The sequence below is a fragment of the Oncorhynchus mykiss genome, chromosome 7, assembly GCF_013265735.2.
Source record: "Oncorhynchus mykiss isolate Arlee chromosome 7, USDA_OmykA_1.1, whole genome shotgun sequence".
Lineage (NCBI taxonomy): Eukaryota > Metazoa > Chordata > Actinopteri > Salmoniformes > Salmonidae > Oncorhynchus > Oncorhynchus mykiss.
The window spans coordinates 38,110,902-38,255,080 of NC_048571.1; the positions used below are offsets into that span (position 1 = coordinate 38,110,902).

At 42.5% G+C, this 144,179-nt stretch overlaps 4 protein-coding genes across 12 annotated transcripts in view; 2 read left to right on the forward strand and 2 right to left on the reverse strand.

Moving 5' to 3' along the window:
- The first annotated feature begins 17,478 nt into the window (after positions 1 to 17,478).
- Positions 17,479 to 49,997, forward strand: LOC110527708 (trypsin-like). The gene is made up of 6 exons (XM_036984429.1): positions 17,479 to 17,622; positions 44,699 to 44,783; positions 45,084 to 45,234; positions 45,608 to 45,749; positions 45,877 to 46,134; positions 49,295 to 49,997. The coding sequence occupies exons 1-6, from the start codon at positions 17,479 to 17,481 to the stop codon at positions 49,445 to 49,447; spliced, it is 933 nt and encodes a 310-aa protein (XP_036840324.1). The 3' UTR covers positions 49,448 to 49,997.
- Positions 49,998 to 51,713: 1,716 nt separating this feature from the next.
- LOC110527709 (cytidine deaminase) lies at positions 51,714 to 59,353 on the forward strand. The gene is made up of 4 exons (XM_021609163.2): positions 51,714 to 52,005; positions 52,967 to 53,078; positions 56,953 to 57,010; positions 58,773 to 59,353. The coding sequence occupies exons 1-4, from the start codon at positions 51,816 to 51,818 to the stop codon at positions 58,911 to 58,913; spliced, it is 501 nt and encodes a 166-aa protein (XP_021464838.1). The 5' UTR covers positions 51,714 to 51,815; the 3' UTR covers positions 58,914 to 59,353.
- Positions 59,282 to 88,599, reverse strand: LOC110527710 (dnaJ homolog subfamily C member 16). 7 transcript variants are annotated; one of them, XM_036983201.1, is made up of 16 exons: positions 88,514 to 88,599; positions 87,474 to 87,691; positions 82,968 to 83,034; positions 82,491 to 82,633; positions 81,986 to 82,164; positions 81,382 to 81,566; positions 78,357 to 78,461; positions 78,111 to 78,269; positions 77,811 to 77,941; positions 71,593 to 71,770; positions 71,298 to 71,480; positions 70,493 to 70,569; positions 64,064 to 64,144; positions 62,009 to 62,098; positions 61,738 to 61,908; positions 59,282 to 61,467 (listed from the first exon to the last, which is right to left on the reverse strand). In XM_036983201.1, the coding sequence occupies exons 2-16, from the start codon at positions 87,650 to 87,652 to the stop codon at positions 60,900 to 60,902; spliced, it is 2,496 nt and encodes an 831-aa protein (XP_036839096.1). In that variant the 5' UTR covers positions 87,653 to 87,691; positions 88,514 to 88,599; the 3' UTR covers positions 59,282 to 60,899. The 7 variants fall into 7 exon arrangements, with proteins under 7 accessions (XP_036839096.1, XP_021464839.2, XP_036839094.1 ...); XM_021609164.2 differs by having other exon boundaries at positions 88,397 to 88,533; XM_036983199.1 differs by lacking the exon at positions 88,514 to 88,599 and adding an exon at positions 88,320 to 88,413.
- A 14,530-nt stretch (positions 88,600 to 103,129) lies between these two features.
- The window catches only part of LOC110528948 (mitogen-activated protein kinase 14A), a 46,292-nt gene continuing 5,242 nt past the window's right edge, over positions 103,130 to 144,179 (reverse strand). For all 3 annotated transcript variants that reach the window (XM_036983205.1, XM_036983203.1, XM_036983204.1), the window contains 11 exons: positions 128,036 to 128,165; positions 124,153 to 124,211; positions 118,944 to 119,055; positions 118,819 to 118,848; positions 118,289 to 118,336; positions 111,898 to 112,012; positions 106,673 to 106,744; positions 105,680 to 105,759; positions 104,552 to 104,630; positions 104,148 to 104,321; positions 103,130 to 104,004 (listed from right to left, as the gene is read on the reverse strand). In XM_036983205.1, coding sequence (XP_036839100.1) covers positions 103,937 to 104,004; positions 104,148 to 104,321; positions 104,552 to 104,630; positions 105,680 to 105,759; positions 106,673 to 106,744; positions 111,898 to 112,012; positions 118,289 to 118,336; positions 118,819 to 118,848; positions 118,944 to 119,055; positions 124,153 to 124,211; positions 128,036 to 128,165 — 967 coding nt within the window. In that variant the 3' untranslated portion in view covers positions 103,130 to 103,936. The remainder of the gene's footprint in view (positions 104,005 to 104,147; positions 104,322 to 104,551; positions 104,631 to 105,679; positions 105,760 to 106,672; positions 106,745 to 111,897; positions 112,013 to 118,288; positions 118,337 to 118,818; positions 118,849 to 118,943; positions 119,056 to 124,152; positions 124,212 to 128,035; positions 128,166 to 144,179) is intronic.

Sequence of the window (144,179 nt, forward strand, 5' to 3'; positions counted from 1 at the left end):
GTCTGGGTGGGCGTCTGTCCACGGTGGCGGCTCTGGCGCTGGACGTGGACCCCACTACACCATAGTCTTTGTCCGCTTTAGTCTCCTCCTAGGAACGGCGACCCTCGCCGTCAACCTAGGATTGGCAACCCTACTAAATGGCCCCACTGGACTGAGGGGCAGCTCTGGACTGAGGGGCAGCTCTGGACTGAGGGGCAGCTCCGGACTGAGGGGCAGCTCGGGACTGAGGGGCAGCTCGGGACTGAGGGGCAGCTCGGGACTGAGGGGCAGCTCCGGACTGAAGGGCAGCTCCGGACTGGTTGACGACTCTGGAAGATCCTGTCTGACTGGCGGCTCTGGCGGATCCTGGCAGAGTGGCGCTCTGGCGGCTCCTGGCAGACTGGCGGCTCTGGACAGGCGGGAGACTCTAGCAGCTCTGGACCGGCGGGAGACTCTAGCAGCTCTGGACCGGCGGGAGACTCTAGCAGCTCTGGACCGGCGGGAGACTCTAGCAGCTCTGGACAGGCGGGAGACTCTAGCAGCTCTGGACAGGCGGGAGACTCTAGCAGCTCTGGACAGGCGGGAGACTCTAGCAGCTCTGGACAGGCGGGAGACTCTAGCAGCTCTGGACAGGCGGGAGACTCTAGCAGCTCTGGACAGGCGGGAGACTCTAGCAGCTCTGGACAGGCGGGAGACTCTAGCAGCTCTGGACAGGCGGGAGACTCTAGCAGCTCTGGACAGGCGGGAGACTCTAGCAGCTCTGGACAGGCGGGAGACTCTAGCAGCTCTGGACAGGCGGGAGACTCTAGCAGCTCTGGACAGGCGGGAGACTCTAGCAGCTCTGGACAGGCGGGAGACTCTGACGGGGCTGGAGAGATGGCTCTAGCAGCGCTGGACAGGCGAGGCACACTGTAGGCCTGGTGCGTGGTGCCGGCGCTGGTGGTACTGGGCCGAGTACACGCACCTCAGGGCGAGTGCGGGGAGGAGGAACAGGGAGTACTGGGCTCTGGACATGCCCTGGAAACCTGGTGCGGGGGGCTGCCACCGGAGGGCTGGTGCGTGGAGGTTGTACTGGATAGACCGGACCGTGCAGGAGCACTGGAGCTCTTGAGCACCGAGCCTGCCCAACCTTATCTGGTTGAATGCTCCCGGTCCCCCTGCCAGTGCGGCGATGTGGAAAAGCCCGCACTGGGCTGTGCTGGCGAACCGGGGACACCATGCGTAAGGCTGGTGCCATGTATGCCAGCCCAAGGAGACGCACTGAAGACCAGATGCGTAGAGCCGGCTTCATGGCACCTGTCTCAATGCCCACTCTAGCCCGGCCGATACGAGGAGCTGGTGTGTATCGCACCGGGCTATGCACCCGCACTGGGGACACCGTGCGCTCCACAGCATAACATGGTGCCTGCCCGGTCCCTCTCCGGTAAGCACAGGAAGTTGGCACAGGTCTCCTACCTGGCTTCGCCATACTTCCTGTGTGACCCCCCTCAATAATTTTTGGGGGCTGACTCTCGGGCTTCCAGCCCTGCTTCCGTGCTGCGTCCTCAAACCGCCCCCTCTCCGCTTTGGCTGCCTCCAGCTCTGCCTTGGGGCGGCGATATTCCCCCGGCTGCGTCCAGGGTCCATCTCCACCCAGTATCTCCTCCCAAGTCCAATAGTCCTGATTGCGCTGCTCCTCCTGCTGCTGCCTGTCACCACGCTGCTTGGTCCTGTACTGATGGGTGAGTCTGTCACGGTTTTCTTCCATCGAAGGAGAGGAGGACCAAAATGCAGCGTGGTTAGAGTTCATAGTTTTTAATATGAGAAACTCAACATGAACACAATAGCAAAAACAACAAATGTGGCAAAACCCGAAACAGACCTATCTGGTGCAGAGAACACAAAGACAGGAAACAATCACCCACAAAGTACCCACAGAATATGGCTGCCTAAATATGGTTCCCAATCAGAGACAACGATAGACAGCTGCCTCTAATTGAGAACCAATCTAGGCAACCATAAACATACAATATACCTAGAAAGGAAACAGCCCCATAAACATACCCCTAGACAACCCCTAGACAAGACAAAAACACATACATCACCCATGTCACACCCTGACCTAACCAAAATAACAAGGAAAACAAAGAATACTAAGGTCAGGGTGTGACAATACCTAAGGTCACTGAATAAAGTGTATATCCTTACTGAAATAGCAATTAGAAATGCTTGAAATAACATATTTGCTAGATTATTTAATCAATTACAATCATAAAATAAAACATTTACAGCATAACAATTAAACGGATGGTCCAAAAACACCATAGATTTAATTAAGTATTTAAAAACCCTTTCTTTACATAGGTAACATTATTTGAGCTCCCCCGTTAATCAGGATAATCTCTTCTTTCGAATTATGTAAGGCTGGGCAGTGTATCTCGTTGTCATCGATCGCTAGCCACAAAATACTTTTTGCCCTTAACATGCTGAACTCCCCCCATTGTTTTCCTGTGGAAGAGGTATGCTGGTATATTTCACCAAATATCTCTCAATGTTTAAATTTAGATTTTTTTTTCAAGTAGGACACCATTTTAATCAGGAAAATCTCTTATTTTTAATTATGTAAGGCTGGGCAGTGTATCTCATTGTCATTGATTGCTGGGCCAAAAATAATCCTTAGTTGCAGTTTGTTTTCTACTTCCTCCTCATGCAGACATAAGCACAGTTGACACCATAGAGGTGCGTATGTTTACTTTCTACACATGTTCCTAAGAACATATTGTAGTGGTAATATGAAAAGGGATACCTTTTCTTGTACCATTTAGGCAAAATGGAATTCTAAGCATAATTCCAGTAAAAATAGGCTATGTGAACATTTGATTCAATTCATTTGCCATGGGCTCGTGCTAGTGTTCCAGCTTAGCCAACATTCTATTGTCGTTTTCAGCCTTGAGTGAATTTGAACTCGTTCTATTGTCCAGCTTATCAGTGTCTCACAAGGTGACAGCCTGGTTTGCTGGTTTCAGTAGTCCCTAAAACATTAAACAACCAGAATTACATGTTCATACTCATGTCACAACACCCATAAAGCTAGCCAGCTAGCTGGCAAATGTTAGCTAGTCAGTTAGCTTGCTAAATCACGATTTTCGTAAATGAACTTTATGATTAAAAAAATTGCATAATCATTTGTCTCTACATTAACTAACATATTCCTGTCAACTGTACATTTTTTGCATGATTCGTTATGACATAATCCATCCTAGTATTTTGTCAACCATCTTTGCTGAAGAAAGTTTCCAGTGTATCATGATACACTTGCACAGGGTGCCGCATGGTGAAACACCGCTTCCCATTCATTTCAACTGAAGGAAAGCAATGAGAAGAGGAGAGGGCGGGGCACCTTTGGGCGGTGAGAAGGTGGCGTGGGAGGCAGTGAAAAATATAAACTTTTCCCAACTTTATGCAAATCACCAGGGGCGACCGCTGGGCAATGACCAATCATATCGAGTAGTTCCATGCCGAATTTGATGCTATGCGACCAAGGCTGGAGACTTTCTCCAGCAAAGATGGCTGACAAAAATACTTGGATTGAAGCAAATGTAAGTGATCGAACGGATCAACCCTTAAAGAGATGGTTGGGGCTAAGGCTTAAGAGAGTGTCAACAATGATGAATGGATGTAGACAAAGAAGGACTCTCCAATAGTAATACCAAAAACGTTGAAAGACGATTTTCTCAAAAGTGAGTTTACAAGTTGATCAACTTTCAAAGCAGAATGACTTTCCCATTGTTTCCTCAAATACAGTGTGTGATATACCATTTGTAGCTCTGAGTCTACTTTTATCCAATGTAAAAAACAGAAATTCAAATGTTTCTACATAAGACCGAATCCAGGTGGTGAGTCACATATTTTCACACACACTCACACTCAGGGCCAGGTTGAGTCCACTCTATTGGGAGACGACAGTTTTCAACCCTTTTGTTATGGCAAGCCTAAAAAAATTCAGTGGTAAAATTGTGCTTAACAAGTCACATAAGTTGCATGGACTCACTCTGTATGCAATAATAGTGTTTAACATGATTTTTGAATGACTACCTCATCGCTGTACCCCACACATACAATTATCTGTAAGGTCCCATGAGCAGCGAATTTCAGACACAGATTCAACCACAAAGTCCAAGGAGGTTTTCCAATGCCTCACAAAGAAGGGCACCTATTGGTAGATGGGTAAAAAAAGCACTGACTATCCCTTTAGCATGGTGAAGTTCAAAGCAAATCTAATTTTATTTCTCACATCCACCAAATACAACAGTTGTAGACCTCACTGTGAAATGCTTACTCACAAGCTCAATTCAGTTCAAGAAATAGAGTTAAGAAAATATTTACTAAATAAACTAAAGTAAAAAAAATCCACTCAAATCAAAAAGTAACACAAAAAAGTTTAAAAAAAGTAAAAGTAACACAAGAAAATTATGAAAAAATAACGAGGCTATACACAGGGGGTACCTGTACCGGGTCAATGTGCAGGGGTACAGGATAGTCGAGGTCATTTGTAAATGTAAACAGTCTGGGTGGTCATTTGAATAATTGTTCGGCAGTCTTATGGCCTGGGGCTAGAAGCTGTTAAGGAGCCTTTTGGTCCTAGTCTTGGCGCTCTGAAACCACTTGCCGTGCGATAGCAGAGAGAACAGTCTATGACTTGGGTGACTGGAGTCTTTGACATTTTTGGGGGCCTTCCTCTGACACCTCCTTGTATATAGGTCCTGGATGTCAGGAAGCTTGGACCCAGTGATGTACTGGGCCGTACGCACTACCCTCTGTGGCGCCTTACGCAAGCGATGATGCAACCATGATGCTCTAGATGTTGCAGCTGAATAACTTTTTTGAGGATCTTGGGACCCATGCCAAATCTTTTCAGTCTCCTGAAGGGGAAAAGGTGTTCTCGTGCCCTCTTCACAACTGTCCTGGTGTGTTTGGACCTTGATAGTCTGTTGGTGATGTGGACACCGAGGAACTTGAAACTCTCAATCCGGTCCACTTCAGCCCCATCAATGTTAATGGGGGCCTGTTCGGCCCTCCTTTTTCTATAGTTCACGATCAGCTCCTTTGTCTTGTTCACATTGAGGGAGAGGTTGTTGTCCTGGCACCACACTGCCAGGTCTCTGACCTCCTCCCTATAGGCTGTTTCGTCGTTATCGTTGATCAGGCCTAGCACTGTTGTGTTGTGAGCAAATATAATGATGGTATTGGAGTAGTGCCGGCCACGCAGTTGTGGGTGAACAGGGAGTACAGGCAGGGACTAAGCACAAACCCCTGAGGGGCCAGGGTGTTGCGGATGAACGAGGCAGATGTGTTGTTGCCTACCCTTACCGTCTGGGAGCGGTCCATCAAGAAGTCCAGGATCCAGTTGCAGAGGGAGGTGTTTAGTCCCAGGGTCCTTAGCTTATTAATGGGATTTGTGGGTACTATGGTGTTGAACGCTGAGCTGTAGTCAATGAACAGCATTCTCACGTACAGTAGGTGTTCCTTTTGTCCAGGTGGGAAAAGGCAGTGTGGAGTGCGATTGAGATTGTGTCATCTGTGGATCTGTTGGGGCGGTATGCGAATTGGAGTGGGTCTAGGGCTTGGTGTTGATGTGAGCCATGACCAGCCTTTCAAAGCACTTCATGGAAATCGATGTGAGTGCTACTGGGCGGTAATCATTTAGGCAGGTTACCTTCACTTTCTTGGGCACAGGGACTATGGTGGTCTGTTTGAAACATGTAGGTATTAGAGACTCGGTCAGGGAGAGGTTGAAAATGTCGATGACCAGTTGGTCCACGAATGCTTTCAGTATCCAAAGCTATTAATTACACTTTTGATAGTGTATCAAGGATACACCCAGTCAATACAACGATACAGACATCCTTCCCAGGGATTTCACCTTGTGGACAATGGTGACTTTAAAACAGTTACAAAGTATTATGACTGTGATAGGAGACAAATTGGAATGGATCAACAACCTTGTATTACTCCACAATACTAACCTAAAAGACTGAGTGAAATAAAGGAAGCCTGTACAGAATAAAAATATTCCAAAACATGCATCCTGTTTGCAATATGGCAAAAGGTAATGGTGCAAAAAATGTGGCAAAGAAACTTTATGTCCTGAATACAAAGCAATATGTTTGGGGCAAATCCAACACAACTCATTTCTGAATACCACTCTTCATATTTTCAAGCATGGTGGTGGCTGCATCATGTTATGGGTATTGTGGCGGAAGAATCCAAATGAGTTAGGTAACATAGATAATTAAGATGTCTTTGTCAGAGTTTACTAGGAGTGGTGGGTTGGAGTCAGGCGCAGAGAGCAGAGGGTTCGGTAAATCGTAATTTATTCTCCGGCACAAAACGGTCACACCAAAATACCGGCCGCATAAAACAGACCAGCCCAAATACAGGACTAAACAGTCCGGAGAAAACAAACACGGAAATCACATCCACAACCAACAGAGTAACAATCCCGCACAAACCTAGGCGGACCTAACAGGCTTAAATAGACATATCCCTTTGGACTCTGGAGTTGGCAGTTGCACTTCCTCCCTCAGCTGGGGCTCAGTCAACTGGGGCCCAGAGAGGGGAGAAGTCAGACTTGTCTTTCACATGTCTCTGGTGCTATGCAAAATATCAGGAAGAGAACAGAACATTGTCTTCATACAGTATGTGAATGTGTCTTTACCTATTCTAAACCATGTGAAGGGATGGAGTGATTAATGGGGAACTACTGACTTGTCTCCACAATGTCGGTGCGCCAGTCACTCCCTCCTTTGGGGAGATAAGATCTGAGAAAAGATTGGTGGGGTAGTGTCTGGAACCATTGTATGTAATCTCTGATGTTGCACCTATCCTGGGGTAGTGTATGACCTAGAAGCTCACTAACCTCAGTGAGCTTGTCCAGGTGTGTGGTCAAGAAGGGGTTTTACTTGAGATGGGAGTATCTGGAGTTGACAATTGATTAATGCCATAGAATTAATTGGGGTTTCTGTGCTATGAAGTACCAGGAACGAGATCGGAGCTTCATCTTAGGGGCCAGACTAAACAATAATAACAGTCTTCATAGCAAATGCTATCTGGCTGTGGGATACTCCTTTCTCATTCATCAAGTTTCACCTTGTGACCTATTCCATACAGTTTTTTGTTTGTCAAGAAGACTACAAGGGCGTATCTTTTCTATAAAAGATATTTGTGTTCTTCATATGTCAGAGATACTCACCACAACACCTGGAAGTGTTGTGCCGACCAGCCTCATCATTATAGAAGCAATTGCTCTATGCTTTCGTTATTAATACGTTTTGAATAAAGTAATATCCAGATTGGTGATTGACCTTGCCTCTCCTCGTTGTCGATTAGAATTTCCACCACAGTATGCTTGTCATCGGCAAGGACTAAGCAGTTTTTTGGGGGGTTAAATATAAATGGAATAGAGCTAAGCACAGACAAAATCCTAGAGGAAAATCTGGTTCAGTCCGCTTTCCAACATACACTGGGAGACAAATTCACCTTTCAGCAGGACAATAACCTAAAACAGAAGACCAATTACACCCCTGGAGTTGCTTTGCAAGATGACATTGAATGTTCCTGAGCGGCCTTGTTACAGTTTTGACTGAAAATGGCTGTCTAGCAATGATCAACAACCAACTTGACAGAGCTTGAAGAACACTTCAAAGAATAATGCAAATACTGTACAATACAGGTGTGCAAAGCTCTTAGAGACTTACCCAGAAAGACTCACAGCAGTAATCTCTGACAAAATGGATTCTAACATGCAATGACTCAGGGGTGTGAATGAGATATTTCTGTATATAATTTTCAATAAATTTGGCAAAATTTCTAAAAACACGTTTTCACTTTGTCATTATGGGGTATTTGTATGTAGGTTTTGAATTCAGGCTGTAACACAACAACAAGGTGGAATACGTCTAGGGGTATGAATACTTTCTGAAGGCACTGTACCTGACCTCAAATGAAGACTAAAAAGCACATATTTGTTTTCATGATTGTGACTTTGTGGCTGTGGTAACTAGTGGAAGGAAACCCAAAAGAGCTGATCAAGATATTTAGTGATAATGGCTACCACAAATTACAAGGGGTATGAATACTTGAAGGCGCTGTACTAACACATGAACTCTGGCAGTGGTATCAGTCTACCAAGTTTGGAACCAACACACCCCTGAACAGCTTCTACCCCCAAGTCATAAGACTACTAAACAAGACTGCTATTCATATGGCTACCCAGAATAACTGCATTGTCCCTTTTTTACCCTCTGGAAATGACTCTATGCACACACTCACACATACTTACACTGACATCTCAATACACACACACACACACACACACACACACACACACACACACACACAGACCACATACGCCCACACACTCATAGCACGCGCACACATGCAAACTGATGCAACATACAAACAAACAAACACACACACACACACACAGTCAAAAACACATTCCCACTCACCACATACACTGCTGCTACTGCCTATTACATTTATTTTATCGCTTTGGTACTATTTTCACAAGTATGCGGAACATTTTCACAACTCTTAGTACAAAACTCCAAACCGGTCACACTTGTAAGTACGGTGGAAAATGACAAACTCTGTTATGCACATGCGGTGTACAAGCCTTAAACCTGTACATTTCCACTGTCTGTTTGAAAGTCTTGTAAGAAGAAGCTGGTATTTTTCCACTCTGCCTCTGTTCGACTTAGTCACACGGCCAGAGACAAAGAGCCTCAGAGTGACCACAGTTTTTGGTCCATCCTTTTGGTCATCGCTTGAGTAGCAGTGAGAATTCTATCAGCAGAAAGGAGTAACAAAACTGGCGTTATGACTTGTTTGTGCACTTTGTTCCCGCCATGCTCTCGCACACCTGCTAAAACTACCACGTAGACAAATGTTATAAAAGCTGAGACACAACTCTTGTCGTTGGGCTCTTAACTTTGCACCTTTTGAGTTATTGTAAACCAGCTCCTGATTTGCAAATCTTATAATAAAAAGTTGTTGTTTGGAAGAATCTGCAGTCTCTCTTCCATTTGATTAGAATTTCCACGACAAACACAGCCAGTCTTTCATTCAATACCTGTCATTGGGCATACATTTGGATTGTAAACCACACAACCACTGATTCAAAATTGACATTTATTGCAAAATGTAAAGAAAACATTGGTTTCTCTTAAGGAGGCTGTTAATTTTTTCAGCTTTTTATTAAAAATCGCACAAAATTTCAACGTCCTGCTACTCATGCCAGGAATATAGTGTATGCATATGATTAGTATGTGTGGATAGAAAACACTCTGAAGTGTTAAAACTGGTTAAATCATGTCTGTGACTATAACAGAACGTGTGTAGCAGGCAAATTCCCAAGGAAAACTGTTCACAAAAAACAAAAAACAAAAATCCCTCCGCCAGTCTCTGTATTGTCTATGGCAAGGGAAAATAGATAGCGACCAGTTTACAGTTCCTACAGTTTCCACACGATGTCGCCAGACTTGGCAATTTGGTTGAAGTTAATCCTTGGTGAAATGAGGAATAGAGTGTCATCGAGTACACCGGGGGAAGTTATGGAAGAGAGAATATGGACCATGATTTCAAGACTTGCTGCTATTGAATACAGATCGCACCGTGATCAATTTGATCGATTATTAACGTTTACAAATACCTAAAGTTGGATTACAAAAGTAGTTTGAAGTGTTTTGTCAAAGTTTATAGGCAACTTTTTTAATTTTAAAAAATGACGTTGCGTTTTGGAAAGCAGTTTTTTCCTGGATCAGACGGGCTTCATAAATGGACATTTTGGGTATACATGGACGGATTTAATCGAAAAAAAGACCCAATTGTGATGTTTATGGGACATATAGGAGTGCCAACAAAGAAGCTCGTCAAAGGTAATGAATGTTTTATATTTTATTTCTGCGTTTTGTGTAGCGCCGGCTACGCTTATTCTTTTGTTTACGTCCCCTTTAGGTATTTCGGGGGGTTTCATGCTATCAGATAATAGCTTCTCATGCTTTCGCCGAAAAGCATTTTAAAAATCTGACATGTTGGCTAGATTCACAACGAGTGTAGCTTTAATTGAGTACCCTGCATGTGTGTTTTAATGAAGTTAAAGTTTGAGTTGTATCGAGTACTATTAGTTGTCACTCTGACATTTCCACTGATGTTGATGTTGATCCCTGTACAGGGACAACAGCCATAAAAGGCATAAAAGGCACAACCTGATATCTTTTAAATTTGGTTGTTTAAATTACCAGTTAATTGTCACGCCCTGGTCTTAGTATTTTGTGTTTTCTTTATTATTTTGGTCAGGCCAGGGTGTGACATGGTTTATTTATGTGGTATGTTTTGTCTTGGGGTTTTTCGTAGGTATTGGGATTGTGGCTTAGTGGGGTTTTCTAGCATAGTCTATGTCTGTCTGGAGTGGTTCTCAATCAGAGGCAGGTATTTATCGTTGTCTCTGATTAGGAACTATATTTAGGCAGCCATATTCTTTGAGTGTTTCGTGGGTGATTGTTCCTGTCTCTGTGTTTGTTTGCACCAGATAGGCTGTATAGGTTTTCACATTACGTTTGTTGTTTTTGTATTGTTCGTTTTTCATCATCATTAAATATGTATCAAGAATACCCCTCTGCATTTTGGTCCGATTCTCCTTCACCGCAAGAAAACCGTAACAGAATCACCCACCACAACAGGACCAAGCGGCGTGGTGACAGGCAGCGGTAGCAGGAGCAACAAAGTTTGGATTATACGACTTGGGAGGAAATAGACAGGTGAGCGGTCGACCCAGGGAGAGTGCCGGAGCCCGCCTGGGATTCGCTTGAGCAGTGCGAAGAGGGTTATAGGAGAATGGAGATGGAGAGACAAGCACGGAGGTGCGGATGGAAGCCCGAGAGTCAGCCCCAAAAATGTATTGGGGGGGGGGGGCTCACAGGGAGTATGGCTACGCCAGTTAGGAGACCTGCGCAAACTTCCTGTGCTTACCGGGGGGCTAGAGAGACTGGGCAGGCACCGTGTTATGCTGTGAAGTGCACGGTGTCTCCAGTGCGGGTGCATAGCCCGGTGCGGTACATACCAGCTCCGCGTATCGGCCGGGCTAGAGTGAGCATTGAGCCAAGTGCCATGAAGCCGGCTCTACGCAGCTGGTCTTCAGTGCGTCTCCTTGGGCCGGCTTACATGGCACCAACCTTGCGCATGGTGTCCCCGGTTCACCTGCATTGCCCAGGGCGGGCTGTTCCACCTCGCCGCACTAGCAGGGCGACCAGGAGCATTCAACCAGGTAAGGTTGGGCAGGCTCGGTGCTCAAGAGCTCCAGTGCGCCTGCACGGTCCGGTCTATCCAGTACCACCTCCACACATCAGTCCTCCGGTGGCAGCTCCCCGCACCAGGTTTCCTGTGTGTGTTCTCGGCCCAGTACCACCAGTGCCAGCACCACGCATCAGGCCTACAGTGCGCCTCGCCTGTCCAGCGCTGCCAGAGCCTTCCTCCTCTCCAGCGCTGCCGGAGTCTCCCGCCTATCCAGCGCTGCCAGAGCCTTCCTCCTCTACAGCGCTGCCGGAGTCTCCCGCCTGTTCAGCGCTGCCAGAGCTGCCAGTCTGTAAAGAGCAGCCAGGTACTGCCTGAGCTTCCTCTCAGTACTGAGCTTCCTCTCAGTACTGGGCTTCCTCTCAGTGCTGGGATTCCCCTCAGTCCCGATCTAACCCTCAGTCCCGATCTACCCCTCAGTCCCGATCTACCCCTCAGTCCCGATCTACCCCTCAGTCCCGATCTACCCCTCAGTCCCGATCTACCCCTCAGTCCCGAGCTGCCCCTCAGTCCCGAGCTGCCCCTCAGTCCCGAGCTGCTCCTCAGTCCAGTGGGGTCCTTGGTGAGGGCTACTAGGCCAAGGTCGGCGGCGAGGGTCGCCTATCTAGGACGCGAAGAAAATGGACTAAGACTTTGTTGGAGTGGGGTCCACGTCCCGAGCCGGAGTCGCCACCGTGGACAGACGCCCACCCGGACCCTCCCCTATGGGTTTAGGTGTGCGGCCGGGAGTCCGCACCTTGGGGGGGTTCTGTCACGCCCTGGTCTTAGTATATTGTGTTTTCTTTATTATTCTGGTCAGGCCAGGGTGTGACATGGTTTATTTATGTGGTATGTTTTGTCTTGGGGTTTTTCGTAGGTATTGGGATTGTGGCTTAGTGGGGTTTTCTAGCATAGTCTATGGCTGTCTGGAGTGGTTCTCAATCAGAGGCAGGTGTTTATTGTTGTCTCTGACTGGGAACCATATTTAGGCAGCCATATTCTTTGAGTGTTTCGTGGGTGATTGTTCCTGTCTCTGTTTGCACCAGATAGGCTGTATAGGTTTTCAAGTTACGTTTGTTGTTTTTGTATTGTTCGTTTTTCATCATCATTAAATATGTATCAAGAACACCACGCTGCATTTTGGTCCGACTCTCCTTCACCGCAAGAAAACCATAACATTAATCCAATAGCAAACAATGGAAGATATGTTTCGCCCTTAGAAGTGCTGAAACTAATATGCTACAATATTGTCAATTACAGTGGATTAAACAGTTTTTACATTAGGCAATACACATACATTACCCAACAAAATGGACAGAAAATCTATCATTTCAATAATATCTATCCAATGTGTAATCAAAGATTTAGATTTTTTTCAGATTGGGGTGAATTAATCTGGCAGCCTCTGCCATGGTAAAGCCTCTGTTTACCACATGGTCAACGACGATGGCCCAGACTTCATTAGACACAACAGTTCCCTGCCGTCTGCCTCCTGTTACGGTTTTCTTCTGGTGAAATTTTTGGGGCTGACTGTCGGGCTTCCTTGCCAACTGTGTTCCCTCGTATCGCCGGCTCCTCTCTCCGGCTGCCTCTGCTCTCCTAAGTGCCTCCACCTGTTCCCATGGGAGGTGATCTCTTCCAGGCAGGATCTCCTCCCAAGTGTAGCAACCCTTGCCGTCCAACACATCATCCCCTGTCCATTCCTCCTTGCGCTGCTCCTGCTGCCGCTGCCTGTCACCACACCGCTTGGTCCTGTTGTGGTGGGTGATTCTGTTACGGTTTTCTTCTGGTGAAAGAGAGGAGGACCAAAATGCAGCGTGGGTATCTTTATACATCTTTAATAAAAGATAAAATGAACAATATACAAAACAAGAAACGTGAAAAACCGAAACAGCCCTATCTGGTGCAACAAACACAGAGACAGGAACAATCACCCACGAAATACCCAAAGAATATGGCTGCCTAAATATGGTTCCCAGTCAGAGACAATGATAAACACCTGCCTCTGATTGAGAACCACTCTAGGCAACCATAGACTTTCCTAGACAACTCTACTAAACACAACCCCATTAATCTACAAAACCCCTAGACAAGACAAACCCCTAATCACCCATGTCACACCCTGGCCTAACCACAATAATAAAGAAAACACAAAATACTAAGGCCAGGGCGTGACACCTCCCTCTCTCTGATGTCCACCTCTTTGACGGGGCCCATGCCCACCTCTCTGATGGGCCCCTTGTCCACAAACACTTTGATTTCTTCCTCTCACTTGCTGTCTATTCTGCTCCATGTTGAAATAAATTGCAAGTGTTCACAACCCCCTTTTTATATGGTGACCAATTGCGCTTACCACTTTATGAAATCAATTAGCAATAATGTGACGTCGTTATGTATGGTTATCATGTATCATACATGTCATGTAGATGTTTATACTTTCTATGTTTATACACACACATTTCATTTTTGTAGTTCTCAAAATCCATTTATAGTAGACAAACCAGTTCGAAATCTATAGGTTTACCAAACAGTTTAGCGATTAACCATTAAGTGGAATTAAGTGATGGTCAAATGTATTTAAATAAATGAGAAGAGAATCATATGAAAGTATTGTGAGCGTTGCATTGTGAAAGGCAATTACTTTACATGAAAGGTATTTCTAGATTAAATACTGATTAGGTTGGTGTAAGAGTCACCTCATATCTCTGCACATCAACTCGGTACTGGTACCCCCTGAATATAGCCATGTTACTTTTACTCATTATTGTTATTCACTGTATAATTATTCCTCGTCACTATTTCTATTTTCTTTTTATTCTTTATTTTAGATCTGCATTGTTGGAAAAGGACCCATAAGTAAGCCTTTCGCCGTTTGTCTACACCCGTAGTTTACGAGACATATGACAGATAACATATGATTTGATTTGAATGCATGCACGCAGTTATGAAACCTTGAGATGGCGAGCGAGAGGGAGGATCTAGACAGAGAATGAGAGAGAGAGAGGTATGATGGTGAGTAAATCACAGAATATCATTTCCCCCTCCAGAGTTCCAGTACAATTCCCCTCTCATTGTGTCTCCATTACACATAGGTATTGTTTTACAGACCTTCGGAGTGTGAGAGGTGATGAAACCACACACGCTAAAAACCAGACACCTTCAATATGCCGTCAACTATTCATAGGAGAGGCCCAGCCCTGTCCCCTAGGACCCACAGGAGTCAGTTGAGAGCCCAGAGATTGGAGAGATGGCTACTGTATCTGATGTCTGTTTTTATAGCCTACTATACTAAAAAGAAGGGTACTGTGAGTACCATGGTGGTCATATTGTGTATTATCCAGTATTAATGTATGAGTGGATTATTCATGAGTTATAAATTATAGCATTTCGTAATGTATTATAATAGTTAGTAGATAACTTAGTACATGTCTTATTAAGGATTCATGTGGTGTCACGGCCGTCAAAAGAACTGGACCAAAGCGCAGAGTGGTGAGCGTACATTTTTCCTTTAGTAAAAATGACACCAACAAAACAATAAATAAATACAACCCGACCGTGAAGCTTAAGGGCTATAGTGCCACAAACAAAGACAACTTCCCACACAGAAAGGAGGGGAAAGGGCTACCTAAATATGGTTCCCAATCAGAGACAACGATAGACAGCTGTCCCTGATTGAGAACCATACCCGGCCAAAACAAAGAAATACATTAACATAGAACATAGAATGCCCACCAAATCACACCCTGACCAAACCCAAAATAGAGACATAAAAAGGTCTAAGGTCAGGGCGTGACATGTGGTTAATTCATGTTTTTTTACATTGAATATGTACTGTACAATACTACCACCATCCATGATACCATTGGGACTACACTGTACCTGAAGGCTAACTGCAGTTAATTCATTCACAAACAAGTAAAAACTATTTCTAAAAGTGAAATTAAAAAGAAAAATACTTTTTTCGATGTGTTCATTTGTTTTTGTTTTAAATGATGACGATATACATTAATAAAAGTAATAAAAAAACTAAATAGTGAAGAATCCACAAGGTACCATTTCAATCATTCAAAGAATATATTAATCGAAAGATACAGTCACACAGGCACTTCTGACTGGAGCCTTTCTCAAGTACCATAATCACTACCTCATTTCATTAACCATGAGTATACAAGGACTTGCCTGAGTTGTCTCTAGTAGCATCAACACCTTGTATAATAGTCATTATACACTTCTTCTCAATGAGAAGAATAATGTGGAACATTTTCATTGAAACTCCCATGAACTTTGACACTGGCATGTAAACGCTGGGAAAATGAGTGTCTCCACAGCCGTTACCCCGGGATACCACCCCATAGACATAGAGAAATAGGACATTTTACATTCAAAAGTAATTGTTTGGTTTCATCAGGTTGGACAAGGCAGAGGTTTTCAAACATCTCCTTGGGGACTCCCAGCCATTCCATGTACACTGAACCAAAATATAAATGCAACATGTAAAGTATTGGTCCCATGTTTCATGAGCTGAAATAAAAGATCCCCAAAATGTTCCATACAAAAAACGTATTTCTCTTTCATTTTGTGCAAAAATGTGTTTACATCCCTGTCAGTGAGAATTTCTCCTTTGCCAAGATAATTCATCCACCTGACAGGTGTGACATACAAAGAAGCCGATTAAACAGTGTAATAATTACACAGGTGTACCTTGTGCTGTGGACAATAAAAGGCCACTCTAAAAGGTGCAGCTTTGTCACACAACAAAATGCCACAGATGTCTTAAGATTTGAGGGAGCGTGCAATTGGCATGCTGACTGCAGGAATGTCCACCAGAGCTGTTGCCAGAGAATTTAATATTACATTACTCTACCATAAGCAATGTTGTTTTAGAGAATTTGGCAGTACGTCCAACCGTCCTCACAATCGCAGACCATGTGTATGGCGTGGTGTGGGCAAGCGGTTGTGAACAGAGTGCCCCATGGTGGTGGTGGGGTTATGGTATGGACAGGCAACGAACACAATTGCATTTTATCTATGGCAAATTGAATGCACAGAGATACCGTGACGAGATCCTGAGGCCCATTGTCATGCCATCACCTCATGTTTCAGCATAATAAAGCACGGCCCCATGTCGCAAGGATCTGTACACAATTCTTGGAAGCTGAAAATGTCCCAGTTCTCCCATGGCCTGCATACTCACCAGACATGTCACCGATTGAGCACAGACATTGATGAGGAGTGGGAAAACATTCCACAGTCCACAGTCCACAGACTGATCAACTCTATGTGAAGGATATGTGTTGTGCTGCATAAGACAAATGTGGGTCACACCAGATACTGACTGGTTTTCTGATCCATGCCTTTACCTTTTTTTAAGGTATTCATGTCTGTACTCCCAATCATGTGAAATCCATAGATTAGGGCCTAATTAATTTATTTCAATTGGCTCATCCTCTTATATGAACTGGAACTCAGTAGAATCTTTGAAATTGATGCATGTTTTGTTTATATTTTTGTTCAGTATACTGCATTTGAACTACTCTAGAACTAGCACACCTGAACCTGAACTAATTATCAAGCCCTTGACTAGGTGAGCTATACTGAACAAAAATATAAATGCAACATGCAAAAATGTCAAAGATTATACTGAGTTACAGTTCACATAAAGGAACTCAATCAATTGAATGACATTTTTAAAAAGTGGCCTTTTATTGTCCCCCAGCACAAGGTGCAACTGTGTAATGATCATGCAGTTCAATCAGCTTCTTGATATGCCACACCTGTCAGATGGATGGATTATCTTGGCAATGGAGAAATGCTCACTAACAGGAACGTAAACAAATTTGTCCACAGAATTTGCAAGACATTTTGGGGACTTTTTTTCCCCAGCTCATGAAACATGGGCCAACACTTTACATGTTGCGTTTATAGTTTTGTTCAGTGTAGTTCAGGGCTACAACAAAAACAAAATTGTGAAACATCTGAGGAGAGGTTTGTAAAACCACAAGGTTTAGGGATATTTGTATGAGGCATCAGCAGAGGCCTATCATATACAGGCCAAGTTACATTTCGATCCCTACTAGCCCCTTCCATGCACCCCTACCAGTTCAATAACTCACTGTAGTTCTCTTTTATAAAACATGGTGTCAGCTCTATCAGGTCCAGTACCCCCCAGCATTGTAGTCAGCACAGATCATGTTGGAGTTGTTGTTCCCGTTGAGCGACTTTCTGCTGTTGCACCTGGCCGACTACACTATGGACAGTTTGACCATCCGCAGAGTAGGGGTGATCTCTGAGAGAGGGTTACCCCCACCCCGACACCCGCCCTGCCATCACCCTGTACCCTGTCGAGGGATGGGGGCCAGGGCCAAGTAGCTACCCATCGCCATTGGTAACCCTCAGCTGCACAGGGAAGGAGAAAAGAGATAGAGCGGGGAGTTGAATTAATTGAGTTAAGTTTTGTTGATTTGACTTGAATTCATCTTAATTGAATTGAATTGAACTGACCTGAAATGCATGTACTTATTAAGTTATTACAAGGTAATTACAAGTTTACTACTGTTAGGTTCTAAATAAACAGTAAAACTCTTGGATGACTAGTAAAGCTCAAACCAAGTTTATTCACCCACTGGGTCACACAGCTGCATAAGACAAAGACATGTTGACACAAGCACTGGTATTTATACCTTCCTCCCATGCTAAGTCTCCCCCTTACACATCTGGACAGCCAATACATCTCTGTTGCTAGACAGGACTTTAGTGATGGCTGTTCTTTCTCACTTCATCTGACCTGACCTCGGCCCAAATTCCTCACTCCTCCTCAACTCACGGCTGTCCTGTTGACTTGTACCAGACTGTGGCCGTTCTCCTCTCCATGGGATACTTGAGATTTAACAATGACATGTTCTGACAGAACGCACACTTTCTGCATTCCCCTCTCTCCCTCGGTAACATGAATAAGGACATTTCATATTTCAAGTTTAGAAGTCAGTAACCATCACTACACAGGTAGACTACCGTTCAAAAATTTGGGGTCACTTAGAAATATCCTTGTTTTTGAAAGAAAAGCTCATTTTTGTGCCCATTAAAATTGATCAGGAATACAGTGTAGACATTGTTAATGTTCTAAATGACTACTGTAGCTGGAAACGGCAGATTTTTTAAAATGGAATATCTACATAGGCCCATTATCAGCAACCATAACTCCTGTGTTCCAATGGCACAATCCAGGAAGCCCATCCAACAAATTTACAAAACTTAGTGACAGAACTCCGAGCGCCCACAGATTGAAAATCTACACGTGTATTTTTGATCCACAGCAGAATACTCATAGTTGTAAATGGACTTCCAATAATTCAGAAAATAAATTATGCTTGCAAATATTATAGAATGTATTAAAATGTCAAGTTACAAGTTTGCAACCGTTGTTAAATCTTTCACAAATCACAAGGTTGCAAAATTAAATTACACAGTTGCAAACCTGAAAGTGCGACCACGAAATTCAAAATACAAACTTCACATAGTTTTGCCGTCATTATAATCCAATCATTTTCTCGTCTGGATCCTCTAATGTCTAGAAAACACAATTTTTACAAGCCCCATGTTATGGAATAGGGGCACACTTAACATTGGCAGAAAGAGGAGATTGAGCTGCAGCAACTGCAACAAACGGTAAGTCTAGCATAAAAACACTCTGAGAGCTATTAAGTATTCAAAATTAATATTGCACTGGTGCATCAATCAACTCCACAGGGAAATGACCCTCTGGGATCACTCCCTCAGGACTTCCTGGATCCACAGCACCAAGCCTGAGTTGACATTTAGGTCACTAAGGCATTTCAGTAGCAGGAAAGGTTGCACTGAGGAAATGGCGGAGGAAACTGCTTGTCAGGCATTAGCGTTACCACCCTCAGAAATTGTAACCCAAATAAATGCTTCACAGAGTTCAAGTAACAGACACATATCTGAATCACATCTGATTCACGCAGTCTCCTATTCAGAGAAGACTGCGTGAATCAGGCCTTCATGGTCGAATTGCTGCAAAGAAACCACTACTAAAGGACACCAATAATAAGAAGAGACTTGCTTGGGCCAAGAAACACGAGCAATGGACATTAGACCAGTGGAAATCTGTCCTTTGGTCTGATGAGTCCAAATTTGAGATTTTTGGTTCCAACCGCCGTGTCTTTGTGAGACGCAGAGTAGGTGAATGGATGAGCTCTGCATGTGTGGTTCCCACCGTGAAGCATGAAGGAGGAGGTGTGATGGTGTTCAGGGTGCATTGCTGGTGACACTGTCAGGGAATTATTTTGAATTCAAGGATCACTTAGCCAGCATCGCTACCACAGCATTCTGCAGCTATACACCCTCCCATCTGGTTTGCACTTAGTGGGACTATAATTTGTTTTTTTAACAGGACTCCTCCTGGCTGTGTAAGGGCTATTTGACCTAGAAGGTGCTCAGCATATGTGGGAACTCCATCAAAGACTGTTGGAAAAGCATTCCAGGTGAATCTGGTTGAGAGGATGCCAAGTGTTTGCAACTCTGTCATCAAGGCAAAGGGTGGCTAATTTTAAGAATCTCAAATATAAAATATATTTTGATTTGTTAAACACTTTTTTGGTTACAATGTGTGTTTTTGTGTTGTTTTTTTCAGAGTTTTCAACAAAAAAAATTATAAAGAAAAACCCTTGAATGAGTAGGTGTGTCCAAACTTTTGACTGGTACTGTATGTGAAAGTTGTGTGATTGTGTGATATGATGTATCAAGCTGATTGAAATTTGGATAATAAGATGATTGATTGAAATTTGGATATTAAGTATTATGCATAATGGGTTACTAGAGATAAAGTAAGACAACATTGAGTATAATGGGTTACTAGAGATCTGATGAAGTAACAATAGAAAAAAGTATAATAATACACACTTTGCACACCCACACTTAGATGTATGTAAGTGGTGTAAAAACTATTCTGAGAAATGTTCAGAGTGGTCTCTTTATGGATCATTTGTATGATAAGGTTAAAGCATTTTACGGGACTTGACTTACCCCTAACCAATAAAAACTATAAATTCTTATGAGATTTCCTCCACCCTGTTATTAGATTTGAAAACAAACCCCATACCCTGTTAAAAATCAGCAATAATGTTCTGTGTTCACCTACTCAACTGTTTAACTTTCGAGGTAGAGACTTATTATGGACAGAGCACCATGCCATCTACAGGGGACTGATAGAAGTGCCAGCCCAGTTAAAAGATATTGATCCCTCCAAGGCATTACATATGAATCTTAAAATAATAGACATTCAATGTGAAGTAACAAAATGTGTGAAGTAACAAAATGAATGATAATTGGCTTTCAGATAGCACTCTAATAATGCAATGTCTTAGTAATTTGAAGAATTAAATGTTTCAATACTAGGTCACATGATGAACAGAGGGATTGAGCATTGGGACTGATATTAAATGAGGGCCGCCATCTGGTGTTTGGGTCAGAGATAAGCTTCCTGTGGAACAATAGATAGCCAGCCGCCAGTACAGACTAAACTCAAACAGGCAGTGGGGGAATTTGGGACAGAGGTATGAATAATTGAAAAAGACACGTTTTTGACAATTTACTACTCAATTATATAGTTTGGGTAGCACCAGTGATTTAAGTAAGAATGTCATGTCATCTAAAACAATAATCTGTTTCCATTACATGGAACTGTGTCCAGAATGAGTACATCCAAGTAAATGTTTTAGTACTGAATATTGAGCTCATAAGCCAGCACCAACTCTTTGAAGGTCCTGGCAGATTTGTTAAACAACATGTTTCCTATTTTGATTAGTTTATGTCCCCGGGACAGTTTGTACAGAACTGTATGTCAATGGAACAGGTCAAAATGACAATGATTACAAGAGAGGGGCTCTGGGTTTGTTTACTTTAGAAGGTGCATATTCAGCTTGACGGGTAAGGCCTGGCCATTTTATTCGTTTTTTTACCCTGGGATTTTAACCACACACATGCCAGCACCCACACACAACCCACCTGTTAAGGAATATTTGTTAGTGGTTAATACTCTGTTTGATTCATAGTGTGGGATCTTTTTATTTTTGTTTCAGTGGGTTTAGAATGGATGCAACACAAATTAAATTCTCTGAAGTTTGTCAGAGTTTTGGTTGCACATACAGTGGGGCAAAAAAGTATTTAGTCAGCCACCAATTGTGCAAGTTCTCCCACTTAAAAAGATGAGAGAGGCCTGTAATTTTCATCATAGGTATGCTTCAACTATGACAGACAAAATGAGAAAAAAATTCCAGAAAATTACATTGTAAGATTTTTTATGAATTTATTTGCAAATTATGGGAGAAAATAAGTATTTGGTCAATAACAAAATTTTAACACAATACTTTGTTATATACCCTTTGTTGGCACTGACAGAGGTCAAACGTTTTCTGTAAGTCTTCACAAGGTTTTCACACACTGTTGCTGGTATTTTGGCCCATTCCTCCATGCAGATCTCTTCTAGAGCAGTGATGTTTTGTGGCTGTTGCTGGGCAACACGGACTTTCAACTCCCTCCAAAGATTTTCTATGGGGTTGAGATCTGGAGACTGGCTAGGCCACTCCAGGACCTTGAAAAGCCACTCCTTCGTTACCCGGGCGTTGTGTCATTGTCATGCTGAAAGACCCAGCCACGTTTCATCTTCAATGCTCTTGCTGATGGAAGGAGGTTTTCCCTCAAAATCTCACGATACATGGCCCCATTCATTCTTTCCTTTACACGGATCAGTCATCTTGGTCCCTTTGCAGAAAAACAGCCCAAAGCATGATGTTTCCACCCCTGTGCTTCACAGTAGGTATGGTGTTCTTTGGATGCAACTCAGCATTCTTTGTCCTCTAAACGCGACGAGTTGAGTTTTTACCAAAAAAGTTATAATTTGGTTTCATCTAACCATATGACATTCTCCCAATCTTCTTCTGGATCATCCAAATGCTCTCTAGCAAACTTCAGATGGGCCTGGACATGTACTGGCTTAAGCAGGGGGACACATCTGGCACTGCAGGATTTGAGTCCCTGGCGGCGTAGTGTGTTACTGATGGTAGGCTTTGTTACTTTGGTCCCAGCTCTCTGCAGATCATTCACTAGGTCCCCCCGTGTGGTTCTGGGATTTTTGAGATCTTGCGTGGAGCCCCAGATCGAGGGAGATTATCAGTGGTCTTGTATGTCTTCCATTTCCTAGTAATTGCTCCCACAGTTGATTTCTTCAAACCAAGCTGCTTACCTATTGCAGATTCAGTCTTCTCAGCCTGGTGCAGGTCTACAATTTTGTTTCTGGTGTCCTTTGACAGCTCTTTGTTCTTGGCCATAGTGGAGTTTGGAGTGTGACTGTTTGAAGTTGTGGACAGGTGTCTTTTATACTGATAACAAGTTCAAACAGGTGCCATTAATACAGGTAACGAGTGGAGGAAAGAGGAGCCTCTTAAAGAAGAAGTTGCAGGTCTGTGAGAGCCAGAAATCTTGCTTGTTTGTAGGTGACCAAATACTTATTTTCCCCCATAATTTGCAAATAAATTCATTAAATATTTCTCATTTTGTCTGTCATAGTTGAAGTGTACCTATGATGAAAATTACAGGCCTCTCATCTTTTTAAGTGGGAGAACTTGCACAATTGGTGGCTGACTAAATACTTTTTTGCCCCACTGTACAGTGCCTTGCGAAAGTATTCGGCCCCCTTGAACTTTGCGACCTTTTGCCACATTTCAGGCTTCAAACATAAAGATATAAAACTGTATTTTTTTGTGAAGAATCAACAACAAGTGGGACACAATCATGAAGTGGAACGACATTTATTTGATATTTCAAACTTTTTTAACAAATCAAAAACTGAAAAATTGGGCGTGCAAAATTATTCAGCCCCTTTACTTTCAGTGCAGCAAACTCTCTCCAGAAGTTCTCTGAATGATCCAATGTTGACCTAAATGACTAATGATGATAAATACAATCCACTTGTGTGTAATCAAGTCTCCGTATAAATGCACCTGCACTGTGATAGTCTCAGAGGTCCGTTAAAAGCGCAGAGAGCATCATGAAGAAGATGGAACACACCAGGCAGGTCCGAGATACTGTTGTGAAGAAGTTTAAAGCCGTATTTGGATACAAAAAGATTTCCCAAGCTTTAAACATCCCAAGGAGCACTGTGCAAGCGATAATATTGAAATGGAAGGAGTATCAGACCACTGCAAATCTACCAAGACCTGGCCGTCCCTCTAAACTTTCAGCTCATACAAGGAGAATACTGATCAGAGATGCAGCCAAGAGGCCCATGATCACTCTGATGAACTGCTGAGATCTACAGCTGAGGTGGGAGACTCTGTCCATAGGACAACAATCAGTCGTATATTGCACAAATCTGGCCTTTATGGAAGAGTGGCAAGAAGAAAGCCATTTCTTAAAGATATCCATAAAAAGTGTCGTTTAAAGTTTGCCACAAGCCACCTGGGAGACACACCAAACATGTGGAAGAAGGTGCTCTGGTCAGATGAAACCAAAATTGAACTTTTTGGCAACAATGCAAAACATTATGTTTGGCGTAAAAGCAACACAGCTCATCACCCTGAACACACCATCCCTACTGTCAAACATGGTGGTGGCAGCATCATGGTTTGGGCCTGCTTTTCTTCAGCAGGGACAGGGAAGATGGTTAAAATTGATGGGAAGATGGATGGAGCCAAATACAGGACCATTCTGGAAGAAAACCTGATGGAGTCTGCAAAAGACCTGAGACTGGGACAGAGATTTGTCTTCCAACAAGACAATGATCCAAAACATAAAGCAAAATCTACAATGGAATGGTTCAAAAATAAACATATCCAGGTGTTAGAATGGCACTGTATATACATTCTCGTGATAAGAAATGTACTGAAAAACCCAATGTAAACCTGGTACACAAAATGTTTGAAATATCTTTAATTAATGTCTGGGGTACAGGGAAAGAAACTCTCACTTAATTAGGCTGACTGACCTCTGTTCTAACTTTCTGGTGAGGCCTGATCACCCTCACTAGAAAGACTAGAGACACTGAGTGAGATTTAAATGGGCTATGTAAACACTAATAATTGGAAGAAGTTTATAATGTATCAAAAGTCCTATTTGTGATTCTGAGAGAGAGAGAGAGAGAGAGAGAGAGCTGCCCCTGAATGAGGGACACCTGTCTCTAGTCTATTTCACCATTACCTTATGGGATACAATTATTTCCTTATGGAGTTATCAAGAGTTCTAATTTGATTTGTTATTTTAACAAATTGTTGTTTTTTGGGACGCATGAATCACAATGAGAGTCATGTGTCCAAAGGGGGAATTACTGTTCCCATGGGGCACTGGCATCTTTGGTAAATATTGCCAGTTACTCCAAATGGATTGAAGTTTTCCCCACCTCGAGTGATGTATGTGTATTGCTGTTGATGTTTTGTTTTCTAATATTGACAGTTACTCCAAATACTACATTCCTTTCACATTTCCATAAACTGCAAAATGTTTCCTTTCCAATGGTGGCAAGAATATACATATCCTTGCTTCAGGGCCTGAGCTACAGGCAGTTCGATTTAGGTATGTCATTTTAGGCGAAAATTGAAAAAAGGGGGCTAATCCTTAATATAGGAGATGGTGCCAGACACATGCCGGAACCAACCCTATGAACTATGCCTATGTAATGTGTCTGTAACCAGTATATAAGGATTTAACGGGACAGCCCCGAGTGGAGCTCCTGATCGACATGTGTACATGGTGTATTGAGTTGGTTGGATCCTCTCCAGTGCTCTGATAATAAAGAATTATTAATTTAATATTCACTTTAAGTGTCGCTGTGTAGAATATCCACAACAGCCTGGCTTCCCTTTGCATCCATGAATACACACTACTGCATCTCACCTCTCCAGTCTGCTCATTAGAAGACTCATTAGCACTGCTCATTAGCACCCTTGACCATTTAACCTGTCTACGATATTGGTTCCCAATTGGGAATCAACCCTCCCACGTTCAGCTGAAACGGTGGCGCATGGAACGCAAAAATATTCTTAAAAATATTTAACCTCCACACATTAACAAGTCCAATAGCTCAAATGAAAGATAAACACCTTGTTCATCTAGCCAGCAAGATTTCAGATTTCTAAAATGTTTTACGGCGAAAACATAGCACATATATATGTAAAACCACCACCAGACACAGCTCATTTGAATAGCCAAAACATGCAATCAACAAAACGCAGGATTAAAAAATAAATAGTTCACTAACCTTTTGAAAATCTTCATCAGATGACAGTAATATGACATGTTACACAGTACATTTTTTTTTTTCAATAATATGCCATTTATATCCATAAATGTCAATTTACAGTGAGTTCACGTTCAGAAATTACTCAAAAATGCCCGCAGGAAATCTAGGTAGCGCGGCAAGATAACGTAAATAGACATCATAAACTTTGACTAAATATACATGTTCTACATATAGTTAGAAAGATACACTGCTTCTTTATGCAACCGCTTTGTTAGATTTATTTTTAACGTTACAGAAATTGCACACTATTCAATATGCTGAGACGGCGCTCAGTTCCAAGCTACATTTCTACGTAATGTTGGAGTCAACAGAAACACAGATTTAAGCATAAATATTCCCTTACCTTCGATGGTCTTCGTTCAGAATGTTCTGGAAGGCTTCATACTTACCCAATACATCGTTTGGTTTCAAGTCTTGCGTCTTTGTATTAGCTACTGCTAATAACATCAGCTGAAATGCACCCAAAACGTCCTCTGGTCCGGAAAAGTTGCGCATCAAAACTTCAAAATTACATATTATATGTCGACTAAACAGGTCAAACTAAGTGCAGAAGCAAGCTTTATGATGTTTTAGACACGCAAAACAAACTTCAATTCAATCGGCCATCGTCTGCCCTTCTCTTGAGTGCTGGAACAAAGGAATGGCTGGGACCAATTCGCGCCCCTACGCACAGCCTATTTTCTCGTGGCACGCACTAATTTCACTCCCATAGGGTCAATTCTCGCGGGATTTGAACGATTCAAAGCTCTACTGAAAGAGGACATCTAGCGGAAGAGATATAAAGTCTCCCCAGAATCATAACTGGTTGGGAAGGGTGGGGGCCATGACGTCAAAGTTGCTCCAACTTTCATGGCCACAAAAACTAGTTTGGAAGAATGCCTGCCCTGTGAGTTCTGCTATACTTACAGACATAATTCCAACGGTTTTAGAATCTTTAGAGTGTTTTCTATCCAATAATAATTTTTATTTGCATATATTAGCAATTTTTGACAGATTTTTTTTTCAGTTTACTAGGGGTACCCAATCTCTCCAAAGGGGGCATATGTCTGCCATATCCTTAACAGGTTTTAAGCAACATTTTCTCCCTCCAGTCTTATGAATGCATGGTGAATGCATGGCGAGTCAAGTTGTTTTCTTTTCTATGTTGTGCGTGACTGACAAGTGAATGCATTTAATTATTGAATAAATGCATGTTAATTTTAAGATCCTTTTTTGTTGATGTTAGTTTATATGCTGCTGCCAAATTACAGACCTGTCAGTCTGTAAGATGCGGTTCAATTATTTATCCCTCAGTCATGCTTGTATGTTAACATGTGTTTGTATCTCCCTCTTGTATTTACCTAGTAACCAAAGCATTATCCTTCAACCTTTCCTCATGTGCACCAGTGTTTGTGTGCAATAAAATCACACTATTTGGATTCCTGCTTCATCTCCTCCTTTCATCTGCATTCTTATCGACGTGCCATGGTGTCACTCTGAACACCCTTTATACAGTCCACCTTTTCTATACACACAGTGCACATGAGGTTGGTGGCACCTTAACCTCTCTGGGATATGTGGGACGCCACCTGCCCAAAAGCCAGGGAAAATGCAGAATGCCAAATTTTTAAAAATTACTATAAAAATCAAAACTTTCATTAATTCACACATGCAAGATAGCAAATTAAAGCTACACTTGTTGTGAATCCAGCCAACATGTCAGATTTCAAAAAGGCTTTTCGGCAAAAGCAAACGATGCTATTATCTGAGGATAGCACCTCCGTAAACAAAGAGAGAAACCATATTTCAACCCTGCAGGCGCGACACAAAACGCAGAAATACAAATATAATTCATCCCTTACCTTTGACGAGCTTCTTTTGTTGGCACTCAGGTCCCATAAACATCAAAATCCTTTTGTTCAATTAATTCCATCAATATATGTCCATTTATTTGGCCCGTTTAATCCAGAGAAACACCGGTTCCAACTTGCACAACGTGACTACAAAATATCTCAAAAGTTACCTGTAAACTTTGCCAAAATATTTCACACTACTTTTGTAATACAACTTTAGGTATTTTTTTACGTAAATAATCGATACAATTGAAGACGGGATGATCTGTGTTCAATACAGGAAGAAAACAAACTGTAGCTAGCTTTCTGGTCACGCGCCTCTATCTAACAGTACACTTCAAGTGACCCTCGTTCAAGATGGCCGTACTTCTTCATTACACAAAGGAATAACCTCAACCAATTTCTAAAGACTATTGACATCCAGTGGAAGCGATAGGACCTGCAAGAAGGTCCCTTAGAAATCTGGATTCTCAATGAAAACCAATTGAAAAGAGAGTGACCTGAAAAACAAATCTGAATGGTTTGTCCTCTGGGTTTCACCTGCTAAATAAGTTATGTTATACTCACAGACGTGATTCAAAATCAAATCAAATCACATTTATTTATATAGCCCTTCGTACATCAGCTGATATCTCAAACAGAAACCCAGCCTAAAACCCCAAACAGCAAGCAATGCAGGTGTAGAAGCACGGTGGCTAGGAAAAACTCCCTAGAAAGGCCAAAACCTAGGAAGAAACCTAGAGAGGAACCAGGCTATGTGGGGTGGCCAGTCCTCTTATAACAGAACATGGTCAAGATGTTCAAATGTTCATAAATGAACAGCATGGTCCAATAATAATGAGGCAGAACAGTTGAAACTGGAGCAGCAGCACGGCCAGGTAGACTGGGGACAGCAAGGAGTTATCATGTCAGGTAGTCCTGAGGCATGGTCCTAGGGCTCAGGTCCTCCGAGAGAGAGAAAGAAAGAGCAATAGAGAGAATTAGAGAGAGCACACTTAAATTCACACAGGACACCGAATAGGACAGGAGAAGTATTCCAGATATAACAAACTGACCCTAGCCCCCTGACACATAAACTACTACAGCATAAATACTGGAGGCTGAGACAGGAGGGGTCAGGAAACCTGAGGATAGTCGCTGTCTGTCTGATGAAATGTCCTCCTTCCTGTTCTAGGAATCAGAGGGGAGAGTGTAGCCAGTGGCCAGGTAGTGTACCGCTACAGAACTGTAGTCCAGCTGACATTTTGACAGGCATCACACCCAACTAGCAAATAATGTTCAGAGAACCATATGTTTCTTAGAGCTTGGTGAGAACGTAGTTGTCCTATGGTTATTTTGCATTCAACTTTCCCACAACATTCAGAGAATGGTGCAGGATACCCAGATAGCACATAACGTTCCGAGAACCATATGTTTCTTGGGTGGGAATTTCAGTACATCAGCATAAGGTTTCCTACAAGTTTCCTCATGGTTCTTTTTAAAGTTATGTTCTCAAATTGTTCAGAGAACATTAAGAAACAATGTTCTTCTGTGGAAATGTCCATACTTCAGCAAACTTTACAATATTATTCCTGATACATACAGTTGAAGTAAGAAGTTTACATACTGTCATGTACTGTCATGTTGTGTCTTGTCTCTGTCCTTTCCCTTCACCCTGTCTCCCTCTGCTGGTCGTTGTTAGGTTACCTTTTCTCCCCCAATTTCCACCAGCTGTGCCTTGTCTCCTCCTAACCACCTCGTCACCCCGTTTCCCACCTGTTCCCTTTTTCCCTCTGATTAGGTCCCTATATCTCTCTCTGTTTTTGTTCCTGTCCTTGTCGGATTCTTGTTTGTTGTGTTTCATGCCTGAACCAGACTGTCGTCATGTTTGCTGTAACCTTGTCTTGTCCTGTCGGAATCTGCCGGTCCGTCTGAGCCTACCTATGTTTGGTAATTAAAGAAGCTCTGTTTAAGTTAATTCGCTTTTGGGTCCTCATTCACGCACCGTAACAGAAGAATCCGACCAAGAATGGACCCAGCGACTTCGGATCCTCTCCACTCAGCCGTCGGGATCCAGGGAGCGATGCTAGGCAGACACGAGCAGGAAGTGTCTGCTGCTCGACATGCCGTTGAGACCCTGGCCACCCAAGTCTCCAACCTCACAGAACAGGTTCACCATCTCCGCCTCGATCCACCGGCCACTTCCAGGGCTTTCGAATCTCCGGAGCCCAGAATCAATAACCCGCCGTGTTACTCTGGGGAGCCCACTGAATGCCGCTCGTTCCTCACCCAGTGTGATATTGTGTTTTCTCTCCAGCCCAACACTTACTCCAGGAGCACTGCTCGTGTCGCCTACGTCATATCTCTCCTTATTGGACGGGCTCGTGAGTGGGGCACGGCAATCTGGGAGGCAAGGGCTGAGTGTACTAACCAGTATCAGGACTTTAAGGAGGAGATGATACGGGTTTTTGATCGATCTGTTTTTGGGGAGGAGGCTTCCAGGGCCCTGTCTTCCCTATGTCAAGGCAATCGATCCATAACAGACTACTCTATTGAGTTTCGCACTCTTGCTGTCTCCAGTGGCTGGAACGAGCCGGCCTTGCTCGCTCGTCTTCTGGAGGGTCTCCGCGCAGAGGTAAAGGATGAGATTCTCTCCCGGGAGGTTCCTTCCAGCGTGGATTCCTTGATTGAACTCGCTATTCGCATTGAGCGACGGGTTGATCTTCGTCACCGAGCTCGTGGAAAGGAGCTCGCGCTCTCCGTCGCCCCCCTCTCCGCATCACTACCATCTTCCTCTGCCGGCTCGGGTGCTGAGCCCATGCAGCTGGGAGGTATCCGCATCTCGACTAAGGAGAGGGAACGGAGAATCACCAACCGCCTCTGTCTCTATTGCGGTTCCGCTGGTCATTTTGTCACTTCATGTCCAGTAAAAGGCCAGAGCTCGTCAGTAAGCGGAGGGCTACTGGTGAGCGCTACTACTCCTGTCTCTCCTTCAAGATCCTGCACTACCTTGTCGGTCCATCTACGCTGGACCGGTTCGTCAGCTTCCTGCAGTGCCTTAAGAGACTCTGGGGCGGAGGGCTGTTTTATGGACGAGACCTGGGCTCGGGAACATGACATTCCTCTCAGACAGTTAAAGGAGCCCACGGCCTTGTTCGCCCTGGATGGTAGTCCTCTCCCCAGGATTCAGCGTGAGACGCTACCTTTAACCCTCACTGTTTCTGGTAATCATAGTGAAACCATTTCTTTTTTAATTTTTCGTTCACCTTTTACACCTGTTGTTTTGGGCCATCCCTGGCTAGTTTGTCATAATCCTTCCATTAATTGGTCTAGTAATTCTATCCTCTCCTGGAACGTCTCTTGTCATGTGAAATGTTTAATGTCTGCTATCCCTCCTGTTTCCTCTGTCTCTTCTTCACAGGAGGAGCCTGGTGATTTGACAGGGGTGCCGGAGGAATATCACGATCTGCGCACGGTGTTCAGTCGGTCCAGGGCCACCTCTCTTCCTCCACACCGGTCGTATGATTGTAGTATTGATCTCCTTCCGGGAACCACCCCCCCCCCGGGGTAGACTATACTCTCTGTCGGCTCCCGAACGTAAGGCTCTCGAAGATTATTTGTCTGTAGCTCTTGACGCCGGTACCATAGTCCCCTCCTCCTCTCCCGCCGGAGCGGGGGTTTTTTTTGTCAAGAAGAAGGACGGGTCTCTGCGTCCCTGCATAGATTATCGAGGGCTGAATGACATAACAGTGAAGAATCGTTATCCGCTTCCTCTTATGTCTTCAGCCTTCGAGATCCTGCAGGGAGCCAGGTTTTTCACTAAGTTGGACCTTCGTAACGCTTACCATCTCGTGCGCATCAGGGAGGGGGACGAGTGGAAGACGGCGTTTAACACTCCGTTAGGGCACTTTGAATACCGGGTTCTTCCTTTCGGCCTCGCTAACGCTCCAGCTGTCTTTCAGGCATTAGTCAATGATGTCCTGAGAGACATGCTGAACATCTTTGTTTTCGTTTACCTTGACGATATCCTGATTTTTTCACCGTCACTCCAGATTCATGTTCAGCACGTTCGACGTGTCCTCCAGCGCCTTTTAGAGAATTGTCTTTTTGTGAAGGCTGAGAAGTGCACTTTTCATGCCTCCTCCGTCACATTTCTCGGTTCTGTTATTTCCGCTGAAGGCATTAAGATGGATCCCGCTAAAGTCCAAGCTGTCATTGATTGGCCCGTCCCTAAGTCACGCGTCGAGCTGCAGCGCTTTCTCGGCTTCGCGAACTTCTATCGTCGTTTCATCCGTAATTTCGGTCAGGTGGCAGCTCCTCTCACAGCCCTTACTTCTGTCAAGACGTGCTTTGAGTGGTCCGTTTCCGCCCAGGGAGCTTTTGATCTCCTCAAGAATCGTTTTACATCCGCTCCTATCCTTGTTACACCTGACGTCTCTAGACAGTTCGTTGTCGAGGTTGACGCGTCAGAGGTGGGCGTGGGAGCCATTCTTTCTCAGCGCTCCCTCTCTGACGACAAGGTCCACCCATGCGCGTATTTTTCTCATCGCCTGTCGCCGTCGGAACGTAACTATGATGTGGGTAACCGCGAACTGCTCGCCATCCGGTTAGCCCTAGGCGAATGGCGACAGTGGTTGGAGGGGGCGACCGTTCCTTTTGTCGTTTGGACTGACCATAGGAACCTTGAGTACATCCGTTCTGCCAAACGAATAAATGCGCGTCAGGCGCGTTGGGCGCTGTTTTTCGCTCGTTTCGAGTTCGTGATTTCTTATCGTCCGGGCTCTAAGAACACCAAGCCTGATGCTTTGTCTCGTCTCTTCAGTTCTTCAGTAGCCTCCACTGACCCCGAGGGGATTCTCCCTGAGGGGCGTGTTGTCGGGTTGACTGTCTGGGGAATTGAGAGGCAGGTAAAACAAGCGCTCACTCACACTCCGTCGCCGCGCGCTTGTCCTAGGAACCTTCTTTTCGTTCCCGTTCCTACTCGTCTGGCCGTTCTTCAGTGGGCTCACTCTGCCAAGTTAGCCGGCCACCCTGGCGTTCGGGGTACGCTTGCTTCCATTCGCCAGCGTTTTTGGTGGCCCACCCGGGAGCATGACACGCGTCGTTTCGTGGCTGCTTGTTCGGTCTGCGCGCAGACTAAGTCCGGTAACTCTCCTCCTGCCGGCCGTCTCAGGCCGCTTCCTATTCCCTCTCGACCGTGGTCTCACATCGCCTTAGATTTTGTCACCGGACTGCCTTCGTCAGCGGGGAAGACTGTTATTCTTACGGTTGTCGATAGGTTCTCTAAGGCGGCTCATTTCATTCCCCTTGCTAAGCTTCCTTCTGCTAAAGAGACGGCACAAATCATCATCGAGAATGTTTTCAGAATTCATGGCCTTCCGTCAGACGTCGTTTCGGACAGAGGTCCGCAATTCACGTCTCAATTTTGGAGGGAGTTTTGCCGTTTGATTGGGGCTTCCGTCAGTCTCTCTTCCGGCTTTCACCCCCAGTCTAACGGTCAAGCAGAACGGGCCAATCAGACTATTGGTCGCATCTTACGCAGTCTTTCTTTTCGCAACCCTGCGTCTTGGTCAGAACAGCTCCCCTGGGCAGAATACGCCCACAACTCGCTTCCTTCGTCTGCGACCGGGCTATCTCCTTTTCAGAGTAGCCTCGGGTACCAGCCTCCGCTGTTCTCATCTCAGTTCGCCGAGTCCAGCGTCCCCTCCGCTCAGGCTTTTGTCCAACGTTGCGAGCGCACCTGGAAGAGGGTCAGGTCTGCACTTTGCCGTTATAGGACGCAGACTGTGAGGGCTGCTAATAAGCGTAGAACTAAGAGTCCTAGATATTGTCGCGGTCAGAGAGTTTGGCTCTCCACTCAGAACCTTCCCCTTAAGACGGCTTCTCGCAAGTTGACCCCGCGGTTCATTGGTCCGTTCCGTATTTCTCGGGTCATTAATCCTGTCGCAGTTCGACTTCTTCTTCCGCGATACCTTCGTCGCGTCCACCCGGTCTTCCATGTCTCCTGCATCAAGCCCGTCCTTCGCGCCCCCGCTCGTCTTCCCCCCCCCCCCCATCCTTGTCGAGGGCGCACCCATCTACAGGGTCCGTAGAATTTTGGACATGCGTCCTCGGGGCCGTGGTCACCAGTACCTCGTAGATTGGGAGGGGTACGGTCCTGAGGAGAGGAGTTGGGTTCCCTCTCGGGACGTGCTGGACCGTGCGCTGATCGAGGATTTCCTCCGTTGCCGCCAGGTTTCCTCCTCGAGTGCGCCAGGAGGCGCTCGGTGAGTGGGGGGGTACTGTCATGTACTGTCATGTTGTGTCTTGTCTCTGTCCTTTCCCTTCACCCTGTCTCCCTCTGCTGGTCGTTGTTAGGTTACCTTTTCTCCCCCAATTTCCACCAGCTGTGCCTTGTCTCCTCCTAACCACCTCGTCACCCCGTTTCCCACCTGTTCCCTTTTTCCCTCTGATTAGGTCCCTATATCTCTCTCTGTTTTTGTTCCTGTCCTTGTCGGATTCTTGTTTGTTGTGTTTCATGCCTGAACCAGACTGTCGTCATGTTTGCTGTAACCTTGTCTTGTCCTGTCGGAATCTGCCGGTCCGTCTGAGCCTACCTATGTTTGGTAATTAAAGAAGCTCTGTTTAAGTTAATTCGCTTTTGGGTCCTCATTCACGCACCGTAACACATACACCTTCGCCAAATACATTTCAACTCAGTTTTTCACAATTCCTGACATTTTATCCTAGTAAAAATTCCCTGTCTGAGGTCAGTTAGGATCACCACTTTATTTTAAGAATGTGAAATGTCAGAATAATAGTAGAGAATGATTTATTTCAGCTTTAATTTCTTTCATTACATTCCCAGTGTGTCAGAAGTTTACATACACTCAATTAGTATTTGGTAGCATTGCCTTTAAATTGTTTAACTTGGGTCAAACGTTTCGGGTAACCATCCACAAGCTTCCCACAATACGTTAGGTGAATTTTGTCCCATTCCTCCTGACAGAGCTGGTGTAACTGAATCAGGTTTGTAGGCCTCCTTGCTCGCACACGCTTTTTCAGTTCTGCCACACACATTTTCTATAGGATTTATTTCAGGGCTTTGTGATGGCCACTCCAATACCTTGACTTTGTTGTCCTTAAGCCATTTTGCCACAACTTTGGAAGTATGCTTGGGGTCATTGTCCATTTGGAAGACCCATTTGCGACCAAGCTTCCACTTCCTGACTGATGTCTTGAGAGGTTGCTTCAATATATCCACATAATTGTCCTCCCTCATGATACCATCTAATTTTGTGAAGTGCACCAGTCCCTCCTGCAGCAAAGCACTCCCACAACATGATGTTGCCACCCTGTGCTTCACGGTTGGGATGGTGTTCTTCGACTTGCAAGCCTCCCCCTTTTTCCTCCAAACATAATGATAGTCATTATAGCCAAACAGTTCTATTTTTGACCAGAGGACATTTCTGCAAAAAGTACGATCTTTGTCCCCATGTGCAATTGCAAACCGTAGTCTGGCTTTTTTTTATGGCTGTTTTGGAGCAGTGGCTTCTTCCTTGCTGAGCGGCCTTTCAGGTTATGTTGATATAGGGCATGTTTTACTGTGGATATAGATACTTTTGTACCTGTTTCCTCCAGCATCTTCACAAAGGTCCTTTGCTGTTGTTCTGGGATTGATTCCACACCAAAGTACGTTCATCTCTAGGAGACCGAACGCGTCTCCTCCCTGAGCGGAATGACAGCTGCATGGTCCCATGGTGTTTATACTTGCGTACTACTGTTTGTACAGATGAACATGGTACCTTCAGCCAAAAGATGAACCAGACTTGTGGAGCTCTACAATCTTTTTTCTGAGGTATTGGCTGATTTCTTTTGATTTTCACATGATGTCAAGCAAAGAGGCACTGAGTTTGAAGGTAGGCCTTGAAATACATCCACAGGCACTCCTCCAATTGACTCAAATTATGATGTCAATTAGCCTATCAGAAGCTTCTAAAGGCATGACATACTTTTCTGGAATTTTCCAAGCTGTTTAAAGGCACAGTCAACTTAGTATGTGTAAACTTCTGACCCACTGGAATTGTGATACAGTGAATTATAAGTTAAATAATCTGTCTAAACAATTGTTGGAAAAATTACTTGTGGAGTGGTTGAAAAACGAGTTAATGACTCCAACCTAAGTGTATGTAAACTTCCGACTTCAACTGTATGTTGATGTTGGGGATGGTGCTGGAGATGATAAACAGCTTTGTACGAGTAATAAAAACATAGCTAGCTTCATCCTGGTGGTGCAGTGGACTAATTCCATGGATAGAGAACAGAAGATCCTGTATTCTAAATCTCATTGATGCCATGCCACAATAAAAAAAATGTTTGCATAGATAATGTCGAAGCAAATTCGTTTCCATGTGTCATATCTGTGCTTGGAGTTCTAAACAGTTAAAATAAGCTAACAGTGTACTTGAAAGTCTTATAGAAACATGGTTTTAGAAAGTTATTTAAATTACCTTCAAATATCCTAAATGTTTTGCTCTTAGAATGCTAATAAAACGCTGCAGGAAAACCTTCAGGGAACTGTAGTAAAATGAACCTCCCTGCAACCTAAACATGTACTTTCCCAGAACAGGTGAAATGTTCACTTCTGTTCTCAGAAAACTAATGGCTTTGTTCCCAGAACTAATGGGAAACCAAAAACATTCATTCCCACAACATCCAAGGAACCAAATGTGGTAGATTGGACCATTTAGTTTCTTCAGAAAGTATTCATACACCTTGACTTATTTATCTCACCCATTTACACACAATATCCCAAGACAACCAAGTTACATGTTCTTAGACATTTTGGCAAATGTATTGAAAATGAAATCCAGAAAAATACATTTACATAAGTTAATACTTTGTAGAAGCACCTTTGACAGCGATTACAGCTGTGCATTTTACTGGGTAAGTCACAAGCTTTCCACACCTGGATTGTGCAACATTTACACATTATTATTTTCAAAATTCATCAAGCTCTGTCAAATTGGTTGTTGATCACTGCTTGACAACCATTTCCAGATCTTGCCATAGATTTTCAAGTAGATTTAAGTCAAAACTCTAACTCAGTTACTCAGGAACATTCACTGTTTTCACAGTAAGCAACTCCAGTGTAGATTTGGCCTTGTGTTTTAGGTTATGAATGGTGAATTAATCTCCCAGTGTTTGGTGGAAAGCAGACTGAACCAGGTTTTCCTCTAAGGTTTTGCCTGTGCTTAGCTCCATTCCGTTTATTTTTTTTATCCTGAAAAACTCCCCAGTCCTTAACAATTACAAGCATACCCATAACAGGGTGCAGTCATCTATGCTTGAAAGTATGGAGAGCGGTACTCAGTAATGTGTTGTATTGGATTTGCCCTGAACATAACTTTTTGTCCTGACCACAAAGTGTTAACTGCTTTGCCACATTTCATTGCAGTATTACTTTAGTGCCTTGTTACAAACAGGATGCATATTTTGGAAGATTTTTATTCTGTACAGGCTTAATTATTTGTCAATTACATTAGTATTGTGAAGTAACTACAATGCTGATCCATCCAATCACATCCATTGAACTCTGTTTAAACTTTTTTAAAGTCACCCTTGGCCTCATGGTGAAATCCCTGAGTGGTTTCCTTCCTCTCTAGCAAATGAGTTAGGAAGGAAGTCTGTATCTTTGTAGTGACTGGGTGTATTGATACACCATCCAAAGTGTAATTATTAACTTCACCATTCTCAAAGGGATATTCAATGTCTGCTTTTTTAATTTCTTTTTTTACAATCTACCAATAGGTACCCTTCTTTGAGAGGCACTGGAAAATCTCCCTGGTCTTTCTGGTTGAATCTGTTTGAAATTCACTGCTCGACTGAGGGACCTTACAGATGTGTCGGGTACAGAGATGAGGTAGCCATTCAAAAATCATGTTAACCCCCTTAGGTCGATGTCCGCGCCCCCGCGGAAATCTACTTAGCATAATTTTAAAAATCCCTGAAGACCTAGGTGTTGAAACGTTGTTATAAATATCACCTGGGAGCATGAGCAGCAGTACACAGCGTGAATACTTTCTGAAGGCACTATATATTTGTCTTAATATCGTTTTCTTTCTTTTATACACATTTCGGGATTATGGGGCTATTGTATTGAGATACTGCTGCATTGTTTGAGCTAGAAACATAAGCATTTCGCCGTCCAAACGCTCAGTCCCAGGGATAAGTTCATGCTGCTGGAGGTCCACCACCCGTCAGTCGCTCGTTGGCCATCCAGCATTCGCCCCTTTGGTAGTCGGTGGCCAGTCGTTCCTCGCCATCTGTTGTCCTCAACAGTCGGTTGGCTCCCAGCCCATGGTCTGGTCCAGTGAAGGCGACAGAGGAGGAGAGGAGAATATGTATTGAGCAGTGTAGAGGCTGGTGGGAGGAGCTATAGGAGGACATGCTCATTGTAATAGCTGGAATGCCGTAAATAGAACGAAGTCAAACACATCAAACATCTGGAAACCACAGAAGACTCTGTTCCAATTATTCCATTCCATTCATTACAATGAGCCCGTCCTCCTATAGTTCCTCCCACCAGCCTCCTCTAGAGCAGGGAACCATTCTGAACAGACGTATTCGACCACACTCGCACTCGTTTGGTCCCCCTCTAGCTGCAAGGTCATCGGTGGCTGGTTGTGATGTGGTCCCAGTGACGGTAGCGGCAGTAGTGTGGTGAGGTAATCTTTGATATGTATACCTCACATGCAACTCGTAATAAGACTATGCAATTAGCCTATTAAAATGTTTATCTAACTCCATAAAGATGATTTAGCAACATGCAAGAGACTATAGTTGAGTTACAGGAAGTTGGAAGGTCAAGAAATGTCTGAGTGGAATTCTAAAAAGTGTATTTAATTACTTTGTAAAATGAAGCATTAACAAGCATTTACAAGGGGGAGGAGAGAGACAGAAAGGGAGAGCGAGAGATGTATCTGATTTCAGCAGGTCAGGAACAAAGAGAAGCAGACAATGAGGCCCTTTATAATATCTGAATATTCAAAATCTGAGTTGCTGACCAATAGCATTACTTTATAGTTAACCTCTAATCAGATATCAGACCTACAGGATGCAATGACAACAGAACCTCTGCTACCCAGAGGCGAGACAGTGAGGGTGGTGAGATGATGAGGCATTCCTAAGACAACACAAAGGAATCCTTGCATGCAGCTGATGAGTGACTTCGGGGACGGGGCTACAGTAGCAGCAGTAGGGGTTCGGAGTTGGTGTTATCCCTACAGCAGCAGACCAAGAGTCTTCTTTTTCGTTGGGGTTTTATGGCGGACGACATCCCAACTGTGCAGGATGAAAATAGGATAAGGATAAATAAGGATAAAAATACTAATTAACTACCTGAAAACACACTAATCAAAATGCTCCCCTACTTCCTCGGTTAAAACAATACTCCATGAATAATCCTTACACAGACTCAGGAGCCTGGGAGGACGTCACATCTTCCGTGGCCAATATCCCTTGCAAATCTTCCGGTCTGAATTCCTGAGAGCCCCAGATGCTTTTCTGCCGCAGCCAAAATGATGACCAATTTTGTTGGATTTCCTTGATACTTGAGCCGTGCAGTTTATCGCAGTCGCAATGAACACCACAAAATCCCCTTTCTTTACATACAGCTTGTCCTGTTCGTTTGGTTGACAAATTCACTAAAGGCTGTGGTGCATCCCCGACCATTATCTTCAACACGAGTGTCACTAGCTCCCTCAACTCTGTTAATTGTCTCCGCATAAGAGATCCGATGGACCGCCCTCACTTATGCCACCCTTTATTTATTTTATTTAACTTGGCAAGTCAGTTAAGAACAAATTCTTATTTACAATGACGGCCTACCCCGGCCAAACCCTAACGACGCTGGGCCAATTGTGCGCTGCCCCAGCTCAACCCCCGTCACCCTTACAGGGCAGTCCCACAAAGACTGGGTCATGGTCCCCACTACAATTACAACACGGCCACTCTTCACTCTTATCTTCAGTATACGCCTTCCGTCTGCACACATTTGAAACATGGCCAAATTCTTTACAGTTTTTGCATTGCAGTGGTTTGAGGATAAATCCTTGTACTTAGTACCTCATATATCCTATCTTTACATGCATAGGTAGGTGTTCACTATATATATATTTTTTTAAATAGCCCAGACAAACTTTCTTATTTTTCTCCATGCGGGTCATGCGACGGGCACTAAACACACCTGGGACTCTCGTCACAGGAAATCCCTTCTTCATTTCCACCAACAACCCACAGACGACTGACTCCCTTAGCAGGTGCCTTAGTCCAGAGTTGAAAACACGATTCTCGTGATGCCCACTGCCTTCTTCCTCTTTCCCTCAGACACACAATTGAATCAACTCAAGTCCACTCTTGGTCACTCTGATTGATCCCACTTTTCCCAACACAAGATTCACCTCCAAACAGATCTCCCCGGTAAACATCCTTATTCAAACGTATCCTTGGTCCGACACACACGAGACTCATTTCGCCCTCGACATCAACTTCCGCCATGATCTCTCGCTAGTTCAGCTTCTCAGGCCAAGAGTGAACTGGACGCTCCATTTTAAGGATCTCAGGCAGACCTGGGCCAACTCCCGTCTTCAAGCCAATACGGAGGAGTCTACAATAAATCTATTAGAAAACACAAAAGGAGGGAGAGGCACAGCACACCATAGAATTTCATGCAAATTAGAACAAGGTAGACATAATAAAAGATCACTGAAAACTCAAAATAAGCAATAAACACACACAAAAAGGGGGCTCGTTTCCGATTGGGGGAAAAACAAGAGAGGGTAGCACGTGACACATACACACACCCTGTTTTTGCCTGTAGCGAAGTTCTCTGAGGAGAGGGGGACACACTGTCACCTTTCACGTTCACTGTAAGGAAGGCACTTGGGACACGACACGGCTTGCACACTATGGATAGCGTCAACCCACACAGCCAGCTAGTTTGTATTGTATTGACCCATGATGGGAACAGGACATGGGAGAGAAATATGGGGACCCACAGAGCACAGACACAAAATAAAACCACAGGAAGGATGTTGCTTCTGCATAAAAACATAACGCTTTTACTTTAAAAATGTAAAGAAAAAAAGTGTCACATATTTGCCTGGACTAAGTGACTTGTGTGGTATTTGTATACAATTTAAACCGTAACACCATCACCATTACCTTTCAGATCATAGGCAATCTAAGGAAGGATGAAAAGAAGACAATACAGAGGGTGGAATGGATTGAGCGAAGGAGGGACTAAAAGACAGAAGATTGAGATGTCAAATACATTTGTAGAAGATACAAATAGTTCAGGTGGTCCCTCTCCACGTCTTTCCAGATTTGTGACAACTCAACCTCCTCCTTGGATCAAAATGAAGGGGCGTGCAAACGTGATAACAGCAATTAATTAACCCAATAATGCCCCTGTCCTTTTCCCCTCCTCTCTCTCACACTGACACTCATACATCCGACCAAACAACACAATAAACAAACAAGCCTGGAGACTGAGGCGACGTATTCAGTTCCACCTCTCTAAAGAATCTCTTTTCCTCCTCACTAGTAGCAGACAATGAATGACAGAACACAAAAAAAATCAAAGGTGAGTCCCTAGAAAGGACAGGGAGGAATAATAAAAGGAGAATATGGCTGTCTTTGTGATGTACTAGGTCAGTCTCCGTTTTGTGCCTGTCACATAACCATCTCAGACCCAGGGGCATTTTCATTAGGCACCAAACGGGAGAAAACAGACTGAAACAGGGAGGACCTACCTGCACTTGTCTAATAGGAAACAAAATGTTTGTTTATCGTTGCAAAACGTTTTGCTACGGTGTGCCCCGATGAACAGGACAGGTAGATAGATACGGTGTAACGTAGGTAGATATGGTGTAAGGTGGACAAAAGCACTAACAATAGGGGGAGCAGGTGTGGTTACAATATAAAAGGCGGTGGAGGTTTTTCAGGTGTTATGTCTGGGGTGTGAGAGGAGTGTGCATGAACCTGTCTGCAGTGCTTGGCTTAATCTCGTAAAGGTGAGTAGGCTTGAAGACAATATAACTTCTGTTGTTTGGTCTTGGGTGAAATCTTACAGGATTGTAGAATACTGAACACATTATTGATATAATATTGAATGCACTACAGATAGATCCCAATTACTGTATTTTCTAGATGCACGGAGTCTGAGCATGCCCAGAATGTTCTATTATCTCCAAAATGTGATACTTTATGGATGTGGTCGTATGGTTTTATGGATATGAAAATTGCAGGTAGCACACTATAATAAATCCATCTAATAAAGCATTTATAATGTAAATACTTTATTGCTCATTACTCCATTCATAATATGTTTAATACAGGTCCTTATGAACAATTGACTAATCATTAAGTCGTGTTGCATGGCCTCATCTAAAGTGTGGGCTGTTTATGCTTCAGAAATGTTTTGAGCGACCCGGGTGTCATTTCTCACAAAAGAAAGATGGACATGCCATTGGGAGACATTCCAGCAGCACCTGATGCTCGTTAAGGTCTCAGAACAGTCACGATAACGTTGTGAACCTCGAAGGCAAACTGATCATAAAAAAAAGGAAGATGTAGCCGACACAAAACAGATGATAGAAAGGTCACGTGGGTAACATTTAGTCGCTTCCAGTGCTTCAGTCGTTTAACCACAGACTATTTTCACACGTGGCTTTGTTTGGCAGCACATTTACTGGACCTTTATAAAGGTATAAGCTCTTTAAACATACCAGGTAAGCAGTATATGGACTGCTCTTAATGTCTTGTGGACAGATTCTGTGCACATTCTCCTCTTATTCTGCTTTGTTTTAAATGCAGTTTGGCAACCAAAATTTGCATTACTGCCACCAACTGGACTGGAGTGTAAATCTATTACACTTTGTGATACAAAAAAACAAATAAATGGAAAAACAATTACCCTGCCAACTAACCTTTCACGTATTAAATAAACTAAATAAAACCCACCGTCTCATTCCACTACTTTGACCCTTTCTGATCCTACACCAGGCCAACAGCCTGGGAGGACGGGATACTACAATTCAACACTCCTTGTAATTTCCTCTGCAGTAAAATCTCGTAATCCCAAGTACCTCTCACAGCTGCCGCCACCACCACACCTATTTCCTGTGATTTATGTTCCATTTCGGTGGTATAGTTCATAGCCATGGCAATGAACACTAATATTTCATCAACCACTCTGCCACCGGGCCTGCATCGCACCAAATGGCAGGCATCCCTGACACCGAGAATCTTCAACTTGAGTTGCTCAACCTCCACCCACACCCCAGTAAATCACTCCTTCCAATAGCGCCCTTTTGCTGAAAGCAAAGTAAGTAACAGGTATTTTCACAATTTACGTGGCGCAGAGCACCTGCTTCCTCTGGGTGGAAGAAATAGTCCACTTCGGGTTACCTTCACCGATTCAACAGTGCCCAAATCCTTTTTCACCCAACCTGAAACCACGTATGGGTTCAGCCAAAAGGCAGTGGTCCACTTGGAAAAAGAAAACAACTCCTGCCGGACCAGATTCTTCATAGCACCTGAAGTACTTCATCCTCATTCTCTTCTAATTCACCTCCAGAGCTACTGGAGAAGACCTCATTCTGTTTGGGCTTGAAGTCAATCTTCCTCGACGCCCCACATCTCTGTCATTACCGCTAGCTTCATCTGAAAACACGTAACCTACTTCCAGCCATCTCTTCATTAACCCCAAACCTGGGTTTATCATCACTGATTAATTGGATATATTAATTGGCGAGGGAGGTGCTTCGCATGTGTGGTGAAATTATCGAAAGTGGGGGGGCGGCTTTGACAGAGTTCCCTTTTGCGAGGGTGGAGACGCCAACTCCCAACCAGTGTTGGGAAGTAGTGAACTACATGTTGTTCAACTAGCAATTAAACTTTATTTTGCAGAAGCTTAGTGGTAGTTGAACTTAATTCAAATCTTGGTAGTGTTTTCAGTAGTTAATCGTTTTTTTTTTTGTTGCTATGTAGCGGGGTAGCTAACTACGGGAACTACACACTAAGAGAAGGGTGTGCATGCCTAATCCTCACTGGAACATAGTTTTTGTGTTTAATGTTTAATAGACACATTCTCTTAACATCTGACTCCAGAGTGATCTGTTCATTCAATATGCAGTCTGACATTTCTGACTAAGATATGATACATTTTTCACAGGAGGTTGGTGGCACCTTAATTGGGGAGTACTGCCTCGTGGTAATGACTAGAGCAGAATAGGTGGAATGGTATCAAATACATCAAACACATGGTTTACATGTGTTTTGATGCCATTCTGTTTGCTCAGTTCCAGTCATTACTACGAGCCGTCCTCCCTTCAGCAGCCTCCACTGAATTTTTCCCGAAGTATCTAGGATGTAGTGTACTACCTTTTTTAAAAGTAGCTCTAACTATATTTTTCTTAAGAGTCGCTTTGGTGTATCTTAACTTCTTCTAGTGTGAAGTAATTGGTAGTTTGATAAACTATGATTTCACTTATGGACTCTGAACTTTACACACAATTTTAGTTCTGGGTTAACCAAGATTACACTGCTCTAAAGAGTGACTGCTTATGTTAGCCTTTTCGGACCAAAAAAAAAACACTATTTTACTCAGCAAAGAGGGTGTCTGAAGTTACACATCCCACTATTACAACAGCGTGACTATTTTGGAGAAAAAAAAGTTCAATATATTTTCTTAAAACATCCTCTGTATTGTGTGCTTATTGTTTAACCATTGATATGTTCTAGGAGCATCAAGTACTGCTGGAACGTTTAGCAATGGAATGTCCATCTTTTTGTAAGAAATTACATTATAAATTATTTTGTGACCAAAGTGACCAAAGTATAAATAGCCCACACTTTAGATGAGGCTACCCAAAAGTACTTTACTAATGATTAGTAAATGTTTTATAAGGACCTATATTAAACATCTTATGAATGAACTTGTGAATCATTATTAAATACTTTAAAAGCTGTTTATACTATAAATGTGTGAAAAAGGTTACTAACGTTTACAATTAAATGGTCCATAAATAAATAAACTATTTACTAACCAAATATAAATGCTTTAACATGTGGAGTTTTTATTACGTGCTACCGAATTGCACAAATATGTTATGTCTACATTAGTGGTACATTTAGAAATCTATAGTCTTTAATGTGGCATGTTCCTGAATGTTTAATGGCAGTAAAAATATTTCCCAGTGTGCTTTTCTGTCTGCTTTAGAACCGACCAATCCAGTCCAAATAGACCAGACAAGCCAGATCAGACCAGATAACCATGGCAGAATCATGTCATGTATCACTGATCCTACTGGTCATCCTCACAATCAGAGGTATAGAACCAATGTATGATACTGGGCATAGAAATTATTCGGCAGATGTCAATCTTACCTTTAAGAACCTCCTCTCTCTCTCTCTCCCCTCCTACCCTCCTTCATCTCCCACTCTCGCTCCACCTCTCTTCCCTCCTCACCCCCTATCCTCTCTTCCTCCTCACCCCCTATCCTCTCTTCCTCCCTCTCCTTCTGACCACCTGCACCTCCCTCACTACCTCTCTCCCCCCCTCCCTCCCCACCACCACTCTCTCTTGCCCCCTTTCCTTTGTCCCTCCTCCACCATCCCTCCCCTTTTAGGAGTACTGGGCCAGAGGATCATTGGGGGTCTGGAGGTAACACCCTACTCTATAACCTACCAAGCCTCCATCCAGTACAACAAATTACACTACTGTGGAGGGACCCTCATACACCCTCAGTGGGTGGTGTCTGCTGCCCACTGCTGGAGACCGTGAGTAATTAAACTTCTATTTCACCTTGTACAGTTGCTTTGATGGACAGTAGCTTCCCACAGCCACTGTGTCTGGAGCTCTGTGAGTCTGGCTAATCTGGTCCACCAGCTGGCTCTCTCTCCGAACCTATGCGGTAACAATTGAGCCTGGGGACGGGGTTAGAGTCCTCTGGCAAGTGAGACTACCTCTTGTACTATGGGATAGAGTAGGGCATTTCTAATGTATATTCTTCAACAATCAATAGATATACTATTTATTGAAATAACCATTGAACAGCAGGACATCTTACAGAGTGTGTTTTTAGAATTCAGTGGAATGATTCATGCTAGTTGCCAGATTGGAGTCCTAACTTCCGCTTCTCTCGATCCACAGGGCATACCTGATCAAAGTGGTACTGAGTGAGCACAGTCTATCCAGAGTGGAAGGCCTTGAGCAGGAGTTCAACGTCTCCAATGTGCTGGTCAACTACATGTATAACTACAGGACGTTCGACAACGACATCATGCTGCTCAAAGTAAGCTGATAGTAGCTTTGGTTTCCCTGTACTCCCGCTCTGTATATTATCTATTGGTCTGATTAATTGATGGATAAATTAATGAACAAGTGAATCAATTCTCTCTCCCTCTCCATCCCTCCATCAGCTGGAGAGGCCCGTGAATCTCAACGCCAACATCAAGCCCGCCATCCTGCCCAGAGTGGACATGCCCCCGTTACAACAGGGAATGACCTGTACGGTAAGCGGCTGGGGGGTCACCAATATCTTCAGCTACTACCTGTCCCCCGTGCTCCAAGCTGTGGATGTTGACGTCATCACCAACTGCCAGAACTACTACTACTTCAGGATCACAGACAACATGCTATGTGCCGGCTCTCCCTTCGGAGGGAAGGACTCCTGTCAGGTGAGAGAGAAGAGATCTGTGGCTCTATTTCAGTGTCCATAATACACACTACTATACTACTTAGAATTAAGTAATGTATCGGCATATTGTACATTCTAAGTATAATGCTAGTATGGAGACAGGAATGTGTAGCCTGTCTCTGAATGTCAGACTGTAAGGTACTTTATGTCATGACGTATGCAGACCTGGGTTCAAATACTATAAGGTATTTCAATTATTAAGTAGTTGAATATGGGAATGTATTTGAAAATACACTTGGAAAGTATTTGAAAATACTCAAATACACTCTCATGCAATTAATACAGGTCATTTAAAATAGTATTTAAAACTATAGATAAAACTATAGTAAATATTTTCACGTGACCAGATAAATAATTTATTAAAACACACTGTTTTGCAATGGTCTACAGCAGCCTTAGCAGCACTCTGTAGCGTAGCACCATGGTGTAGCCGGAGGATAGCTAGCAGTCTGTCCTCCTCTGGGTACACTCCTCTGGGTACATTGACTTTAATAGAAAACCTAGGAGGCTCATGGTTCTCACCCCCTTCCATATTTACACAGTAATTATGACAACTTCCGGAGGACATCCTCCAACCTATCAGATCTCTTGCAGCATGAACTGACATGTTGTCCACCCAATCAAAGGATCAGAGAATTAATGTAGTACTGAAAGCATAAGTTACAGCTAGCTAGCACTGCATAAAATGTGGTGAGTAAACTCAGCAATAAAAGAAACGTCCCTTTTTCAGTACCCAGTTTTTCAAAGATAATTCATAAAAAAACAAACTTTACAGATCATTATAAAGGGTTTAAACACTGTTTCCCATGCTTGTTCAATGAACCATAAACAATTAATGAACATGCACCTGTGGAACGGTCGTTAAGACACAGCTTACAGACGGTAGGCAATTAAGGTCACAGTTATGAAAACTTAGGACACTAAAAAGGCCTTTCTACTGACACTGAAAAACACCAAAAGAAAGATGCCCAGGGTCCCTGCTCATCTGCGCGAACGTACCTTAGGCATGCTGCAAGGAGGCATGAGGACTGCAGATGTGGCCAGGGCAATAAATGGCAGTGTCCATACTGTGAGACGCCTAAAACAGCGCTACAGGGAGAGAGGACGGACAGCTGATCGCCCTCGCAGTGGCAGACCACGTGTAACAACACCTGCACAGGATCGGTACATCCGAACAGCACACCTGCGGGACAGGTACAGGATGGCAACAACAACAACTGCCCGAGTTACACCAGGAATGCACAATCCTTCCATCAGTGCTCAGACTGTCCGCAATAGGCTGAGAGATGCTGGACTGAGGGCTTGTAGGCCTGTTGTAAGGCAGACAACACCGGCAACAACGTCGCCTATGGGCACAAACCCACCGTCGCTGGACCAGACAGGACTGGCAAAAAGTGCTCTGACGAGTCACGGTTTTGTCTCACCAGGGGTGATGGTCGGATTGCGTTTATCGTCGAAGGAATGAGCGTTGTACCGAGGCCTGTACTCTGGAGCAGGATCGATTTGGAGGTGGAGGGTCCGTCATGGTCTGGGGCAGTGTGTCACAGCATCATCGGACTGAGCTTGTCGTCATTGCAGGCTCTCTCAACGCTGTGTGTTACAGGGAAGAGATCCCCCTACCTCATGTAGTACCCTTCCTGCAGGCTCATCCTGACATGACCCTCCAGCATGACAATGCCACCAGCCATACTGCTCGTTCTGTACGTGATTTCCTGCAAGACAGGAATGTCAGTGTTCTGCCATGGCCAGCGAAGAGCCCGGATCTCAATCCCATTGAGCACGTCTTGGCCCTGTTGGATCGGAGGGTGAGGACTAGGGCCATTCCCCCCAGAAATGTCCGGGAACTCGCAGGTGCCTTGGTGGAAGAGTGGGGTAATATCTCACAGCAAGAACTGGCAAATCTGGTGCAGTCCATGAGGAGGAGATGCACTGCAGTAATTAATGCAGCTGGTGGCCACACCAGATACTAACTGTTACTTTTGATTTTGTCCCACCCTTTGTTCAGGGACACATTATTCAATTTCTGTTAGTCACATGTCTGTGGAAATTGTTTGGTTTATGTCTCAGTTGCTGAATCTTATGTTCCTACAAATATTTACACAAGTTAAGTTTGCTGAAAATAAACAGTTGACAGTGAGGACATTTCTTTTTTTGCTGAGTTTAGTTGAATCAAAGAGAAAGACAATAGTTGAACAGCTTTGAACAAGTTAATTTCTTCCAAAATTAAGGAGAAGCAAGATAGAGAGAATGCTAGCTATATTTTGTAGTATATTTGTTTTCCACCTTCACTTAGCTAGCATCAATGCAGCTAGCTAGTTTAGCCTACTCAAAGAGAGCTTAAACAGAGAGGGATGCTATGTTAACTAGCTGGCTATACAACACTGGAACTCTTCCGAGTCAGCTTTTGGTTTAATCCATTTTTTGCTACTGGGACGCGCCAGAGTAACTGCTAAACTGCTTTCTGACTGTAGAGGGTTTACTAACGTGTTAGTTTTAGTAGCTATGTTGACTATGAGATGACTAATGGTAACACCCTTGACCAGCTAGACGCAGCTAAGTGTGCAAAGTTTTATTGAATGTGTCACTGTCTGACACCTTGATTACTCAACCTGTGCACTCATGTAAACTTTCATTCATCGGCTAGGTTGTAGCAACCTCATGATGGATAGAGGGAAAATACGAGTATCATGTAGTAGCCTGAACCTATTGATGTTACATTGAGCTGGGTGAATGGAATATGAATGACAGTCATCCAATATGCTGTTATAGAAATAAGGCCATGTTCATGTTCCTCCCTCATAGTAAACGGCACCGACCGCCCCTATCCACTAACCCTAGCTCTACCCCTAGCCTTAACCCTTGCCCTTATTCTAACCCTAACCCTCGCCTGAACCTTAACCCTTATTCTAAAGCTAACCTTAACAAGCAGTTGCTTATCAACAGATAGTATGACCATCTGTAGAGCATCTACAGACAAAAATCCAGACTATCCAAATAAAGTGTGACCATAAATAATTATATAAAAAACACATGTATTTGAACCCAGGTCTGGACACATGTTGTGATGTGCGTATGCCAAGTATGTCTGTACGGCAAGCAAATTTCTTGATGTGGATATTAAAGCACATCAATTCTATCAGGGTGACTCAGGCGGCCCTCTGATCTGTAATGGGCACTTTGAGGGCATCGTGTCCTGGGGCATCAGCTGTGCCAACCCCTACTTCCCTGGCGTTTACACCAAGGTCAGGAAGTACATCAGCTGGATCAAGTGGATCATGCAGAACGACAGCTAGCGACGCCGTCTCCTCCTTTGTAAGGATCACAATGGGATAACATGTACAGAAACTGTTAGTGTATCGATATGGGACATAGATACGGAACTACCCACTGTAAACCATTACCACCAGTTTTCTTAACTACATAGAAAACACGGGAAAAAAAATACACTCAGGTCTATCATCTCTCTTATGGCTACTGAATGCTGTACTGAATATGTCAAAAGTGAGTGATAGTCTTTTTGCTGATAGAAAGCATCTAGGTAATAGTGTTATCAGCAGACAGACGGGTTTACTGTATAGACGTGATCAACCTACAGCCCATGTAATCATTTTCTGAATAAGAAAAACCCACGTACAGCCATTGAAAAACATGGTTTCTTTTGTCCGGTCACCAAAACAGAAAGAGAGTTTAAGACACACTAAAACATTTGTGTCTGCACTGTTAGTTGACATATTTCCCTCTATATCATATTTTCATTAATATGTTATTTTGTATGTCTTGTCAAACACATACAGCGAGGGGGAAAAAGTATTTGATCCCCTGCTGATTTTGTACGTTTGCCCACTGACAGAGAAATCATCAGTCTATCATTTTAATGGTAGGTTTATTTGAACAGTGAGAGACAGAATAACAAAAAAATCCAGAAAAACGCATGTCAAAAATGTTATAAATTGATTTGCATTTTAATGAAGGAAATAAGTATTTGACCCCCTCTCAATCAGAAAGATTTCTGGCTCCCAGGTGTCTTTTCTACAGGTAATGAGCTGAGATTAGGAGCACACTCTTAAAGGGAGTGATCCTAATCTCAGTTTGTTACCTGTATAAAAGACACCTGTCCACAGAAGCAATCCATCAATCAATCAATCAGATTCCAAACTCTCCACCATGGCCAAGACCAAAGAACTCTCCAAGGATGTCAGAGACAAGATTGCAGACCTACACAAGGCTGGAATGGGCTACAAGACCATCGCCAAGCAGCTTGGTGAGAAGGTGACAACAGTTGGTGCGATTATTCGCAAATGGAAGAAACACAAAATAACTGTCAATCTCCCTCGGCCTGGGGCTTCATGCAAGATCTCACCTCGTGGAGTTGCAATGATCATGAGAATGGTTAGGAATCAGCTTAGAACTACACGGGAGGATCTTGTCAATGATCTCAATGCAGCTGGGACCATAGTCACCAAGAAAACAACCGGCCGCGACCGGGAGGTCCGTGGGGCGACGCACAATTGGCCTAGCGAGGTCCGGGTTAGGGAGGGCTTGGCCGGTAGGGATATCCTTGTCTCACTCATGTGGCGGGCCGGGCGCAGTGCGCGCTAAACTAAGGTTGCCAGGTGCACGGTGTTTCCTCCGACACATTGGTGGGCGGGTTGGATGCGTGCTGTGTTAAGAAGCAGTGCGGCTTGGTTGGGTTGTGTATCGGAGGACGCATGACTTTCAACCTTCGTCTCACCCGAGCCCGCCCGGGAGTTGTAGCGATGAGACAAGATAGTAGCTACTAACAATTGGATACCACGAAATTGGGGAGAAAAAGGGGTAAAATTCTAACCAAAAAAAACAACCTCAAAACCAAAAAAAATCCTCCTGAACTACAAGAAACATCTGACCTCTGATTGCCAACAAGGGTTTTGCCACCAAGTACTAAGTCATGTTTTGCAGAGGGAGGGTCAAATACTTATTTCCCTCATTAAAATGCAAATCAATTTATAACATTTTTGACATGCGTTTTTCTGGATTTTTTTGTTGTTATTCTGTTTAAATAAACCTACCATTAACATTATAGACTGATCATTTCTTTGTCAGTGGACAAATGTACAAAATCAACAGGGGATCCGATTATTTTTTCCCTCACTGTACTTCTTATCCATTTCATCTGTGGATAAATAACGTTTGTAAGGTTATTTTGGGTTTTCTCTGTGCTTTCCCAGTAAAACAATAAAGATAATTATTTTTACCAAGCTGTCTCTTCACTAATCACTAGCTACTCATCTACAAAAAAATATACATTTTACCAGCACACAAACCTCCTTCTGTGAACTTTATACACTGCCACAAAGAAAACATTTACAGTAAGCTGAGGCAACAATATGCAACATCCTACTGGTTGTGCAACAAGAGTTCACTCAGCTCAGCACGCAGCTGACTCACCCCCTTCCCGCTACACACACACACCCTACCCACCTAGATCCATCAGAGAGGGGGAGGATATACAAGTAACAGGGATTGGCTATAAAGAAATAAACCACCCCCCAGCTACCCTCCCCCGATTTATTACAGTACAAGACATACTCATACCTCCACAGAAAGTCAGAGAAACTCAACAAGAACAGACACAGGCACCAACACCCACAGATTCACACCACAGACAGACTCAGAGTCAGTATGGGAGACCTGCCGATCGAGATGCTCCATGGTAAGGACCAGGGGTCGCAGCTCCTCCACCTCCCAGACAGGGTAACGGTAGAAGGGCTTATCCATCAGTCCCTGGAGGCCAAGGAGTTTTCCTACTGTCCCTACAGCAATTTCAGGGTCGGGGCTGCCCTCCTGGCCCACGACGGCAGAGTGTTCACAGGTGAGATATCATCTATCACTTCAAATCTATTGATTGAGTTTACTTGATCTTCTTAAAAGAAAATACCTACAGCTGACAATCAGTATACGTTTAGTTCGATCTATTTGACCAGGTAAGTTGACTGGGAACGCGTTGTCGTTTAGCTACAACATTGAACTGGGAAGACTTCGTGGAAAAGGATCCCACGTTAGATGCACGTGTTACAGTAAAGTAAAAAATGTACAGAACGTCTACATTTTAATCAAGAACTTTAGAATAGATCGATAACCAGGAAATAGGCATATCCCACACTCTGTAAAATACATTATTACCCTGTAAAGTTTACATTGTCAAATGTGTGACAAAGATTGCTTCTAATCACGAGCAGGAATATGTACGTGTGTAAAATCCAATGTTTCAACGTTCCTGAACCAAGGAATAACCACATATGAAGCAGGCCTGTGATGTTCAGAATGATGTAACTGTCTGTGTTCTACAGTTCTGTAGATTATTCACACTTGTTCCCTCAGCGTTGGAATTTACTCAGTCAGAAATTAATCAGTTAGTCCGTTAGAATCTAGTCAGAATGGAATTTAGCTCAAGTGGGCAAGAAGCCTTTTTTTGCACAAGCATAACTATGTTATTTAATAATACATGAACAGTCAGTAAATTCAAAGGACTTCAATAACTTTGTTGAGTACACTGTGCTCTCGACTGACTGGTTTTGCATAACCTGTTAATGATTAATTAGGAGAAAACAATCGAAACCAAGTAATCTCCTTGGCCTGAAGACACATTTTTTGCAAGAGGATGCTTGGTATTTTCAAATCAACCAATCCATCAATTGACCAATCATATAAGATCTTTAGAGGGAACAGGGGAGACGTCTTCAGCTCTGTCTGCTTTGCCTTTGTTTTAAGCCCTTTGAAACCAAGTGAAAAGCGCTGTGCATGACAGTAAATGTGATCTGTCGTCTCTTCAGGTTGCAATGTGGAGAACGCGTGTAACAACCTGGGTGTGTGTGCAGAGAGGAACGCCATCGCTAAAGCAGTGTCAGAGGGACGCCGTAGCTTCAAGGCCATCGCTATCGCCAGGTAGTTCTACACTGAGTGTACAAATGATTAAGAACACCTGCTCTTTCCTATGACAGACAACAGAAAACGAAAGGAGACAGTATGTGTTTTTTTCATAAATAACAACTGGTCTCAAGCTTTTGCTCACCTGATAAAGAATATCTCATGGTAAACTGCAGACTTATCTACCAAGAGAGATCTCATCCATAATTACACGGCTGTCTACATTCCTCCACAAGCCAACACCACTCTGGCACTCAACAAACTGTATGGGGCAATAAACAAACAAGAAACCGCTCACCTCAGCGTTTCTGGTGGGTGGTGAATAACACAGGGAGACTTAAAACCAATCCTACCTCACTTAGCGCCCCTATTGGCGCTGGATAAAACTCTAGACCACTTTTATTCTCCCACAGAAATGCATACAAGACCCTCCCTTGTCCTTCCTTTGGCAAATTTGACCATGACTCCATTCTCCTGCTTCCTGATTACAAACAAAAGCTCAAACAGGAAGTGGTCAGGCGAAGCAGACGCGAGGCTACAAGACTGTTTACTAGTACAGACTGGGATATGTTTTGGAATTAATCCAATAACATTGAGCCATTTACCACAACAGTCACAGGCTTCATCAATAAGTGCATAGACGATGTCGTCCCCCACAGTGACTATAAGAACGTGCCCCAACCAAAAAGCATTTGTTGCAGGCAACATCCGCTCTGAGCTAAAGCCTAGAGCTACCACTTACAATGCTACGGGGACATGCTTTCATTCAGCCACAAGTGCATTAGTGAGGTCGGGCACTGATGTTGGGCAATTAGACCTGGCTCCCAGTTGGCATTCCAATTCATCCCAAAGGTGTTCAATGGGGTTGAGGTCAGGGCTCTGTGCAGGCCAGTCAAGTTCTTCTAGAGTCAATCTTAACAATCCATTTCTGTAAGGACCTCGCTTTGCACAGAGGGGCACTGTCACGCTGAAACAGAAAATGGCCTTACCCAAACTGTTGCCACAAAGTTGGAAGCACAGAATTGTCTAGAATGTCATTGTAGCGTTAATATTTATCTTCACTGGAACTAAGGGGCCTAGCCCGTTCTCCTGGCATCCACCAAACCCAGATTCGTCCGTCAGACTGCCAGATGCTGAATCGTGACTCATCACTCCATATGAAACGTTTCCACTGCTCCAGAGTCCAATGGTGGCGAGCTTTACACCACTCCAGCCGACGTTTGACATTGTGATCTTAGACTTGTGTGCAGCTGCTCAGCCATGGAAACCTATTTCATGAAGCTCCCGACGAACAGTTATTGTTCTGACGTTGTTTCCAGAGGCAGTTTGGAACTCGGTAGTGAGTGTTGCAATTGAGAAGATTTTTACGCACCACGCGCTTCAGCACTTGGCGGTCCTGTTCTATGAGCTTGTGTGACCTACCACTTGGCGGCTGTTGCTCCTAGACGTTTCCACTTCACAATAACAGCACTTACAGTTTACCGCGGGAGCTTCTATCATGGCAGAAATTTAACAAATTGACTTGTTAAAAAAGTGGCATCCTATGATGGCGCCATGTTAAAAGTCTTCAGTCAGCTCTTCAGTAAGGCCAATCTAATGCCAATATTTATCAATGGAGAGTGCGTGGCTGTGTGCTCGATTTTATACACCTGTCAGCAATGGGTGTGGCTGAAACAGACAAATCCACTCATTTGAAGGGGGTGTCCACATACCTGTGTATATACAGTGCATTCAGAACGTATATAGACCCTTAGACTTTATCCAGATGTTATGTGACTTATTCTAAAATGGATTTTAAAAAAATTCCTCATCAATCTACACACAATACCGCATAAAGACAAAAACAGAAATATAAATACCTTATTTACATAATTATTCAGACCCGTTGCTATGAGACTCGAAATTGAGCTCAGGTGCATCCGGTTTCCATTGATCGTCCTTGAGACGTTTCTACAACTTGGAGTCCACCTAAATTCAATTGATTGGACATGATTTGGAAAGGTCTCACAGTTGACAGTGCACGTCAGAGCAAAAACCAAGCAATGAGGTCGAAGCAATTGTCCGTAGAGCTCCGAGACAGGACTGTGTCAAGGCACAGATCTGGGGAAGGGTACCAAAACATTTATGTAGCATTGAAGGTCCCCAAGAACACAGTGACATCAATCATACTCAAAATGGAAGAAGTTTAGAACAACCGAGTCTCTCCCTAGAGCTGGCCGACCGACCAAGGTGAGCAATCGGGGGAGAAGGGCCTTGGTCAGGGAGGTGTCAGGGAAAAACCTGATGGTCTCTAACAGAGCTCCAGAGTTCTGTTGAAATGGGAGAAACTTCCAGAAAGACAACCGTCTCTGCTGCACTCCACCAATCAGGCCTTTATGGTAGAGTGGCCAGACGGATGCCACTCCTCAGTAAAAAGGCACATGACAGCACGCTTGGAGTTTGCCAAAAAGGCACCTAAAGCACTCTCAGAACATGAGAAACAAGATTCTCTGATCTGATGATATCAAGATTGAACTCTTTGGCCTGAATGCCAAGCGTCACGTCTGGAGGAAACCTGGCACCATCACTACGGTGAAGCATGGTGGTGGCAGCATCATGCTGTGGGGATGTTTTTCAGCAGTAGGGACTTGGAGACTATTTAGGATGGAGGGAAAGATGAATGGGAAAAGTATAGAAAGATCCTTGATGAAAACCTGCTCCAGAGTGCTCAGGACCAGGAAGGTTCACCTTCCAACAGGACAACGACCCTAAGCACACAGCCAAGACAATGCAGGAGTGGCTTCGAGCTAAGTCTCTGAATGTCCTTGAGTGGCCCAGCCAGAGCCAGGACTTGAACCCGATCAAACATCTCTGGAGACCTGAAAATAGCTGTGAAGCGACGCTCCACATCCAACCTGACAGAGCTTGAGAGGATCTGCAGAGAAGAATGTGAGATACTCCCCAAACACAGGTGTGCCACGCTTGTGGCGTCATACCCAAGAAGACCAAAGGCTGTAATCGCTGCCAAAGGCCCTTCAATAAAGTACTGAGTAAAGGGTCTGAATACTTATGTAAATGTGATATTTCCACGATTTAAAAATTTGCAAACATTTTTTTTTAAGTTTTTGCTTTGTCATTATTGGGTTTTGTGTAGATTGATGAGGAAAAAAATGTGTTTAATCCATTTTAGAGTAAGGCTGTAACGTCACCAAATGTGGAAAAAATACTTTCCGAATGCACTGTATCATGTATCTCCCTCGAGTACCTCTGCACATTGACCTGATACTTATACTCCCTGTATGTAGCGCCATTCTTGAGTATTGTATTCCTTGTGTTAGTTACTATTTTTTGATTTAAAAAAAATTACGACTCTGCATCGTTGGTAAGGTTCACAAGCCAGCATTTCACTGTAAACTCAAAGACTGTTGTATGCGGCGAGTGTGATAAATACATTTTGATATGTGTACATTCCTCATCTCAATAATTCAAGTCTAATGCTGACTCCTAGTGTCAGTATAGTGTTATAACATCTTGGTAACTATCAATGTTCTTATACAAATGTGTTCGAGGCAGGTTGACGTTTATCGTCACGAGTCTCGCCCTGGAGGCAGAACTGAGCAGTTTCCGCTAGATGGGCCAGCTGCAGTCAAAATTGGCTATATTGTAAAAATTTATGTAAGGAAAAAAACAAATTGGTTGACATTTAGGGTTAACAGTGTGGTTAAGTTTACAGTTGGGTTTAAAATGAGATTATATATGACTTTGCGGTTGTGCCAGCTAGTGACCACTCTGCAGAGCTGCCTCCAGTATGAGTCACCCCAATACATGCCAACCTGCATGTTGCAGTGCAAGGACAATAGCATTCTTCTCATTGACGGTGTTGTAAAATGTCTTCATATCAATTTGTTTGCAGTGACTTAGATGACCAGTTCATCTCACCATGCGGTGGCTGCAGACAGTTCATGAGAGAGGTAAGCATCATTCAAGCCTTGCATCCTAGGAGGAAGAGAAATGGTCTGTCATTCATCTATACTGTAGGTGTAGTAGGTCTACTTCTGTTACAATGCCTACATTCTGATGACCAAAGTAGTTATAGAGCAGGAAACTTAATCTAATGTTTTGCTGATGCTTCATATACAGTGGGGCAAAAAAGTATTTAGTCAGCCACCAATTGTGCAAGTTCTCCCACTTAAAAAGATGAGGCCTGTAATTTTCATCATAGGTACAGTTCAACTACGACAGACAAATTAGGAAAAAAAATCCAGAAAATCACATTGTAGGATTTTTAATGAATTTATTTGCAAATTATGGTGGAAAATAAGTATTTGGTCACCTACAAACAAGCAAGATTTCTGGCTCTCACAGACCTGTAACTTCTTTAAGAGGCTCCTCTGTCCTCCACTCGTTACCTGTATTAATGGCACCTGTTTGAACTTGTTATCAGTATAAAAGACACCTGTCCACAACCTCAAACAGTCACACTCCAAACTCCACTATGGCCAAGACCAAAGAGCTGTCAAAGGACACCAGAAACAAAATTGTAGACCTGCACCAGGCTGGGAAGACTGAATCTGCAATAGGTAAGCAGCTTGGTTTGAAGAAATCCACTGTGGGAGCAATTATTAGGAAATGGAAGACATGCAAGACCACTGATAATCTCCCTCGATCTGGGGCTCCACACAAGATCTCACCCCGTGGGGTCAAAATGATCACAAGAACGGTGAGCAAAAATCCCAGAACCACACGGGGGGACCTAGTGAATGACCTGCAGAGAGCTGGGAACAAAGTAACAAAGCCTACCATCAGTAACACACTACGCCGCCAGGGACTCAAATCCTGCAGTGCCAGACGTGTCCCCCTGCTTAAGCCAGTACATGTCCAGGCCCGTCTGAAGTTTACTAGAGAGCATTTGGATGATCCAGAAGAAGATTGGGAGAATGTCATATGGTCAGATGAAACCAAAATATAACTTTTTGGTAAAAACTCAACTCGTCGTGTTTGGAGGACAAAGAATGCTGAGTTGCATCCAAAGAACACCATACCTACTGTGAAGCATGGGGGTGGAAACATCATGCTTTGGGGCTGTTTTTCTGCAAAGGGACCAGGACGACTGATCCGTGTAAAGGAAAGAATGAATGGGGCCATGTATCGTGAGATTTTGAGTGAAAAACTCCTTCCATCAGCAAGGGCATTGAAGATGAAACGTGGCTGGGTCTTTCAGCGTGACAATGATCCCAAACACACCCTCCGGGCAATGAAGGAGAAGCATTTCAAGGTCCTGGAGTGGCCTAGCCAGTCTCCAGATCTCAACCCCATAGAAAATCTTTGGAGGGAGTTGAAAGTCTGTTGCCCAGCAACAGCCCCAAAACATCACTGCTCTAGAGGAGATCTGCATGGAGGAATGGGCCAAAATACCAGCAACAGTGTGTGAAAACCTTGTGTAGACTTACAGAAAACGTTTGACCTGTCATTGCCAACAAAGGGTATATAACAAAGTATTAAGATAAACTTTTGTTATTGACCAAATACTTATTTTCCACCATCATTTGCAAATAAATTAATTAAAAATCCTACAATGTGATTTTCTGGATTTTTTTCTTCTAATTTTGTCTGTCATAGTTGAAGTGTACCTATGATGAATTACAGGCCTCATCTTTTTAAGTGGGAGAACTTGCACAATTGGTGGCTGACTAAATACTTTTTTGCCCCACTGTACAACGTGTTTTTCTCCAGTTTGGGGCCAACTGGGACGTGTACCTGACTAAGCCAGACGGCTCATACATAGAGATGAAAGTCAGCGAGCTGCTTCCTGTCTCCTTCGGACCAGAAGACCTGTCCATGAAGAAAGTCGTCAAGATCCCCAACGAGTATTAACCTGTTATAACAACCACTGGGGGGGGGGGGGGGGGGTAGATAAATACACTTAAGTTGTAAATTATCTATATATTTTCCACAAATCTTTGATATAAGGTAGATTGGGAGTAACGGGATGGAGAACTCCAATTCAGAAAAATGACATTTTTAGTAGCACGGTCGTCCTGGTCCCTTTGCAGAAAAACAGCCCCACTGGACAGTAGTGCTATGTCAACGATGTATATTTATGCATTTTCATTGTTCATGTGTAATCGAGATTTCAGTATGTTATTGACAGTACATTGATCAATTTGTATCCAATACATGTATAATATTTTGTCACACTTCGCTGGTATCTTTATTCCACATCAATCTATTACTGTGAGTGATAAAGATTTAGAAAATGTTTATTCATGTTAGGAAGCATAGTTACATCAAATAAATAGCAACAGCACATCAAATAATTCTATATTTCACATCATTTCATACTAATCGTTTAAAATGGACTACAGTACTACAGACTCTCCCAAACAGTTCAACTCCTCAAATTTACGTTGGATTAAATCTCTCATCAGCACCAATATTGGACATGGACATGAGAAACACATTCAAATGAAAAGGCAGGCAAAGTGAAATATCTACGTAGTTTATATCTAGCTATAACTTAGCGAGCGGGAAATCATTCTGTAGCAAGAATGTAAGTAAAGGACATCTTATGCAAACCTTGTGTGCAAGTGTGACCAACTGGGTTTGAACCATGGACCATACGGTTTCAAGCACAGACTGTTTAGCTCGCTAAGCTAAAGTCTTAACCAAAGTCTTCAGGTCTCAGGCAAGGTTACTCATCATCACACAAGCATGGTTCACAAGCACATCATGAGGTACAGGAAGGAAAGAGTTGTGGAATAAAGTTGATGGAGCTTTGCAAATCTCACGGTGACAAAACAGAATATTCTTCTGACAAAGACATGCAATAAAATCTATAGCGGTATATTTAAGGGCACGGACTCAAAACAAAAGTAAAAGAAACGAGACAGAAGGATGATTCAACCTTTCTGCCTGATCTGCAAAGGGAAATAAATATTTATAAAATAGTTGTACTGAGATCTCCAGCTTGGGGACCTGGCCCTGAGCAGCAGCAGAGAACACCAAGGGCTCTATTCAACCAGCTAGGAACAGTTTAGCACCCCCAAGTCCTAACCATTAGGAAAGAATAAGCCAACTGACCTTAGTCCAGCGTTACTGTGGTAAAAGTTCAGTAAGTATGAAATAGGAGGAAATGTCGTGAAAAGGGAGGTCATACCTGAATTTGTGCTACAAAAACGAGTGTGCTTTTCCTGTTTCAAACATGTATTCCTTTGAACAGGACCCTAGTTTAAAACTGTACATGAGATTTTTTTTTTGCTTCACATCATTTTGTTCAGTACATGGATCCTAACCTAGCCTGTCCTCCTATAGCTCACCCCACCAGCCTCCTCTGAATTGCACATAATATACTCCCCCCCCCCCCCCCTTTCTTTAAATCCTAAGAGCTGGTGGTTATTGAATAGGGTCCTTGGTGTTTATTTACAACCAAATATCCAAACATACAGTAGTCAGTGCTTTACAGTGCAACACGTCAATTGTCTCAAGCCCTAATTCCGGGTTAACAGCCTCCTATGAAAGACAATGGCAAGATCAGTGCATTTGAAGCGTCACCTACTACAGTCCCTAAAGCTAAAGTAAAAAATGATTGTTGTGATAGGGTAAATGGAGCTTCAGTTTCTTGCCTGGTCCCGGATCAGTTTGTGCCATCTGGCCAACTCCTATGACCATTGTCACACCTGAAGTTGGCATTCGCAAGAAAGCACAAACAGATCTGGGACAAGGTTAGTATACTTTATAGGGTTATATTAATCTTCTGTATTATTCATTGGCTTTGCATAATGACTACTGGCTACGTTTAAGCTGCAGAAATCTCATTTACACTTCATATGGGTCCGGTCGGGTCCGGTCCAGTGTGGTTCCTCAGTTCTGGGGAGCGGGGCTGGAGCTTGGGGAGGTGGTGTCCAACCCAGGCCAGCCAGGGACGCTGTGCCTGGGCAGAGTCCCCTCCATCAGCCTCTCCATCCACAGCCCCAGCCTGTCCAGCTTATGGTGCACCTCCAGACTGGTAGCCCTGGAGGCCCGCCCACCACCCCTCCCACCCCTACCCGACAAACCCCCCTCCTCCCTGGACCTTGAACGTGAGCTCGACTGGGATCGCGACCTTGACCGAGACTTTCTCCTGGAGCCTTCGTCAAATGATGAAGATGATGAGCTTGAGCTCTCTCCGCCAGTGTCCGTGTCCCCAGTGAAGACAGGTCTGAAGAGACAGAAGTACTTCTTGTGTCCATTGAGTGCCAGAACATGGCCTGTGAAGTCTCTGGGACGACCTGAGAAGGGAGAGGAATATTCATCCCCCTCACCTCCTCCCCCTTCCTCCTCCTCTCCGTGGGTCAGGACCCGGGCTGCAGTAGGACAAGACTCCAAGAGAGATGGCATCCACTGGCTGTGTTTGTCTGCATTCAGGAAGGAGAAGTGTAGGGTCTGGGTCCTGAGGGTGGGCATAGAGAGACAGACACAATCACAGACAGAGACAGAGTGGGTGTGGCACAAAAATACACTAATCACTAGCGCAAGTGTGGCATAATACAATATAACACAGAATGCATTTAATTTCTGACACAAAATAAAGTGTTGAGGTTATTTTCTAAAGCAGTACATTTTCTGTAACCATTATTTATACATTTTTGTCTCATTCATTTATATATGAAAAAAATTTATATATTTTGCACGAGAGGCTAAGCAGTGTGTAGCATCTTACCCGGAGAAGGAGAAAACCTCTTTGGCGTACTTCCTGAGCAGAGCATTCTTGGAAGCGTCAGTGAGGACTAGGACCACGTTGATGTGACCAGGTCTCAGCTTGACCAAGTTACTGATGTAGGTGATGTTTGTCAGCTCCGTCACCTCCACAAAGTCCTTCTTAGGAGGACGACTGGCAGGTTGGGGAGAGAGAAGAGGGTAAATACTCGTTATGATACCGAAGATAAATATCCTTGCGCATGCATGCACGCATTCTTTTATTTTCTTGTTACCTGGAAGTATTGGCTCTACCAGGTGAGTCTTCAGTCTTTGGTGGGTTCTTTGGCTTTGGTTTTTGGGGAGGCTTCTCTTCACCCGAGTCACTAGTGATGAACAAACGGTGAGAGAACAGCTGTATGTCTGTCTGCTATCAGAAGACATATGACTTATCGCTCGACTACTGACACTGACTGAAAAGTCTATGTTTAAGGTTGAGTTAACTCTCCAAACATACAAATGTGCAGCATCAGGTGCTTTCCAAGTATATTTCAGAAAGACAAATGGGATTCTACATGTTTCTATTGTAAATACTGTCTCAACAAATCCTGATAAAATAATATATATGTCGGGCTTGTGGAGCCTACAAAGAAGAATTCATGAGTTAGCTATTGATTTCCTGGTTCACAAAAAAAGCTCAACTTAGATATAGTTAGTCAAGTTTGGACACACCTACTCATTGAAGAGTTTTTCTTTTTATTATTTTCTACATTGTAGAATAACAGTGAAGACATCAAAACTATGAAATAACACATACGGAATAAGTAGCCACCTTTTGCCTTGAGGACAGCTTTGCACAGGCTTGGCATTCTCTCAACGAGCTGCATGAAGAATGCTTTTCCAACAGTCTTGAAGGAGTTCCCACATATCATGAGCACTTGTTTCCTTACCTCTGCGGTCTAACTCATCCCAAACCATCTCAATTGGGTTGAGTACAGGTGATTGGGGAGGCCAGGTCATCTGATGCCTCACTCTCCTTCCTGGTCAAATAGCCCTTACACAACCTGGAGGTGTGTTTGGGTCATTGTCCTGTTGAAAAACAAATGATAGTCCCACTAAGCGCAAACCAGATGGGATGGCGTATCGCCTCAGAATGCTGTGTTAGCCATATTGGTTACGTGTGCCTTGAATTTGAAATAAATCCCAGACAGTGTAAACAGCAAAGCACCCCACACCATCACACCTCCTCCTCCATGCTTCACGGTGGAAACCACACATGCAGAGATCATCCGTTGACCTGCGTCTCACAAAGACACGGCGGTTGGAACCAAAAACCTTACATTTGGACTCATCAGACCAAATGACAGATTTCCACTGGTATAATGTCCATCGCTCGTGTTTCCTGGCCCAAGCAAGTCTCTTCTTACTGGTGTTCTTTAGTAGTGGTTTCTTTAAAGCAATTCGACCATGAAGGAAGGCCTGATTCACGCAGTTTCCTCTGAACAGTTGATGTTGAGATGTGTCTGTTACTTGAACTCTGTGAAGCATTTATTTGAGCTGCAATCTGATGTGCAGTTAACTCTACTGAACTTATCCTCTGCAGCAGAAGTAACTCTGGGTCTTCCATTCCTGTGGTGGTCCTCATGAGATAGTTTCACCATAGATAGAGCATGATGGTTTTTGCGACTGCACTTCAAGAAACTTTCAAAGTTCTTGAAATTTTCCAGATTCACTGACCTTCATGTCTTAAAGTAATGACGGACTGTGGTTTCTCTTTGCTTATTTGACCTGTTCTTGCCATAATATGGACTTGGTCTTTTACCAAATAGGGCTGTCTTCTGTATACCACCCTTACCTTGTCACAACACAACTTATTGGCTGAAACGCATTAAGGAAAGAAATTCCACAAATTAACTTTTAACAAGGCACACCTGTTAATTGAAATGCATTCCAGGTGACTACCTCATGGAGCTGGTTAAGAGAATGCCAAGAGTGTGCAAAGCTGTCCTCAAGGCAAAGGGTGGCTACTTTGAAGAATCTCAAATATATTTAGATTTGATGAACACTTTTCTGGTTACAACATGATTCCATGTGTTATTTCATAGTTTTTATGTCTTCACTATTATTCTACAATGTAGAAAATAGTACAAATAAAGAAAAGCCCTGGAATAAGCAGGTGTGTCCAAGCTTTTGACTGGTACTGTATGCGTTTTTGGTTGAGTCATTTAGACCATGACTATTTCAAGCTTATTTTTCATGTATATATTTACATATTTAGGCCAGTTAGCAGTCCTACGGTATGTAAACTAACTTTGAGTCCCAGCCCCAGAGGCGGAGGCTCCCATGCTCACCTGAAGGCCTGGATGATGACAGTACCAAAGAGGATGAACAGAGCAGAAAAGATGAGAGACAGGATGGGCATCATCTCCCGCCTAGAAGACAAACATCAACAAGTTTAGATGATAGTATCATATACTATAAATCTTCGCTGTCAATTTTGTTCTACCATAAAACACCAACAAAAGGTTTAATAAATTTGTTGCAGAATTGTGTCAATCACCATCTAACCCAGAGGTAGATAAACTTTTTGTGGCCCACATCAACAACCATGTGAAAAAAAAACTATAATCAACAGCCAATGTTTACTTATATTTGTTTTGGGCTATGACTTTCAACTGCAAAACATTGTCAGTATTTCTGATTGTCTCCTCAACGCACTCTCTCTCATACTTTTACATTTGCGACTATGACTAGGGCTGTGGAGGTCATAAAAATGTGTCAGCCAATTACTGTCATGCAAAAGTATGCCGGTCTCACTGTAATTGACCATTAATTAACATAAAAACGTTTAGCATATCCAGGCCTCCACGCATACAAGCTGCATTCAAGCCGCTGAGCTGATGTAGATGTTCCAAAGGAGCACATTTAAAAAAGCCTCATAAATCAATTTAATATACTGTACACCATCACAATAAATCCATAATTTATTTTTAGCCAGGTCTAAAGAAACAATATCATATGAAGAACATTTATTTCAGAAGAACAGAAAATGGAGTTGGCCTACTGTATGTTATCTGGCTAAACTCCATGCCATAGGCTGTATGTTTGTTCATTTAGCTAACAAGATACCAGTGCACTCAGAAAGTACTCAGACCCCTTGACTTTTTCCACATTTTGTTACGTAACAGCCTTATTTTAAAATGGATTACATGTATTTTTTTCCCTCATCAATCTACACAATACCCCATAATGATGAAGCGAAAACGGGTTACATATTTTCTCAAACGTATACAAATAAAATACTTAAATCACTTATTTACATAATTGTTCAGCCCCTTTGCTATGAGACTCGAAATTGAGCTCAGGTGCATCCTGTTTCCATTGAACATCCTTGAGATGTTTCTACAACTTGATTGGAGTCCACCTGTGGTAAATGAAATTGATTGGACATGATTTGGAAAGGCACACAATTGTCCATAGAGCTCAGAGACAGGATTGTGTCAAAGCACAAATCTGGGGAAGGGTACCAAAATATTTCTGCAGCATTGCAGGACCCCTAGAACAGTCTCCATTTTTAAATGGAAGAAGTTTGGAACCACCAAGACTCTTAGTAGAACTGGCCGCCCGGCCAAACTGAGCAATCGGGGGAGAAAGACCTTGGTCAGGGAGGTGACCAAGAACCCCATGGTCAATTTGACAGAGCTATAGAGTTCCTCTGTGGAGATGGGAGAAACTTCCAGAAGGACAACCATCTCTGAAGCACTCCACAAAATCAGGCCTTTATGGTAGTGGCCAGGCAGAATCCATTCCTCAGTAAAAGTCATTTGACAGCCCGCTATCCCTACGGTGACGCACGGTGGTGGCAGAATCATGCTGTGGGAATGTTTTTCAGCGGCAGGGACTAGTCAGGATCGAGGGAAAGATTAACAGAGAAAAAGTACAGAAAGATCCTCGATGAAAACCTGCTCCAGAGCACTCAGGATCTCTGAGGCGAAGGTTAACCTAACAGGACAACAACCCTAAGCACACAGCCAAGACAACACAGGATTGGCTTCGGAACAAGTCTCTGAATGTCCTTGAGTGGCCCAGCCAGAGCCCGGACTGGAACCTGATCAAACATCTCTGGAGAGACCTGAAACTAGCTGTGCGACACTTCCCATCCAACCTAACAGAGCTTGAGAGGATCTGCAGAGAATGGGAGAAACTCCCCAAATACAGGTGTGCCAAGCTTATAGCGTCATACCCAAGAAGACCCGAGGCTGTAATCGCTGCCAAAGGTGTTCCAACAAAGTACTGAGTAAAGGGTCTGAATACTTATGTAAATGTGATATTTCAGTTTATTTTTAACACATTTGTAAAAATGACAAAAAAAAACTACTTGCTTTGTCATTATGGGATATTGTGTGTAGATTGACGAGGGAAAAAAAACAATTATCAATTTTAGAAAAAGGCTGTAACGTAACAAAATGTGGGAAAACTGAAAAGTCAAGGGGTGTGAATACTTTTCAAATGCACTGTATGCCTATAAGTCCCGTGCCATTATCTCATATGATTTTTTAATAAGAAGAATATAATAGAAAGGATATTTCCCCTATTCTGGAGCAAGACCGCATATGAAGTGGCTATGTTGAGTGTAAAAGTGATAATTTGAAACAGGTCCTGTAAGCTAGATTTAGAGTTATTTGGCAACTTAGTTCTGAACAATGTTCCCTCTAAGCTACGCACTTGCGCGGACACACAGAAGCCCCGAGACTGCAGTGCAGCTCCCAGGGACTGCAGAGCAGAGTGCAGAAGAAATATCACCCCACGGAGAGAAGCACGAGATTGAACTCAACTTTCTAGAGTTTTCCCCGTCAGTTAATGTAAATGTTTACGATTGAACGCATTATTAGCCAGTTTCAATGCAACATACCAAAACAAAACGAACTACGTAAGAGATTTTGTTGTTGGCAGAACGCATAGGATTCTATTGCCCACGACTCAGGCCGTCCTCTACACAGAACAGTGTGGCATAATACATTTTTTTTCTTAACCAATCAATTTGCCTATATGCAAGTAAGCAATAGGCATATATGGTTCTGTGTCATTTACTTTGAACTGGACTGTGTTTACAGCTGTGGTCGTGAATAGATGCACTTGTTTTGAGATCAAAGCAAGAGCTAAATGTAGCCATGTGTGCAAATGTTGTTCATATCCTTTGCCAGCTAAGAGTTATTAGCCCAGTTATAGAACATTTGTAGTCAGCAATAGGGGAGTGATTGCTTCCTACAAGAACACAAAAGGTGTAGATTTCTAGACATCTTTGAAAAGCGGGTCAAGTAAAGAGCTTTTTTTTTTGTCTTAAAGGGTCAGTGTTGTATTTTGAGACAGGCTTGAATAAGCTAAGTAGCCAATAGGCAGAGGGTAGCATAACTTGTCTGATTCTCTGTAATAATGGTATGGGAATAATAATGCATTTTATTTTGTAAAGTGGTTTCTTGCGCCGAACAACATTCAGTAACATTATCTGAAGGACAAGTAGATAAATACGTAAATGTCAAGTCCTGCGTATTGTTTTGAAAAGTCTCATGGAATATAGGCCTACATTGAACACCACACATTGGCTGCTGCTGTAGGCTGAATGATAGTACAGCCATGTTAAAATGTTATGGGATGCATTTTCTACACTGTTTTTGATGGTAGGCTGAGGCCTGCATTATGATCAAAAAGCCATAGTAGCCTACTTGGCCACTGTTAAAACTAACTTAAAGCGGGTACAGCCTCAGTGTTGACAGTAAATGAATGCCGGAATTCTCCCAACGTTCGAGTTAGCACTCAGCATTGGTTGTTTGAGGGAACATTGGTTGCGAATGATACAAACCTTAGAATGTCTTAGACATCAAAACATATATGGGCTGTGTGGTAGCAAAATTACAATGATGTTATGATACCATTTTAATTCATGGTTGTTTTCAAGCAATGGAGTAGCTTTCATAGAACTCTCTTCATTCTGATTGAACTGAGAGGAGACTTTGAAGCTTGGATTGGCAACTGATTAAGTGATGGCTTGGTGATAAACTTTCCAGCCACATTCCATTCTGTGATTAGTGGTGCATGTGAGACATATGTCTCTGGTCGGACTAAGCCTGCGTTCATAGATTAGATGTGTGTGTGACCCGAGATAGCCTGAAGGAATAGAACAAACATTTCAGTGTTGGCTCTCATCCTTGCTCATGGGAAACATCGAGGAGTAAATTAACACCCCTGTGCAGATAAACGACAGGATGAACCCAGAATGGTTTATGGTGCCCAATCTGCATAGGGGGGGGGGGGGGGGGTACAGCCATGATTAAAGCATTTTGAGGTCCCCTATATAAAAAAAAACCTGTATACTATATGTATAATTTTAAGCACTCGGCAACACACACTTCGGAGTGTGGGGTCGCCGGTTTCATTATTGCAATAATTTATATTAAATCAAGATGATTGTTTGAAGAAACGACAAAGTCTCGATCACTTGATTTGAATATTCCACCACAGCTGCATGACGCGACTATATGCTATAGATGATTTGAGAAAGTCGGGGGGGGGGGGGGGGAGCTTGGTTGCTTGCCTCAGGCTGCTCCTCTCATCAAGTGAGGATATTTTCACCCGTCAGACTATTCTCAATTGAATTTTGTCTTTACTAATATGTCAAATTAGTCTAGATTTAGAAATGGCCCATTAGCAAATTGGCAGGAACAGGGGGAAAAAAGAAATCTGTATGCACTCAAATAGCGAATGGAGGCCGCGGGCTTTTCTGACTGTCCGTTTTCCAATGATGCTCGATGGGCTACTTCAGTATATTAGTTGAGCTGTGGATAATATGAGCAGCTGAGAAATAATAGAACATTCATTTCACTCCATGCGTCAACCGCTTTGAGGAGCATGCGCTCGCTGTAAGACAGGTGACATACCACCCAAACTCCGTATGGCATGGGTTCTCCAACCTTGCTCCTGTAGCTACCCAGTGCTTAATTTGTGAAACCAAGTAAAAATCTGTTTGGGAACATCAATAGTAACATGTTTTGCACAACAAGGCACATTTCACTGTTGACAGACCCTCTGCGCCCTTGAGAAAGGAATAAAAGAGAGGAGTTGGAAACGCATGGCGGTGAGATATTCTGTAGCTAAAAAGTCATGTCAGCCTATTGATTATGAAAATATTACAAAAACTCAGATTACTAGGCTATTCAGAATCAGATACAAATTCACTACAATTGTAAGCCGCCCTGCATAATCAATGAACCAACAGCATCGACTAGGGCTACACTTTCTAATATGCAGTAGGCTACAGTTGAAGTCGGAAGTTTACATACACTTAGGTTGGATTCATTAAAACTCGTTTTTCAACCACTCCGCACATTTCTTGTTAACAAACTGTAGTCTTGGAAAGTCGGTTAGAACATCTACTTTGTGCATGACAAGTCATTTTTCCAACAATTGTTTACAAACAGATTATTTCAGTTAATTACAACTCCGGTGGGTCAGAAGTTCACATACACTAAGTTGACTGTGCCTTAAAACAGCTTGGAAAATTCCAGAAAATGATGTCATGGCTTTAGAAGCTTCTGATAGGCTAATTTACATAATTTTGAGTCAATTGAAGGTGTACCTGTGTATGTATTTCAAGGCCTACCTTCAAACTCGTACCACGTTCATCTGTACAAACAATAGTAAGCAAGTATAAAAGGAAAAAGGGGGAAGCTTGCAAGCCGAAGAACACCATCCCAACCGTGAAGCACGGGGGTGGCAGCATCATGTTGTGGGGGTGATTTGCTGCAGGAGGGACTGGTGAACTTCACAAAATAGATGGCTCATGAGAAAGGAAAATTATGTGGATATACTGAAGCAACATCTCAAGACATCAGTCAGGAAGTTAAAGCTTGATCGCAAATGGGTCTTCCAAATGGACAAAGATTCCAAGCATACTCCAAAGTTGTGGCAAAATGGCTTAAGGACAACAAAGTCAAGGTATTGGAGTGGCCATCACAAAGCCCTGAACTCAATCCTATAGAAAATGTGTGGGCAGAACTGAAATTACAGGTGCGAGCAAGGAGACCTACAAACCTGACTAAGTTACACCAGCTATGTCAGGAGGAATGGGACAAAATTCATCCAACGTATTGTGGGAAGCTTGTGGAAGGCTACCCGAAACGTTTGACCCAAGTTAAACAATTTAAAGGCAATGCTACCAAATACTAACTGAGTGTATGTAAACTCCTGACCCACTGGGAATGTGATGAAAGAAATAAAAGCTGAAATAAAATCACTCTCTACTATTATTATGCTAGTGAGGTAGGTTTATTCGAGGTAGGTTTCATCATCTTTTCGAGCACGATTTCTGCTTTTGTGCTGGCGAGTTGCCTCGGCTTCACTTAATGTAGTAGCCACCGAACTAACTAAGGATGGTGGTATAAGGAAACAGGCCATTTTGCAGCAACGTAGCAGACCTAGCCATTCACTGTGGGGATGATACATGTGCCGCCTTCTCCCATGATCTAAGGATGCTCTCTCAGTGGTTGAATTATGTCTTTTAGATTTGAATCATTTTAAATTTGGATTTCTAAGGTAAACCACATTACAATGACTTTGTGATACAAAGACAATATTAAATATTTTTACATTTCATCCGGCTTTTGGACATTTTCCCATGACCCCATTTTCATATCAGGCAACTCCCGTACGGGGTCACATCCCCTAGTTTTTGGAACCGCTGACCTAACCCAATTGAAAACGGATCAAATACAGAAATATCTTACCAGTTGGAGAAGAGAAGGTCATCATAGATTTGAAGGAAATAATCGTAAGCTGCATTGATCCACTGAATCAGAAACATCTAGAGTTGGGGAAGAAGAGAGAAATTGCTGTTTAGTTCAGGTGGGTAGGTGTGTGTGTACCAGGTGTGCATGTGTGTGTGACTCACAGGGGTCAGTTCGTTGTTTAGTTCAGGTAGTGTAGCATCATACAGTTAACTGCCAAAATAATGGTTAACACTTGAGCAAAAAAGGTACACAGAATATTGAAAGCAGGTGATTCCACACGTGTGGTTCCTGAGTTAATTAAGCAATTATAACCCATCATGCTTAGGGTCATGTATACAAATTCTGGGCAAACCATTATTTTGGCTACCATGGCTAAGCCCCCATAGGATGACAATGCGCCCATCCACAGGGCACAAGGTCACTGAATGGTTTGATGAGCATGAAACGATTTAAACCATATGCCATGCTGTCTCAGTCACCAGATCACAACCCAATTGAACACTTACGGAAGATTCTGGAGGGGCGCCCCAGACAGCGTTTCCTACCTCGATCAACAAAAACACCAAATTATGGAATTGCTCGTGGAATAATGGGTATCGCATCCCTCCAATAAAGTTCCAGATACTTGTAGTGTCTATGCAAAGGTGCATTGAAACTGTTCTGGCTCGTAGTGGCCCAACGCCCTATTAAGACACTATGTTGGTGTTTCCTTTATTTTGGCAGTTACCTGTAGCTCAGGTAGGCAGGTGTGTGTGTGTGTGTGTGTGTGTGTGTGTACCAGGTGTGTGAGTGCGAGACTCACGGGGGACAATTCGTTGTTTAGTTCAGGTAGTGTGGCGTCATAGCTCAGGTAGGAGGGGTCTCTCTGCAGGAGCTCCAGCTGCTCGTGGAGGCGGGTCTTATCATCGTCACTGCCGTTCCATCCACCAATCACAGACCGGTACACAGCCTTACCTCCCGGGCTCCGCCTCTCCAGTATCACCACCTGTTGTGGTGCAATCAAACACGAGCGCATAATGTGTGCGTACTGTACGATACACCTTATTGCCCATTTGTGTGGGTGTGTATTGTAAGCAAAGCATGTGTTTATTACTAACCTGTGCGAACAGTGGGGCCTGGTTGTGGAGCAAGGCCTGACACAGTGGTTGTTGCTGTCTCTGGTAGACATATGTGAAGCGCAGGACGTCTTTAGTGTTGGACGAGGCAAAGGTCAGGAAGGCCTGGTTACCAGGGACAAACCCTGGCTCCTCACCAGTGATCAGCAGCACACAGTACCTGAGTGAGTGAGTGAGTGAGTGAGAGAAGGGGGGAAGGAAGAAGGTTTACTTTATTTTCCTTAAGGATCAGAAACGTGTCTTTCTGCTTTGTTCCAATAACCACACTAGCATACCACTTAGAACTCAGAATGCATGCCAATACAATACTTCATTCTTAGGATTACCCCAACGTAAACATACAGTATATCCGAGAGTCTTTATTACAGTCACACTGCAAAGAGGATAAGATCTCACAACACGTATAGAAGTGCTGAACATCTCAGGAACCACAAAAAAGTTACATAGAAATCTTCTGCTATGTGCAGTGCACAGTGAGGCTGCAATAAAACGACCTAAGACAGAGGCGAGCTCTGTCCACATTAGCATACCACTTATAATTAAGAATACATGCCCAAAACATGAGTTCATTCTAAGTCAGGCCTGGGCAAACTATGGCCCTTGGGCCATATGCGGCCCGCGACCTGATTCAATACAGCCAGTGGAATCCTGCTCAGATCAAAGAATTTGTGATAGTAAAGTTTTGAAAAAAGTATTTGTTATTCAAATTAGAAGCCCAATGAAAACTCGCCTTTGTGTAAAGATTTAACTACCATGGCTTGTGGGACATTTATCCTGAATGCACGTATAAATAACAACTGCAGGAGGACCGACAGTAACTGACAGGCTGACACACACACGTCACAGTTACAAATAGTAGCTAGCTAGAAAATGCGCAAAGAATTTGCTTTATCAAAGAAAAGAAAAGTGGACAATGAATGTAGCGTGTTCCAGCAAGAGTGGACATTGAAATATTTCTTTATTGAGGTATCAGGGAAAGCTATGTCCTTAGTGTGCAAAGAGAGCATCACTGTTTTGAAAGACTACAACTTGTAGTCTACAATGCTTCCGTTCTACAAAGACTACAATGCTTCCGTTCGAAGCATGCAGAGAAATATAGGAATGTGTCTTCTGAGCAGAGGGCAATTACATTGAAAGAGTTGCTTTCTCATGTGCAAAAGCAGCAAGGACTTTTTACAAAACTGAATTCAGCAAACAGAATTGCGAGAGCTAGCAAGCAAGCCATTCTGAGGGTGAGTTCATTAAAGAATGTTTAAATCGACTCTGCAGCAATACTTTGCCCCGCCAAAAAAAGAGCTGTTTGAAAATGTTTCCCTGTCAAGGCGAACAGTGACACGGCGTGTTGAGGACGTCGCAGAGAATATGGAACAACAGTTCAAAAAGCTAAAGGACCCTGGGATGAAACACCTCCCTCTGCAACTGGATCCTGGATTTCCTGACAGGCCGTCCCTAGGTGGTAAGGGTAGGTAAGCACACATCCGCCACGCTGATCCTCAACACGGGGGCCCGTCGGAGGTTCGTGCTCAGTCTCTGCCTGTCCTCCCTGTTCACTCATGACTGCGCAGAAGGCATGACTCCGACACCATCATTAAGTTTGCCGATGTCAACAGCCGTAGGCCTGATCACAGACAACGACGACGTGTGTTGCCAAGACAACAACAACCTCTCCCTCAACGTGATCAAGACAAAGGAGATGATTGTGGATTACAGGAAAAAGACTGAGCACACCCCAATTCTCACCAACAGGGCTGTAGTGGAGCAGGTTGAGAGCTTCAAGTTCTTTGGTGTCCACATCACCAACAAACTAAGCACACCAAGACTGTCGTGAAGAGGGCACGACAAAACCTATTCCCCCTCAGGAGACTGAAAAGATTTGGCATGGATCCTCAAAAGGTTATACAACTACACCATCGAAAACATCATGACTGGTTGCATCACTGCCTGGTATGGCAACTGCTCGGCCTCCGAGCGTAAAGCACTACAGAGGGTGGTGTGTATGGCCCAGTACATCACTGGGGCAAAGCTTCCTGCCATCCAAGACCTCTATACCAGGCGGTGTCAGAGGAAGGACCTAAAAATGATCAAAGACTCCAACCACCCTAGTCAGAATGTTCTCTCTGCTACCGCACAGCAAGCGGTACCAGAGCACCAAGTCTAGGTCCAAAAGGCTTCTAAACAGCTTCTACCCCCAAGCCATAAGACTCCTGAGCATCTAATCAAATGGCTATCCAGACTATTTGCATTGCCCTAACCCCCTTTACACCACTGCTACTCTGTTATCGTCTATGCATAGTCACTTTAATAACTTTACCTACATGTACCTCAATTACCTCGACTAACCGCACATGGACTCTGTAACGGTACCCCCCTGTATATAGTCTCGCTATTGTTATTTTACTGCTGCTCTTTAATTATTTGTTACTTTCATTTCTTATTTGTACTGCATTGTTGGTTAGGGGTCATAAGTAAGCATTTCACTGCAAGGTCTACACCTGCTGTTTTCGGCACAAGTGACAAGTAATATTTTATTTGAAGAGCTAAAAGACAAGGTAAAGGATTTGACCTATTTCTCCTTGGCCCTGGACGAGAGCAGTGAGGCACGTGACACGGCGCAGTTCAAATCAAATCAAATTTTATTTGTCACATACACATGGTTAGCAGATGTTAATGCGAGTGTAGCGAAATGCTTGTGCTTCTAGTTCCGACAATGCAGTAATAACCAACAAGTAATCTAACTAACAATTCCAAAACTACTGTCTTGTACACAGTGTAAGGGGATAAAGAATATGTACATAAGGATATATGAATGAGTGATGGTACAGAGCAGCATAGGCAAGATACAGTAGATGGTATCGAGTACAGTATATACATATGAGATGAGTATGTAAACAAAGTGGCATAGTTAAAGTGGCTAGTGATACATGTATTACATAAGGATACAGTCGATGATATAGAGTACAGTATATACGTATGCCTATGAGATGAATAATGTAGGGTAAGTAACATTATATAAGGTAGCATTGTTTAAAGTGGCTAGTGATATATTTACATCATTTCCCATCAATTCCCATTATTAAAGTGGCTGGAGTTGAGTCAGTGTCAGTGTGTTGGCAGCAGCCACTCAATGTTAGTGGTGGCTGTTTAACAGTCTGATGGCCTTGAGATAGAAGCTGTTTTTCAGTCTCTCGGTCCCAGCTTTGATGCACCTGTACTGACCTCGCCTTCTGGATGATAGCGGGGTGAACAGGCAGTGGCTCGGGTGGTTGATGTCCTTGATGATCTTTATGGCCTTCCTGTGACATCGGGTGGTGTAGGTGTCCTGGAGGGCAGGTAGTTTGCCCCCGGTGATGCGTTGTGCAGACCTCACCACCCTCTGGAGAGCCTTACGGTTGAGGGCGGAGCAGTTGCCGTACCAGGCGGTGATACAGCCCGCCAGGATGCTCTCGATTGTGCATCTGTAGAAGTTTGTGAGTGCTTTTGGTGACAAGCCGAATTTCTTCAGCCTCCTTGTTGATATTCTTACGATGCATAACCCCAGACTTTGAAATTACAGAGGAGCTTGCTTCAGTGCAGTCAATGAAGAGCACAACCACAGGGAAAGATTGATTGGAGGAGGTTAATACGTGTGTAGCAAAGCTGGGACTGAGTTTTGAAAAGTTATCCAGTGTGACCTCTGATGGGTGACAGGAAAAAAAAACATTGGCCTTTTGAAAAGGATACAAGATCAAGTAGCAGAGCTGAACCCAGATCAGAAAACTATTTTCCTGCATTGCATTATTCATCAGGAGGTGCTCTGTAAATGTGTTCTGAAAATGAGCCATGTGGATACAGTCACTAAAGTGGTAAACTTCATAAGAGCAAAATCCTTAAACTACAGGCAGTTTGTCTCACTGTTGGAAGAGAGTCGGGTCATGCAGATCTCCCCTACCACGCAAACGAGAGATGGCGGAGTTTGGGGAAGGTGCTTAAAAAGGGTGGGGGACCTGAAGTCAGAGATTTCCTTTCTTTTGCAAAAACTGCAAGATCAAGAATGGTTGGCTGATTATTATGCCTTCACCGTGGACATCATGGCCCTCATGAATGAACGGAATTCCAAACTACAAGGGAAAAGCCTTTTTGCACATCAGATGTACAGCCTTGTCAAAGCCTTCAGGGGAAAACTACTCCTCCTGACCCGCCAAGTAGAAGCCAACAATCGCACCCACCTTCCGACACTACTAGTCTGTTCCCCATCAGATGACCAGTGGGAGAAGTTGTACATCGCTGCTGCATGCTTTGAACGGTCAGTTTTCCCGTCGTTTTGAGGATTTCAAGTATTGGAAAATGACATCCTGTTGGCTTCCTCTCCTTTCTCCTTCAATGTGGAACACGCACCCACTGGCCTGCAACTTGAGCTTATCGATCTTCAGTCTGATGCAGTGATGCAGCATCTCTCGATGAACAAAACCTTTCAAAGATTAGGATTCATGCTCAGAACATGTTTGTACTGTTTGGATCAACCTATGCATGTGAACAGACATCTTCAGTGATGAAATATAACAAGTCAAGGCACAGATCCTCTCTTACCGACTCTCACCTCTCAGCAATCCTGCGCAAAGCGACGAAACTATACCTGACTCTACTGCTCTGGTCAATGCCCATCAGAGACTTTTCCCTCCGTGTAGTTCATTGCATGATTAATAATGAAATACCTTCCAAAAGGAAAATATGGATGTGGTTTATTTCTGTGCATGTTAAAGTAAAATAAGTGGCATATCTGGACGTGATTTACAGAAGAGATATGTCAACAAAATCATACACATGATGTATAATCCTGTTATATGATTCTGGCCCGCGATGGCAAAAATATATTCTAATGTGGCCCTCCATGGAAAATAATTTCCCAGGCCTGTTCTAAATGGTACTAGTGTGGATATTAAAGCCCAGTGCAGTCAAAAACGTGATTTTCTTTCTTCAGTTTATTAGGTACACTCACCTACCGGGTAGGACCTCTCTTTTCCTCCAGAACAGCCCAAATTATTTGGGGCGTGGATTCTACATGGTGTGGCGTTCAAACGTTGCTCAATTGTTATCAAGGGACCGAACGTGTGCCAAGGAAACATTCCCCACAACATTACACCATTGACACCAGGCTGGATGGGTCCATGGCCTCATGCTGCTTACACCAAATCCAGACTCTGCCATCAGCATTACGCAACCAGGATTTGTCGAACCAGGCAATGTTTTTCCGCTCCTCAATTGACCAGTGTTGGTGATTGCATGTCCACTGGAGACACTTCTTGTTTTTAGCTGATAGGAGTGGAACGCAGTGTAGTTGTCTGCTGCAATAGATGCCGTTCTGCACATCACTGTTTTACTACGCAGTTATTTTCCTGTTTGTGGCCAGCCTGTTAGCTTGCACGATTCTTGCCATTCTCCTTCGACCTCTCATCAACAAGCTGTTTTCGCCCACAGGACTGTATGTTTATTTATTTTTTGTCGCATCATTCTTGGTAAACCCTGGACACTGTCGTGCGTGAAAAGCCCAAGAGGCGGGCCGTTACTGAGATACTACATCCGGCGCGCCTGGCACTGACGATCATACACACTCAAAGTCGCTTATGGCACTCCTTTTGCCCATTCTAACATTCAATCGAACAGTAACTGAATGCCTCGATGCCAGTCTGCCTGCTTTATATAGCAGGCCACGGCCATGTGACTCACTGTTTCTAGGAGGGAACCATTTGTGAACAGGGTGGTGTACCAAATAAACTGTATATTTTATTGAATATTTCCACAGTGAGGTTGGAATAATACTGTGAAATTTGAAAAAAGATGATAATTCCCTTTCGGTGTGAGAGCTGTTTGAAAAGACATCCTAAAATTTCACCCAGTTTTGAAGGGATGGAGTTTTGGGCCAAGCCTGGTGACATCACCAGGCGGTAAGTTAATTAATAGACCAATAAGAAAGAGAGTTCCAAACCTCTCTGCGAATAACAGCTAGTTTTCAGTTTCCCCCTCAGACTACTCCCATATAGTCCTCGCAAGATTATTGGTTGAGAAATTGCGCTTTGCTAAGAAGCTATTCTTGTTAATTTTTGACAATTTTAATAGAAATCACAATTAGGTACTATATTGTTATCCAGAAATTATTTGATATGGAGATAGAAACGGCTGCATTGGACCTTTAAGATCAGAGGCCGGATTTAGTTGGTTCTTACTTCCTGCGCCGGTGGAACTGCTTGATGGGGCAGAGCTCATCGAACAGATGCTGGTTGACCAACCGAGGGACACACAGGTACTTGTTGTTGGACACAAACTCCTCCATGATCTGTCTCTTCATCCCTTTAGCCTGGGGGGGGGGGGGGGGGGGGGGGGGGGGGGAATAGAGAGAGAGAGCAATGATCAGGTATTCAACTGGCAGTCTTGTGGTTCTGACCCATTCACCTCTGACACCAAAACAGAATAAGTCATCTAGAGCCAGCGCATGCAACTATTTTAATACTGGTCCATGAGTTTACCTGTATAATATCAGCAGGTTGCTCAGTGTTCTCCTTGAACAGCAGCATTGTGGGAGCATAGCTGTTGATGTTGAACTGATGCAGTAGTCTGGATGTCTCTGTCAGTCCCTGGTCCACGTAACCAAACCGCACATAGTCCTTAAAGGCAAACGCTGTGAGCTGGAGAGAGGGAGAGAGAAGGGTAAGCTGTTGGACTGATGACTTGATAGATACCCATTTTCCACAGACACACTCGGTGTGTGTTACCTTGTAGAGCAGGGGCACTGCAGGCACTTGGTCAAACAGCAACACACTGGGATTGTTCTCAACATGCCAGCTGCCCAGGAAGGACACATAGTTCTTATCTGTTACCTGACAAAAGAAAAATAAAACAAGATCAAATGGAACAACTTATTAAGTTCAGGAGAGATTAAAATGCTTTATATATATATATATATATATTCAATCAGTGCATTCGGAAAGTATTCAGACCCCTTGACTTTTTCCACATTGTGTAACGTTGCAGCCTTGTTATAAAATGTATTAAATAAATACAAATCCTCAATCTACAGACAATACCCCATAACGACAAAGTGAGAAACTAAAATAAACGTATTTACATAAGTATTCAGACCCTTTGCCATAGCAAGAAATTGAGCTCAAGTGCATCCTGTTTCCATTCTTGAGATGTTTCTAAAACTTGATTGAAGTCTACCTGTGGTAAATTCAATTGATTGGACATGATTTGCAAAGGCACACACCTGTCTATATAAGGTCCCACAGTTGGCTGTCCATGTCATGTTTTTCCAGAGTCAGGGACTGTGAGACTAGTCAGGATTGAGGGGAAGAACAGAGCAAAGTACAAACATCCTTGATGAAAACCTGTTCCAGAACGCTCAGAACCTCCGATTGGAGCAAAAGTTCACCTTCCAACAGGACAACGACCCGAAGCACACAGCCAAGACAACGCAGAAGTGGCTTCAGGACAAGTCTCTGAATGTCCTTGAGTGGCCCAGCCAGAGCCCGGATTTTAACCCGATCAAACATCTCTGAAGAGACCTGAAAATTGCTGTGCAGCAACGCTCCCATCCAACCTGACAGACCTTGAGAGGATCTGCAGAGAAAATTGGGAGAAACTCCCCAAATACAGGTGTGCCAAGCATTATACCCAAGAAGACTTGAGGCTGTAATCGCTGCCAAAAGGGCTTCAAAAAAGAACTGAGTAAAGTGTCTGAATACTTATGTAAATGTGATATTTCAGTTTAAAATGTTTAATACATTTACAAAAATGTCTAAAAACCTGTTTTAACTTTGACATTATCACGTATTGTGTGTAGATTGATGAAGGGGAAAAAAATGGTTTAATCCATTTTAGAATAAGGCTGTAACGTAACAAATTGGGGAAAAAGTCAAGGGGTCTGAATACTTTGCAAATGCACTGTATTTTATGGCATGCAGTGCAAAAAAGGAAACCTACGTATTACAGGTACTGCGTAATTGTAGCAATTATACACAATATATGAGTAAAGTATTCACATATCCCTTTGCATAAATTTGGAATGAAAAGCACCGTAGCTTATTAAAGAGCAACTGTACCACTTCTCAACCTCATATTCATCATCTCCAGTACCAAACCAGTGTCTACATATGTCAAGATGGAGCATATATGTTCAAACATTTGGGGTCACATAGAAATGTCCTTGTTTTTGAAAGAATATAACATTTTTTTTTGTCCATTAAAATAACATACAATTTATCAGAAACACAGTGTAGACATTGTTAATGTTGTAAATGACTACTGTAGCTGGAAACGGCTGATATATGGAATATCTACATAGGCCCATTATCAGCAACCATCACTTCTGTGTTCCAATGGCACATTGTGATAGCTAATCCAAGTTTATCATTATAAAAGGCTAATTGATCATTAGAAAACCGTCAGCTATGTTAGCACAGCTGAAAACTGCAGTGCTGATTAAAGGCAGCAATAACACTGGCCTTCCTTAGACAAGTTGAGTATCTGGAGCCTCAGCATTTGTGGGTTTGATCACAGGCTCACAAATGGCCAGAAACAAAGCACTTTCTTCTGAAACTCAGTCTATTCTTGTTGAGAAATGAAGGCTATTCCATGCGAGAAATTGCCAAGAAACTGAAGATCTCGTACAACGCTGTGTACTACTCCCTTCACAGAACAGCACAAACTGGCCCTAACCAGAATAGGAAGAGGAGTGGGAGGCCCCGGTGCACAACTGAGCAAGAGGACAAGTACATTAGCGTGACTAATTTGAGAAACGGACACCTCACAAGTCCTCCACTGGCAGCTTCATTAAATAGTACCCGCAAAAAACACCAGTCTCAATGTCAACAGCCGGATGCTGGCTTTCTATGTACACCTATTCCATTCCATTTTTTCCCCATTTAAAAAAAAAAAATATCAGCCGTTTCCAGCTACAGTAGTCATTTACAACATTAACAATGTCTACACTGTATTTTTGATCAAATTTATGCTATTTTAAAAATGGACAATTGTTTTTGCTTTTCTTTCAAAAACAAAATTTCTTAGTGACCCCAAACTTTTGAACGGTAGTGTATGTGCTTTGTAGAAAAAAACTAAGTTAAAAAGTTACTCGATGACATCAAAAGTAACATTACATTTTTTTATTTTCAAACACTGAGATTCACAGTGACGTGGGGAACAAGGAAATACCCTCCCTCTTGCAAGAAAAAGTCATTGCAGGTTCTGAAAATGCTTCTTACTTAACCTTACCCTGTGACGTCACAGAGAAGCATTTTTAGGACCTTATCTTTTAACACAGATCAAAGAAACATATATGCAGACATTGATTTGGTGCTGAAGATAATGAGTGAAGTTGAAAAGTGGCGGAGTTGCCCTTTAAGCTATTATTTTGGACCTGTTTGCCTCGGAGGCAACAGGTCCACTACAAACTGTCTGAGGTGTTTCTGACTATTTATTATAATGGTGCTGATTAACTGAACACGATGGGTGGCAAAAAAAACATCGGAAGCCATTCATTTTCAATGGAGGGAAGTGAAATGGGCAGGAGACTGTTGGGCGATCCGAACATGGGCGAGAGAGTGTGAATAGGGCGGGACCTAAGTTGGGGAAAGCTGAATTCTCAGCAATATTGCATCAGGATTGACCAATCAAAGCCTACTATAGCTTCTAGCCTCTACTGGATTGGCTGTTGATACCTAGCATGCTCGCTAGCACCCATTATTATTACTATAAATCATACTGGATACATTGCAATATTGTTAACAGCAGGCCTACCTTTTCCACCAGCCTCTGAGGCAGCAGGTCTTCTACAAACTGTCGCAGGTGTTCTCTGACCACGGAGTAGTGGAACACGGTCACTCTACCATTGACCACACCCAGGATGGATGGCGTGCGATGGACACCCAGCTGGTTGGCTAGGCGACGTTCGTAACCAATGTCAACAATGCCGATACCCACACCTGAGTGATGGACACCATTAATTAGGTTGTTACATACCAGTGGACAGTAGAGGGAAGCAAAGAAACAGTTGTATTAAACAGATTACAATGTACTGTATGTTTTGATTCATTTGAGTCACCACTGACTAATAGGTTTGAGCCCATTTCCCCTGTTGTTCTCTTGTCAATGGTTAGTTTATCCACCTGTTACAAACCACACATCAGTGAATGAATTTAACAACCTTCAAATCATGATTCGACCCCAACGGATTCTTAGTGAAAGACATGTACTGCATCCCAAATGGCACCCTTTTCCTACAGAGTCCACTACTTATGACCACAGCCCTATTGTCCCTGGTCAGAAGTAGTGCAGTATATAGGGAATAAGGTGCCATTTGGGACACAGCCATGGACTTCCTGGAAGACAGCCCACTTCGTACCCAGTGGCTCTAGCTCCTGTACTGCCTCCCTCCAGACTGGCTCGATGTGAACGCAGGCAAAGCACCACTCGGAGGTGATCTTGATCAGGTAGGGCCGCTTGAAGCTGTCGGGCAGCACCTTACTGTTGAACCCTGCGTGGTCGAGCAGATACTTGCTGTCTGAGAAGTCCCGGCCTGACCTGGGGGAAGAGAAGATTTAGCCACTTTTGGAGGACAATGGAAGTTGATTAAATATGCTTCTTTACTACTAAACCCAATGCGTTTTTTGCATGTAGCCTTCGTCATGGACACCCCAGACAGAAAAATAAAGGAGGCTTTGATACGGTATCTTTCAAAATGGCCTCAGGGACATTTTGGTCATTCAGCAGATGCTCTTACCCAGAGCGACAGTGCAATTAAGTTATGTAAAAACCAGCACATATCACAGTCATTGCAAGGGATACAAGACAACATGATTGGCAAATGAGTTGCAAAAATTGCGTGGTATCTTTTCCTTTGCACTGACCTAGGGAAATTGAAGAATGACTCGTCGAAATAGAAGCTGTTGTGGAAGTGTCGGTTGAAGCCCTGCTGGTGCTGACCCTGCTTGTTCTCCTCCATCTGTCCATAGCGGTCGTAGTTAGCACGCCGCTCCACATTCCCCAGGATCTGAGGGAGGGATCCAATCAAACTTTGTTATGAACTCCTCTCCTCCTCCTGACTATAGCGTTTAAATAGAGCAGTGTTCTACAACTCAGATCCTTGGAGACCCACAGGGTCAGGATGTGCAGGCTTTTGTACAAGCCCAGCATTTACACAACACTTCAGCACCAGCATAGTCAAGCTCTTGATTAGTTGAGCCAGGTGTTAGATTTGTGCTGTGTTAAAATCTGTAGTGCACACACCCAGTGCATGCCATGTAGCCATGTTAGTTGAATAAACATGAATCTAAACATTTAAGATTTTTGTCTGCATGTGTGTCTGGTAAGTGAAACTAGTATACCTCATAAGATTTAGTGATCTTGATGAACATATCTTCAGCCCCAGGATCATTGTTCTTGTCTGGGTGCCTTGAACACAGAGCAAAGAGACACTTATAGCAGAAGGACACTTAAAAACGCCCATACCAGTAGAAATACTGAAATACAATAAGTCATTGTTTTAGTCAAAGTATGATATTTTTAGGCTTGCAAATCCATGTGAATCCGGTGACTTTTCCTATGATATGACATACATATTATTACATACCATACATCAAACTTTTGACTGGTTGTGACACACCTACTCATTCAAGAGTTTCTTGATTAGACTATTTTCGACATTGTATAATAATAGTGAAGACATCAAAACTATGAATTAACACATATGGAATCATGTTGTAAGCAAAAAAAAGTGTTCAACTAATTAAAATATTTGATATTCTTCAATGTAAAACACCCCTTGCCTTGATGACAGCTTTGCACACTCGTGGTATTCTCTCAACCAGCTTCATGAGGTAGTCATCTGGAATGCATTTTTATTAACAGGTGTGCCTTGTTAAAAGTTCATTTATGGAATTTCTTTCCTTCTTAATGTGTTTGAGACAATATGTTGTGTTGTGACAAGGTAGGGGTAGTATACAGAAGATAGCCCTATTTGGTAAAATACCAAGTCCATACAACATCACCTTAAGACATGAAGATCAGTCAACCAGGAACACTTCAAGAACATTGAACATTTTTTTAAGGTGCATTAGCAAAAACCATTAAGCACTATGATGAAACTGCCTCTCATGAGGTCTGCCACAGGAAAGAAAGGAGTTACCTCTGCTGCAGAGGATAAGTTCATTATAGTTACCAGCCTCAGAAATTACAGCCCAAATAAATGCTTCAGAGTTCAAGTAACAGACACATCTCAACAACTGTTCAGAAGAGACTGCGTGAATCAGGGCTTCATAGTCAAATTGCTGCAAAGAAACCACTGCTAAAGGACACCAATAAGAAGAGACTTGCTTGAGCCAAGAAACAAGAGTAATGGACATTAGACCAGTGGAAATCTCTCCTTTGGTCTGATGTGTCCAAATTTTAGATTTTTGGTTCCTACCGCCATGTCTTTATGAGATGCAGATTAGGTGAACGGATGACTGCCGCATGTGTAGGTCCGACCGTGAAGCATGGAGGAGGTGGTGATTTTCTGGTGAAACTGTCAGTGATTTATTTAGAATTCAAGGCACACTTAACCAGCATGGCTACCACAGCATTCTGCCGCGATACACCATCCCATCTGGTTTGCGCTTAGTGGGATATAATTTGTTTTGTTTTTTCAAGAACACACCAGGCTGTGTAAGGGCTATTTGACCAAGAAGGAAAGTGATGGAGTGCTGCATCAGATGACCTGACCGCCACAATCACCCAACCTCAACCCAATTGAGATGGTTTGGGGATGAGTTAACCTGCAGAGGTTAGGAAAAGAAGCCAACAAGTGCTCAGCATATGTGGGAACTCCTTCAAGACTGTTGGAAAGCATTCCAGGTGAAGCTGGTTGAGAGAATGCCAAGTGTGCAAAGCTGTCATCAAGGCAAAGGGTGGCGACTTTGAAGAACGTAAAATCTAAAATATATTTAGATTAGTTTAACTGTGTGTTAACTAACCTGTGTTAACTAACCTCCAAACGAGCTTCAATGCCATAACACATTCCTTCCGTGGCCTCCAACTGCTCTTAAACGCAAGTAAAACCAAATGCATACTCTTCAACCGTTCGCTGCCTGCACCCGCCCGCCCGACTACCATCACTACTCTGGACGGTTCTGACTTAGAACATGTGGACAACTACAAATACCTAGGTGTCTGGCTAGACTGTAAACTCTCCTTCCAGACTCATATTTAACATCTCCAATCCAAAATTAAATCTAGAATCGGCTACCTATTTCGCAAAAAAGCCTCATTCACTCACGCCGCCAAACATACCCTCGTAAAACAGACTATCCTATTGATCCTCGACTTCGGCGATGTCATTTACAAAATACTCTAAAAATACTCCAATACTCTACTCAGAAAACTGGATGCAGTCTATCACAGTGCCATCCGTTTTGTCACCAAAGCCCCTTATACCACTCAACACTGCGACCTGTATGCTTTAGTCGGCTGGCCCTCGCTACATATTCGTCGCCAGACCCACTGGCTCCAGGTCATCTATAAGTCTATGCTAGGTAAAGCTCCGCCTTAACTCAGCTCACTGGTCACAATAACATCACCCACCCGTAGCACGCGCTCCAGCAGGTATATCTCACTGGTCATCCCCAAAGCCAACACCTCTCTGGCCGCCTTTCCTTCCAGTTCTCTGTTGCCAATGACTGGAACGAATTGCAAAAATCACTGAAGCTGGAGACATATTTCCCTCACTAACTTTAAACATCAGCTATCTGAGCAGCTAACCGATCGCTGCAACTGTACATAGCCCATCTGTAAATAGCCCACCCAATTTACCTACCTCATCCCCATATAGTTTTTTATTAACTTTTCTGCTCTTTTGCACACCAGTATTTCTACTTGCACATCACTGTCTGCTCATCTATCACTCCAGTGTTAATTTGCAAAATTGTAATTACTTCGCTACTATGGCCAATTTATTGCTTTACCTCCTCTTGCCATTTGCAAACTTTTTTTTTCTTCTATTGTGTTATTGACTGTACGCTTGTTTATTCCATGTCTAACTCTGTGTTGTTGTTTGTGTCGCACTGCTTTGCTTTATCTTGGCCAGGTCGCAGTCGTAAATGAGAACTTGTTCTCAACTAGCCTAAATAAAGGTGAAATAAAACATTTCAAATGACATAAGCATTCAGATCCTTTGCTATGAGACTCAAAATTTAGATTAGGTGCATCCTGTTTCCATTGATGATCCTTAACATGTTTCTACAACTTGACTTGAGTCCACCTGTGGTAAATTCAATTGATTGGACAGGATTTGGAAAGGCACACACCTGTCTATATAAAGATCCCACAGTTGACAGTGCATGTCAGACCAAAAACCAACCCAAGAGGTTGAAGGAATTGTCAGTAGAGCTCCCAGACAGGATTGTGTCGAGGAACAGATCTGTAGAAGGGTACCCAAAAATGTCTGCAGCATTGGAAGTACCCAAGAACACAGTGGCCTACATCATTCTTAAATGGAAGAAGTTTGTAACCACCAAGACTCTTCCTAGAGCTGGGTGCCTGGTCAAACTGAGCAATCGGAAGAGAAGGGAGGTGACCAAAAACCCGATCGTCACTCTGACAGAGCTCCAGAGTTCCTCTGTGGAAATGGAAGAAACTTCCAGAAGGACAACCATCTCTGCAGCACTCCACCAATCAGGCCTTTATGGTAGAGTGGCCAGATGGTAGCCACTCCTCAGTAAAAGGCAAATGACAGGCCGCTTGGAGTTTTCCAAAAGACACCTAGACCATGAGAAACAAGATTCCCTGGTCCGATGAAATCAAGATTTAACTCTCTGCCTGAATGCCAAGTGTCATGTCTGGACGAAACCAGGCACCGCTCATCAATATGCCAATACCATCCCTATGGTGAAGTATGGTGGTGGTAGGATCATGCTGTGGGGATGTTTTTCAGCGGCAGGGACTGGGACACTAATCAGGATCGAGGGCAAGATGAACGGTGCAAGTACAGAGACATCCTGGATGGAAACCTGCTCCAGAGCGCTCATAACCTCAGAATGGGGTGAAGGTTCACCTTCCAACAGGACAATGACCCCAAGCACACAGCCAAAACAATGCAGGAGTGGCTTCAGGACATGTCTCCAACAGTCCTTGAGTGGCCCAGCCAGAGCCCAGACTTGAACCCGATCGAACATCTCTGGAGAGACCCGAAAATAACTGTGCAGCGACGCTCCCCATCCAACCTGGCAGAGCTTGAGATGATCTGCAGAGAATGGAAGAAACTCCCCAAATACAGGTTTGCCAAACTTGTAGCGTCATACCCAAGAAGGCAGTAATCGCTGCCAAAGGTGCTTCAACAAAAGTACTGATTAAAGGGTCTGAATACTTATGTAAATGTGATATTTCAAGAGAAAGAAATACAGGGCTCTACAGTGCTTCCATTTTGGAAGCATTATGTTCCAAAATATTTTGCTGTGTGACCTGGAATTTTAATTTGGGAACAGTGCACCTAGAAAAATTAAGGATTCCAGCTTTATTACCTTCAATATTTTTCATTGTGCTCCTACATTTCTTTGTGTGTGCATACGTTTTTCCAACTTAGGCGCACACACGCTGCTTGTAAAAAAGGTCAGTGTAGAATTGTGCACCTGCCGGCCGAAAGTACTTAGTGTTCCCTATAACACTCTGTGCCGACAGAAAGCAAGATAATGGCACCTACTATGCAGACCGACTATTGGTCTGGTAAGTTCTCCCTACCCAATTGACAGACATTACTAGAGACAAACACACATCCATCCGTAAGAGGCCCCACACGCACACGTTACCCAAACCTATTCATAGTATGATAGACAAAAAGTAGCAGGGTGTTTCCAACTCACCATTCTCTGACCAGCCTCTTGTACACCTTCTTGACCTCTGCTTGACTGGCGCTCTTGGTGAGCCCCAGGACTCTGTAGGGGTCAAACTCCTGGGCTGTGTTCACCGTCTCCCCCAGCAGCAGAAGGAGAACGGCCAGCCAGACCATAGAGGCCTGGAGTGGCCTACACAATCCCCCCATCTCCTCTCCTCCCTGTCCCAACGTCTCTAAATCTGCAACCTGAGTCAGGAGGAAGAAATGAAAGTAAAAAGATACATTCATATCATATGACTCAGTTCTGTTGGACCTCTAACTGAAAATATTTGTAATCACTTTCATTTCAATACAGCGGTGCAGTTCTGCGGTGTTGTTAAATGGTTTCAGTTGTGTCGTTGAGACACTTCACCTGCATCAACTCGGTCAATAAGTTTCTCTAATGAGCCACGGAGTGGCACTGAACAACAATCAAAACGTTTTGCTAAGGCTGGCATAAATGACCCCACCTGGCCAGCAGCTAGTTCCAATCTATCTAGCCAAAGTTAGCTAGGTATAATTTTTGACATGATCCACATTAGCTACTACAGCTAATATAGCTAGCTGCATTTGGTCGATGTTTTGCTAGATAACGTTAGATTGCTGACAGCTGGCCAAACAAAATACGAGTGTAGCTTTTATAACTAGTTAGCTATACACATTACTCTGCTAACTAACTAAATAAGGCAGAGTGAAAGATAATGAATGTGGCTAGCTAGCTCGCTGGCTATTCCAGCTCTTTGCCCAGCTAGCAGCAAATATTTCATCTGTATTAGCAGTTTTTGCCTTTACTCTGGCTAGCCAACGTTAGAAGGCCAAGTCATGTCTACAGTACCTATTTATCTAGACAGCGATGCAACATGAAAATATATTGCTAAATAGCTACAAAATATGTTGTAAAAAATACTAAACCTGAATCAGTCACAAAATCAACTTGTCATCATGTCGACTGATATAATTTGATTTTGGATACTAGGTAACGTTTACAGATGCTGCTGCTTCTTCACAGTTGTATACAGCGCCACCTACTGTACGGGAGTGTGAGTTCTTGTTCTTCTTTGGGGTTAACGACGGGTGACATCCAATATGTTCCCTGACAGGTGTTATGCAGAAAATCTTCCTCCTGCCCCCCCCCCCCCCCCCCCCCCCCCCCCCCCCCCCTTCTAATTTCCTTAATTTTGTGGCTAGAATCAAATACTTATGTGGCACACACATTTGTTCTATAGAACAAACTTCACGTAGGCAACCGAAATGAATAATGAATGTATGTGTGTTATATTAAACATAGAGGTACGGGCGACATTGAACTGGGCCCAGATGCCGCTGCCATTAATGATGCTATCGCCACTCTTTCCAGGCTCATCAATACAAGGTCTGATGCCAGAGAAAATGGTCAGCGACAACGCAATGAAAATATTGACTTTGCATGCATGGAAATCAAGGATGTTAACCCACATCGAAAGGCGTTTCAAAAAAAAGAGGAGGGAGAGACGGACTTGTGCCAAAGAAGAATCGCAGAACTCGAAAGCTACTCCAGACGGTGGAATCTGAGACTATGGAGTTCTCCACGGCAGATGGGGAGAACGTGCGGCCAGAGACCATCAAACTCTGCCAAACTATCCTACCCGAGGAGAAGTCTAAGCTTGCAGATGTGGTCGACACCGTACATCGCCTCGACACGAGAAGTCAGGGTGACTCCAAGCCCAAAGGTGTCATTCTCCAGTTCACATTACAGATCTACGGGGATGCCACTTGGAAAGCAGCCAATGCATCTACCTTCCTACGCGACAACAATCTGGTTGGTTTGCTGAAGACCTCTCGAAAAGAGAGAGAAACTGTGGCCAGTTGTGGGAAAAGCACGAAAATAGGGGAAAGCTGCTTACTTTTCATCGGAGTGCGCGCATTCATCAACAGATCTGAAATCAACCTCCCTCCCTGAGGACTGTCATAGACTGTGCCTGGTGGTCAACATAGGCTACCTAGATAGCTACCTCTGATGTGAGCAGATCTCACTCCCGGCTCTAAGGTGATTCAACTTTCGTTCCAACTGCACAGGACTACTGGAGTAGTAGATATTTACTTTTTTATTTTTATTTATCTCACTTCTGCTATTTTTACCTGCAGTATAGGCAGTGAGCAAGCTTTTTGTTGTTTCTTGTTCTGGCAGTTATTTGTTAAGGTAAACATCTCACTGAATCATTTATATCTATATTGTGTGCAACGCTGGTTTCTTTTCATTCTTACTCGATTTTCGATTGCTGTTTAGCTTGTAGTGCTTTCTGTTCTATATTCCACTTTGTCGTTGTCTATAATTTCAGTCAATGCTAGGAGGGTAAGAAATAATGTAAAGCGCAAAGCATTATATTTATTTGGCAAACAGCTTAAAACAGACTAATATATTTTTTTCAAGAGTCTCATTTATTTTCTACCGACGTCAACTTCTGGAGATCTCAGTGGGGAAATGATTTATGGCTCTATCATGGTTCTGAACGCTCTGCTGGAGTTATCACTCTGGAGAATAATTTAAATGGAAGTATTTTGCACTCCGACTGTGACCCTTTTGGTCACTTTCTTTGTCTTGTTATCAACTGTAACAACAACATCATTATTATTATTACCAACATTTATGGGTACAATTCCAAACGTGAAAATGATCAGTTACTTGAATCTTTGGAAAAGCGTATTCTCCATTGGCTAACCAAGTTCTCTAATTATTTACTTATAGTAGGTGGGGATTTTAATATTTCTCAGTTTATGGAAAGGTTTGATATTACAGATATTTGGAGAGTAGAGTTTCCCAATGACAAGTCTTTCACTTCAAGTAATAAGGCATGCTCCAGATGATCCTAGATATCCCTCTAGTGGTGTGGGAGCTGTGTTTTGGCAAGGTGGGTGGGGTTATATCCTGCCTGTTTGGCCCTGTCCGGGGGTATCGTCAAATGGGGCCACAGTGTCTCCCGACCCCTCCTGTCTCATTCTCCAGTATTTATGCTGCAGTAGTTTATGTGTCGGGGGGGTTAGGGTCAGTCTGTTACATCTGGAGTATTTCTCCTGTCTTATCCGGTGTCCTGTGTGAATTTAAGTATGCTCTCTCTAATTCTCTCTCTTTCTTTCTGTCTTTCTTTCTCTCTCTCAGAGGACCTGAGCCCTAGGAACATGCCTCAGGACTACCTGGTCTGATGACTCCTTGCTGTCCCCAGTCCACCTGGCCGTGCTGCTGCTCCAGTTTCAACTGTTCTGCCTGCGGCTATGGAACCCTGACCTGTTCACCGGATGTGCTACCTGTCCCAGACCTGCTGTTTTCAACTCTCTAGAGACAGCAGGAGCTGTAGAGATACTCTGAATGATCGGCTATGAAAAGCCAACTGACATTTACTCCTGAGGTGCTGACCTGTTACACCCTTGACAACCACTGCGATTATTATTATTTGACCCTGCTGGTCATCTATGAACATTTGAACATCTTGGCCATGTTCTGTTGTAATCGCCACCCGGCACAGCCAGAAGAGGACTGGCCACCCCTCATAGCCTGGTTCCTCTCTAGGTTTTATCCTAGGTTCTGGCCTTTCTAGGGAGTTTTTCCTAGCCACCGTGCTTCTACACCTGCATTGCTTGCTGTTTGGGGTTTTAGGCTGGGTTTCTGTACTGCACTTTGAGAATTCAGCTGATGTAAGAAGGGCTTTATAAATACATTTGATTTGAATCACACATAGATTTTTGTCTGGTGTCTAAATGTTTTAATAAACAGGGTATTTCTGTTAACATCCTGGCCACTCCCCTTACTGATTGATCATAGAGCTATTTATAATGACATTAAACTGTTTATCTCTGATAATGGCCTTGGCAGAGCATCCTACTGGAAGCTTAATAGCTCCATATTAAAACACGAGTTGGTCAAGAGGGAGATAAACAATTTAATTACACACTTCTGGAACAAAGCTATAAATGACAATTCACACAGTAATAACTGGGAGATTTTCAAATATGAGATTGGAACATATTTAAGAAAATATGGGAGTATTCTTGCCAAGACGAGGAGAGCTGAAGAAGAAAGTGTAATTACAAAGACCACCTCTCTTGTTCAAAAGCCTGTTGAAAGTCTCTCAGAGGAGGACAAATCTGTTCTGTGTGAGCTTCAACACAAGTTGGATGATATGTACAAACTGAAAGCAGAGAGGGAGTCTTTGTCAGATCTAGGAACAATTGGCTAGAGGAGGGTGAACAAAATTCATCTTGTTTTTTCAGGTTAGAAAATACCGCTCTAAAAAATAATACAATTCAACAATTAAATATTAATGGTCTCATCACAGGTGATCCTAAATTCATCTCTAACTTTAGTTGCAACTTCTACAGGAATTGATATGGTTCTAAGTATTGTGAGGTTTCCTCAAGTCTTTCTTTTTTTAACTCTCTGTGTGATGTGAAATCAATTGGGGAGGCTGAAAGGGAACAGTGTGATTTTTATTTTATTTTAACTTTATCTAACTAGGCAAGTCAGTTAAGAACAAAATCTTATTTTCAATGACGGCTTAGGAACAGTGGGTTAATTGCCTTGTTCAGGGGCAGAACGACAGATTTGTACCTTGTCAGCACGGGGATTCAATCTTGCAACCTTTCGGTTACTAGTCCAACGCTCTAACCACTAGGCTACCTAGTGTAGAATTTTTTCTGTTGTACACATTCAAAAGAAATAAGTCTCCTGGGACTGATGGTATATCTGCTGAGTTTTACTAACTTTTTTCTCAACAGTCAGACCCATTTCTGTTGGAAGTCTTTTCTTAAATAATTTCAAATAATGCACACCCTCCCAGTTTGACTCAAGGTCTGATTACATTAATAAGAAAGCCCAAGAAAGACTTGCTTCTCCTCGATAATTGGCGTCTAATCTGTCTGCTCAATAACAACTACAAAATATTAGCCTCTATATTTGCAAAAAGAATGAAGGCAGTATTGGACTCAGGGCCTCCCACTCCTCTTTCTATTCTGGTTAGAGACAGTTTGCGTTGTTCTGTGAAGGAAGTAATACACAGCGTTGTACGAGATCTTCAGTTTCTTGGCAATTTCTCGCATGGAATAGCCTTCATTTCTCAGAACAAGAACAGACTGATGAGTTTAAGAGGATAGTTATTTGTTTCTGGCCATTTTGAGCCTTTTATTCGAACCCACAAATGCTGATGCTCCAGATACTCAACTAGTCTTAAGAAGGCCAGGTTTATTGCTTCTTTAATCAGAACTACAGTTTCCATCTGTGCTAACATAATTGCAAAAGGGTTTTCTAATGATCAATTATCCTTTAAAAATGATAAACTTTGATTAGCTAACACAACGTGCTATTGGAACACAGGAGTAATGGTTTCTGGTAATGGGCCTCTGTATGCCTATGTAGATATTCCATAAAAAAACTGCCATTTGCAGCTACAATAGTCATTTACAACATGAACAATGTCAACACTGTATTTCTGATCAATTTGATGTTATTTTAATGGACAAAAAATGTGCTTTTCTTTCAAAAACAACAACATTTCTAAGTGACCCCACACTTTTGAACAGTAGTGTATGTCTAATAATATCCAACTGGTGTTTGACCTTATTGACTGTTCTGATCTAATATTTTAAGATAGAAGACAATAAAACGTAGACTTTTATAAAGACTTTGATACAGTGGAATATGAGTTTCTGAGAATTGTTTGCTGTTAAATACTGTGTGATACCCTCTATATGCAATATTCTAGTCAAGGAAAAAGTAATATACCTTGGGATTACCATATCTAAGGATCAGCAGGGTAGATGCTCATTAAATGTCATACCTATTATTAGTTTGTCCTTGAAAGGTTGGGTATTGCTTTCTAAAGCTGAAGGTATCTCCAGACTTATGCAGCCCAGTCAATCTTGACAACAAAATAGGTAAAGTGGATGACCAGATATATTTCAACTTCATTTGGAAAAATCGTACACATTATATTAGGAAATCTGTCATTATGAACACATGAATATGGTGGTCTCAATTTTTTGGATTTTCCTACTTTGAATAATACTTTAAAGATACATTGGCCTGAACATTTCTCAAATAATTCCGCTTCAATTTGGAATTTTATCCCTCATTATGTCTTCTCTTGTTTTGGTGGCTTCAATTTTATGTTACTTTGTAACTATAACATTGATAAGATTCCTACAAAATGATCTGCTTTTCATAGACAAGTATTCTTAGCGTGGTTGTTAAAATACTGTATATAAACATAATTTTTCCCCGCATAGGTATTTCATTAGGAACAATAAGGATATTTTGTCTTTATTTTTTAAGAACTGGTTCAATAATCATATCCTGCTGGTGAGCCAACGTTTTAATGCAGTAGGATTGTTACTCAATTATGAGGAATTTTTATCTCATTACAATATCCCTGTTACACCTAGAGAGTTCGCCATAGTCTTTGATGCTATTCCATCTGGAACTCTCATGTTGTTTAGAGGTATAACCAGACCTCACCTTCTTGGCCTACTCTCCTTAATCCAGTTGACTCTCCAATAGGAAAAACATTGTTTCTCCTTGCTCCCTCAGAACAACAGATCTATACATGCTTTATTTCAAATGGATATTGTATCCATTCCTTATGTCACAACTTACTGGAATACATTTGTCAATAATGTCTGTTGGAAAAAAAGTCTGGTTATTACCACACAAATACCTGCTTGTTAACAAGGTCAAAGAGGTCTCTTTCAGAATGATCCACAAGTATTACCCTGAGAATCATTACCTGAAGAAACTCAAAAAATACATTAACGTTAACTGTACTTTTTGTGTTGACCATCCCGAAACAGTTTTGAATTTATTTTGGCATTGTTTACATGTAAAGAAATTATGGAAAGGTATTCATAGTTTTATAATTGTTAATATTCTTGATGAAATGTGTTTTTTTTAAATGGGAGAATGTGCTGCTCAGTTTCCTTAACAATAATAAGGAAAAATAAAAACAATTTTACCTCATAAATGTAATTGTGCTAATGGGAATATGTCATATTCATAAATGTAAATTCACTAATAAAAAAACACTCATCCGTGTTTTCTATAAGGAATTCGAGCAGTACATTAAGACCATTCTACATTCTTCTAATAAGAAAGCTGTTAAAACAATCAGTGTGTGTTTCTTTTAAGGTCTTTGTATAATCTGTAATTTGTTGTAACCCCTAGCATATGTTATCATTGTCTGTTTGCATATGTATGTATACTGTTTTAACCATTATACTTTGTGATACAAAATGGTAAAAGGGAAGAAAAAAACATAATTATAAAAAGAATACACCCTTCCAATTAAACCTACTCTGATTAAAAGCCCACTACCCCATTCCACTACTTTGACATTATCTACTCCTGCACAAAGCCAATGGCCTGGGAGGACAGCACACTACCACTCAACACAACCTGAAGTCAAATATTGTATACCCAAATACTTCTCTGCAGCTGCCACCACAAAATCTATTTTCTGTGATTTACGTTCCATTTTTGCGGTACAGTTGATAACCATTGCAATGAATGCTAAAAAGATTACCTTACTGAAGCATTGCCTTTGGAAAGTATTCAGACCCTTTGACTTTTTCCACATGTTCTTACATTACAGCCTTATTCTAAAATTGATGAAAAAATACAATTCCTTATCAATCTAGACACAATACCCCAAAATGACAAAGCAAAGACAAGTTTAGAATTGTTTTGCTAACTTATAAAAATATCACATTTACATAAGTATTCAGACCCTTTACTCAGTACTTTGTTGAAGCACCTTTGGCAGCGATTACAGCCTCAAGTTTTCTTGGGTATGACGCTACAAGCTTGGCACACCTGTATATGGGGAGTTTCTTCCATTCTTCTATGCAGATCCTCTCAAGCTCTGTCAAGTTGGATGGGGGCGTCTCTGCACAGCTATTTTCAGGTCTCTCCAGAGATATTAGATCGGGTTCAAGTCCGGGCTCTGGCTGGGCCACTCAAGGACATTCATAGACTTGTCCCGAAGCCACTCCTGCATTGTCTTGAGTGTGCTTAGCATCATTGTCCTGTTGGAAGGTGAACCTTCGCCCAAGTCTGTGGTCCTGAGCACTCTGTAGCAGGTTTTCATCAAGGATCTCTCTGTACTTTGCTCCCTTCATCTTTCCCTCTATCCTGACTCGTCTCCTAGTCCCTGCCGCTGAAAAACATCCCCACAGCATGATGCTGCCACCACCATGCTTCACCGTAGGGATGGTGCCAGGTTTCCTCCAGATGTGACGCTTGGCATTCAGGCCAAAGAGTTCAATCTTGATTTCATCAGACCAGATAATCTTGTTTCTCATGGTCTGAGAGTCCTTTAGGTGCCTTTTGGTAAACTCCAAGTATGCTGTCATGTGTCTTTTACTGAGGAATTGCTTCCGTCTGGCCACTCTACCATAAAATTGGTGGAGTGCTGCAGAGATGGTTGTCCTTCTGAAAGGGTCTCCCATCTCCACGGAGGAACTCTGGAGCTCTGTCAGAGTGACCTTTGGGTTCTTGGTCACCCCCCTGACCAAGGCCATTCTCCCCTGATTGCTCAGTTTAGCCGGGTGGCCAGCTCTAGGAAGAGTCTTGGTTGTTCTAAACTTCTTACATTTTGAGAATGATGGATGCCACTGTGTTCTTTGGGAGCTTCAATTCTGCAGAAATGTTTTGGTACACTTCCCCAGATCTGTGCCTCGACACAATCCTGTCTGGGAGCTCTACGGACAATACCTTTGACCTCATGGCTTGGTTTTTGCTCTGATATGCACTGTCAACTGTGGGACCTTATAGAGACAGGTGTGTGCCTTTCCAAATCATGTCCAAACAATATAATTTACCACAGGTGGACTCCAATCAAGTTGTAGAAAAATCTCAAGGATTATCATTGGAAACAGGATAAACCTAAGCTCAATGTCGAGTCTCATAGCAAAGGGTCTGAATACTTATGTAAATAAGGCATTTCTGTTTTTTTTTTAAATATATATATTTATAATAATAATTAAACCTGTTTTCGCTTTTTCATTATGGTGTATTGTGTGTAGATGGATGATGAAAGAAATATAGAACTGTAACGGAACAAAATGTGGAAAAAGTAAAGGGGTCTGAATTCTATCCGAATGCAATGTCTGATTGTTTTTTTTATGAGTCTCTCCCTTCTCATGTAAAGCTGAACTTTATGACATACCCTGTAAGAGCTCTTGTGCACAAACCCCTCCAGTGTTATGAATTCAACATATTTGGGCATGTATCAAGTGTATGCAGATGGGAAGAATATCATATGCCAGCTGAGGTTATATGCTCAACACCACAGTTTAAGGGCTGTCCAACATGTCTCCTATTTGGAGGTGGTGAGAAGAGTGGAAGGAGCGAGTGACATTGAAGACACAATGGTATTTGGGACTGCACAAGTGAATGTTTCTCGGTAATCAAGGGATTCTGATATGTTACAGGTGAAAAAGGTGGACTTTGTAGCATTTATTCTAATGGTCACAAACTGCACAGCACAAACAAATAAGAAATCAGAGAACATTTGAATTACTGGTCAGCAGTACGCTTTTTGGGACTCAGTGAGTTTACAGCCGGGGCATTGCAAGAAATCACAATCCCCTGAGTCTGTAGGGATGTGATTTGAATGGCAATGTGACTGAAGGAGTGTCTATTATTTTTTTTTTCCTACAATGGTTCTCAACTGTACCGCAGAACTGGAACGTAAAAATCAGAAAAAATTGATTTGTTGTGGTGTCAGCTGTAGATAACTACTTGGGTGTACGGGATTTTACTGCAGAATAGTTATAGGGTGTGCTGAACGATCGTGTCCTGTCCTCCCAGGCCACCGGACTGGTGTAGGATCAGATAGGAACCAGTGGAATAGTGGTGACATTTTTAATGGTTGTTTTGTCTTCCCTTTTCTCCAGCCCTTCCCTTTTTATGTCGCAAAGTGTAATGAATTCACACTCCAGAACAGTAGGCAGAAACACAGGGCTAGATAACAGAAATAGATTAAGAGGATGGCCGACCATTTTTTTTCCCAAGTAATGATTGACAAGTGTCGAGGAGAAAGAGAGAAGGGAGAGAGGTCGTGCCTCTGCTCATGCTCTCAAAATGTCAGCGCCCGGAGAAGACATGTTTCCAAGGTGAGCAGGACGATTATGAGATGGAGTTACGTCAGGATACCACCAGCCTGAAAGCAAAGTCGGGAGAAGATGAATATTGGGACAGGGATACAGAAAGGTGGGTTTCTGAGGATCTAAAACCCTCACTCCGACTATGAACAAAATCTTTCCATCACCACTTTGCTTCTTTTGATTCCTTTATTATTCACGACTGTAGCCCAATCATTCTCAATCTCATCTTCACCCAGCATCAGTTTCGAACATATCAGCCGTTCCCGCCACCTTCCCAAATCCTTCTTTAACCTCTTTAACGTTTATTGGCAGACTAAAACCTATAAGGTGTATTGCCGTCACATACTGTGCGAGGTAGTAAAATATCCCCCCAAAAATAAGACGTTTTGAATTAAAATATTCATACTAACTACGATCTTCAATATGCTCCATCCGTTTGCAAACATTTGCAACATGGGCAAATCCTTTACAGTTTTTGCATTGTAGTGTTTAGTGGACAAATGCTCTTGCTAAGTACTTTACATAAGCTAGCTTTACATGCATAGGGATGCACTCTAGGGATGTGCTCTTAATCAAAAAACAAAAGACCTGACAGACTTTCTTCCTTTTTTCTATTCACTATTCAGTTTAGGCGAAGGCCACCAACCACACCTTGGATTCTCTTGAAGTATTCAATCTCAACATCCATCGACACCCCGACGATGACTGCTTTAACAGGTGCTCTATTCTGCAGTTCAAAGCATGACACTTTGGAATTTGCAATTCTTGTGATTCCCAATTCTTTCTTCTGCTCTTCAGAAACACAATTAACTAGAACAAGCCCACTCCTGGTCACTCTTTTCCCAACGCATGCTTCACCTTCTTTTATACCTCAAATGGGTTTAAGGATTGGGCCCTTTTTTTCAATTTTCGCCTAAAATGACATACCCAAATCTAACTGCCTGTAGTTCAGGCCCTGAAGCAAGGATACACATTTCCTTGGTACCATTTGAAAGGAAACATTTTGAAGTTTGTGGAAATGTGAAAGGAATGTAGGAGAATATACGATATTAGATCTGGTAAAAGATAATACAAAGACAAAAACAACCGTTTTTTTTGTATTGTTTTTGTACCATCATCTTTGAAATGCAAGAGAAAGGCCGTACTATATTATTCCACCCAGGTGCAATTTAGATGTTGTCCACTAGATGGCAGAAGTATGTGTGCAAAGTTTCAGACTGATCCAAAATGTTGTATCAAGACTGCCCAAATGTGCCTAATTTGTTTATTAATAACTTTTTCAGGTTCAAAACTATGCACTCTCCTCAAACAATAGCATGGTATTCTTTCGCTGTAATAGCTACTGTAAATTGGACAGTGCTGTTAGATTAACAATAATTTAAGTTTTCTGCCAGATCAGATATGTCTATGTCCTGGGAAATGTTCTTGTTTCTTACAACCTAATAATAGGTTGTAAGGTAGTAATAATAGGTAGCTCAACCGTCCCGCAGGGGACCCACCAATCCTGAATAAGTTTTTAAAGTAATGATGGACTATCATTTCGCTTTTATTATTTGAGCTGTTCTTGCCATAATATGGACTTGGCATTTTACCAAATAGGGCTATCTTCTGTATACCACCCTTACCTTGTCACAACACAACTGATTGGCTGAAACGCATTAAGAAGGAAAGGAATTCCACAAATTAACTTTTAACAAGGTACACCTGTTAATTGAAATGCATTTCAGGTGGCTACCTCATGAAGCTGGTTAAGAGAAGGAAACAGGCACAAAAGTATCTATATCCACAGTAAAACGAGTCCTATATTGACATAACCTGAAAGGACACTCAGAAAGGAAGAAGCCACTTCACAAAATAGATGGCATCATAAGGGAGGACAATTATGTGGATATATTGAAGCAACATCTCAAGACATCAGTCAGGAAGTTAAAGCTTGGTCACAAATGCATCTTCCAAATGGACAATGACCCAAAGCATACTCCAAAGTTGTGGCAAAATGGCTTAAGGACAACAATATCAAGATATTGGAGTGGCCATCACAAAGCCCTGACCTCAATCCCTTAGACAATGGGCAGAACTGAAATTGCGTGTGCGAGCAAGGAGGCCAACAAACCCGACTCAGTTACACCAGCTCCGTTAGGAGGAATGGGCCAAAATTCACCCAACTTATTGTGGGAAGCTTGTGGAAGGCTACCCAAAATGTTTGCCCCAAGTTAAACAATTTAAAAGGCAATGCTACCAAATACTAATTGAGTGTATGTAAACTTCTGACCCACTGGGCATGTGATGAAAGAAATTAAAGCTGAAATAAATCAATTCTCTCTACTATTATTCTGACATTTCACATTCTTACCATAAAGTGGTGATCCTAATTGACCTAAGACAGGGAATTGTTTTGCTAGGGTTAAATGTCAGGAAGTTTAAATGTACAGTATTTGGCTAAAGTGTATGTAAACTTCCGACTTCAACTGTATATATTGTTTTTGACCAAGCGTGCATGCACCAAATCCACCTCTTCGGCACCATAGAATTAAAAATGTTAATACTACAATGGACATGAACATGATAGGGTAAAGGTCAGCCATTTTGGTCAGGGAGTTGGTCAACCATAGTTTGCCAGTGCTGTGATAAGATATTGTGTAAAATAATGAATTTTAAAAATTCATCTGCACTGTATGTTTTTTAGAAACCATTCAGACAGTTTTATATTCCATATCATTTTTTATTAACTGCCAATAGATCAACATTCCATTCAAACAATGCAGTCAATCCACAGCCATACACTGGTTGAAATCAGTTCATGATAGGATAAGTAAATGCAACAAGCAGGGTAATGTGGGGTAACTAACCCCCCTAAGAACAATGTCCAATTACTGACACAAGATGAAGGAAAAAGGAAACCACACACTGCTCTTGATAGTATCACTGATCTTTAATAAGCTTACGTGTCAGCCTCACGGCCTTCGTCAGAGCTTTTGTGAGTTTTCAATTTAGCACCTTTATGTAGACCTAGCCCCACCCACATCCGTTCCACGCATCGAAGGGGGTTGGAGGCAAAGGAAAAATAAGTAAGTGCTACCAAATATAACAATATGCATTTCATAAATAATCAAATAAAGTGTGTAAATAAGACGTTTTAAACACGTCTGTAAAACCACAATGAGGACATAGACCTACCGAGCAAGTTTTTAAAAAATCATTGGGTACATCGTATGAAAAACATCAAAGTAATCTTAAATAGGGGCATAATTCATGTTCAAATTCACAACATAACATACATAGGCATTTCATCATTAAGACCTTGAGGAAATAATGTCTGGAGGGTGAAAATCCCAAAACATTCTCTTTTACTCAGAGTATTATTAATGTCACCTCCCCTGTCTGATATCTTAACTTTCTCTATGCCACAAAATCTAAAAAGGTAGAAATGTCATGCTTTAGGTCATTAAAATGTACTGCGACTGGATAATCCCTGTCGTTTCTCCTGATTGAACTTTTATGTTCACTGATTCTCTGTTTGATTGAACGAGAGATTTTACCGACATAGCACAGCCCACATGGACATTTAATAATGTAAATAACATGGGTGGTGGAACACATAATAATGTAATTTATTTGGAACCATTTTCAAGTATGTGGGTGTCAGAAATATTCACACTTCATCATATTGTTACACTGTGCGCATCCTCTGCATCTATAGCTACCATTTGGAAGAGGGTGTAAAAAAAGCCTGGCTGATTTTCTTTTGTGACTGACAGTTGGCATAAACCAATTTATCGCGTAAATTGCGACCTTTCCTATACACAAATAAGGGGTGGATTTTTAAATTCAGCCGGCAAAGCTGGGTCCGATGATAAAATATGCCAGTGTTTCTTCACAGCATCTCCCACTTCTCGCGAGTTCAAAGTATATGTGGTTGTGAACATTACAGAGTGTTCAGGTTCATTTCCCAGACCGCCCTCCACACACACACACACAGGCTGTGCTGGCTCACAGAAAGAGTGGGTCATTGTCATTTTGGTCAAGGCTCTCTATAGCAGGTTCAGCAACTGAGGGAGCTGACTTAAATGAGTAAGCAGCTGATGTGCCAAAAAGCTGCAAAACATTATCAGGCAGCTGGTGCTCATAGCAAGCCTCACCAGACAGCTTCAGTCCATATTGAATGTACAGGATGGAGTTATGGGTCTGCAAGGACATTTGGCTTGTCACCTAAAACCCTCACATACTTTTACAGATGCACAATTGAGAGCATCCTTTCAGGCTGTATCACCGCCTGGTACCGTTACGGCACCGCCCACAACTGCAGGGCTCTCCAGAGGGTAGTGAGGTCTGCACAATGCATCACTGGGGGCAAACTGCCTGTCCTCCAGGACACCTACATCACCCGATGTCACAGGAAGGCCAAAAAGATCATCAAGGACAACAACCACCTGAGCCACTGCCTGTTCACCCCGCTACCATCCAGAAGGCGAGGTCAGTACAGGTGCATCAAAGCAGGGACCGAGACTGAAAAACAGCTTCTATCTCAAGGCCATCAGACTGTTAAACAGCCACCACTAACATTGAGTGGCTTCTGCCAACATACTGACTCAACTCCAGCCACTTTAATAATGGAAATTACTGTAAAAATGTAACACTAGCACTTTAAACAATGCCACTTAATATAATATGTTTACATACCCTACATTACTCATCTCATATGTATATGTATATACTGTACTCTATATCATCTACTGCATCTTTATGTAATACATGCATCACTAGCCACTTTAAACTCTGCCACCTTGTTTACAAAACCTACATTACTCATCTCATATGTATATACTGTACTCGATACCATCCACTGCATCTTGCCTATGCCGTTCTGCACCATCACTCATTCATATATCTTTATGTACATATTCTTTATCCCCTTACACTTGTGTGTATAAGGTAGTAGTTGTGGAATTGTTAGGTTAGATTACTCGTTGGTTATTACTGCATTGTCGGAACTAGAAGCACAAGCATTTCGCTACACTCGCATTAACATCTGCTAACCATGTGTTTGTGACAAATAAAATTTGATTTAACAAATATCCTTTTGTGACAGTGACATAAGATCCCTCCCCTCGCTTCTAATAGACTACACACAGAACAGAGGACAGGACAGCGTAACAAGTGTTCGAGGAGGCAATGATACAAAGACGGAGTGAAAAAGAAACACAGATGGGTAGAAAAAAAAGAGATGAAATAAGTTAAGGGGCAGGATAAGCAAATACAAAACTCCCCAGTCGTCTACCCCCTCTCTCTTTCTGTGTGATTGAATTAGAGAGAAAAGATGGACATCAAAAGGTTGTATCGTCATTCTCATAAGGGGCACACCATTCTAAGAAAAATCCACCTGATTGGGCATGGAACCTGCCAGTCATTCCTAAACGGTTCCTGTCACTAGGGGTTCTAATACTAGGGTGTTCTAATCAGTGAGAGAAGGGTGGGTGGGGCTATGTTCTCGATTATAATAGCAACTTCTCGGCAGTATTACTGTGTGCATAGTATCATTTATTTACAAGAGTGCAGCCTTATTTACATATGTAAAACACTGGCAGGCATAACAACAGAGTACAGTTTGACTGTGGAGACAGAACTTTTCAGAGAAGGGCAGAGGTGATTTACACTGTTGGGTTTCCTACTGAATTCGATCCAAAAGGACGTAAAATAACATCTGGCTATACACTACCAACCTAAAGTCATAAATAAATGTTTGAAGGTACCAGTGGTTTGTTAAATTAAATAATGTGGTTGATTGTTTTTGCCATATTGAACTGAGTACCATTTCCAGGAATTTATTAAATAAGATACTTTTTAGCAAATCATGTGAAAATCTGAAGCTAACTTAACAGATATTCTAAACACACAAACAGTAGATACAATATTACAAAGTAATTTCCCCAGTTCGGCCCACAAACCAAAACATAAACAATATAATATAAAACAGCAAGCGGGAGGGTGGGGTCGGTCACCTTTAACCCTTGATCTCTAACCCGAGAATGACCCCAGAAATGAACGACGACAGACACTTGAATGTCGTGGTTTCCCATTTGTTTGTTTGTTAAATAGTCCGGAGAGTTGATAGTCCTCACACAAGGTTGTGTGCTCTGGGAGGAAGTTGCCTCTAAATTCTGATCTAAGATAGGCTCAACCTACTCCCAGATCCTAACCTAAACCATTAGGGGAGGAAACGCATAACTGGTCTGAGTTCAATGTCTACATGCCACTTCCTCCTCAACACAATTCCATAAGAGAAGGAGAAGGCAGAAGATTATCAATGACATCACCCTAGTTCCCTCAGGACTCCATCTCGTCTCCGTCGAATGGCAGGGGCTCGAAGCTGCAAACCTCCTCATAGGTCAACCCTGAGAGAAAGAGAGAGATCAGAAGTGGCCGGAGTGGACATCTACCTAGTTTAGTGTGAGTACCATGTTATGTTAAACCTAAATGGTTTTATCATCCTCCCTCCACACACAGAGTCATTTCTCTCTCTCCCCCCATCACATACTTTTCCACTCCTCTATCTCCAGCTCACGGCTCTCAAAGCTCTGGTCGTATGGCTCAGACTCTGGTTCATCGTCTGGGTCGTGGTACTGGGAGAAGTAGGGGTGGGCCAGGGCCTCTGACGCTGTGATCCGCTGATCAGTGTCCAGAACCAACATCTTCTCTAACAGATCCACCGCTGGAAGAAAGAGAGAGAGAGAGAGAGAGAGAGAGAGAGAGAGAGAGAGAGAGAGAGAGAGAGAGAGAGAGAGAGAGAGAGAGAGAGAGAGAGAGAGAGAGAGAGAGAGAGAGAGAGAGAGAGAGAGAGAGATTGTAAACGGAGTGTCTGTTAAGACAGTGTGAATGTGTGTGTTTGTGAGACACTAGACCGACTACCCCATTATTACCTAGTAGACTAGCCATTATTACCTAGTGGGTTAGCGCCAATGAACACATCAGCAAAGTTCCTCTTGGGCATCTGGGGAAGGGAGTTAATGTAGTTTCTGGCCTGTTCGAGAGATACACAGAACGGTTCAACACACATTGGACGGGGAACACACAGGTGACTACAACACTTGAACTGCTTCTGAAATCAAGCGATACCACATTTCGGCAGTGAAGACAGATTATTTCTGTACACTTAGGGCTCGAATCCTAACTTGAGAGCAGAATGTGTAAATCCCGCATTGATGCCAATAAGAGACTCAGTTACGTGCTCTGTGGACGTATGTATCAAGCGGCTCAGTGTAGGAGTGCCAATTTATGATCAGTTTAGCCTTTTACATCACATTGAATAGTATTACATGGTCAGGGGGAACCTGATCCTAGATCAGCATGCCTACTCTAAGACGCTTAAGAAATGGCCCCAGATCTCAAGATAGGAATCCCATAGAGCACATCTAAAGGGTTATGAAGAATGCAGCAGTCTGGAGCTGTAGTTTGGAAGAGAACCACTGTACACAACGACCAAACACATCATATACCATCAGAACACTCCAGATCAGAGGGGCAAGGCCATAAAAAGCAGTCAGGAATTAGGGATTGCAAGGCACTCTGGGAATTGGTTAGATTACGTCAGAGATGCATGTCAGACAAAAAGCAGTCGGGTGCAGAGAGTAGGGGAGGGTTGGAAGAGCTCTGTAGGGCCTAACAAAAGACTGGGGGCATCATAGAGACCTAAATTACTAGAGGGGCTATGTCATAAACCCTCAAAATTCCAGGATGGGTCAGGGAGAAATCCAAACCAATCTAATCGGAAAGGATGGCAGTAGAGGCATAATCCTGATTTTACTCATGCAGGAAAATTAAGACAGACATGTGATATCAGAAACTGTGTAATAGAATTTGAACTAAAATATTGTCATACAATCATAAATACAGTTCATATGGTTTTATATGCATTTTCTGTATAAATAGTATCTAAAATATGAGTCAACGACCATAAATGTCTACATTTGTTTTCTTGGAAAACTGTGAGTGCTATTATATAATACAATATCAGTACTTGTTGCATTTATAATTTGGCGACCCTGGGAAGGACATTTCATAGTGTCTCACCTCGTGGCTGGGCATCCGGCTAATGACAGAGGCCGGGGGTGTACCTGTCAGCCTCATGATCTGCTGCAGCTGGTTAATATCTACAGCAGCCCAGGGTCAAGGGTCATAGGTCATACTGTCACACGTGAGAGGGTCACAGGGATGTCAAAAGTGTCCCTAAACTAAATACTGAATAATTTTGTTTCGTGGGGAGAAGGAGGGGTGGGGGGGGGGGGAAGATAAGGTGGATGAGAGGGAAGGGTAAAAGTTGACATGCTGAATGAGGTATTATTGAATAGAGACACAACAACATGCTTTTAGAACAAAGCCAGCAGAGGAACGAGTGACAAAAGAACAGAGCAACTCAAGACGAGAGGGCTCAAGGGGGCAGCTCTACTCAATGACAACTAGGTCAAGGTTCTCTTTGCTTCTGAAACAGCAGCCCATGTAAGTACACAGGAAGTGGTGTTGAGTTACAGTGGCTATATAAATGGCAGGACAGGAAGAGAGTATAGTAGTAGTAGTGTCTCACTAAGGAGGTTGTTATAGAAACGCAGAAGCACAACCCAAACGCAGGCAGGCAGACGGGCGAGGGCGGATTGGAACAGAACATGGTGGAACACGACGGAACACTCACAGACTCAGGAGATTTTTCATCAAGAGCTCAGGTTCCGGGGTTCCCATGAGGAGCATTATAAGCTTCAACTGACCAATGTCTATACCATACCATACCAACATCAAGGGAAAACTGAGGGATGGGATGGAAGGAGGGTGAGAAAGAAGGGATGGGAGGGTAGGGAAAAGTAGGAGGGAAAGATGGAGGGAGAAGTAGGAGGAGGGATACTTCTATGAGAACCTCAGACATATACTACCTGGTTTGCCCATGCATGTAGTTAGTTATTTAGCTAAGTGCACACTTCAACTGGGTGTAGGGGATAGGGGTCAATATGGAATTGGGCCATGACAACAAGTGCTACACTTTTCTATGTCACCATGACAACAGTGAAAGGATACGGTCGGTGCCGGGGAATAACGTCCTTCCGGTTAGCAGCTCCGCCATTATGCAGCCCACCGACCAGATGTCAACTACAACAACAAAAACAACACTGTTAGTGTTCAGCTAGAAACACATATCCGTAAAATCATTTGGTATAACCATTTACACCTGCAAAATTATTTTTGGGGGTGTAAAAAATACAATAAAACCTGGCCTATAGAATATACACCGTATATTACTTATAGGTCATACCTGTCATATTGCAGAGATAGTGTAATATACAGTGGATTCGGAAAGTATTCAGACCGCTTCACTTTTTCAACATTTTGTTACATTACAGCCTTATTCTAAAATGGATTAAAACAGTTTTTTTCTCATTTCTCAAACAATTCCCCATAATGACAAAGCAATAACAGTTTTTTTGAAATGTTGGCAAATGTATTAAAAATAAAAAACCGAGATATCACATTTACTTAAGTTCAGACACTTTACTCTACTTAGTTGAAGCACCTTTGGCAGTGATTACAGCCTTGAGTCTTCTTGGGTATGACGCTACAAGCTTGGCACACCTGTAGAAAGAGCTTGGCACACCTGGGTTTTCTGTACAGCACCTTGAGATATCAGCTGATGTACGAAGGGCTATACAAATAAATTTGATTTGATTTGATATTTGGGGAGTTTCTCCCATTCTTCTCTGCAGATCCTCTCAAAACCCACTTCTGCATTGTCTTGGTTGTGTGCTTAGGGTTTGTTGTCCTTGTGGAAGGTGATCCTTCGCCCCAGTCAGAGATCCAAAGCACTCTTGAGCAGGTTTTAATCAAGGATCTCTGTACTTTGTTCTGTTCATCTTTCCCCTGATCCTGACTAGTCTCCCAGTCCCACTCCTGCATTGTCTTGAGTGTGCTTAGCATCATTGTCCTGTTGGAAGGTGAACCTTCACCCAAGTCTGTGGTCCTGAGCACTCTGTAGCAGGTTTTCATCAAGGATCTCTCTGTACTTTGCTCCCTTCATCTTTCCCCTGATCCTGACTAGTCTCCCAGTCCCTACCGTTGAAAAACATCCCCAAAGCATGATGCTGCCACCACCATGCTTCACCGTAGGGATGGTGCTAGGTTTCCTCTAGACGTGATGCTTGGCATTATTCAATCTTGGTTTCTGTCTGGCCACTCTACCATAAAGGCCTGATTAGTAGAGTGCTGCAGTGATGGGAGAAACTTCAACTAGCTTTTTCAAACATAAATTTGCGTCCTGTAGCTCTAACTCCAAAAAGTTTTGGGACACTAAAGTCCATGGAGAATAAGAGCACCTCCTCCCAGCTGACCACTGCACTGAGGCAAGGAAACACTCACCACCGATAAATCCACGGTAATCGAGAATTTCAAAAAGCATTTCTCTACGGCTGGCCATGCTTTCCTCCTGGCTGTCCCAACAAACAGCTCCGCACCCCCCGCAGCTACTTGCCCAAGCCTCCTCAGCTTCTCCTTCACCCAAATCTAGATAGCAGATGTTCTGAAATAACTCTAAAAACCTGGACCCGTACAAGTCAGCTGGGCTAGACAATCTGGACCCTCTCTTTCTAAAATTATCCGCTGACATGTTTGCTAACCCAATTAGCAGTCTGTTCAACCTCTCTTTCGTATTGTCCTAGATCCCTAAAGATTGGAAAGCTGCGGCGGTCATCCCCCTCTTCAAAAGGGGGTGACACTCCAGACCCAAACTGTTAGACCTATATCCATCCTGCTCTGCCATTCTAAAGTCTTCGAAAGCCAAGTTAACAAACAGATCACCAACCATTTCGAATCCCACCATACCTTCTCCGCTGTGCAACCTGGTTTCCGAGCTGGTCACGGGTGCACCTCAACCACGCTCAAGGTACTAAACGATATCATAACCGCCATTGATAAAAGACAGTACTGTGTGGCCGTCTTCATCGACCTGGCCAAGGCTTTCGACTCTGTCAATCACCGTATTCTTATCGGCAGACTCAACAGCCTTGGTTTCTCAAATGACTGCCTAGCCTGATTCACCAACTACTTCTCAGACAGAGTTCAGTGTGTCAAATCGGAGAGCCTGTTGTCCGGACCTCTGGCCGTCTCTATGGGGGGGTACCACAGGGTTCAATTCTTGGGCCAACTCTTTTCTCTGTATATATCAACAACGTCACTCTTGATGCGGGTGATTCCTTGATCCACCTCTATGCAGACGACACCATTCTGTTGTATACACCTGGCCCTTCTTTGGAAACTGTGTTAACAAACCTCCAATCGAGCTTCAATGCCATACAACACTCCTTCCGTGGCCTCCAACTGCTCTTAAACACTAGTAAAACTAAATGCAGGCTCTTCAACCGATCGCTGCCCGCACCCACATCACTACTCTGGACGGTTCTGGCTTAGAACATGTGGACAACTACAAATACCTTGGTGTCTGGCTAGACTGTAAACTCTCCTTCCAGACTCATCTCCAATCCAAAATTAAATCTAGAATCGGCTTCCTATTTTGCAACAAAGACTCCTTCACTCACCCTGCCAAACATACCCTCGTAAAACTTACTACCCTACCCATCCTCGACGATGTCATTTACAAAATAGCCTCCAACACTCTACTCAGGCAAATTGGATGCAGTTGATCGCAGTGCCATCCATTTTGTCACCAAAGCCCCATATACTACCCACCACTGCGACCTGTATGCTCTCGTCGGCTGGCGTTCGCTATATATTCGTCGCCAGACCCCCAGGTCTCCAGGTCATCTATAAGACTTTGCAAGGTAAAGCTCCGCCTCATCTCAGCTCACTGGTCACCATAACAACACCCACCCGTAGCACGCGCTCCAGCAGGATATCTCACTGGTCATCCCCAAAGCCAACACCTCTTTGGCCGCCTTTCCTTCCAGTTCTCTACTGCCAATGACTGGAACAAATTGCAAAAATCGCTGAAGTTGGATACTTATATCTCCCGCACTAACTTTAAGCATCAGCTATCTGAGCAGCGAACCGATCGCTGCTGCTGTACACAGCCCACCTGTAAATAGCCCATCCAACTACCTCATCCCCATATTGCACTTTTTTTGCTCTTTTGCACACCAGTATTTCTACTTTCACATCATCATCTGCACATCGATCACTCCAGTGATAATTTGCTAAATTGTAATTACTTTGCTACTATGGTCTATTTATTGCCTTACCTCCTTACGCCATTTGCACACACTGTATATAGACTTTTCTATTGTGTTATTGACTGTACATTTGTTTATTCCCTGTTGTTTGTGTCGCACTGCTTTGCTTTATCTTGGCCAGGTCGCAGTTGTAAATGAGAACTTGTTCAACTGGCCTACCTGGTTAAATAAAAGGTGAAATAAAATAAAAACTTCCATAAGGACAACAGTCTCCACAAGGGAACTCTGGAGCTCTGTCAGAGTGACCATTGGGTTCTTGGTCACCTACCTGACCTTGGCCCTTCTCCCCCAATTGCTCAGTTTGGCCGGGTAGCCAGCTCTAGAAAGAGTCTTGGTGGTTCCAAACTTAAGAATGATGGAGGTGACGGTGTTCTTGGGAACCTTCAAAGCTGCAGAAACCTTTTGGTACCCTTCCCAAATCAAATCAACTTTTATTGGTCACATACACATGGTTATCAGATGTTAATGAGAGTGTAGCGAAATGCTTGTGCTTCTAGTTCCGACAGTGCAGTAATATTTAACAAGTAATCAAACAATTCCCCAACAACTACCTAATATACACAAATCTAAAAAGTAGTGAATTAGAATATGCACAGATAAATTACTGGATGAGCTATGCCGAGCGGCATAGGCAAGTTGCAATAGATGGTATAAAATACAGTATATACATATGATATGAGTGATGTAAGATATGTAAACACTATTAAAGTGGTATTATTTAAAGTGGCATTGTTTAAAGTGACTAGTGATCCATTTATTAAAGTGGCCAGTGACTGGGTCTCAATGTAGGCTGCAGCCTCTCTGAGTTAGTAATGGCTGTTTAGCAGTCTGATGGTCTTGAGATTGAAAAACAGCTTATTTCTCTCAGTCCCAGCTTTGGTGCACCTGTCCTGACCTCACCTTCTGGATGGTAGCGGTGTGAACAGGCAGTGGCTCGGGTGGTTGATGTCCTTGATGATCTTTTTGGCCTTCCTGTGACATCGGGTGCTGTAGGAGTCATGGAGGGCAGGTAGTTTTCCCCCGGTGATGCGTAGTGCAGACCGCACCACCCTCTGGAAAGCCTTGCGGTTGAGGGTGGTGCAGTTGCCGTACCAGGCTGTGATACAGTCCGACAGGATGCTCTCGATTGTGCATCTGTAAGTGTTTGTAAGGATTTTGGGTAACAAGCCAAATTTCTTCAGCCTCCTGAGGTTGGCGCTGCTACGCCTTCTTCGCCACACTGTCTGTATGGGAGGACCATTTCAGTTTGTCTGATGTGTATGCCGAGGAACTTAACTTTCCACCTTCTCAACTGCTGACCCTTCGATGTGGATAGGGGGGTGCTCACTCTGCGGTTTCCTGAAGTTCACAATCATCATCTCCTTTGTTTTGTTAACGTTGAGTGAGAGGTTGTTTTCCTGACATCACACTCGGAGGGCCCTCACCTCCTCCCTGTAGGCTGTCTTGTCGTTCTTGGTAATCAAGCCCACTACTGTTGTGTCATCTGCAAATTTGATGATTGAGTAGGAGGCGTGCATGGCCACGCAATTGTGGGTGAACAGGGAGTGCAGGAGGGGGCTGAGCACGCACCCTTGTGGGCCCCAGTGTTGAGGGTCAGCGAAGTGGAGATGTTGTTTCCTACCTTCACCACATGTGCCTCAAGACAATCCTGTCTCGGAGCTCTACGGACAATTCCTTCGACCTCATGGATTGGTTTTTGCTCTGCCATGCACTGCGGAACCTCATTTGACAGGTGTGTGCGCCTTTCCAAATCCTGTCCAATCAATTGACAATCAAGTTGTAGAAACCTCTCAAGGATGATCAATGGAAACAGGATGCACCTGAGCCTCATAGCAAAGGGTCAGAATACTTATGTACATTCAAAAAAAAAAAAAAAAAAAAAAATTATATATATATATATATATATATATATATATATATATATATAAAAAAAATTCTAAAATCCAGTTTTCATTGTCATTATGGGGTATTGTGTGTAGATTGATGAGGATTTGTTTTGTTGTTTTATCTATTTTAGAATAAGGCTGTAATGTAACACTATAATGGCACTCTATTACAGTATATTACCTGTCATGTTGTAGTGCATCCAGTTAAGCATGATCTCTGGGGCGCGGTACCACCTGGTTGCTACGTAACCCGTCATCTCATCATCCGTGTGTCTCGCCAAACCAAAGTCCAGGATCTGACGGGTGGAAAGAGAGAGAGGGCAAAAGTGAGTGTGTGTGTATGCATGTGTGTGCAAGAGAGAGAAAGAGAGATGGTTGTGTGTATCAAAAGGTGTGGACTCAAGTCAGAGACTTTTTGTAACTCATAATTTGTAACTCAATTCAGACTCGAGTGACCTGGACTAAATTTGAGTTACAAATTTCATAACTTCAAGATTTAACTTGATAGAAAATAAAATGACTTGACTTGAACTTGGAGCCTGAAGACTCGGGACTCGACTTGGCAACAGACAAACAGAGAACACAGGTATACATACACAGGGAACAAAACATTGCATGTATAGATAACTTTTATTACTTGACTTGAAAAAAAAAACGTATGACTCAACTTGCTCTTAGAATGCACGGCTTGGCCTTGACTCGAGACTCAACCAGTTCTACTTGGGACTCGGACCTTGCTTGTGACTCGAATAATAGTGACTTTGTCCCACCTCTGGTATTTACAGTGCCTTTAGAAAAAGTGTTCATACCAGTTGGCTTATTCCACATTTTGTTGTGTTAGAGTCTGAATCTTCACACAATACCCCATAATGACATAGTGAAAACATGTATTTATTGTTGTTGTTTGTTTTGTATTCACACCCCTGAGTCAATACTTTGTAGAAGCACCTTTGGTAGAGATTACAGCTGTGAGTCTTTCTGGGTAAGTCTCTATGAGCTTTCCACACCTGGATTATGCAACATTTGCTTCAAGCTCTGTCAAATTGGTTGGTGATAATGGCTAGACAACCACTTTCAGGTCTTGACATTGATTTTCAAGCTGATTTAAGTCAAAACTGTAACAGCCACTCAGGAATATTCAATGTCTTATTGGTAAGAAACTCCAGTGTAGATTTGGCCTTCATCTCCCAGTGTCTGGTCGAATGCAGACAACCAGGTTTCCTCTAGGATTTCGCATGTGCTTAGCTCCATTATGTTTCTTTCCTATCCTGAAAACTCCCCTGTCCTTAATGATTACAAGCATAACATGATGCAGCCACCACCACACTTGAAAATATGTAGTGTTACTCAGCAATTTGTTGTATTGGATTTTCCCCAAACAGTTTGCATTCAGGTAAAAATGTTAATTTCTTTACCATATTTTTTTGGTATTACTTCAGTACCTTGTTGCAAAACAGGATGCATGTTGTTTAATATTTGTATTCTGTACAGGGTTCCTTCTTTTCACTCTGCCAATTAGGTTAATATTGTGGAGTAACTATGTTGATTTATCCTCAGTTTTCTCCTATCATAGCCATTAAACTCTAACTGTTTTAAAGTCACCATTGGCCTCATGGTGAAATCCCTGAGCGGTTTCCTTCCTCTCTGGCAACTGAGTTAGGAAGGACTACTGTACTTTGTAGTGGCTGGGTATATTGATACACCAACCAAAGTGTAATTAATGACTTCACCATGCTCAAAGGGGTGTTTCAATTCATTTGTTTTTATCCATCAACCAATAGGTGCTCTTCTTTGAAAGGCCTTGGAAAACTTCCCTGGTCTTTGTGGTTGAATCTGTGTTGGAAATTCACTGCTCGACTGAGGGACGTTACAGATAATGGTATGTGTGGTATAGAGTAGAGGTCGACCGATTAATCGGCATGGCAATCAGCATTTTTGGACGCTGATTAAGGCCGATTACAATGCATTCCACGAGGAAACTGCTCGTTGCGAACTAATTTGCCAGAATTTTACATAATTATGACATAACATTGAAGGTTGTGCAATGTAACAGCAATATTTAGACTTAGGGTTGTCACCCGTTCGATAAAATACGGAACGCTTCCGTATTTCACTGAAAGAATAAACTTTTGTTTTCGAAATGATAGTTTCTGGATTTGACCATATTAATGTTTATTATATTATAATAAGTCTATGATTTGATAGAGCAGTCTGACTGAGCTGTGGTAGGTAGCTGCAGGCTCGTAAGCATTCATTCAAACTTTACTGCGTTTGCCAGCAGCTCTTAGCAATGCTTGCTTCACAGCGCTGTTTATGACTTCAAGCCAACTCCTGAGATTAGGCTGGCAATACTAAAGTGCCTATTAGAACATCCAATAGTAAAAGGTATATGAAATACAAATGGTATAGAGCGAAATAGTCGACGTGTCATAATTCCTATAATGACTACAACCTAAAACTTCTTAACTGGGAATATTGAAGAACTGGTAATATTGAACCACCAGCTTCCATATGTTCTCGTGTTCTGAGCAAGGAACTTAAACGTTAGCTTTTTTACATGGCACAAAAATTGCACTTTTACTTTCTTCTCCAACACTGTTTTTGCATTATTTAAACCAAATTGAGCATGTTTCATTATTTATTTGAGACAAAATAGATTTTATTTATGTATTATATTAAGTTAAAACTTAAGTTTCATTGTTCATTCAGTATTGTTGTAATTGTCATTATTACAAATATATATATAAATAAATAAATAAAATGGCTGATTAATCAGTATCAGCTTTTTTTAGTCCTCCAATAATAATCGGAGTTGAAAAATCATAAATCGGTCGACCACTAGTACAGAGATGAGGTAGTCATTCAAAAATCATGTTAGACACCATTATTGCATACAACTTATGTGACTAGTTATGAACATTTTTACTCCTGAACTTATTTAGGCTTGCCATTAAAATGGGGTTTGAATACTTAAATTTCAAAAAACATAATTCCACTTTGACATTATGGGGTATTGTGTGTAGGCTAATGACAACAAATCTTTAATCCATTTTAAATTCAGGCAGTAACAACAAAATGCGGAAAAAGTCAAGGGGTGTGAATACTTTCTGAAAGCACTGTGTGTGTGTGTGTGTATTCATTTTGGGGGTATTGAACCTTTATTTAACTAGGCAAGTCAGTTACGAACAAATTCCTATTTACAATGACAGCCTACCCCGGCCAAACCCGGACGATGCTGGGCAATTGTGTGCCGCCCTATAGGACTCCCAATCACGGCCGGATGTGACACAGCCTGGATTCGAACCAGGGACTGTGGTGAAGCCTCTTGCACTGAGATGCAGTGCCTTAGACCGCTGCGCCACTCGGGAGCAAATACAGCCATCTCTGCAGCACTCCACCAATCAGACCTTTATGGTAGGGTGGCCAGACTGAAGCCACTCCTTAGTAAAAGGAACATGACAGCCAGCTTGGAGTTTGCCAAAAAGGTAAATAAAGACTTTCAGACCATGAGAAACAAGATTCTCTGGTCTGATGAAACCAAGATTGAACTCTTTGGCCTGAATGCCAAGCCTCACGTCTGGAGGAAACCTGGCACATTCCCTACAGTGAAGCATGGTGGAGGCAGCATCATGCTGTGGGGATGTTTTTCAGAAGCAGGGACTGGGAGATTAGTCAGGATTGAAGCAAAGATGAAGGGAGCAAAGTACAGAGGCATCTTTGATGAAAACCTGCTCCACAGCGCTCAGGACCTCAGATTGGGGCGAAGGTTAACCTTCCAACAGGACAACAACACTAAGCACACAGCCAAGACCACGCAGGAGTGGCTTCATTGGGTCAATTACTGAAAGGTTACTGGATCGAATCCCCGAACTGACAAGGTAAAAATCTGTCGTTCTGCCCCTGAGCAAGACAGTTAACCCACTGCTCTATACAGTTGAAGTCGGAAGTTTACATACACCTTAGTCAACTACATTTAAACTCAGTTTTTCACAATTCCTGACATTAATCCTAGCAAAAAATTCCCTGTGTTAGGTCAGTTAATATCACCACTTTATTTTAAGAATGTGAAATATCAGAATAATAGTAGAGAGAATGATCTATTTTAGCTTTATTTTCTTTCATCACATTCCCAGTGGGTCAGAAGTTTACATACACTCAATTAGTATTTGGTAGCGTTGCCTTTAAATTGTTTAAAATTGGGTCAAATGTTTCAGGTAGCCTTCCACAAGTTTCCCACAATAAGTTGGGTGAATTAAGGCCCATTCCTCCTGACAGAGCTGGTGTAACTGAGTCGGGTTTGTAGGCCTCCTTGCTCACACACGCTTTTTCAGTTTCAGTTCAAACCACACATTTTCTAAATGATTGAGGTCAGGGCTATGTGATGGCCACCCCAATACCTTGACTTTGTTGTCCTTAAGCCATTTTGCCACAACTATGGAAGTATACTTGGGGTCATTGTCCATTTGGAAGACCATTTGCGAACAACTTGAGATGTTCAATATAACCACATAATTTTCCTACCTCATGATGCCATCTATTTTGTAAAGTTCACCAGTCCCCCCTGCAGCAAAGCACCCCCACAACATGATGCTGAAACCCCCGTGCTTCATGGTTGGGATGGTGTTCTTCAGCTTGCAAGCGTCCCTCTTTTTCCTCCAAACATAACAATGGTCATTATGGCCAAACAGTTCTATATTTGTTTCATCAGACCAGAAGACGTGTCTCCAAAAGTATGATCTTTGTCCCCATGTGCAGCTGCAAACTGTAGTCTGGCTTTTCTATGGCGGTTTTGGAACAGTGGCTTCTTACTTGCTGAGCGGCCTTTCAGGTTATGTCGATATAGGACTCGTTTTACTGTGGATATAGATACTTTTGTACCCGTTTCCTCCAGCATCTTCACAAGGTCCTTTGCTGTTGTTCTGGGATTGATTTGCACTTTTCACACCAAAGTACATTCCTCTCTAGGAGACAGAACACGTCTCCTTCCTCAGTGGTATGATGGCTGCGTGGTCCCATGGTGTTTATACTTACATACTATTATTTGTACAAATGAACGTGGTACCTTCAGGCATTTGGATATTGCGCCCAAGGATGAACCAGGCTTGTGGAGGTCTATAATTTATTTTCTGAGGTATTGGCTGATTTCTTTTGATTTTCCCATGATGTCAAGCAAAGAGGCACTGAGTTTGAAGGTAGGCCTTGAAATACATCCACAGGTACACAGAAGCGTCTATAGCCATGATATCATTTTCTGGAATTTTCCAAGCTGTTTAAAGGCACAGTCAACTTAGTGTATGTAAACTTCTGACCCACTGGAATTGTGATACATTGAATTATAACTGAAATAATCTGTCTGTAAACAATTGCTGGAAAAATTACTTGTAGAAGTAGATGTCCTAACCAACTTGCCAAAACTATAGTTTGTTAACAAGAAATTTGTGGAGTGGTTGAAAAACAAGTTTTTAATGACTCCAACCTAAGTGCATGTAAACTTCCAACTTCAACTGTATATATATAAAAAAATAATCAGTCAAAAGTTTGGACACACCTACTCATTCAAGGGTTTTAGAGTAATAGTGAAGATATCAAAACTATGGAACACAAAAAAGTGTTAAACGAATCAAAATATATTTATATTTGAGAATCTTCAAAGTAGTCACCCTTTGCCTTGATGACAGCTTTGCACACTCTTGGCATTCTCTAAACCAGCTTCACCTTGAATGCTTTTACAACAGTCTTGAAGGAGTTCCCACATATGCTGAGCACTTGTTGGCTGCTTTTCCTTAACTCTGCAGTCCGACTCATCCCAAACCATCTCAATTTGGTTGAGGTCGGGGGATTGTGGAGGCCAGGTCATCTGATGCAGCACTCCATCACTCTCTTTCTTGGTCAAAAAGCCCTTACACAGCCTGCAGGTGTGTTGAGTCATTGTGTTGAGCCCAAGTTTAATTATCCTGGTATAGGTAACCAGGTTTTTAGTCTAAAATGTACACTGACACTTGGTAAAGTTCATGATGCAATTGTCCTTAACAAGGGCCCCAGTACCAGTGGGCGCAAAGAACCCCATAACAGCAAAGATCCACCACCATATTTTACAGTACGGATGAGTATTTTCTGCATATGCATTGTTCCTTCGAAGGCCAAACACGTATATTTTCATGTCATATGCCATAGCACTGGTTCCAATCCAAGTGCCAATGCCGTTTATCAAACTCCAAGCGGTGCTATGCTTAGATGACATGAAAATAAAGCCCTTTGGCCACGCACACAAATAGTGGGTTTGGCCTTCGAAAGAACAATGCAAATGCAGAAAATAACTAAATACAGTGGGCAGACTGTAGCATTCTGCACGTTGCAGCTTCATGAACAGCCCACCACTTCAGGCGTGCATTTTTCACCAGTCTGAACGAAATATCTAACAGCTGTAAATGACTGAGCTTTACTGTATGTTTCATGAAAATACTCTATAAAATCAAATCTCTTACTAGCTGGAGAGGAGAAGCAGTTCAGGGTAGTTGAACTATCCCTTTTAGTTAGGCAGACTGGTTTAATAAATCGAAAAACTTTCTCACCTTGAGCTCACAGTCCTCATTCACTGCCAAGTTACTGGGCTTCAGATCCTGCAGAGGGGAAGGAGAGAAGGGAGAATAAGGCAGGTATTGAGTATACACTAACACTGTCAGGTATTCCAATTTCTGCCCTCCACCAAATGCAAGCATCTTGACGTAAAGAATGATGTAAAGTACCAGTCAAAAGTTTGGACACACCTACTCATTCAAGGGTTTAAAAAATATATATATTTTTTAATATATATATTTTCTACAATGTAGAATAATAGTGAAAGACATCAAAACTATGACATAACACAGATGGAATCATGTAGTAACCAACAAAGTGTTAAACAAATCAAAATATTTTTGAGATTTGAGATTCTTCAAAGTAGCCACCCTTTGCCTTGATGACATCTTTGCACACTATTGGCATTATTATTCTACAATGTAGAAAATAGTAAATAAATAATATATATATAATAATAAATAAAACTTGAATGAGTAGGTGTGTCCAAACTTTTGACTGGTACTGTAAGTTTGATGTAACTTACTCTGTGGATGATGTCTGCTGAATGGATATACTGCAAAACAAAAACAGACAACTATTTACAACTGCATAGTTATGAAAACCTATAGCTGCACCTATAGCTGCACCTATGAAAACACACACACCTACCTTGAGACCCCGGAGGATCTGGTATATGAGGAACTGAACGTGGTCGTCCGTCAGTTTCTGACACTTGACAATATTGTTGAGGTCCGCCCCCATCAGGTGGGTCACCAGGTACCTGCCAATCACAACCCAAAAAAGGTAATGGGAAAATGTGTATAATTGCAGGAAATGTGCTTTAAAAAACAGTTGGCCACCCACAACCCCACACCACTGCTGAAAAAAATCCTACAGGGAACACAATAGGTTTAGAGAGAGAGGTCTCAAATTAAACTACAAATTACAAGCAGTAAACACCGCTAAGTGCTTTACAGCTCATTTAGGGTGAACCAGGGATAGAGAAGGCAAGTCTAAAGAAGGTTGGTTCTTTAAATCAGAATAACAGTTTTCAGCTGCCTTTTAAAATGATAAACTTGGAATAGCTAACATGGCATTGGAACACAATAGTGATGGTTGCTGATAATGGGCCTCTGTAGATATTCCATTAAAAATCTGACGTTTCCAGCTACAATAGTCATTTACAACATTAACAATGTCTACACTGTATTTTTTATCAATGATGTTATTTTAATGGAAAAATAGCTTTCTTTTATAAACAAGGGCATTTTTTTAAGTGACCCCAAACTTTTCGATGGTAGGTAGTGAGTGAGTGAGTGAGTGAGTGAGTGAGATCATATCCTAGCCCAATGAGAAATGAAGGTTAGTACTTCAGTATTCTACACACATTTATACTGGAAGCCACAGAGACAGTGGAATGCTTGTTACCATGGAAATAAGGAATAATGTGCAGCATGTGTGCAGTGGTAAACCTGCATGTGTCTCAGTGAGATAAATCACACGACCAAATACATTAAATAGAGACCTGCAGAAACAGGTTTGTTTAAATATAATACGGCTGGGATTTGCCAGGGACCTCACAATATGATATTATCACGATACTTATGCATAGATATAATATTGCAATTCTATATTATCACGATTCTATATGTATTGCGAGTCAATAGTGCATTTGATTGTGATTTGATGTTCCAAACATATTGGAACATCCTATAGAACAAGCTATAGGATGAAAAATACCAGAGTGTTGGAGCAGGTACAGCAGACTCGCGCTAGCTAACAAAAAAAAAGTAGAAAATAACAATGTTTTACAAATCGACACTTAGAGTCACAGGGCTCTATAAATAGGTGCAAGTGTTGAATGCACATTAGTTTGCAATTTTGCGATGTAAAAACTGGCGCACTGGCATTTTCACCCCTTACACTAGGTTCTGCAATTTACCTGTCCAATATCAGCTCACTTGCACAGAGGTGGGAGGGGTGGCAAGATTTGATGTGTGTCCTTTAAAAAAAAAGCGCAAAAGTGGCAATTTCCTACAGCGCTAAATGAAAGTTAAGACCCATCAAAAGCAGGTAACGTATTTGGTAATGGCATGGATTTTAAGAGCGGAAGTGCAACCTATCCAGCCAGTGCCCATGGAATCTCATATTTAAAAAATGATTGATCCCCCCCCCCCCTCCGTTTTGTTTAATTTGATTAAAACCAAGCATATCCTACCCCCCTTAATCAAGGCAGGTTTAGCAACTTTGCATGGGTGCGTCATTTTGTCCTGGCCATGCATTAGCCAAGTAGCCTATGAGTTAACAGGGTTTTCAAAAATGGCTTAGTGAGAGTGCCCTGAAATATTTGAGGTTTCATGATTCACAATTCACATACCTGCATACTTTATTTCGCTTGTTCAAGTAGGCAATCCCATCCCCATTTTCAAAGAGCGCCCCTCGTCCGATTACCAAAGATGCGCTCCTCCAAACTACTCAGTCTCCCTATAATGCCATATCAATAGCCAATTTTTTTTGAGAATGTGCCTCGGAATGACACAAATTACAACTCTCCTGTCAATTGTATAGACGTGCAAATGTTGTACGTAAAGACATTTAGGACTGTGTGCACACAGTGCCATGGAACAAGAGAGGTTATTTAAGATATCATGCTTCTGACTCCATCCGATTTTGAAATATTGTCATTTTATCAAATGAAACAAAAAACAAGAAATCATAGCCTCCCCTCAATGAAGGCTGTTTTTTTTTTGTCATGCTCAATAAAGGGTTTGGCTCGTGAGAGTGCTTTGAAATAACTATCAATCACCAAAGCTTTAGTGAAAGATCAAGTTTGGGAGCAGCAAAACAGTGAGTGGACCTCCCCTTTTTATCATTAGTTTAGTCAGCTCCCATTATTTTTTATTTTTGATGTGTGTAAAAGCCTCAATAGTTTTAATTTTATACGCCCACGGGGAGCAATTATTGTGCCTGTAACTGCATTTAAACATAGACCATTTAAAAAAGGTTGTTTTATTTTGATTAGAATTTCAATTATTAACTCTCATTTTAAGCCTCATCAATAGTGCATTTAATCTTGCTTATTCACAATGTTTGGCATATCCATGGCTCAGACATTAAAGACATAATGCAATTTCAAGTGAATTCGGAAAGTATTCAGACCCTTTAACTTATTCCACATTTTGTTACGTTACAGCCTTATTCTAAAATGGATTACATAAATATTTTTCCTCCTCAATCTACACACAACAACCCATAATGACAAAGCGAAAAGAGGTTGAGACTTTCTCGCAAATGTATTAAAAATAAAAAAACATACCTTATTTACATTAGTATTCAGACCTTTTGCTATGAAACTTGAGCTCAGGTAGATCCTGTTCCAGTTGATCATCCTTGAGATGTTTCTACAACTTGATTGGAGTCCAAAAAACAAGCCATGAGGTGGAAGGAATTTTTCCGGAGCTCTTCGGACATGATTGTGTCGAGGCATAGATCTGGGGAAGGACATTAAAACAGCATCGAAGGTTCCCAAGAAACTCCATCATTCTTAAACAGAAGACGTTTGGAACCACAATGACTCTTCCTGTAGCTAGCCGCCCGGCCAAAACTGAGCAATCGGGGGAGAAGGGCCTTGGTGTCAGGGAGCTGACCAAGATCCCAATGGTCTCTCTCAAAGAGCTACCGTGTTCTTCCGTGGAGATGGGAGAACATTCCAGAAGGACAACCATCTCTGCAGAACTCCACAAATCAGGCCTTTATGGTAGAGTGGCCAGACGGAAGCAAAAAAGGTAAAAGGCACATGACAGCCAGCTTGGACTTTGCCAAAAGGCCCCTAAAGACTCCCAGACCACGAGAAACAAGATTGTCTGGTCTGATGAAACAAAGATTGAACTCTCTGGCCTGAATGCCAATCGTCACACCTGGAGGAAACCTGGCACCATCCCTACGGTGCTGTGGGGATTTTTTTCAGCGGCAGGGATTGGGAGACTAGTCAGGATTGAGGGAAATGGATGGAGCAAAGATCCTTGATGAAAACCTGCTCCATAGTGCTCAGACTGGGGAAGGTTTACCTTCCAACAGGACAAGGACCCTAAGCACACAGCCAAGACCACACAGGAATGGCTTTGGGACAAGTCTCTGAATGTCCTTGAGTGGCCCAGCCAGAGCCTGGAATTGAATCCAATCAAACATCTCTGGAGTGACCTGAAAATAGCTGTACAGTGACGCGTCACATCCAACCTGACAGAGATTGAGAGAATCTGCGGAGAAGAATGGGAGAAACTCCCCAAATACAGGTGTGCCAAGCTTGTAGAGTCATAACCAAGAAGACTAAGCTGTATTTGCTGCCAAAGGTGCTCCAACAAAAGTACTGAGTAAAGGGTCTAAATACTTATGTAAATGTGCTATTTCAGCTTTATATTTTAAATAACTTGCAAAATTTCAAAAAAACTGTTTTTGCTTTGTCATTATGGGGTATTGTGTGTAGATTGCTGAGGATTGTTTATTTAATCAATTTTAGAATAAGGCTGTAACAAAATGTGGAAAAAGTCAAGGGGTCTGAATACTTTCCGAATGCACTGTACAGTAGGCCTAGCCTCTAGATCACAGCGAATGCTATGTTTAACAATATATTTCCATACTTCTGTAGGTTATTTAACAAATTAGGCTACAATGGACTAACATTCGAATTGGAGTTGACAATGCAATTCATAAAATACTGTAAATACACAACTTGAAGCAACCACATATTTAGCCACAGATCACGTTCTGATTGGGGGGGGGGGGGGGGTGTCAAGCCTCGACACATCTACAACTTTATATTCATCAAAACCCAGCACTTGCACACCGCCAGCATCTGTGCCCATAATTCCGGTTGTGAAAATAGCAAAAATATTTGACACACCCCCGAACCTATGGCACTACCACCCGCGCTTACATGTACCATTGCGTTAAGTTTGTTAAAATGGAGCCCACAGTATCGACATAAAATCGTCAAAAATAATATCGCAATACTCTACTGTTAGCTTGGGTGGTATACTGTATAAACCGTATACCGGGGTATGTGGGAAAAGCCACGGAATGGTTTTTCAATACAGTCCAAAGTTTTCCAATATATTTGAATATTTGTAGCTACTTAAGTTATTACCTTGCAGTCAACTTGTGCAATACCTTAAGGGAGATAAAAACAGATTGCGTTCTTCATTTCACCAGTCACATTATTTTATTAAATGATTAAGCTTACTGTAGATCCCCAAAACAGTTGTGCCAGTCACTGTGTTTGTTTGTAAATAGCACAACGGGAGAAAGCGAGCTTCTTCCATAGCGTTCTATATATATTGAAAAGTCTCTCTGTGTGGCGCACACGAGGTGATAAAGTTACACTTGTACTGAATTCACAACTAAATGTTTGCCATTAGATATCTTATAACGGCTTCCTACCAGAAGACAAAGAGTTCTGGATGAGTTATTTTCCCCCTGTGTGTTTCCTACTAGCGTTTGCCCGTCTTTGCAATTTGTTTGTTAGTTTTCGCTCGTTAGCATTTAGCTAACAGCGTCTATGTGATTTCGTTATTAATTTGTGCCAAGTTTGTTAGCAATCTGGTAACGGAGGCCCAATGGGCTTTTACTGTGTTTTTAGTACCCACTTGTGTGCTATGCTGGTAATACCACAAATTCCGGTATGAGAGAAGGACAGTACAACAATATTAAAATCTGGAACCGCCCAAGCCTGCTGTATCGATCCCCCCCCATCCCTATAACATATACATTTGCATGTGTTCTGCTAAGCAACTTAAACTCCTATACAACAGCTATTTTAAATGCCAGAGCGAGGGGTTTAGAAATGGCGAGCAAGAGAGAGAACAAGAAAGATGTTACTCACACATCGTTGAACTCCTCTAGGCTGGTAGCGGGCGTAAACACATCCAACAGGCCGATCACCTGACAGAAAGAGGAGGTCAAAGGTTAGACAACATTCTAAATACAACAGACACAACTCACATTGCAAACATAACTCATACTACAGAAAAAGCTCACACTACAGTCAAAACAATAACAAACACCACAACATGTGGTCTTCTTCCAACTGCTAAAATCCCTCAGGGGGATTGAGGCAATGTGCAGAGTGCACAAACAGAGGAGAATGGTTTATGCATTCGTCTTTGTGCAAAGAAAAGTAGAGCCTTCTTAGTGTGAGACTGTGCTTACTGCCCGTCGTCCTTGACATGGTCTTTCACTGTTTTAATAACCATCAGATAAAGGTCGCTTTGACAACAAACATCACGTTTCTTCAAACAAAGTTTAGGGAGTTTTGGATGCAGTCATGGCAGGTCGTTCTAAAGCTTTGGAACAGAGCCCAAACCACTGTTCTGCTCTCAACACAGGACAGACAGTACACAGTGACAGTCGGTGCTCTGTGACACAGGCTAATGCACTCATAGTGTGTGTGTGTGTGTGTGTTGCTGTTAACACAGGAGAAAGTGATGACTGAACTCCTTACAGGAAATCATGCAGAATACAATAAACAGAAAGAGAGAGCCAAAGGGAGAGAGAACAAGGGAATGAGAGGGAAAAGGAGAGAGAAAGAAGAGCTAGCATGCAGGCACTGTGTGGGTGGCTAGAGAGGAGTTGAGGAGAGCGGACAGAGGGAGGAAGCGGACATCGGTGCCAGACCCAGTGTGCCCCCCTCTAGAGAAACTGACTGATGTGGGTGGGTGTCATAACAACACGACTCGACACCATCCACGCAGGGCAGAGCCCTCTGCGATTGGTGGACTCGAGCCAAAACAAAAAGTGATTGGCTGACTCAGGCTTTCCAAAAAAACATAGCCTACAGTGTAACCAGGCAACAGCGGGGAAATTCACTCAGAGAATAAGTGGGTCAAGACTCAAGAGCTGTGATCAAACTGACACATATATCTACTCTACTGTTCCCTTACCTGCTGCTAAGCGCTAATTGTTACCTGAACTCAAAAGAGAAGTTTAAACAACTCAAACCCACACACTCCCTGTGGCAGGTAGATCCTGCTGTTGCCTGAGCGTTACCTAAAGTCACAGAGGGATAACATTTAGTTTTCGAAAAAAGACCTTGTGCACAATCACCACAGTCAGCCTTGTCCGATAAATATGAATTTATTGCCATTTGCCACACACAACCACAGTTTGGTGGTATTTGCTTACGGTGCAGCAGCATGGTGACTCTTAAGTTGGACTCTGGGTCAAACCCCCTATCATCTTCAACTTGACCATGAAACACAGCAGTTGACCTAGTGTGTTCAGCTTCACAACCACTGAATCATTCAGTGAAACCCCACACCCCTGACAGAAGAAATTTGCTCCAGTGTTGTTAACACCACTGGTTTATGCAGAGTTAACCTCCCTTCACACCACAAGCATAACAGGCATAATATTGGATGCAACCAGGGGTTGTAAAGGTGAAGTGTTGGGGTTTGCAGCATCATACCACCGTGAGAGTGAAATCAGTGAGCAGGACTGATGTTTGAATAAGCACTGAGGGGCCTCTTCAGATCCTACAACTTAGCTCTCCTATGGTGACTCAATTTTAGAGAGGGGATGTGACCATAGAATTAGAACGACTAGAATATTCTAACATTTCCACTTAAGTCAAGGTACTCTGGTGCGTGGCCAACCGAACTAAATGACAATCGCCCCGTAGCACTCACTGCTGTCATCATGAAGTGCTTTGAGAGGCTAGTTAAAGATCATATCACCTCTACCTTACCCGACACCCACTTCAATTTGCTTTCCGCCCCAATAGATCCACAGACGATACAATAGCTATCGCACTGCACATTGCCCTATACCATCTGGACAAGAGGAATACCTACGTCAGAATGCTGGTCATTGACTAAAGCTCAGCATTCAACACCATAGTACCCTACAAGCTCATCATTAAGCTCAGGGCCCTGGGTCTGAACCTCGCCCTGTGCAACTGGGTCCTGGACTTCTTGACGGGCCTCCCCCAGGTGGTGAAGGTAGGAAACAACCCCTCCACTTCGCTGATCCTTAACACAGGGGCCCCACAAGGGTGCGTGCTCAGCCCCCTCCTGTTCTCCCTGTTCATCCATGACTGCGTGGCCACACACGCCTCCAACTCAATCATCAAGTTTGCAGACGACACAACAGTAGTAGGCCCGATTACCAATAATGACGAGACAGCCTACAGGGAGGAAGTGAGGTTCCTGGCAGAGTGGGGCCAGGAAAATAAACTCTCGCTCAACGTCAACAAAACTAAGGAGCTGATCATGGACTTCAGGAAACAGCAGAGGGAGACCGCTCCTGTCCACATTGACGGGTCCGCAGTAGAGAAGGTGGAAAGCTTCAAGTTCCTCGGCGTACACATCACTGACAATCTGAAATGGTGCACCCACACAGAAAATGTGGCGAAGGTGGCGCAAAAGTACCTCTTCAACCTCAGAAGGCTGCAGAAATTCAGCTTGGCCCCTATGACCCTCAGAAACTTACACCAATGCACAGTTGAGAGCATCCTGTCGGGCAATATCACCGCCTGTACGGCAACTGCACCGGGCCGCAACCGCAGGGCTCTCCAGAGGGTGGTACGGTCTGCCCAACGCATCACCGTGGACACACTGCCTGCCTGCCCTTCAGGTCATCCAGCACCCGATGTCACAGGAAGGCCGATCATCAAGGTCCTCAACCACCCGAGCCACCGCCTGTTCACCCCGCTATCATCCAGAAGGCAAGGTCAGTAAAGGTGCATCAAAGCAGGGACCGAGAGACTAAAAAACAGCTTCTATCTCAGGGCCATAATGTTAAATAGCCATACTAGCCGGCTACCACCTGGCTACACAACCCTGCACCTTAGAGGCTGTTGCACTATATACATAAACATGGAATCACTGGCCATTTTAAATAATGGAACACTAGGCACTTTAATACTTTTTACATACATATGAGATGAGTAAAGTAGTATCTACTGTAATCTATTCTACTGTATTTAGTCAATGCCACGCTGACATTGCTCGTCCTAATATTTATACATTTCTTAATTCCATTCTTTTACTTTTAGATTTATGTGTATTGTTGTGACTTGTTAGATACTACTGCACTGTTGGAGCTAGGAACACAAGCATTTTGCTACACCCGCAATAACATCTGATAAATACGTGTATGTGACCAATACAATTTGACTTGACATTGAATGTCATGGTCCAAAGGGCCAGGGGCCTTTTGTTGGTTCAAGTGAATATCATTCTATGGATGTGACACTGACCTGTTGATCCCTTCAGACAGAAGCTCCAGTACACTGTTACCACAGGAGCCGGAGGATCATATAAAAACACATACTTCGTCCACTCGACTCCCTTCACACGTACTCGTGCGCACACACAAAAACAGACACGTCTACTCCATCTGCTCTTTAGATTAAGAGATGGCAACCAATAGCCTTTCATAGCACACAGATACAGTACCACAGTCAGTAACTCTCACTCTTGAGGTCAGGTCAGCTTTCCCCAGAGTGGATGCAGATGGCGGCAACACACACATGCATGGGCGCGTGCACACACACACACACACACACACACACACAAGATTTTTCAGAAATCTGAGTTGGAGGATTATTGGAACTTGAATAAGCAGCAAGGAAATCCTCTAGGCTCAAACTGGGACACGTGAAAAATCCGGTAACTTCTGCAAAGTTGGACTGATCGATCAGTAAAAAGGTCAAGGAAAGGTTAACTCACATGCTCCGGGAGGTGTGTGTGGGGACGGGGTTAACTTACGTTCTCGTGTTTCATGTGTTTGAGGAGTCGTAGTTCTCTGTAGGTCCTCTTAGCGTGGATGACGGACTGGAACGGCCTCGACAGCTTCTTCACCGCTATCTTCAGCCCCGACTTCACGTCATACGACGAGCTGCGCAGTGTCAAAGAGCACACACACACACACCTTGGTAATTATAACATTCATATCACATGTATAATATTACTGATATAACATAACATTCCTGTTATCACAGTAATGACGTTACATCAATAATTCAACGCTACATTCCTCTTATTTCAATTGCAAGCTACTTTCAACCAGACATTTAAATAAACCATTATTAAATGTAATATTGTGTGAAGTGGTCCTTGGGACCTGGAGAGGCACTGTACACAAAGGTGTTTTATTAAACATCATGATTGTTGTAGCCTCGGTAATTTTGCAGTACTTCGTATCAATGCAGTAGCCCTCCCTTCCTGCCGCATGTAACACAGCACAGTTAGAGCAAATCTACAGCAAGGCAACAGTACACGTCGTCCCCCACAAATGATGCAGCGCATCATTTGACTTCGATACCGATACCAGTCTTAGTATCACGATACTCGGTTACCACAGCAAAAAAAAGGCGTATTAGCCAAAGTCACAGTCAAAATGGCACTTGATCCAGACAGATCCTTTGAGATCAATATATCATTATGTTTGATGTGAATTTTTCTGAGACACCCTTGTGTGCATTAATGAATCAATGATACAACCAATCTGTCTTTGTTCTAACCAATCTACATAAAAACATAACATTTAAAGTAAATTATAACCGTTAAGTCTCTATTGATAAACTGGGTAAATCAAGATGTAGCCTAGGCCAATTCACAATAGAGGTGAATGCGTATTCAATAGGAATGTGTGCATGCATTGAGGTATATGGAGCTTGTTTTGGCTGATTTCATGGTGCTACAGATGAAAAACAAATCTGTTTCCCTTCCATTTGAGACTTATTTTATTGTACTGATCAACAACATTTGAATAGAAGAAGCAATCTCTTTTAGAAAAGTGCACGCTGTCTCAGCCCTAATGATGTCATTCACACACACGGACAGAGAGATGTGACTGATGCGAGGGAGACAAAGTGAATTAATCAAGTTTTGGCAATGACTATGGTTTTTGGTGACACTCAGCTTTGAAATAAGGATATTTTGCATTATTGTTTGCATTTTATGACAAAGTACTAGGGTAGTGAATTGATGTTAGCTTCAGCTGTGAGCTAGCCAGGAAAGCTATCCTACAAAGCTGGAAGCTACCTGTATTTTCTAGCATTGTAAAGTGTTCTAGCCTGTAATGGACATTGTTTTGAGAACAGTAATTAACAGTTGCAACATTTCTACATGATGTGTCGCATGTGTCGAAGTGTGTTAACTTCTGTGCAGCATGAGGGGGGAGCTAACATGTTGCAGCACACACACCCCAGTGAGTGCAGCGGTTCCTCAGGACAGGCTAGAGCTAGCATTGAGTAAGTGTAGCAGGCACGGTGCGCTCGCTCTATAAAGGGGACATCCGCTGCGCTGATAGACAGACTGGATCCTCTCAAATCAGTAGAAGACGTCAGACACATTTGATAGAATTACTGAAAGTAACAAATTCTGTTACCGAACAGTTTCAAGTTCTGGTATTGAAAGAGTACAAAGGTTTCAGTATACCGTGCAACACTATTCATTTGGTTTTCTTATGGGAAATGTTTTACTCATGAGGGGCTGTATTTATAGTGTTTTCAAAGTATTCACACCCCTTTACTTTTCACATTTTCTTGTGTTACAAAGTCATTTTTTTGTCAACGATCTACACAAAATACTTGAACGTTAAAGTGGAAGAACATTTTTCTATATTTTTTTTATGAATTGGAACAAAAACACTAAAATATCTCATTCACATAAGTATGCACACCACTGAGTCAATACATGCCAGAATCACCTTTGGCAGTGATTAGAGCTGGCTTCTTTCTGGGTAAGGGTAAGAACTTTGCACACCTGTCTGGTTAGACTGTAAACTCTCCTTCCAGACTTACATTAAGCATCTCCAATCCAAAATTAAATCTAGAATCAGCTTCCTATTTCGCAACAAAGCCTCCTTCACTCATGCTGCAGAACATACCCTCGTAAAACAGACTATCTTACCAATCCTTGACATCAGCGATGTCATTTACAAAATAGCCTCCAACACTCAGCAAATTGGATGTAGTCCATCACAGTGCCATCGGTTTTGTCACCCACCACTGCGACCTGTATGCTCTCGTTGGCTGGCCCTCGCTACATATTTGTCGCCAAACCCACTGGCTCCAGGTCATCTGCAAGTCTTTGCTAGGTAAAGCCCCGCCTCATCTCAGCTCACAGGTCACCACAGCAACACCCACCTGCAGCATGCGCTCCAGCAGGTATATTTCACTGGTCATCCATGAAAGCAAACACCCCGTTTGGCTGCCTTTCCTTCCAGTTCTCTGCTGCCAATGACAAGAACGAATTGCAAATATCACTGAAGCCTTAAACAGTGGGACAAAAAAGTATTTAGTCAGCCACCAATTGTGCAAGTTCTCCCACTTAAAAAGATGAGAGAGGGATGTAATTTTCATCATAGGTACACTTCAACTATGACAGACAAAATGAGATTTTTTTAATCACATTGTAGGATTTTTAATGAATTTATTTGCAAATTATGGTGGAAAATAAGTATTATAAAAACTTATTTGCTTGCCATAACAAACGGGTTGAATACTTATTGACTCTTGACATTTCAGTTTTATAATGTTTTATTCATTTGCAAACATTTCTAAAAACAGATTTCCCCTTTGACATTACAGGGTATTGTGTGTAGATCAGTGAGACAAAATCTCAATTGAATCCATTTAAAATTCAGACTTTAACACAACAAAATACGGAAAAGTCAAGTGGTCTGAAAGCACTGTGAGTACAAAATGTAATGACTGTAGGGACAGGAGATATGCATGTTCAAAGTTTTGGAATTTCAGTTGATTACTACAGCGCCCCCTTGGGACAACCAGTCATTTTGTAAATGTCGGATTTCCATGGCAAGACGCATTTTCAAACCCAAGTTTCATTGTACATACGGAGACAGATCCGCAGTCCCACGGGGACAATAAAAGTGATTATGAAAAACAAAAAAAACAAAAAATGAAAACCAACATTTTTGTCAACTGTATCTGTATGGAATTACACTGCTTATAGGTAGTCACCCTTTCAAAATGTTCACCTTTTGTGAATGAACGGAGCTTATAGATCCTTATGGGAAACTTGTAAAAATATTGAAAAACATAAATTTCACTCTGACATTATGTAGGCCAATGACAAAAAAATATTTAATCAATTTTAAATTCAAGCTGTAACAACAAAATGTGGAAAAGGTTGAGGGGTGTGAATACTTTCTGAAGGCACTGTGTGTGTACTTTTTCCCTTTGCTACGTTACAGCCTTATTCTAAAATGGATTACATAAAAATTCCCGGAAATCTACACACAATACCCCATAATGACAAAGCAAAAACAGGTTTAGATATTTTTGGAAGCAGAAACAATGGAAACAGAAATACATACATAAGTATTCAGACTAGAGGTCGACCAAATAATCAGAATGACGATTAATTAGGGCCGATTTCAAGTTTTCATAACAAATCGGAAATTGTTTTTTTTTTACACTTTTATTTAACTAGGTAAGTCAGTTAAGAACACATTCTTATTTTCAATGACGGCCTAGGAACGAGGCAGAATGACAGATTTTTAGCTTGTCAGCTCAGGGGATCCAATCTTGCAACCTTACAGTTAACTAGTCCGACGCTCTAACCACCTGCCTCACGAGGAGCCTGCCTGTTACGCGAATGCAGTAAGCCAAGGTAAGTTGCTAGCTAGCATTAATCTTATGAAAAACAATCAACGACTGTTGTTGCTCCAATGTGTACTTAACCATAAACATCAATGCCTTTCTTAAAATCAATACACAAGTATATATTTTTAAACCTGTATATTTAGCTAAAAGAAATCCAGGTTAGCAGGCAATATTAACCAGGTGAAATTGTGTAATTTCTCGTGTTCATTGCACGCAGAGTCAGGGTATATGCAACAGTTTGGGCTGCCTGGCTCATTGCGAACTAATTTGCCAGAATTTTACGTAATTATGACATAACATTGAAGGTTGTGCAATGTAACAGGAATATTTAGACTCATGGATGCCACCCGTTAGATGAAATACGGAACGGAATAAACGTTTTGTTTGAGGTGATAGTTTCTGGATTTGACCTAAGGCTCGTATTTCTGTGTGTTTATTATAGTTAAGTCTATGATTTGATAGAGCAGTCTGACTGAGGGGTGGTAGGCAGCAGCAGGCTCGTAATAGTCAAAGGTATATGGTTTAGAGAGAAATAGTAGACGCGTTATAATTCCTGTAATAACTTGCGGCTGAACTTGAAAGGGGTTCCTTCGTTATTTTACCGTTTATGGAGAATGTCTTGATCTACTTCAAATAAGGTCTGTGTTTCGTTCAGGCTTAAACCTTCTCGGCGTTTTGATACCCATGTAAATCTCACTAGGATAAGGTAACATTTGTCAAAATATTTTCATAAATCCACTCTACAAAATAAATGATATTCGCTTATATTTAGCAAATATTGATCAGAGTTACCTTGTCCTATGGATATCTACACAGTTATAAAATTGCCAAGGTGGTGTAAGCCTACACGAAACACAGACCTTATTTTAAGTGAATCTAAAAACATCCTATGGAATAAATGAATGAAGAAACCGCTTTTTAGATTTTGCTAGAAGGTGTCATGGGAATTATGACTCGCACTTTGGTAGTCAATTCTTACCATGTCCATTATTAAAATAGGATTTCCAGCATATAGAAAGTACAGTTTTTGTTTTCAACATTCATCACATGGAACTTAAACACAGGTAACTTGAGAGTATTTGTCTCCAGAGCAGACTCTTCAGTATCATTGTCACTTCAGAGCTGTGTGTGTGTGTTTTACAGATGCCAGAGAAAAGCAGAGCACCAGTGTGGGACTGTTACATGGAATTGGCACCAGGGAAAGCAAGGTATCTTATTTGTGATAAAGATGTAAGCATGGGGTCAGCAATGGCTAAATCAAAAAATACCACCAACCTGTGGACACATCCAAAAGCCCATAATGTATTATATTAAGTTAAAATAAGTGTTAATTCAGTATTGTTGCAATTGTCATTATTACAAAAGTGTATATATAAAAAATTTAAATAAAAAAAATTGTCAGATTAAATCGGTATCTGCCTTTTTTGTCCTCCAATAATCGGTATCGGTGTTGAAAAATCATAATCGGTCGTCCTCTAATTCAGACCCTTTGCTTTGAGACTCTGTTTCCATTGATCATCCTTGAGATGTTTCTACAACTTGATTGGAGTCCACCTGTGGTAAATTCTATTGATTGGACATGATTTGGAAAGGCACACGCCGGTCTATATAAGGTCCCACAGTTGACAGGTCATGTCAGAGCAAAAAACAAGCTATGAGGGCAAATGAATTGTCTGTAGAGCTCCGAGACAGGATTGTGTTAAGGCAAAGATCTGGGGAAGGGTAACAAAATATTTCTGCAGCATTGAAGGTCCCTAAGACCACAGTGGCCTTGATCATTCTTAAATGGAAGAAGTTTGGAACCACCTAGACTCTTCCTCAAGCTGGCTGCCCGGCCAAAATTGAGCAATCGGGGGAGAAGGGCCTTGGGAGCTGACCAATAACCTGATGGTCTCTCTGATAAAGCTCCAGTGTTCCTCTGTGGAGATGGGAGATCATTCCAGAAGGACAACCATCTCTGCAGCACTCCACCAATCAGGCCTTTATTGTAGAGTGGCCAGACGGAAGCCGCTCATCAGTAAAAGACTGCTTGGAGTTTGCCAAAAGGCACCTGAAGACTCTCAGACCAAGATTCTCTGGTCTGATGAAACCAAGATTGAACTCTTTGGCCTGAATGTGAAGCGTCACATCTGGAAGAAACCTGGCACCATCCCTACGGTGAAGCACGATGGTGGCAGCATCACGCTGTGGGGATGTTTTTCAGCAGCATGGACTGGGAGACTAGTCAGGATTGAGGGAAAGATGAACAGAGCAAAGTACAGGGAGATCCTTGATGAAAACCTGCTCCAGAGCGCTCAGAACCTCAGACTGGGGCGAAGGTTCACCTTCCAACAGGACAACAACCCATAGCACACAGCCAAGACAATGCAAGAGTGGCTTCGGGACAAGTCTCTGAATGTCCTTGAGTGGCCCAACCCAACTTGAACCCAATCAAACATTTCTGGAGAGACCTGAAAATAGCTGTGCAGCGATTCTCCCCATCCAACCTGACAGAGCTTGAGAGGATCTGCAGAGAAGAATGTGAGAAACTCCCCAAATACAGGTGTGCCAAGCTTTTAGTGTCATAACTCTTTTTGGGTGAGGCAGTAATCGCTGCCAAATGTGCTTCAACAAAGTACTGAGTAAAGGGTCTGAATACTTATGCAAATGTGAAATCCGTTTAAAAAAAAAAAAAAATTATACATTTGCACACATTTCTAAAACCTGGTTTTGCTTTGGCATTATGGGGAATTGTGTGTAGATTGATGAGGGAAAAAAAGTATGGAATCCATTTGAGAATAATGTGGTAACGTAACACAATAAGGAAAAAGTCAAGGGGACTGAATACTTAACAAATGCTATGTATGTAGCACGGAGTTCCAATATGATAAAAAAAATCTACAGGCAGGTTATATAGACCGCTGATTTTTTTTGTATTAGTCATCCCAGGGATCCTACTTGAAAACGCAACAGAGAAGCAATTTGCAGTTTCGCAAATCACTAAACAGTCAATAGACATGAAATCATAAAATTACACAAACTGTGTAGGACACTAAATACTTCATAATAACAACCCAAATGTTATAAGTGGTGGAGTTGTCCTTCAAGTCATATAATTAGTCTCCCATTGACAGCAATGCATGACTTAGGACTCACCTCGTGTTACTGTCTGTCTGTATGGAGCTAAGGGGATTGTGTATGATAGTGAGTCAGCTGCATCAAGTGGTAGTCCTTGAGCTGCTGTGTCCACATGTATAACAGTAAAATGGCTTGGCTGTGACACATCCACATGCACGCAGTGACACATCCATGCTACAGTGATTCCTCAGCAGCACATGCCATGTCCACACCCTGATACAGAACAAAGAACATGGAGAGCAGTGGGTGTTGAACATTCCCTGCCCTTCTCTGCCTAGCCCCATCTGAGTCACACACACACACACACACACACACCTGATGTTTATCAGTGATATAGCCTATTGCTGCAGTGACTGCTATGGCATTTCCCAACAAACATTTTCCTATACATTACATAGCTTAAAGTAGGACTGAGCAATGTGACCAAAATATCATATCACAATATTTCTCTAATTTTTTATCCTCTCATTTAGCTAGCTTTGATGTAGCTAAAATATTAATGCTCACCTATTGTTCTCCGATTTAGAATATACCATTGCACAAACATGCTGATCTAGGCCTAGACCAGAACTGGTGTCAGGCTGTATTAGCTAGCTAAACTCAGCAAAAAAAGAAATGTCCTCTCACTGTCAGTTGCGTTTATCTTCAGCAAACTTAACATGTGTAAATATTGTATGAACATAAGATTCAACAACTGAGAAATAAACTGAACAAGTTCCACAGACATGTGACTAACAGAAATGGAATAATGTGTCCCTGAACAAAAGGGGGGATCAAAATCAAAAGTAACAGTCAGTATCTGGTGTTGTCACCAGCTGCATTAAGTACTGCAGTGCGTCTCATCCTCATGGACTGCACCAGATTTGCCAGTTCTTGCTGTGAGATGTTACCCCACTCTTCCACCAAGGCACCTGCAGGTTTCCGGACATTTCTGGGGGGAATGGCCCTAGCCCTCACCCCCCCCGATTCAACAGGTCCCAGACGTGCTCAATGGGATTGAGATCCGGGCTCTTCACTGGCCATGGCAGAACACTGACATCCCTGTCTTGCAGGAAATCACGTACAGAACGAGCAGTATGGCTGGTGGCATTGTCATGCTGGAGGGTCATGTCAGGATGAGCCTGCAGGAAGGGTACCACATGGAGGAGGATGTCTTCCTTGTAATGCACAGCGTTGAGATTGCCTGCACTGACAGCAAGCTCAGTCTGATGATGCTGTGACACACCGCCCCAGACAATGACGGACCCTCCACCTCCAAATCGATCCCGCTCCAGAGTACAGGCCTCGGTGTAACGCTAATTTCTTCTACGATAAACGCAAAGCTGACGATCACCCCTGGTGAGACAAAACCGTGACTCGTCAGTAAAGAGCACTTTTTGCCAGTCCTGTCTGGTCCAGCGACGGTGGGTTTGTGCCCATAGGCGACATTGTTGCCGGTGATGTCTGGTGAGGACCTGCCTTACAACAGGCCTACAAATCCTCAGTCCAGCCTCTCTTAGCCTAGTGCGGACAGTCTGAGCACTGATGGAGGGCTTGTTCGTTCCTGGTGTAACTCGGGCAGTTATTGTTGTTGCCATCCTGTACCTGTCCCGCAGGTGTGCTGTTCGGATGTACCGATCCTGTGCAGGTGTTGTTACACATGGCCTGCCACTGCGAGGGCGATCAGCTGTCCATCCTGTCTCCCTGTAGCGCTGTCTTAGGCGTCTCAGTACAGACATTGCAATTTATTGCCCTGGCCACATCTGCAGTCCTCATGCCTACTTGCAGCAAGCCTAAGGCACGTTCACGCAGATGCGCAGTGACCCTGGGCATCTTTCTTTTGGTGTTTTTCAGAGTCAGTAGAAAGGCCTCTTTAGTGTCCTTAGTTTTCATAACTGTGACCTTAATTGCTTACCGTCTGTAAGCTGTTAGTGTCTTAACGACCGTTCCACAGGTGCATGTTCATTAATTGTTTATGGCTCATTGAACAAGCATGGGAAACAGTGTTTAAACCCTTTACAATGAGGATCTGTGAAGTTATTTGGATTTTTACAAATTATCTTTGAAAGACAGGGTCCTGAAAAAGGGATGTTGCTTTTTTTTGCTGAGTATGTTTGCTCTGACTAAGTACATTTAGCTAGCAGTTAGCATTAATTTATTTTAGCCACAACTTACTGAGAAAAGACAAACTAGCTGTTTGCAGACAGTAAGATACAAAAACTAATAGTGTAATTATAGACCTCTTGTGGATTTATATTAAGAAGCAAAATGGAAAGCAGCATCCGTGTTACCAACACCTTGTTGCATCTTCAGAATTGACCATGCAGATTGCAAGTGGTTGTGACTCCTGGTCGAGCAGAAAAACTGCTCTCCTTGTGTGTGGAAGAAGAGAGACGAGTCAAGTAGCATAAAAACTGACATTTACATGCGGCGGAGTGGTTTAACATATTTAACAAATCAAACATTGAAATACTGTTATACAAGGTCAAGTAAAAACCCAAACCGGTCTGTGCATAAATACAGGTATTTAGTACAATACGGTACTAAAATACCAGTATTAATAAACAGCACTAGCCTAAAACAGACCTACTAAACATATTATAATCCACACAGGTACTACTGATTTGATGGCAATGAGAGGGTGTGTAGCTCCTGCAATGCAGCAAGTGGCAGCCAGAGAGCAGCACGGAGATTCCCTAACACCAAAATCACTATGTCCACCCTGTTGCCATGTGGAGATGTGCCCCTCCCACATTATTCAGACCAACAATGCAGCACTTTAAGTATTTGTAAAATGATTCTTGACAAAATGTTGACAAACATGCAGCTGCTAAAAAAAAAACTCACTGAGAACTGTTAGAGCCCCCTGGATCGATGATGATTTTAAAAATTGCATGGTTCAAAGGATGAAGAAAAAAAAGTGCAGTGGCAAAACAAAAAAATCAGGCTGCTCAGCTGATTGGTTGACATAGTCAATTGAAAAATTGTGACAAAAAAAAAAAAATCTATAATAATAATAACCAAAACAATATAAAATGGGAAAAACTTGAGCACCTTGTACTATGGGCAGAAAATAATTTAATCTCCATCGTTCATTGAAGTTGATGCGTCTTTTATAACAAAACCTATTGATAGAGCCAATCATTTAAATTAATATTTCACTGGTTAAGTGGACAAACAGAAGTGAAATGACAACATTGACCAATGAACCATTATATTTGATTATTTAAGATCTAATAATGAAAGAGAAGGATTGCCGTATTGAATTTGGGTGGAAAAACAGTTGTTATCCATCAATAATGATACCTGGTATAGACAACCTAGTTGGGAAGTTATTGAGAATGGTAGCGGACTGTATTGCCACCCCATTTGCCATATATTTAACCAAAGCCTAAAGGATTGTGTGTGTCCACAGGAGCGGAAGGAAGCGAAAGTAATTCCACTACCTAAAAATAGTAAAGCACCCTTTGCTGGCTCTAACAGCAGCTCAATCAGTAAAGCTGACTGTTCTTAGTAAACTGATGGAGAGAATTGTGTTTGAACAAATACAAGGGCATTTTTTAAAGAACAAGTTAGTTACTGACTTTCAGCATGCATATAGGGAAGGGCACTCAACTTGTACTGCACTGACTTAGATGACTGATGATTGGCTAAAATAAATGGATAATCAGATGATAGTTGGAGCTGTATTGTTAGATTTGGTGCAACTTTTGATACTATTGATCATCACTTATTATTGAAAAAAATACTTGTTATGGCTTTACGTCACCCGTCATCACATGGTTGGAGAGTTATTTATCCAATTGAACTCAGAGAGTATTCTTCAATGGAAGCTTCTCTAACATCAGAAATGTACAGTACGGTATTCCCCAGGGCAATTGCCTTGGGCCATTACTCTTCTTTACAAATTATTTGCCACTTGTCTTACAAGCTAAAATGACTATGTATGCTGATGATTGCACACTACACATCAGCACTTAGAGCCAGTGAGCTCACTGAAACTCTTAGCAAGGAGTTACAGTCAGTGTTAGAATGAGCAATGAACAATAAACTGGCCTTAAATACATCTAAAACTAAAAGCATTACATTTGGCTCAAAGCATAACTCTTAGACCTAAACCTCAACTGGAGTTGTGTATAAAAGGTGTGACCATGGAACAAGTTGAAGAATCTGAACACCTAGAAGTAACACTGGCTGTTCAGTTAATATGGTCAAGTCATATAAGTTGTTGTGAAGATGGGTAGAGGCATGCCTGTTATAAAATGATGTTATGCGTTGTTTTTTTTAACACACCTGTACTAGTTGTTCAGGCTTTGATCACAACTTGATTAATGTCCGGTAATATGATCAGGTGCAGCAAAGTAAGACCAAAGAAAGCCGCAGCGGGCTCAAAACAAAGCAACACGCCTTGCCCTTAACCGCACACACAGAACTAACATCAACAACATGCATGATAGTCTCATGGTCGAGGAGAAATTGACTGCTTCCCTTCTAGTCTTTTTAAGGAACATTTGTGTGTTGAAAATGCCTAACCAGTTGTATAGTCTATTTGCATACACTTTAGGCATACATACCCCACTAGACCCGCCACTATCGGTTTCTTCACAGTACCCAAACCAAAAACAGATTTAATGCGTCACATTATATATAGTCATGTCATCGTGGAATGCTCTGACACCAGCAAACAGCTAGTTTAGCTTAAAAAACAAAAATATATTGCATCACAGTGCCTCTCCTCTTTCTAAAGACCTAATTTAACTGTACTGTATATAAGAATATGTACAGTACCAGTCAAATGTTTAGACACACCTACTCATTCAAGGGTTTTTCTTTATTTTCTACATTGTAGAATAATAGTGAATATATCAAACTATGAAATGACACATATGGAATCATGTAGTAACCAAAAAGTGTTAAACAAATCAAAACCCTTGAATGAGTAGGTGTGTCCAAACTTGACTGGTACTGTATATATGAAGTGTGTAAATATAATTTTTGTTGTCTTCCCTATATATATATACACACATTTTAAAATGTTATAATTATTTAATGTATTATTATCTTATGTTGTTCTTGTCTATTACTGTTCTGTACTTTGTCATGTATTTGTACATTTTATGTGGACCATAAGAGTAGCTGCTGCATGTGCAGTAGCTAATGGGATCCTGATAAACTAAACTACTACGTGTAGAGTTTGCCCTCCAAACACCAAGGAATAAGGAAGCAAGTTCCTACGAAGTCAGATAAGTATAGAAGCTGGTTTCCCCTCAGAGTAAACTTGTTACCACAACTACATATGGTCTTATCAAAGAAGGCAAACTTTTCCGTGGTCATCTTAGTACCATTGTTTTGTTATGTATTATAAATGCATTTGTGTAAGCTTGGCTTAGTGGCTGGCTCTGAGGGCACTGCATACCATAGCACTCCCCACTGTACCAACACCAGCAAACTACTCTAATGAGGCTGAAGCCATATCTGTTTACACATTTGTTTTTATAAACTTCATATTTAACCAATTATTAACTGTCTATGAACTACCTTCAATAAAACATTTACAAAACCTCTTAAAATGTCTTAAAGTAAAGTCTTACCAATATATATTATTAATAACTCTGAACACTCTTTGCATAAACACTCTTAGCATGGAACTCCTGGATGGCTTCCACATTCTAAGAACCAATTCTAGGAACAGAGCAGGAATAGAGTGAGGTCTGTGATGGGAGTGGTTTTCTCAAAAAGGCTTGGAATGACAGATGGGGTAGAATCTAGAATCCCTAACATGGTGCTTTACAATCCTTTATTAGGCAGAGTTCACACTGAGGACTCGGAAGGAGGGACCGCCTGGTGGCAGGAACAAATACATACGTTAACTCGAAACCGACTGGCTGAAAGGTTGGCATCCCAGCTTGTCTTTCTTTGCAGTCCTGCTGGGCATATGATAAGATCCATTCGCCGTATCAGGAACCACTTTAAATGCTAGACATTTCTCCAGGCGATGTGAGATCTGATCATCCAAGTAGCGGTACTGCAAAAAAATAAAACCAAGAAACGCAGCCACTGATTGACTGACTTCCCTGAACAACGGTCTGACTGGCCTGACTGGCCGGGCAACCAACTGACTGACTGCAGACAGGACTACAGGAACTGACTCATAGAATAGCCAAGACAACTGGAAGGACGGACTCTGTCCCAAATGGCACCCTATTCCCTACTTGACCATGTGGCTCTGGTCAAAAGTAGTGCACCATCTATAGTGCCATTTCAGGCACATATCTAGTCTATTAATATCCCACTACTCTCCCATTATACAGTACTGCACTGCCACGCTCTCTCAACAATGTCAACGCACTCTCAAAGTATGTTTCACTGCACCGCCCAAGAAGGTACAGTACTTAGACCTATAGAGTATACTCTGAGAGCACTGAGCAGTGTAGTCCTATGACAATGTTTTAGCTCACGCCTGCCAGCACTATAAGTCTAATTTAGCCTAGTGCAGTGTCCCACAATTTACTGCAACTGCACTGTCCAGGAGACCAGTGAGACGCAGCAGCTCATCAAGATTTGGCTATAATACAGAGACAGAAGTTCAGAGCTTTCAACCGCTGACACTAATTTAACATTAACCCTTACCGCTACCCTTACCACTAACCCTAAACGCAAATTAAAGTACAAATAGCTCATATATTTTCTGCTCACTTTCTGATGATCAGTGGTATAAAGTACTTAAGTAATACTTTAAAGTATTTTTTACTTAAGTAGTTTTTTGGGGTAACTTTTACTTTACTACATTACTAAAAAAAATAAGGTACTTTTTACACAATTTCCCCTGACACCCAAAAGTACTCATTACATTTTGTATGGCTAGCAGGAAAGGAAAATTGTCAAATTCATGCACTTATCAAGAGAACAACCCTGGTCATCCCTATTTCCTCTGATCTGGCAGACTCACTAAACACAAATTCTTCAATTGTAAATCATGTCTAAGTGATGGAGTTTGCCCCTTGCTATCCGTAAAAAAAAAACTCAAAAACAACGATGCTGTCTGGTTTGCTTAATATAAGGAATTTGAAATTATTTATACTTGTAGACTTTTACTCAAGTAGTATTTTACTGGGTGACTTCCACTTTTACTTGAGTAATTTTCTATTAAAAGGGTATCTTTACTTTTACTCAAGTAGGACAATTGGGTACTTTTTCCACCACTGCTGATGATATTGCCATTGTCACCTTTGTCCTTTCTAGCATGGCCATCTAGTCACAAAAGGATCAATTCATCACTTTCCAACTGAAAGCAAAATGATGCATCAACAGCTGCTACTGTACAAAACAACTTAACAGTGAGACACACACTTAGCATGTCCAGAAGAATAACTATTCTCACAGGACAGGAGCGGCTGTGTTATAATTACATTATAATGAAGTCTTCTTGTCAAAGGGACCTTGAGGAGACTACAGCAGGATGACTCAATCGAAACAGAGCTGAAGAGACTAGGCTACCTAATCTCGCAGTTATGACTCATCAGTGTACACACACAATGGGAAAAGATGACATCATTCCAGGCTCATCACCGGCAGGGCAGCAGATGCCTATAGAATAGAACGCTCATTACTCTGACTGGGGAGGTGGGGCTGCTTTCTGCCCGGCAACCACGTGACTTTCTATCTGTCACACTGCCTGCTGGCCTGGGTTAGAGTGCGCTACTAGAACATGCAGGGATGTAAAGGGAGCAAGGGGCTATTGGGCACAAGGTGATGTAACTAGAAACTTCCGTACAGTTTTAGTCACTTTCTGATTACATTCAGATGTAAGCATAAAAGTTCAAGCAACATCATGTGGGGCCATTGGAATACCCACCCCGTATGCCTAGCCTACATTGTTATCATCATACATAAAATGTTTTTCATTCAGTAGCCTAATCATGACCATGCATGCCAAAGACATCACATTATGCCACATTTTGATTTGGGATGGGCACAATAACCATACACATTCGGGTTTCTACAACTGACAGATGATGCATTAACGTTGTTGTATATGTGCTGTTTAGTTGAGAGGCAGTAGTGAATAGGCGACTGAAGTCTTTCGTCTTGACTGTTAAATTCTCCTAAATGAAAAAGCTAGCTAATCTATTTGTGTATACAGGGTGATGTTCACCAGGAAAACCATCCAGGGAGGCACATTTTCTTTTCTATCTGCACAAAAACAAAGATAATCTGATGTTTGAAAGACAGTCAGACCCAAGTCACTCAGAAGAGTTCGTAGCACAGCAATCTGGTTACAGTAACCTCATTTTTACACTGACTGACACTTCGTAGGCAGCTATCGTAAAATGCTGAGAAGCAAATTATCCCCTGGCCTGATTTTGTGATTTGAAACTTTGCATATTGCTACACTCTGCAATAGTTCATAAAAAAAATGTAATACAATTTTATTTGTCACATAACATCTGCTAAACATGTGTATCGCGGGTGTAGCGAAATGCTTGTGTTTCTAGCTCCAACAAGAGTGTGCAAAGCTGTCATCAAGGCAAAGGGTGGCTACTTTGAAGAATCTCAAGTTTAAAATATATTTTTTGACTTGTTTAACCTTTTTTTGGTTACTACATGATTCCATGTGTTATTTAATAGTTGATGTCTTCACTATCATTCTACAATGCAGAAAATAGTAAAAAAAATAATACAAAAAACACTTGAATGAGTAGGTGTGTCCAAACTTGACTGGTACTGTGCATGTAAACTCAGCAAAAAAAGAAACGTCCTTTCCATGTCAACTGTGTTTAATTTTCACCAAACTGAACATGTGTAAATATTTGTATTTACATAACAAGATTCAACAACAGACATAAACTGAACAAGTTCCACAGGGGGGGGGGGCAAATCAAAAGTAACAGTCAGTATCTGGTGTGGCCACCAGCTGCATTAGAAAGGGCAGTGCATCTCCTCTTCATGGACGACACCAGATTTGCCAGTTCTTCCTTTGCCGCTCTTCCACCAAGGCACATGCAAGTTCCCAGACATTTCTGGGGAGGGGAATGGCCCAAGACCTCACCCTCCGATCCAACAGGTCCCAGACGTGCTAAATGGGATTGAGATCCGGGCTCTTCGCTGGCCATGGCAGAACACGGTCTTGCAGGAAATCACGCAGTATGGCTGGTAGCGTTGTCATGCTGGAGGGTCATGTC

Coding starts and splice junctions, on each gene's coding strand:
- LOC110527708 (XM_036984429.1), top strand. CDS start 17,479: ATGTTGGAGTTGTTGTTCCCGTTGAGCGACTTTCTGCTGTTGCACCTG. Junction 17,623..44,698: donor ACCCGCCCTGCCATCACCCT/GTACCCTGTCGA, acceptor CAGTCCAAATAG/ACCAGACAAGCCAGATCAGA. Junction 46,135..49,294: donor GAGGGAAGGACTCCTGTCAG/GTGAGAGAGAAG, acceptor CAATTCTATCAG/GGTGACTCAGGCGGCCCTCT.
- LOC110527709 (XM_021609163.2), top strand. CDS start 51,816: ATGGGAGACCTGCCGATCGAGATGCTCCATGGTAAGGACCAGGGGTCG. Junction 53,079..56,952: donor AAGGCCATCGCTATCGCCAG/GTAGTTCTACAC, acceptor ATTTGTTTGCAG/TGACTTAGATGACCAGTTCA. Junction 57,011..58,772: donor GCAGACAGTTCATGAGAGAG/GTAAGCATCATT, acceptor GTTTTTCTCCAG/TTTGGGGCCAACTGGGACGT.
- LOC110527710 (XM_036983197.1), bottom strand. Junction 82,165..82,490: donor TCATTCTTCAATTTCCCTAG/GTCAGTGCAAAG, acceptor CTCTTCCCCCAG/GTCAGGCCGGGACTTCTCAG. Junction 61,909..62,008: donor GGTAGAGCCAATACTTCCAG/GTAACAAGAAAA, acceptor CCAACCTGCCAG/TCGTCCTCCTAAGAAGGACT.